The 144,179-nt window shown below is 35.9% G+C and overlaps 2 protein-coding genes and 1 pseudogene across 4 annotated transcripts; 1 reads left to right on the top strand and 2 right to left on the bottom strand.

Moving 5' to 3' along the window:
* Positions 1 to 24,925: 24,925 nt before the first annotated feature.
* Positions 24,926 to 60,604, bottom strand: DLGAP5 (DLG associated protein 5). Of its 3 annotated transcripts, none has more exons than XM_031953096.1 (15): positions 60,447 to 60,604; positions 46,819 to 47,059; positions 45,405 to 45,619; positions 42,220 to 42,282; positions 38,925 to 39,021; positions 38,723 to 38,821; positions 38,329 to 38,405; positions 35,920 to 36,218; positions 34,853 to 34,977; positions 34,178 to 34,304; positions 33,297 to 33,382; positions 31,859 to 32,019; positions 30,780 to 30,872; positions 27,689 to 27,917; positions 24,926 to 25,090 (listed from the first exon to the last, which is right to left on the bottom strand). In XM_031953096.1, exons 2-15 carry the CDS (start codon positions 47,051 to 47,053, stop codon positions 24,990 to 24,992), a joined length of 2,007 nt encoding a protein of 668 aa, XP_031808956.1. In that variant the 5' UTR covers positions 47,054 to 47,059; positions 60,447 to 60,604; the 3' UTR covers positions 24,926 to 24,989. The 3 variants fall into 3 exon arrangements, with proteins under 3 accessions (XP_031808956.1, XP_012405280.1, XP_023359589.1); XM_012549826.3 differs by lacking the exon at positions 60,447 to 60,604 and adding an exon at positions 60,065 to 60,435; XM_023503821.2 differs by lacking the exon at positions 60,447 to 60,604 and adding an exon at positions 60,065 to 60,435 and having other exon boundaries at positions 38,925 to 39,006.
* A 423-nt stretch (positions 60,605 to 61,027) lies between these two features.
* On the bottom strand, positions 61,028 to 96,602 carry LOC111720830 (annotated as a pseudogene).
* Positions 96,603 to 97,137: 535 nt separating this feature from the next.
* On the top strand, positions 97,138 to 98,716 carry LOC100932742 (protein FAM50A). Its single transcript, XM_031953095.1, has one exon. The coding sequence runs from the start codon at positions 97,293 to 97,295 to the stop codon at positions 98,373 to 98,375; it is 1,083 nt and encodes a 360-aa protein (XP_031808955.1). The 5' UTR covers positions 97,138 to 97,292; the 3' UTR covers positions 98,376 to 98,716.
* The last annotated feature ends 45,463 nt before the right edge of the window (positions 98,717 to 144,179 follow it).

Below are 144,179 nucleotides of genomic sequence, written 5' to 3'. Positions count from 1 at the left end.
GCAATCAGACAGATAATCATAATAAAAACAGTTAATATTTTTATAATGCTTTAAGGGTTGCAGAGCAATTTCCATATATAATTTTAGTTAGCCTTCACAGCAGTACAGAGAAGCCTATTTTACAGGAAAATGAAGTTGAGAGAGATTAAATGACTTACCCACAGTGACATAGCTGACATAAGTATGGGAGACAGGATTTGAACTCAGGTCTTTCTTACTCAAAACTCAACAATCTTTTATGCCATTTTTGGTTATTGCTCATAGATTCATTTGCATAATAACTAGGCAGCATTGCGAGAGAAGGGAGCAAAATTTTTTGAGGAGTGGAGTGTAGTTTGACCATTTTTTCTTTTTTTTCTGGTTGTAACTTGACATTCAGACAGTTAATAGAAGTTAAAAAAGGCTTTTCTAATCCTATCAGATACATAGACTGGCTAAGGAGGTCCTTAAGACCTGAGTTTAAATTCTGTCTTCCAATCCAATATATGTTAAACATGTGCAATTCTTCTATACATATTTTATATCATTATCATGTATATTCTATACATATTATTTAAATGTTTATTATAACATTTATCATGCTGCTCAAGAAAAATCAGATCAAAAAGAAAAAAGAAAAGAAAAAAAGCAAAAAAGCCAGGAAACAACAACAAAAAAGGCTTAGGTTGCAATCCACATTCAGTCTCCACAGTCCTCTCTTTGGATGCAGATGACTCTCTCCAACACAAATCTATTGGGATTGGCCTGAATCACCTCATTGTTAAAAAGAGCCATGTTCATCAGAATTGATTATCACATAATCTTGTTTCTGTGTACAATGTTCTCTTGGTTCTATGCACCTCACTTACTACCAATTCATGTAAGTCTCTACAGGCCTTTTTGAAATCATCCTGCTGATCATTTCTTATAGAACAATAATATTCCATAACATTCATAACTTATCCAGCCATTCCCCAATGGATGGGCATCTACTCAGTTTCCACTTGCCACTACAAAAAGGGCTACAAACATTTTTGTATATATAGGTCCTTTTCTTTGGGATACAGACCCAGTATAAATATTGCTGGATCAAAGAGTATTCACAATTTTATAGCTCTTTGGGCATAGTTTCAAATTGCACTCCTGAATGGTTGAATGATGAATACCATTTCTTTATTACAAGAGTGACTAATAGGTAGAACTGATCATTGGAAAGACACAATAATAATATTACTCAGTCAAGACCTTCATTAGAAAATAGATATACATGTCCCATGGATGGCAGCATGATGCAAAGCAAAAAAACAGCAATGACATCACCATCACCATATGTATCAGCAGAGATAATACAGCTCATCTTCAGCATTATGGGTTCCTTGCAGGGTTTTGTGTCTTAGACACATGTTTCCTGGCATGTATGTTTCCCTTCACATATATTCTCTGAACAAATGTGATCTCTATACGAGTGTTTTTACCCCCTGCTTTTATGGAAACTTATGAGTATGACCTATGTGCACAAAAGGATAATTTCTTTATCACCTATTTTGCTATGCTATTAATCTTTTGGGGGTTAATTTAGTGAAAGTAAATACATTGTTGGGGGGAGGGGGGAATCTTCTGGACTTCAGTTTTCAAAGGATGCTGAGCCATACCCACAATGGCTCACCTTGTGTGTGTGTGTGGTGGGGGGGGGGGGGGGGATGAAGTAAGGGCTACAATTATAATACACAATATTAAATAGGTGTTAGAGATTTACATACAAAGTATAAGGTAAGGGTATCAATATGAGGTATAAGATCACTGGATTAAATTAGTCACTTACCTAAGCAGTCATGGAGCATAGAGCTGAGAGTTCATGGTGAGTGTAATGGGGGACTGGCCAGTAATCCCATCCCTTATAAGCACATGCAGAGTGCTTAGCTGATGTAATTCCCACATGGACTTTGGAACATTAGTAGGCATTCTATTACTCATTCCAGTCTTCTAACCATGTGTTGAACAGCAGCTTCTATGATGGCTATGACTGGGTAGCCAAAACTTGGGATGTAGATGACCAGAATCTCATTCTTTTCTTGAGGTCACTTCTTCCTACTTGTCATTGTTCTAATGAGAACTGAGACAATGTTATAAGGGAAGAAGTCTTACATTCTCCCTGTCAGAGGACTAGTGAATATAAACTTTGGTCCTTTGTCTTGAGATTTTTGTTCTTTCATTTTAGGTGAAAAAGTTGGAATATATAGCTTTGTGAGTTTTGAAAGATTGGGAGAAAAAGCAACTAGTAGATCTGAGAGTCGAAGATTAGCTCTAGAATTTGTAGCCAGTCTAGCATTGAGACCCAGAGGAATGAGGAGTGACCTCCAGGACCCAGCCCAGTGTAGCTAAGAAAAGGGTTCATCCAAAAGTGATCCTGCACTTGGACTAAATGCAGAAATATGCTGGTAAATGCTTGACAACCTGTTCTCTGATTGCTTGGAAAAATCCATGCATGAGAGACTCATGTTTAATCTGCATAGTTTAGACAACAAAACGATAAATCAAGCCCTGATTTATAGCATTTATACATTTTCAATATAGAAATGATAACACTGAAAATTTAACATTTGGCTTTTATGAGCACTCCAGCAAATCCTTGACTAGACTTGACCTTAGTTGGGGGTGGAGATGGGGAGAATCAATGAAAGTAGAAACTGTATATATGCCTATTCTCTCCAGGGCCCAAAGTGGCAGAAAAAGGAGTGTGTCCCTCAAGTTGTTGAGAGAAAATGTTTATATTTCTTTTCTTAATGTATCTTCAAAGCAAATAACCCTTTATAAAAGCTAATTGATATCAATTGGTTAAATTTAACTAGGGTGCTAACAGAGGGTATTATAGTGGAAACTTGATGCTAGAGCTGTAGGGAAAGCCATCTTAGCTGTATCCCTAAGAACCTGAGGGGAAAATGTAGCTGGTCTCTATACACCAGGATTCTAAGATTTATAACTAGAAGAGACAAATCATTTTAAGCCCCTTATTTTACAGTTAAAGAAGTTGAGGCTCAGAGAGTGAAAGGCTCTTACCTAAAATCATTTAAGATGACTTAACTGGGATCAAATCCCACTCTGAGAATATTTCACTACATATGCTGTCTCCTGATGCTGTAAGAAAACAGGACACAGCCATGTGGGAGAGAGAAGGGAATCAGGAATTAAAGGATGTGGGTAGGCAGCATAGTGTAGTGGTGAGAAAAGTCAGGAGACTTGAGTTTTTGTTCTCTGTGATGTCATATGACTTTGCTTTCCTAGGACTTAGTTTCCTCATTGGTAAAAAGGGCATAAAGTTCCCTGTTCTGCCTTGCTTCGTAAGGCTGTTATGAACTGGAAAATGCTATAGAAATATGAGCTACTACTATTAGCATAAGTAATATTCATAATATTATTTGAGGGCCCTTCCCTTTTCATCAATCTCTTATATGTGATGTTGTCCCCTATTAGATAGTAAAAGGGGCACTAAATACTTGTATCATCAATGCTTGCCACAAGGCCTAATATATAGTAAGGGCCTAATACATTCTCATTCATTTGTTCATTCAATCATTTATTTGATGTTAGCTTATTTCTAAGGATGAGGGGTAAACAGAGCCAGATTGGGAAAGCCCTGTGTGATGAGGAGTATGGAGAGCTTTACTAAAAGCATTATATATAATACATAATTCATTTTTATTAAGTATTAATTTGTATATGATAATTCACTAACAAGCATGTCTAATTGTATAGAGGACAGACCTGTTCCTTTGAAGATCATGGAAGCTTTGTTCAAATGTTCATTTTACTTGACTTTCCAAGTATAATATTATTTTGCTTGTCTTCTCAAAGAATAGGGGAGGGGTGAGAGAGAATTATGAACTCAAAAGGTTTGTTTTTTTAATTGAACCTGTAATTGGGACATATTTAATGAAGTAAATTTAATTTTTTTAATGTTCATATTATTTCTTCTTTCTGGAAGAATATTCCTTGGCTCTACTGTGCTGCTGAACCCAGGCCTGATTATGCCTATATCCGTATGTTTAATAATTTCCTTATATAAGAGTTCCCTAAAACATCCATGCTCTGTAAATACTGTAAACTCAGAAATCCTACAATGTAAGGTTTTGTTGGGATTTTTTTCTCTGATGATATCATGAAGTTCTAGCTACTTCCATTATGAGTAGTTTCCAGTCTTAGGAATGTGATTTCATTCATCTATTGGGACAAAACAAATCAGTTTTTCACATAGTCATATCCTGGTATTTTGTTTTTCTTTCAGCCTGTTGCTATAGCATGGATTGCAAAATTTTTCCTTTTGGTCATTAATATCTATTATTAGCCTTCCTAAAGCCCAGGGGGAAGGGTGGAGTCTGCTAGTCCAGGTAGAGTTTTAGGGTCTATCCCAAAAGCAAAGTACATATGCAAAAACTTGGATAGTTGTGAATCCTATTAGTTTCTATTAACTTGTAAATAAAGCCAGCTATAATGTCAGTTTTTATGCTTTCAGGGAAGCTATTATTATTTCCAGAGTAGGTGAGTCTCAGGTGTCATATATTAAATAACAAAAAAGCTGTTGCTCTTCTGAGGGTAGTAAATGCCTATATAACTTTGAGCTTCACTTACTTTTTGGGGATCACAATTTCCTCATCTAGAAAATGAGGGATGGGACTAGGTTGCCTCTGAGGTCCCTTCCAACCCTGTCATTTTTGATCATAGAATGACCTTAACTTTCCAGAGAGATTTTCTACCATAAAAATGGAAATTCTAATAAAAATGAAACTGACTTCTGTGTAATTAATTATAGTAATTAAACATGGATCTAGAGAAGAGTTAAGAAAATACAACTCCCTCTCTTTATTACTAAGGTGGGAGGAATACTTGAAGAAGTATTCTTAGAAATAGTTGATTTTTGCTGAATTCCTTCCCTACCTCCTTTCTTTGCAAAATCATTCTGGGAATTTGTGTGCTCTTTTTTATGTCTATATGAGGGTCTGTGTTCTGGGTTTGTCTCTAAGGAGATAATGCTAAGATTTACTATTTTCCTTCTAATGCTTCATATTTAAGACTGGAATCAGAAAAAAAAAAAAAGACTTTATGTATGCATGACTACTGTGTCAGAGGCTTTTTGCCTCAGTTTCTCATTTATAAGATGAGCAGGAGAAGTAAATAGCAAATTACTCCAGTATCTTTGCCAAGAAAATCCAAATTGAGATCATAAAGAGTAAGTTGTTTGTCGACCTTCTCTATCATCTCCAGGCTTTAATATATGACACCCTAGATCTACCCACCCTGGTAATATTCACCACTATCTTTATAGACATACAGACTGATAATATTGTTTTATTTACAAGTTAATAGAAACTGATAGGATTTATATACTTCCAAACTCAAAGTAAATATACCCCCCCTCCAGAGAGTGAGAAACTCTCGTCCAGAGGACATGATTTGCAGCACTGATCTGGGCCAGTATTAGCCTGGGTTGCTAGAGTTAGCCCTATCACAACATTACTCCTCTTTGGTCTCTTTCTGAGGAATGATGCTTGTAAGTGAAATGAGCAGAACCAGGAAATCATTATACACAGCAACAAAAAGACTATAAAGTGATCAATTCTGATGGACGTGGCTCTTTCCAACAACGAGATGTTTGAAGCCAGTTCCAAATCTTGTAGTGAAGAGAACCATCTACACCCAGGAAGAGGTCTGCAAGAGCTGAGTGTGGACCACAACATAGCATTCTCACTCTGTTGTTGTTTGGTTGCATTTTGTTTTCTTTCCTGTTTTTTTTTTCTTCCTTCTTGATCCAATTTTTCTTGTGCAGCAAGATAACTATATAACTATGTATACATATACTGGATTTAACATATACTTTAACATACTTAACATGTATTGGACTAACTGTCATCTAGGGTAGGGGGTCGGGGGAGGAGAGGATAATTTGGAGCAGAAGGCTTTGCAAGGGTGAATGTTGAAAAATTATCCATGCATATATTTTGTAAATAAAAAGCCTTAATAAATAAATAAACGACTGAACAAATATATAAATAAATGAACAGACAAATAAGTAAATAAGTAAATAAACAAAGAAATAAATAAATAAGTAAATAAGAAATAATGCTTGGTTCTTAGTCCCCTCTCTTGCTGTCCTCAGGAGGCATCAGCTGGTCCACTGATTTCCATTTCTAGCTGGTGACACTTGTTGCCTTCCAAACAGTCCAGCTCTATATCAGCTGGTCCATATGAGGAGAGCCTCTAAATATATTGTAGTTCAAAAAAGCCACTTGTGATATTCTTAAGATTTATTCTGCACATGATTCTTACAGTTTCAGTTTTCACTATGAAAGATCCTCAATTTTATAGAAACACCCTCTTTTTGCACTTCCTACCAGGTTTAGAGGGAACAAGGCTAATTCTTACCATGTAAAGTGTGATGGACTTGGAGTCAGAAGACCAAGGTTTGAGATCTGTCTCTATCACATTCTAGCTGTATGATCTCAAGCTTTATCTTTCTAACCCTCGGTTTCCCTAATCTATAAAATGGGAGAAACAGTACCTGAATGCTCTCCAGGATTGTCATGAGGAGAGTACTTTGAGAAAAAATGCTTTGTAAACCTTAAAATATAATGTATACATTAGTTATTAATATTGTGATTACAAATCTTAAACCTAGAGAAACTGGAGTTATTACAACTGAAATGACGGTTATAGAGTTTATAGGTAATCAGTATTAATTAGGCTAGCTGATAATCAACAAATTGATGATCAGTAGTTTCTCTCAGTTGCCAAAAACCCCTAACGGAGATACTGAATGCCTTAACATATTTTTAGAAAAATGGGATGTCCTGACAGGCAAAAATCAACCCTGACTGGTCAATAATTAATGAGGGGGTAGGTGGATTAGTGAAGAGGTGAGATAAAAGTGTTCATGTGCTCCTATTGAGAAAGTGACCAGACTCAGAGACTCAGCTTCCTCCAGCAATCGGGACAAAGGGACTTCTCTGTCTAGACCACTCTGATTTGTTTTAGGCTTCATGAGTTCATCTTACCTAAACTTCTATGGAAAGCTGCATAGATGCAATGTTTACCACCATTATTGCTGCTACTGTTTTTTTTTTTTTATTATTCCTAAATAATTGCTATCTTTGGGGCTGAAATCACTGCCCCAACAACATTCCTTGAGATTATTTCAAAATATTCAATAGGTTTTCCAGAAATGATTTCTCCATTACAAGAATCTATGAGAAAGAAAAAGAGGGGGGAATGAGATGGTATGGTTTAATGGAAAGAACTTTTTAGATTTGGATTCAGAGGAATTTGATTTAAATCTTGGCTCTGCCAACTGTGTGACCTAGAGAAAATAGCTTGGTCAATCAATTCATCAGGGTGAAAGCATGTGAACAAGACCCAGAAATCTATTGAATCAATCATTCAAAATCACATCTTTTATGATATCACAGGAAATGTATTAGGATTGGTGGAAGAGTCCTCCATTCATTATAAGCTTAGAACAACCTACTTCAGAATCAGGCATTCGAGTGGTGGGTCAGTCTAGTGGGGGAGTAGTGTCAAGCCAAACCTCTGAGAAAGAATTCCTTTAGGCTTCAGAGGAAGGAGAAAATCCCTACTTTTTCCTCCTATCATTCATTTTGATCACTCTCCTTCCATATCCCTCCTGAAAAAACCCTTTCCCATGTCTCAGCTATCCCAGATCCATCTCCGGATTTCTGGGTTTTTTTTTTCCAACTCTGAAAGAAAGGAGTTAAATTAAATGAATTGTAAGGTTATTTGAAGCCCAAAAGCTGTGATCCTATCTCTGAAAGAGGAGATAAATGATTGATTGTTTGGATAAGCAAGGAGACCTAACTGTGAACCATCTATATAGCACCAGCTCTGAGTCTCAATCTCCCCTTGGGTCACTAAAGAGCAGCTATCCACTTCCCCTCTCAGGCTTTGAGGGGCAACCTCAAGGGTTTGAGGAATGGTTTTTCTACTGTTATTCATAAGCCCACAATGATATATATGTTCTCCATCTATATCAGTTAGCCACTCAGACTTCATTAGCCTTTAGAAACAGTTATTTAGTAAGGAAAAAGTTCCCCCAAAAGAAACTTTTTTTTTCACAAGTATACTTGAAGTCTGGGAGAAAGTGGGTTCAAACTTAAGAGAGCACATGTGGAAGGGGTGACTTACAGATACTGCCTCTTCAAAGTTTTTTTCTCCCTTTCATGAGATCATCATGAAATTCTATTTAGATAGAGGATAGCTTATTTTCTGAATGAAATGAAGGGTGAGGGAAGACATGGGAGCCTTCTTTTTCTCTACCCTATCCCACCCCACCCCATCTTCAGCCCTTAAGTGATTTCTTCTTATGGGCTTAGTTTGAAACTAATCCTATTGGGTGTCCCAGTACTAGAATGCCTGATTCTGAATGAATCAGGGCTTAATTCATTAAGCCCTAAAGAGCACAAATGATTCTACAACTAATTTTATAAATTTCCTGCATGGTATCATTTGATTTGCATTTTTGATGAATTGATTCAGTAGAGTTCTGAGTCTTGTTTACATTCTGTCCTACCTCTGATGGAATCATTGCTTCACCAAGTCATGTCAACAACCTTTCATTAATTAATTATTTATATTGGTTTTATTTATGATTGTTTTATTATAAAAATTATAAAAATTTTTTGTCTGATTATTTTATTTGAAAGTTTTGCTTTAAAATAAGGTATATAGACGGGCACGGTACCACTGAAGCTGGGGTTAAGTCCAAGATGGTCCAGCAGAGATTAGGACATGGGAACCATGTGGACATGATGGCTATAGTGGGAACCTCATGTGCAGGATACCCAGGCTGAAAAGCCACCTGTCACATGCAGCATCCCCTGGCTGCTCAGGGAACTGGAATTGGGTTATTGGCTCTAAGTAATGATGCTTCCTTTCATTTCCTTCCTTTCTGGAGAAGGTTTGAATGTTGTGGATAAGTTCACTTACCTTGGCAGTATATTTTCCACAGATGTACATGCTGATAATGAAGTTGACACACTCATTGCCAGAGATAGACTCCTAAGTGTGGGAAAGGAGCAGTATTAGACTACCAGACTGAAGTCTCATTGTTGTATGTCTGGAACCTGGGCAGTCTACCAGTGCCATGTCAGGAAACTGAATCACTTCCATATGAATTGTCTTAGAAGATTTTGAAGATCACCTGGAAGGATAAGATACCTGACACTGAGGTTAATTCTCGAACTAAATTGCTAAGTGTTCCAAACTCTACTGCACAGAGTGCAACTTCATTGGCTTGGCCACATTGTTCGAATGTCAAATTTATGTTTGCCAGAAAAGACTATTTTATGGAAAACTCACACAGGGCAAAGGCTTGCAAGGTGTTGAAGGTCTCTCTTAAGAACTTTAGAATTGGTTGTATGACACAAAAGACACTGACACAGGACTGCCCAGCATGGCGTGCCCTCATCAGAGAAGGTTTTTGTGCTCTATGAGCACAGCAGAATTGATTAGCTCAGAAAAAACACAAGATGCACAAAGTTAGAGAATGCACCCCAAATGTTCATAAGTGCTACTTGTGTCCAGCCTGTGACAGAGCATTCTGAGCTTATATTAGATTGATTTGCCACAGTCAGACACACTAACTTGACTCTAACATAGTGATGTCATTTTGACCCTCTTCACGAATAAAGGACAACAACCAGTTTAGAAAGAATTTGTAGTTAGTCGATTAGAAAATTATAGAAGCAGTGAGCAACAAAAGCTGGCCCAGAATAGCTTCTAAAGGCAGAGCTCTCTACCCAACAGGCATGTTCCTGAAAACTGCAGATAAATTAAATTGCAGTTTACATAGTGCAGGGAAACTTGCTATTTTGAGTAATTATGCTTTAAATCTTTTTAAAATGGAGACAAGGAGTCTAAATGTCACAATCATTACATTAGCCAACATTTATATAGTGCTTATTATGTTCCAGTCATGCTTCACAAATATTACATTTGATAATCACAAAAATCCTGGGAGAGAGGTCTTATTATCCACACCTTACAGTTGAGGAAACAGAGGCAAACTGAATTTAAGTTCCTTGTCCAAAGTCCTAGAGTTAAATATTTAAGGTTGGTTTTGAACTGAGGTCTATTCTGACTCTAGAAACCAGTTTTCTATTCACTATACTCTCTTGTGGCCCACAATAGATAAAATATAGGTAGGTATATATGGTCAAAGTCTATACTTGAGATATTCCCTCCTCTTTTTCCCCTTCTGAAAGATCGAACAAGGAAAGGTGGATGAATGAGCCTCTATCTAACCTGACATCAAACTTGAAAGCCCCCTTCTTATTCTTCACCATAGTTTCTATGGCATCAACAAAGATTTGGGTGTGTATTTTGCCTCCGACATATATTATATATTACTATTGACTATGAGCCAAAAGGTGCAAAGATCCTTGATGAATTTCTTTAAATAGCACCTTAGAGCTTATATAATGATAACTGTTTGAGTCAATCCATAAGTGATTCCATTTTTAAATTCACCTATTTTTTTTTGGGGGGGGGGTGTCTATAGCCTACATCTCTCTATTGCCTTTTCGCTCCTCTACATTTGGCTATTATGGGAAATATTTCTGCTAATTTCTTTCATCATGCAAATGATGTTTTGCATTCCATGTTTTGCTAATAAACCTTTATGAAAATCTAATATTACCTTTGACTTCTATAGCTCTCTGGCAAATTAATCAAACATTTGCTGAGTGAGGTGGTTTGGAGCACTTTTTGGTGTTCTTATTGTGACAACTATTATGCATCAGGAAAATGACCAAAAATTGTTTTAATTGGAATTAATGTCTTCACTTTTATCAATTTCTCACTTTTCAGAGCTAACAATTTGTTAAAATAGCTTGGTTTAGTGTTGTAATTGTGTGTTTTGTCTACTTACTGTCTTTTCTTATAATTTGTTTTCATATTTATTTTATTCATTCAGTAATTTGACTTCATCCAGATAGTTGATTATAAAATGACTGCCATAATAGTAATCCTCTTGATTATTAGGATTTAGGGCATGAAACTTGTCAGGAAGACCTGACTACATTTGAATTTGAATCTCACCTGAGACTCTTATTAGCTATGTGACCCTGAGTTAATGTCTTAATTTCTCTGGTTTCAGTTTCCTCACCTATAAAATAAATGAATTGTCTCAGCAATCTAACATCCCTCCCAGATCTAAACTTATGATCCTGTGATAAACTATAGTCAATTCCATTTTTATGATGTTTGGTACTAGGTATGCCTGTTGGCTTTGGATTTTTCTCTTGAAGAAAGCATTCAAGATAGGATTTTCTGAGAAGTCTACAACTTTTCATATTTTTCATTTCTTAATCAAGTCAATTCAAAACACGTTTATTAAGTACCTACTAAGTGGTAGGGTTACCAAAAAAAGACCTTGGACAAGTCATTTAATCTTGTATGCCTCAGTTTCCTCATCTGTCAAATAAGCTGGAGAAGAAAATGGCGAACCACTCTAGTATCTTTGCCAAGAAAACACCAAACAGTTTAATGAAGAGTTGGATATGCCTGAAATCATTGAACAACAACAAATGAAGCCAAGAAGGTCAGTGGCTGGAGCCAAGGAGGGAGAGCATTTTAGGCATGGGAAATTTAGGCATGAGAAATGTAGTATCCTATTCATGAAGCAGCAAGGAAGCCAGTGTCATTGGATCAAAGAGTACACATAGGGGAGAAAGGTATAAAGGAAAGGTCGGAAAGGGCTAGATTAAGAAAGGCTTTGAATACCAAACAGCATTTTATATTTGCTCCTAGAGCTAATAGGAAGTCTACTGGAGTTTATGTTGAATGGGTTTGGGGAGATGGGAAGAGGACCTAATCAGACTTGAATTTTAGGAAAATCACTTTTATGCCTGACTGGAGAATGGATTAGAATAGAGGGAGACTGGAGTCAGACAGACCCACTAATTGGGTATTGTAATATTCAATATGTGAGGTGAGGAAAGCCTGCACTAGAATGGTAGTAGTGTCAGGGGAGAGAATGGGTATATTTGAGAGATATTGCACAGGTGAAACCAACAGGCTTTTTCAACAAGTTGGATATGGGAGTGGGAGTGGGGTAAGAAGAATCTGGGATAATGCTAAGATTGTGAGTCTGAGGGACTCTGAGGACATTTGTTGCCCTCTGCAGTAATAGGAAAGATAGGAGTCCAAAATTGCCTTTTCTTTTCCATTTTAATTTCCTTCACTCTAGTCCAGGCTCCCACCAACCTCAATAACAGATTATTCCAATGTGATTTTGAGTTATGTCCAATTCTTTGTAGATCATTTAGATTTTCTTGGCAGAGATACTGGAGAGGTTCACCATTTCCTTCTCCAGCTCATTTTACAGATGAGCAAAGTGAGGCAAATAGAGTTAAGTTTAAACTAAAAGGCTTATCCAGAGTCAAATAGTAAGTTTCTGAGAATGGATTTGAATTCAGGAAGATGGGTCTTCATAACTCCAAGACTGGCACACTATTCACTGTATCAACTTTTCCAGTAGTTTCTCTGCCTTGAAAAACTTCCATTTCTAATGCATTGTAAACATAGTTCTCAGAGTTCAATCTTCCTAAAAGTCTGTTAGAAAAAAAAGCCCCAAATTAAAATCAACTAGCTTCAATTAGTCTAGTTCTCTAGCCTGTCAGGATGTTTTTGGATGCTGACTTATCTACTATAGAGAGGTTAAAAAATGGGCCTAGTGGGTTACAATGCAGCCTGAAGCAGACAATTCCCCGGGGCACTAATAACTAATAACATATCTAAAATGCTAGGTATTTATTCTTACCCTAAATAGTGTAGGGTGGGAAGAAATATGGCTAATAATGAATAGACTTATAGAGACATAATAAGTACTCTCTGATTTTGATGAGTTAAAGTCCAGTCTCAAATAAAATGTATTGTAGAATATTGAAAGAAGGGTAGATATCAATAGTGAGCCATTGACAGATCTTAAGAAGATCAAATAGGAAAAGTTCTGCAGGTTTGGAGAAGGGCAGATATTATATATATTTTTTTTTAAAACAGGGAAGAGAAGGAAATTATATACCAGTAAGTTTGACTTCAATTTTTGGCAAAATTATAGGGGAAAAAAGTGAAAAAGATAATTAACAAACATCTTAGAAAAGTAATCAAGGGATCATAAAAATGATACTTTAAGATGCCATGCTAATATAACCTGATTTCCTTTTTTTAAAAAAATGGCTATTTTTAACTTCCTTTTTGTACAGGATAACTAGATTGCTAGATTAAGGCAAAATTGCAAATATAGTTTATCTAGATTTTAACTCAGTATTTGGTAAAATCTGTTATGATATTTTTGTGGAAACAGCAGGAAGAGGACACAGATTTAATAAAAACAAAAGGAAGAAAAGTCCCTGCTCCTACTACTTTAGGTAAAAAAGTGTATCTGGAGCCTGCACATTAGGATTCTAAATGCATATTCTCTTCAGAAACATTGTTACACATGATAAGTTTTATTTATTAGTAGAAGATATACATGGGTAACATCATGAATTTTGGTGGGATAGCTTGATAAACTAACCACTATGTAAATAGCATTGTCTCTGAAGGGAGAGTTCCAAATGACTGACCTAAAAACAAACTTTTGGAATATTAGCTGTATGAAATTTGGGCATTGTATATAACCAACCCTAAATTTATCTTATATAAATCTGGATTTTTATGTAATGAGGCAAATGTGACAAATATATTTCAATATAAAAATGTATTTTAATTTAAAATGAACATGACATCAATAAACATTTTTTTTAAAAAAAATTCTTTTCTTTAAAAAGAATTCATCCCAGTTATCACTTAAATAGTATGATTTGGTTTAAATAATTCAACTTACATTAACCTGTCATGTAAAATTTCACAGACTTTCACAACTGATTATCTGGCTGACAAAATCATGAAAGCTTAAGTGATTTGACAAAAAAAAAAAAAAAAACCAGGAAAATATGCTTTGTAAATCCATTTTATCTTCAACCAACTATTAGGTTTATGTGCTTGAATATCAAAAGTAATATTTCTCCAAGTGATTTCTTTGTAACACATTCTATTTCTTAAAGCATACTTAGAAGCTGGAAGTACAATTTGTCACATCAGTGCCATCTATAGGCGTAAATGTCTCATAAATTTTTGAACCAATACTTCTCTCTCTGCTTTTTGGGGAAGCAAATACTACTTTTTTTTCTGAATCCAAAACAAAAAAGCATCTTTCAAACAAGCAGTCACTAGAGGTTTAGAAAGGCAGCAGTTAATCAGTCTAGTCATTTTAGCTAACAAAGTTAGTCACAGAGAACAATATGCCAACTTTCCATCCAAAACTTTTTTGATGGCAATGTCAGACTAAAGAGAAATGAAGAGAGGTTTCTAGCACTATTTAACATACTTGATAACTTTTCAAAATTATCTTGTACTTAATAGCTTTTAAAACCATCATCTTTTAAAACCTTCCAGGTAAAAACCTGGAAATAGATTCTTGGCTCTTAAGCACCATTCCTTAACCTTATGGTTCTAAAACATTTGGCCACTCTAATATCCAAACCTAATGAATGAAAGTGAAAACAATTTTAGAAAAGTGCTACTTTTTAATATGTGATAATAACAACTTACTTCAGATATTGCACAGTGATAATACTGTGGGTTTTCTTAGTGAAAAAAGTTTTATAATCAGGTGGTGAAGACTGGCTGACATTCTGAAATTCATAGCTCATAAGGACAAGTCTTTTTCCCCTTAAGCTCTAAAAGAGATTTGGATTCTTGAAATTTTTGAGCTAGGAGATAAACGGGTCCAGCCTGGCAGAAGAGAAACTAAATGATGCAGTAGATAGAATGTTGGGCCTTCTTGAGTTCAAATATGGCCTCAGACACTTATTAGCTGAGTGATACTGGGCAAATCACTTAACCCTGTTTGTCTCAGTTTCTCATCTGCAAAATGAGCGTGGAGAAGGAAATGGCAAACCACTTCAAAATTTTTATCAAGAAAACTCTAAATGTGACATAACTAAAATGGGAGTGTAGAGGAAGATGCTGGGATTTCAGGAGTAAAACAACAGTCCTTCGTCCCAGCAGGAACTCATAGAACTAACTTGAAGCGAAGTATAGCAAAAGATGACCATAGAGAAGGTTTAAAAGAGAGAAGGGAGAGAGTCATCATGAATTGTCATGTTCCTGCAGCTCTTTGGGAACAAAGAACTTCTCAGATTGCAATTCAACCTCTTTGCAGACTGAGGGAAGTTCCAAAAGGTCTATTCTTTCCCCAACTTAACAAGGACTTTTATAGACATTTCTTATTTGTTTTTAGCTAAGCTGTTTTCCTGTGTTCTGATTTTACTTTATATTAAAAACCCCCGTGATCTCCTATGAAAACTTGTATTGTATGTCTGTAAACTTAGTCCATGCCAAGAAAAAGAGAACAGAAAAAGCTAGGGATTATCTGGAAAGACATAAAATTTAAATTGGGAAAGAGAGCTAAACACTGTCTGAAGGTTAAGAATTTTCCTAACTGGAGGCTCTAAGCAATTTTTATTTTTCTAAATATCTTATATAAACTTCACAAAATAGTCCCTATTCTAACTGAATTTATCATTGTAATAGGGCATGACTGATTCAAATATTAAACTTCTGATATGAGAAATGGGTAGCTAGGTGGCAAAGTGGTTAGGGTCCAGTGCCTGGAGTCAGGAAGACTCATCTTCCTGGGTTCAAATACAGCCTCAGATACTTATTAGTTGTGTGACCCTGGGCAAGTCACTTAACCCTGTTTGCCTCAGTTTCCTTGTATGTAAAATGAGCTAGAGAAGGAACTTGCAAACCACTAAAGTTTAGGTCTTGTTTTTTTATGAAATTAGAGATATTAATGACACATTATAGTACTTGGTGCATTTCTGGCTCCAATGTCTTTGCTGAAGGGGCCTGCCTATTAAAACATGCAGCAAATTAATTTCATACGTTGTGCTATCTCTGTAAGATTAACTCAAAATCCCTTCATTTCAGTCAAAAGAGGAGCTCCATCAATAACTACAAATGAATAGTTTCCCCATATTTTTTTATTAAAGAAGTAATGTACTGTTGAACATATGTTTTCTCTGGTAAATCTTTTCTTTAGTGTCTCACAAAGAAAGGCATTCTTTATACATTTCATTATTGAAAACCAATTAAGCAAATATACAAGCCTAGAAATGTCAGAAATATCTGCATTTTCATCTGTTTAGCAAACCTCCCATAATTGAAAACTTGCTCTGATAAATGTTTCCTCATTTATTGAAAAAGCACAGCAACTTCTTTCTAAACATCTTACGACTACATTTACTGATAAAGGAATGATTTTGAATTTGTTGCCACATTGCTTTCTGTGTATTATTTTTAGCCATTTTTACTGTGGCAAGAAAAAACTTTTCATGATGGTATGTGGTTTTTTTATGTTTTTGCTATTAAGTAAAAAAATCTCAAGAGACTTATAAACTATTGGCATTTAGTGAGATGAAATTTCATAAAATGCTGGATTGAATGTGATGTAACTTTAGTTTTTAAGCATATTTGTAATTTCAAAGTTTAGCTGTAGTCATGATGGTTTCACATTGTCATATAATATCTCAAGGCATAATTTATACCTAGGATGAAGTTTAGTATTAACAAGAGTAGATGTGAATTCCTACTTCAATTAATATTCTTGACAATTTTGATTATTTTAAGTGAATTCTTGTCAAATCTGATTTTTAACTTGATGAGGGAGCTGAAAAACTAGAATTAGAAGCCGAAGGCGAAGCATGGAAGCATATCAAGGGCATTAGTCATATAGTTAGGAAGATTTGAGTTCCACTTCCACATTAGATTCTGTGTGAACTTTGGCAAGTCTCTTAACTACTCTGTACCTCAGTTTATCTATCTGTAAAATGAGATTGTTTGACTTGGTGATCTCCAAGATTCTTTCCATATCTAAATTTATAAATTTCATCTGTGCCATTTGCTTTTGTGCCCATTATTATTATTTTCAGTCTGTGGATTAATTTATTTGTTGGGTTTTTTGGTTGAATTCTTTTGAAGCCTTATCTATTTTATGAGTGTTAGGTTACTTAAAGTTAGATAATTTATAAATCCACACAGGTACACATGAACCACAGTATGTCATAATACTCTGAAAATGGATGATTATCAATCCCTCTATATTGTAGAAACTCCCATTCTTCCCAGGGACACCTCCCAAATGATACATGATCTTGAATCTCTGACGTATGGATTAAAGTCATTAGTGCTAATATATCTATTATTTTAAGCTTAATTTCTCTATTTTAAATATAAATTGAAGTTTTATTATTTTGTTCTCACATTCTATAGTTCATCTTATTTCCTCCCCAAGTGTATCCACTTCACATATCACTGTTGTACTAAATACGTGTATTAAGTTCCATAATTCTGGACTCCTTCCTTTCCCATAATCAATTTTCTTTCATCCCTAGACTGATTTCTAGGACTAGTCAGATACACAGGTCTCAGTCCTCTCAGCCCTCCCCAACCCAGGGATTGGGTGTAATCTTCTGGCAAAAGAGAGAAATCAAAGGAAATGTACAAATATTAATATTGGGGGGGAAGGAGGAAAAGGAACAGGCTTAGGCACAATATATATAGGGAAAAGGTGAGGGGACTCTAAGAAGTCTTAGCAATTGTGCTAAAAGATCTTAGGTTTGGAAATTGCCCAATGAGATTCCAAGCATGTGCAGCATGCTCAACCTATTACATTCCTCCATATGCGTATCAGAACATACACCCTTTGACAATCATCTCTCTACTTATTGAGGTGGAAAAGAATCTTTTTAATTGGCTGCTAAATCAGAACTGAATATACATACAAAAGACTTCTCTGGGAGCAACTCAATTTCTTCTTTCCTTTTTTGTATCACAATAACTACTATAAACTTCATGAGGAAAGAAGTAGTAACTTCTCACTCCCACCTCCCCATCTCCCCACCAGACAATATATATCCATGAACATAGTACCTCTTTATTTTTTCTCCTTCTCTTAGGTTAATGAGTATTTGAGATAATTATCCCTTTTGCTAAAAATTAAATGGCATTAATTAGTTAAATGATGGTGTGACAAACTAATCAATAGTATGAATGATATTGAAGAGACAGTACTTGGCACGATTTAGATGAAGCCCCATACCCCATACTCTTAAGGGATTTTGATGTATTAGCTTTATCAAGTGATGTTTCTTGGCAGGTTGTACCAAGCAAGGCACACTCGTGTAGGCCCTTGGCAACAGGAGTAAATACATTGACAAGTAAGTGGCACAGTAGATAGAGAGCTAATCCTGGAGCTGGGAAGACCTAAATTCAGATCCAGCCTTAGACACTTTATAGTTGTGTTATCCCAGGCAAGTTACTTAACTTCTACTTGCCTTGGTTTCTTCAACTGTAAAAAGGGAATAACAATAGCATCACCCTCCCTGAGTTGTTGTGAAGATAAGAGGAAATTATATTTGAAGAGTCCTTTACAAACTTTAAAAAGTTATATAAATGCTAGCTATTACTATTACAAATCCAAAATGAAAATATACCATGGTCACTTTGGTGAAATTTTAGTCCAAAGTCCAAAAACTAATCAAATCATTATTCATCACAATCTGAACAAACTCAATTAGATAATGAGTTGGTACTACTTGAGTTTAGCTTTAGCAAAATAAAATTCACTAAGCTTGCTCAGATTGAGAAGAGGAACAGAGAGGATTAAGATTTACAAGAAGATATATAAATGTTTTTAACATAATTATAAAAAGGCAATTGATACTTTTTTATTCCTATGACACAAGAATTTATTATTTAACTCATTTATTATTAGAGTGGGAGATGACTATGGTGTCATTATTGTCTGGGGTCAATCTCTATGAGGAAACTCAGCAAAGTAGATATACTGACTCTGTATTGGTCTGGGTATGTTATCATCATGCTTGGAGAGAGATGTTGAAAGGGTCTCTTTCTGCTAGAAGTACATGTAACTTTGGGAAACATTCAGATTGTTATTATAAATCACTTGATACAGAAAGTATATGTAGTTTGCTATTCATTCTCCCCACCCTAAAAAAGACAAAACAAAACAAAAGGATGCTGAACAGCTGGAAAGCATGCAGAGAACATCTTGGATAGTAAAGAATATTGAATCTGTGCCATGTGAGCAGCTGAAAGAAAATGGGCATGTTTAGCCTCGGATTCTAGAGGGATGATGAGAAGAGGAAGTTTAAATACCTGACAGGTTAACATTTTAAAGAGGATTAAATATGTTGTGTTTGGCCTCAGAGGGCAAAACCAATTTGTGTATGTGAATGTATGTGCTGCAAAAAAGCAAATTTAGATTGATGTTCGGAAAAACTTCCTGAAAAGAGCTGCCCCGAAATAGAGTTTACTGTCTTTTTTAAAGTAAGCCTTCCAAGATCATTCTTTCAGAGTTTGGATGATCATTTGTTAGATATTTTTTAGAGATTCCTTTTCAATTTGGATCAAATCTAATCCATTCCAGCTATAAAAGTTCTGATCCTCAAAAAATTGTTCTTTGTTGGTTGGGGGATTAATTAGTTGCAATTTGGCCTTAACACTCAAGAACAGCAGAGGGTCTTTAAGAGATCGTTTAAAGAACACAAGTAGCAGAAAGTATAAAGAACAGATCTAGAAAACATCCAAGCGCAAATCCTGATGGGGAAATCCAATAGAAAGTTCCAGCGAGGGACACTAACCCATTATTGGTGGAGTTGTGAAGTGATCCAACCATATTAGAGAGCAATTTGGAACTATGTTCAAAGGACTATAAAATTCTGCATACCCTTTGAGCCAGTAGCGCCATTATGGTACTAATATAGGATAAAGGTCCTAGGCTGTATACCTACAGAGAGAGAAGTAAGCAACAGTGCTGTCTTGGACCACAGGAACAAAATGAGGCTTCAGTTCCAGTCTGAATCCTGAAAAAAAAATAACCAGGGCAGAAATTTCAAACTGGAATCCAATTCCAGATTTTTTAATCAATGAAATGAGAGGGAAAAAAAATTTGAAAAATAAATGAGAGATATGAAAGAAAAAATTGTAAAGGTAATTAATATCCTGGTACAAAATTAATATCCTGGTTCATTCCTAAGCAACAAATTCCTTGATAATTAAGTGGAACAAATAGAAACCATTAAATAACAAGAATAAAGTCCAAGAACTATTAAAACAGTCTAAGACTTGAGTGTTATCATAAATGTTTCCTCCTAGAATTCAAAGGCTTTTTCCTAGAGATGCCATGTAAGGACATGTAAGGACTAATTTCTGAAATAGCAAGAAAACAGAATTATTAAAGATGTATTTCCTATATCTGAAAAATATTTCTTTCAGGGTTTAATAGGCTGAGCCAGATAAATCTAATTTTAATCAACATTGTCTCTTCTGAGACAAGCCGATAAGCATTACTCACTGTTCTCTAGGGAAATCTAGGGGACTACAAAGCATTGTTTGGATTTTCACTTCAGTCAATTAACATCATGTTTTGAATTTATGATTGTATACATTTTCTATCTGTATATATTTCTTGCATTTGTATCTTTCAGCTTTTCAATTTTTATTAAAGCTTTGTTTAAATAAGGAAGATAAAGAGTTTTGCTTCAGTGAGATATATCGTCTCCACCTTTTTGTTGACATTCACTGGAAGTGGAAGAATTTGTTTAATGACGGCTTTTTGTATGCAGACCATCAAGAAGCCATGTCAATGCAAGGGCTATGAGGCCAGTCATTAAGGATCCAGGTCAATTTCAACATGCTATAGAGAAAAATCTGTCAGTGTGTGAAATTTTGTTACTTGTGGTACACCAAAATGAATAAATTACTTTAATTATTGTATCTATTTTGGTGAAATAAATCTAATCTGACATGTATAATGGCATGTGGGGTAGACTTAATCCTAATTTTAATATTACAAGTTGGTCATTTTTTGGAGCAATATTCAGTCTAAATTCAAGGTAATTGAGGAATTACTCACAACTGTCTTCTTTTAAATTGGAATTATTAATTTTAGGCCTGGAAGAAAAAAATGAGGTTATTATAGTACCACCCAATTTTTAAGTTATACTAAGATTTTAGACATATTACATCTATTATTTATTAAATGTAGCAATTATTTTTATTTTATTTTTTGCTGAGGCAACTGGGGTTAAGTGACTTGCCCAGGGTCACACAGCTAGGAAGTGTTAAGTGTCCGAGGCCAAATTTGAACTCGGGTCCTCCTGACTTCAGGGCTGGTGCTCTATCCACTATGCCACCTAGCTGCCCCATAGCAACTATTTTTAAATAAAAATCTTTTCTTTTTTTTTTCCAAAGTATTTTATTTTGCCAAATACATGCAAAAATAGTTTTCAACATTTACCTTTGCAAAACCTTGTGTTACAAGTTTTTCTCTCTCCCCAACCCAAGATAGCAAGCAGTCTTTATAGGTTAAACATATGCAATTCTTCTAAACATATCTCCATATTCATCATGCTGCGCAAGAAAAATCAGTTCAAAATAGGAAAAACACGAAAAAGAAAAAAACCAAGCAAACAAACAACAAAAGTGAAAATACTATGCTTTGATCCACCTTCAGTCTTCATAGTTCTCTTTCTGGACGCACTTTCCACTACCAGTCTGTTGGAATTGCCTTGAATCACCACATTGTTGAGAAGAGCCAACTCCATCACAATTGATCATCAACTAATCTTGTCTCTTGGATCTGCTCACTTCACTCAGGATTAGTTCATGTAAGTCTCTCCAGGCTTTTCTGAAATCAGCTTGCTCATCATTTCTCACAGAACAATAATATTCCATTACATTCATATACCTTAACTTATTCAGTAATACCCCAATTGATGGGTATCCACTCAATTTCCAGTTCCTTGCCACTACAAAAACGGTTACTACAAACATTAAATGAAAAATTTTAATGGAATAAGCATTCAAAAACATTTCAATAGGTGCATTCAAATATTGTATTACACATTTTCACTATTTCCAAATACTCGATTAGATCTGTGATATGATAGGTTGAAGAGTTCCTGCCAAAGATACATATTATAATCCATTCTTACTTATTCCTCTCCTTGTCCATATTCTCACTAATTTCCACTATGGTTGGAGCTCACTCTATCCTGGAGGCTTTCCTGACTTTTTGTATTTGATGTGAGTAGTATTGGAGCACTCTGGCTATCCATGTTGTCCCTTGCTCTTGTCATGTGATAAGCCCACCTTCTCTTCCTATTAACAACTCCACCATGACATCCTTTACTGTTGTTCTTCAGAGGTCCTTAGTTATATGTTGCACCCTATTTATAACTACTATGTGCCTCTCCTTGCCATTGCCATCCCTTTGGAGGCAGTACTAGCAACACCAGTAAACTAATATTGAAAATCTGGGTCTTGGGTTTCACTAGAAGCTTGCAGGGAAGAGGACTGTCAGTAAATGAATTTTGTGCTTTCCTGAAAGCAGTCAGGCCCTTCTCCTTTTCAACTCTGGGCTCAGTTCATTATTCACGCATATGATCTGTTCCAGAGAGAATATTGGACAAAGTCTATATGGACTATATCCATTCACATGCAAGTTGAAATCTGGGGGAAAAAATGTTTTCTTTTCCCACTTAGTCTTTACTGTGTAGATGAACAGGCTAAGTTATTTTGAGCGGTTACAGCAGTTACAGACCTTTTTCAGGAGCCTCTGCAAAGTTTTGGAGATTGATGTAATTAGCACAATGCTATTTACAGATAGGAGTATCTATCTGGAGGATACCATTATCTAGGGGGAATCCCTTTCTTGATCTGGGTTGAATCATATCACAACGGCAAGTGTAGATTTCCTTGTTTATTTGACTTGATATTAATTACTGGTCACCAAACAGAGATATTTCTGTTTTATATTAATAGCAAATAATTCTGATAAATGGGAGTTTTGTTCTATGGAATCAAAATGGATTTTTTTTTTCATAAACAATTATAATAGCATCTTATATACTCTGAATCTAAATAGCACTTATGAAATCTTGCTTATTTGCTACTCATGCCCTAATTAATCCAGCTCAATTATGGTGTAGATTCAAATCAATTATGGCATAGATGACTTTTTAAAGAGATGAATTTATTTCAGTATTTTGTTTTTCTAAATACATGTAAAGATAGTTTTCAACCTTCATTATTATAAGATTTTGGATTCCAAATTTTCCTCCCTGATATAGGTAAAATATGTGCAATTCTTTTAAACATAGTTCTATATTTGTCCTATTGTGGAAAAAAAAAAAAAATCAGACCAAAAGGGGAAAAAGACTATAAGAAAAAAAAAAAAAAAAACAACAACAACAAGAAAAGGTAAAAAGAAAATACTATGTTTTGATCCATATTCCGTCTCCATATTTCTCTCTCTGGATACGGATGACATTTCCATCCAAAGTGGTATAGAGGATTCCATCACAGAGCATAAGATACTTTTAGATTTACTTAATCATATATACAAAATGAGTTTGCATTAGTATGAAACACAGGATATTAAAGCTTAAGAGTACACTAAGACTTTTGGAATACCCTGTATATGGAATAAATATATCTGTGAATCTTGTATTGGAGGGTATTTACATTTAAGCAGCACTTACTATGCCTACTTTCTAAAAGCCATTATATTCATGATTACTTGAAAATTAATTAGTTTCTCTGGGGGAAAAAAATCAAACTAATTCTATTCACTCTGAGAATATGTAATAAAGTTATGTCTCATAATGTTCAGCTGAGGTTAAAACCACAAACTCACGAAGAGAAGATATTTAATTTGTATCGTGGGTTTCTTGGGAGTTTTTTATTTACTCACTTACAATTGCAAATATTTCATAGTGAATAGAGCAGTGAAAAGTGAGGATGATAAATTTGAAGATTTAATTCTTCATATATCAGATGAAATTACAATGCACTATCATCTCAGAAAGTTGGTTCTGCATATAATCATTTTGAAATATTAAATTTCCAATAAGATGATTTGAAAAAAAAATTTTTTTTAAGAATAAAAATGGTAGAAACATTATTAACTGAAGGAATTTGCTGAGATTAAATTTCTAAACCAATTATTCTAACAATGCTATCTGATTTGGGGAATGAGTTCTTTAAAAAGAAAATGGTCGTTGCCTTTTGTAGTTATATGCTAACATTAAAAAAAGTCTGAACCACTTTCTTGTCATTTATATGAAATGTAATTTTGTGATGCATAAAAGCACTGTAATAAAAAAATTTTTTCCCCCCACAAATTTATATATAAGTATTTATTTAGAAGCAGGTAATCAAATGGAAAGTGTTAGGCAAGGAAGAAGGAACACCTGAATTCAGATGTTGCCTCACATATTTACTAGCTTTGTTACCTGAGGCAAGTCACTGATCTTTGAGAAACTTGATTTCTTTACTAAATGGCGACAATAACAGTACCAATCTCATAGGGTCCAAATGAGAATACTCTGAAGCACTTAGCAAGTCTTACAATGTTATATAAATACAAGCTATTAGTATTGCTGTATTTATTCCAATTACTTATTATTTGTCGAATTATTTAATATTGAATTTAACATATATATACACACACATATGCACAAAGATTCAAAGCATGAGTAGTAGTTTCACCCTTTAATACTCTATTTTGTAACTATCTCACCATATACAATCATTCTAATATAAAAAAGAGTAACACAACAATAATACAAATAATAAAGATAAACAACATCAATGATCAATGAAATCTCTCTGGAAATATACTTAAACAATGTTTCCAGGTTGCTCAGTGTCAACCTAACACAAAGGTCAATTTGTTATCCTCTGATAACAGAGGCTTACAAAATATTCATGAATGGTGTTTACAGTTTTTAATCAGGGTTTATTTGGCTTTTTTTTTTTTTTTTTTTTTTTTTTTAACATTAGTGATATAGTGGAGGGGAAAACATACAATTCTAGTTTTCTTCAAGAAGATTTAATTTCTTATTCCCAGGTGTTTTGTGTTCAATTGGATCATCTGATTTGCTACATACAGTCTCTTTGGATGCATTGATGGCTAAAGTAGGGAAAAAAAAATACTGCTTTAGATTTTATAAAAACTAAAAATCCCCAACAGTATTTTCTGATACAATGATAACAAGAATAGCTAAGATCTAAGTTGGAACAACTTGGGAAATACCCAGGAAAGTAAGATTTATCATATTTTAAATTCTTTTAAAAATTTATAAAACTCAAAACTAAGATGTTAGGATGCACATAAACACTATTGAATGTGCTAGGTATTAAAAGTCAAAGATGAGAGCAGTCTCTACCTTGGAGGAATTTGTTTTACAGGGAGGAAACAGTCTCCCTTCCTCATATGACAAAACAAAATGATAAGTAAATAGGAAATATATACAGAGGTAATTTCAGTGGGGGTAGAATCTCTCATTAACAACTAGGAGAGGGAGGGGTGAAAACCTGGAAAGACTTTTAGAGAGGATGGCACTTGAGCTAAGTATTGAATTACTTTTAGCAACATAAAATCTGGAATTCTCTTGGCATGAAAATTAGGAATCAACCTGTCTTCCAGATATTACCATAAGCTCAGCATGATGAAAAAAGCACTTAACTTGAGAGGCAAAAGACCTGGGATTCAGAACCAGCTTTGCCACTTACTAGCTGTGTGACCTCAGGCAAGCCATTGCATGTCTCTGGACTTCAGTTCTCTCTGGGTCAAATGAGGCAAGATTATTATGTTTTATTATCTGTAAGGTTACTCAAGATCTCTAAGAATCATAAAATAGGCAAAAAAAAAAAAAACCCCAAAGAGTTTGCTGTAGGAAATTATCAGTGATCACATGCTAGGATCCCAAGATAAGCTCAGCTGATATGGCTAGTGGACTTGAAATGAAGTTTGGTTATCAATCCTAGAGAAACTATAATAGGAGTTATCTTCTTTATTAGAGTGGAACATTTCTGAAAAGCTGCCCCAAGTTGCTGATAATATGTCCACAATTCATTTCAGTGTTAGGCTGCATTAATGCCTATTTATTTTGCTGCACTGCTTTCATAAAAGACATGTTCCCACTGAGAGGGAACAGTCACAATACTCACTGGCTTGCTCTTATTCAATGATTTCATCTGCTATTTCTATTAAAACATTTATTTAGTATCCCCCTTTGTTACCTTGTCCCAAGGCCAATCTATGCTTCTTTTCTATGTCAGCATTTCATAAAGCTATGTTCTATGGAATTTTGATGATCAAAAAGATATGAGTAAAGTCATCACTACTCTATATTATCTATTCCTATTAGAAAGTATCTTCTTTGAGGTAGAGACTGGGTTTTATGGACAAGCATACAACTAAGTCCTCAATAAATGTTTAGTTTCATCAATCAGTTCAACATGAACTGAAATAAATGTTAGTTCCATTTTAGAATGTCCATTAAACACAAAGTGACTGGAATAAGAGCTAGCATTTTTTAAAAAATTAAATTTAAATTCAGGGGTTTTTTGTTTTTGTTTTTTGCTGAGGCAATTGGGATTAAATGACTTGCCCAGGGTTACACAGCCAGGAAGTGTTAAGTGTTTGAGACCAGATTTGAACTCAGATCCTCCTGACTTCAGGGCTTGTGCTCTATGCACTGTGCCACCTAGCTGCCCCCAGGTTTTATTTTCAATTTTTTTTTTTTTGGAATATAGATATATGAAGAAAAAGCAGGTAAATATCTTTCTAAAAGTATTCATCTATAAGTATGGGGGGTTTTGTTTTTTATTTTGGATCTGTGATCTCATTATGGTAAGGAATTCCAAGTGTAGAAATACATTCTAACACTGAAGATCAGCACCTTCTCTATAATCTAGAGGAATTCCTGAAGCACTGAGAAGTTCAATGACTTTCCATGGTCACACACATGCTATGGGTCATAAGTAGGTCTTTTTTACGATGTAGTTTGCCCTCTATCCTTTATGCTGTGCTATCTCTACACTAACTAAACAACTCACATCAACATAGATTTCTAAGGTTTGTCTTCACGGGGTCACAGAATTTAGAGTAAAGGATCATTCAAGATTATCTAATATTCTCATTTGAGAAATAAAGGAATTGAGGGACTAAGGACTTAAGTGACATGACCAAAGGAATATCACTAGTACATAGTAGTTCTAGGGTTAGACCTCAAGTCCTGATTGATTCCAAATCCATTACATTTTGACACATCATACTGCCTTTCTAAAGTGCACTTTTTCCAACAACAATGGTAGGCAGAACCACAGATTTAGAGCTGGAAGGGTCCATAATGGTCATCTCTTTCAATCCTCTTGTTTTTACAAATGAGGAAATGGATGCTCAGAGAGAACTTATTTGCTCACAGTCACAGATATTTATTTACTGGGAGCTAGTTCCTTCATTTGTCCATTGAAGATAGTCACTATTGTGAAGATAAAATGAAATGGAAAGGTGCAGTAGAACTTTTAAAAAATATATACTTTTTATACATTTAAGTCAATCTATCCACAAATCCACTTACCTGCCCAAAGAAAAAGATGACTAAGCATTTGCTCTATTCATTGCTTAAAGAAAATTTTCTGTTTCCATTGGCTTAGCTCCCCCTTTTAAATCCTACACACATACAAGGTTCTACTTGATGAATGGTTCAGCAACAGAACTAACCTGAGAATGATTTAACTGGGCTTTCAATTCTGAAAAATCCAGCATCAAAAACTATCTTGTCAATTTCCTTTGCTTTTGACACCATGGGAGCTACTATCTCAAATGTAGGTTCTTCCTGCTTAAGTTTTTCTCTCATTGAAGCTTTTAGAGCAGCCAGACGATTTCGAGCTGCAGTTCTTGCAGCTTCATCCTGTTTTGATTTGCACTTTTCAACTGGGAGAGCTTTCTTCTAAAAAGAGAAAAAGTTGCAATATGTATGGAAGATGTTCACTTTATCATACAGTTAGAAATGCAGCAAATATTTTACTTAAGATATATTGTATGCAGATTACTGTGCTAAATTCCAGCTAGATCAACAAAGGTGAGGGGATAGGAGGGGGTTCTTATTTGTACAGAACTTTTGACAGGGGGAATGTTAAAAAAGAAATAAAACCCACAGATAATTATAATATGATAGAACAATAGTTTATTAAAATGGTACAAGATAAATTTCATCAACAAAGGGGGTGGACAGGGGAGATCACAACTATGTCACTGAGAAAGTGGCGATGGAATTAGTCTTTATTAGAGTTAGTCTTTATTAAAGGATTTTCCTTTGCTCTTCAAATCTGGGCTGGAAGACTACTTGTTGGAGATGTTTTAGAAAAGAAAGCTATCGTAGTTTAGATTCAACTAGATGATCTCTGAAGTTTGTTCTGAGAACCTCTAGAGGGGCAATATTTTGTAGACAAACTGGGGAAGTGGAATTAAGGGAGTCAGAGACAAAAGTCAAGTCTGGCTCTAGAATACAGTATACTGAGGGGAACAGCAAGAGATAAAGGCAGATAGGAATGAAGTCACCAGAGGAAAGAAGGTTTGGAGATTGAGGCAAAGCATTAGTAAATCACATAGTACCTTGAGGAGTTAGGAGTGTTATTACCATAAATATACACAGAAGAAAGATTAGCCTGGAAATAACATAAGGTCAATCTAAACATACTAGCCTACAATGAAATAAATGAATAGTTTTTTTTTGCCCACTGCTTTATGAAAGAATATCGCCTCCTTTCTCCATTGTCCAAGTTCCTTATTTTCTGCCTCTATACATATTAAGATCTTACTTAATGTGTAGTTTTTGGCCACAAAACTGGGAAGTGATTTCAGTAAGCTTTCCATTCTAAAAAGCATCATGGGAAAAGAGAATAGAGTAAAGAATTCTAAAGCCTATATTAGAGGAGAGGGAGGGGAGTAGAAAAAGGACAGTAATAAAAAAATTACAGATACGAAATTAATAGAACTGTTAACTAGCTTCAAAATGATGCAAGAGGAAGAGCCAACATAATAGGAACGCTCTGAACATGGAAATCTAAGGTGATGAATATGATGAAAATAATAAAGCCAAAAAGTGAAATAGGGTTAGAGGAAAAGATAAGCCCAGTTCTGGACATGGTGAATTTGAAAGGACATGTAACTTGAGAGGTATTACTGGCAATTGAAGATATAGAATCAAGGTTAGTAATAGTTTTGGCATCTATTCCTATAGAAAGTGCAGTTGAAGACAAAATGAAAGATCACTCAGAAAGAACTCAGAACAAAAGTTCTTAACCATTTTTTGGGTTTTGGACCCCTTTTGAAACCCATGATTCCATCTCAGAATGTCATTAAGTGTAAAAAATAAAGTACATAGGATTACAAATAAAATCAATTATACTGAAAGATAGTCATAACACACACACACACACACACACACACACACACACACCCAAGACTACTCAAGGAAATAAAGAAGGAACAGTTAGAGAAATAAAAGAAAACCAGATGAGTATAGTGTCTGTGAAGAATAATCAAAAAGTAGGACCTCTCTAACATACTTTACTCACAAGTGATAGTATACCAGCAAATACTTAAGAACTTTTACCCCACCTCCCCTTCAAGACTGCTGCCAATTTCCCACTCATTAGCAACAAAAACAAAAGTCTTCATCCCTCCCATTTTCTTTCCTCAGACACTTCATCTTTCACTTCACACCAGAGTTCTTCTCCTAAATGCTATAAAGAAATTCTGAGGACACTCAAATTCTCTTAAAGACCCCTTTGCATATTCCCTTATAAGTTTGTCTTTCCTTAAAAGGTCCTAAATAAAGGAAAAAAGTTTGGATGGAATATTCATAGACAACTCTTCTAGTCTGTTTTTCCTTTATTATTGTGGTAAAAGCCTTAAGAAATCTCAAATGGCTTTAGATAAACATAATACGAGAAGAAACTCATATTAGAAATGTGAATTAGCATTAATAATGAACTTTTGATACACAGATGTAGAAAACCAAATTCATTTCTCTAGATCTGATTTTTAAGCTCCAAATGCCTTCAAATCCTTTTGTTTTGAAAAAAGAGTGGCAATCAATAGGGTGGTGGTTGTTACCAAAGAAAACAAGACTTAAATGAGAAATTTTATGGATGCAGGAACAAGATTTGGGAACTAATTAGATTTGTGGAGTCTGGGAGGATGAAGAACCGAGGATAACATCAAGATTACAAACCTGAGAAATTGGAAGGATGATGGTGCTCTTGACATTATAGAGAAATTCAGAAGTGGATTGGGTCAGGGAGGAAATATAATGAGTTGTGGGTTTGGGGATGCCTATTAAGACATCTTAAATGTCCAATCTAGGCAGTTGGTGTAAGGAGAAAGAGACTATGGTTAAATATATGGATCTAGGAGTCATCTGGAGAGATAATCATTAGAACTATGTGAAAGGATGATGTTCCTAAGGGCATATAGTTGAGAAGATAGTGTAGGCAATTAGCTGGAGAAGTTGGGAAGGAATGGTATCTAAATAATGTAAAGGATTTGGCCGTGACAAGAAACATGCATGGATGGTATTTGTATATCTTCTTTCTCCTACTAAGTTCCTAAGGGTAGGAATCTTATTTTGTTGGAGACTCTGCATAGTGTCTTATATACATATTAAGTGTGTGATAAAGGTTTGTTGAATAATTCTATTTAGTGATGAAAAATAAAATTGTCTACTATTTTTAAAGCTGAATAATAAAAATATTTAAGTAAAATGCTGTAGAAGAGTTGAGACCAGATTTTGAGGTCACTAGCTTACCCGAATAACTTTTTGATTTATGGTATTTTTTTCCTGCCATTCTGATTCCTGGAGCTTACTCAGTTTTTCGAACTTTTTGTTCACATCTTCTACCTATTGACAGACAAAATTCAATTATTTATAAATCTATGACAAGTGATTGATTAAACAACTCCAATAACATTAGGATCCTTATGAATAGAAATTCACAATCCAATTCACAATCTTTTTTTTTTTCCCCTGAGGCAATTGGGGTTAAGTGATTTACCCAGGATCACACAGCTAGGAAGTATCAAGTGTCTGAGAACAGATTTGAACTCAGGTCCTCCTGACTTCAGGGTTGGTGCTCTATCTACTGTGCTACCTAGCTGCCCCTAACAATCCAATATACTTATAATGGACAATTAAAATCAGTAGTGATGTTCTGGAATGATATGTTGAAGAACTGGAAACTTAGGCCCCAGTTTTAATTATTTCCAATTCTATAGGAACTTGGATTAGTCATCTAACTACCTAGGTATCTCCCCCCGACTGTATCATTCAGGAAATATCTATCACCCATCTACTTTCAAATCACAGTAATGACATAGAAATAAATACACTAAAGGCAGTACAAGATAAACACAGGTAACAAATGTTATTAGGGACTGACTGGTATTCTCAAGTTAAAGAAGAAACGAGGAAATAATATCTACAAATTATTCTTAAGTAACAAATTTATTTATTTTTTTTTAAAATGGGATTTAGGATAGTGATATTGTATCAGTGTGCAGTTATGCTTGCACTTCCAAAACACACATAAAGGATTATGCTTCTAAACAAAGTTCCTTTGATCATTTCTTTATCCTAAAATGGTAGGTAAAACCCTTCAGACTTTGAATTCTTAATAAATATTCTTGGAAAGAAAGTAGTATCTAGAAAAAGTTGAAAGCAGTACCCAATAGTACTCAATTTGAAATTCAATTTTAAACATACTGTGACTATGGATTATTACTGTTCTTGGAAAAATCCAGACTCCCTTTCCACATATTAAACATTATTACTTATGTTAATGGAACAAACTATATTTTTGAGTTAAATTTCCAATAGACACTACTCACTTGAAAATTAACCATATCCCAAAATCCATCCAGATCCATGCAAGTAATCTTCTTTTGACCACAATTATGCTCACAATCATTCACCAATCCTTCAAACTGTTTGAATCTTTCACTTATAAGGAGCCTTGTTTGACCTATTGTTGTGCGAATGAGATCTTTGGCTATTTGAAAAAGAGGTTTAAAAAAAAGTTCATTCATCAAGCATGAAAACATAGCCTGAAAGCTGCCACTTAACTGTGCAGTAAAGATTCCAAACCCCAATTTTCTTCATTGGGGACAGGGGTTATGTATGGAGGAATTAGGTGAGGTGGGAAGAGGAGGTCCAGACCTGCAATGTCACTGGTATAGGAAATTTATTTATTCTACCAATACCAATATAGACAAGCAAATATTCTGTAACTTATAGCGTTAGAAGGGCAGCTAGGTGGGCACAACGAATAGTACACAGACCCTGGGGTTAGAAGGACCTCAGTTCAAATTCAGCCTCAGACACTTACTAGTTGCATCCCTGGGCAAGTCACTTAATTCTGATTGCCTCATCTTCTTTTCCCCCCTCCCCAAAAAATTTATACTCTTAAAAAGCTGCCCTGGGGAGGGAAGGGAAATTATTGAGAGATTAAATGGCTTGGCCAGGGTCACACAACCAAGAGGCTAATTGATTTAAAAAAAAAAAAAAAAAAAAACAATCGGGCATTCATTGAGAACAATCTTATTTCCCGTGGAAGAAAATATATGAGGATCTGCCAATTAGTTTAATCTAACTATTTCTTTTTTTAAGAGGCTAATTTGGCAAGGGGTGGTAGAAAAGTAAAGGAACAAACATTTAAGTGCCTATTCTATGTACCAAACACTATGCTAAAATATTCTGTATTTACTATCTTATTTGATCCTCACAACAGCCTTAGGAAGTAGCTGTCATTAACTGTATCCTTCTTATTGCTGAGGAAAGTAAAATAGATGAGAGATGAAGTGACTTTCTTAACTTGGAAATGTCTAAGGCCAGATATGAACTCAGGTCTCCCTGACTAGACCCAGTGTTCTTGCTGGAAAATAAACTGTCTGATAAACAAGAGGCAATAGGAAGTCACTTGGACTTTACTGTGAGAATGGAGTATGGGTGACATAATCAGATGTGTGCTTTAATAAAAGTATTTTGGCAGTTAAGTTGTGAACAATTTTAGCTGAGTGTAAAGCTTGAAATCAGATTACTGAGGCAACAAATAAAACTGGCAAAAGGTTTAAGCCACAGAATAATTTTGATCAAATGGGACAAATTATTTATGTTCTATTAGTCATATTTCACTCTAGCAGAGAAATACAAGAAAATCAATATTTAAAAATACAATAAAAATATGTTTTTTAATTTAAAAACCATCAACAACAAAAAACCCCATTAAAATAAATTCAAGACCATACTATATAAATGATGTCTTCTTACCATCATCAGGAATATCCAGTGTTAGTTTATTTTCCCATTCATGGCAGAATCCTGTTAATCTCTCAGTTTCTGATTGAAGAATATGTCTAATTATGATAGAAATATGTTAATTTTACAACTGTTTCCCTATTCCCTAGTAGTTGAATATAATTAAACATTCCCATATTCATATACAAAATGGGATGGGTATGTACATTAGGAATATATAGTCATTTCTTTCAATATAATTATTTTATACACAGAACATATTATGGAGCATTTAAATTTAAAATTGAAGTTACAGTAAGCAATTGCAAAATTGGATACACCTTCATCATAACATCAACCTTGAAGAGTACAGTAAAAATAAAAACCTCCATCAGTTTTTGATGTGACTCATCTAGATTTCTCTCTATTGACTTCTCATAGGGATCAACCTAGTCAGAGCAGTCAGAATATTATGCATCTTGATTTTTATTTCCTAGGTAAAATGAACTGTCTTTTCCCAAAATTATCCTGTTCTTTCAGATATTAATACTTTTGCTCATATTTCTAATGCCTAGAACATATTTCTCTCCCTTTTTCCACTTATTCAATTTCTGTCCATCCTTCAAAATCCCAATGAAATATAGTAAGTCCAAAATAAGGCTTTTCACGAGCCCTTCTCATAGATTTTCCATCCTTGACATCTCACATAGCACTTTTACACTGTTTTCAATGTACTTTTAATGTAAATTTACTATTTCATTTATCAATGTACATTATAACCCAAATGACTACAAGCTCCACTGGGGCAAGGATCAGATCTCATTCCTACTTCATCTCTCTCCTGATGCTTGTCCTCTGCATAATAAATAATTCATAAAAGATTTATTAAGCTGCCAAAAATCAAAGTGACAAACCTGAAATATGCTACATCATGTTGTGGTGGTGCTGCTTGATGTTCATTTATTTCAAACAAAGGGATAGGTGAACTCAATGGAAGGTTACGTGAATCTATTTTAGTATCTCCATTTTTATTTGAAAGATCTATAATTAAAAAAAAAAAGAAACAAAACCCCAAAATCATAAATATGAAAATTCAAGTTTGTAAAACAGTTTCCCTCTGTGATAACTAACTTTCACAAATCTTTTGACTTTTCATTGCTATTTTCTTCCCCTACAAGCAGCAGGCATATATATGTGTGTGTGTGTGTGTGTGTGTGTGTGTGTGTGTGTGTGTTATAAAATGTGATATTGGGGTACAAGATATATCCCAAAGCTCTGTCTCTGGATGACTTTATCAGATTCTTTTTTTATTTTAATTTTTGTCTCAATATTTTATTTAATTTTTATTTCAATGTTGATGACCCTAGATTAAAGCTCTAGCTTCTCTCTTATGCTCCAGTCCCCATAAATCAACTGCTTATTGGCCATTTTAAACTGGATGTCTCATAGACATCTCAAATTCAACATGTTCCAAAGCTGAACACGTCTATTTTGTCTCCCGAATCTGTTGTATAATTTCTGGCATATTATTTAGATCAAATACCAAAGAGATCAAACAGATCAAAATTTAACCAGTTTACTTATCATACCTTTATTCATGATTTCTTGCGATCTTGGAGGACTTTGCAAATCAATCAAATCCTGAGGAACTGGGGCATTAGAGTGAGTTGTACTTTCTTTCAGAGTTTCTCTTTTCATTTCCTGTAAATGATCACTAAAACAAACAAAAATTACTTTCAGTAACATGAAAAATAAACATAACTCCACATACTGATTTCAATGTTACATATTGTTTAAAAATTTTATTTCTTAAAAAAAAAGTCTTATTTATAGGCACCTTTCATATTTATTCTGAATAAAGAAATTCTAAGATTCATTAGCATCTTATTGGAGTATTAAAATGAAACTTGTTCAAGTTCAAACTTTGTGACCCTGTGTGGGGGCTTTCTTGACCAAGATACTAGACTGATTTGCTATTTTCTTCTCCAATGAATTAGGCAAACAGAGGTTAATGATTCAGGATAAATGATTCAGAGACCTATTTTGAACTCAGATCTTCCTGACTAGTCCCAGTGCTCTATACAATAAGCCATCTATTTGTCTCTGAAGGTAGAAGAAAATTACTACCCAATAAAAGATCTTTAATAATAGAGATAAAATTGCTGATGGCCACTGCAAAATAATTTTGTAACCATCTTGTTATCTTTGCTTTTCTTTCATTCCTTTACAAAGTATCTTGACACTTGTTTTCTTATTTCTAAAGGCAGAACTCTAGAGCATTTCTAGAGCATATCTAGAAATAAGCATTTCTGAAATATTATTATTACAATTGTGCTTTCCTAGCAATTGTTTCTGGCAATACTAATAGGCAAAAAAAGATTTGCAGTGGAAACAAAGACTGCATTGAAGAGTAAGACTAACTATACCTTCTTTCAGCTCCCCCTCAAAAAATCCAATGGAAAATGTCCCTTACCAGAATCTTTGGAAGGATAAGGACAAAAAACACCCCGTGAATTTAAGAAATTAACAGTTAAGTAGTGTTTATTTAAAAATAACAACAAAAACAACAAAAAGAGTAAACAAAATGTCATTAATTTCTATCACACAATTTAGCAAAAAGTAAACTATAATAAAATAATTAAAGTTAAATTCTTACTCATTAATTTGTAAAGGATTCCATAAAAAACCAGGTGTCTCACAAGTTTGGTTTTTTACTGGGGAAAAAATTTTCATTTTGTAGTTCACTAGATTATCTAGTGGTTGAAATACAAAATTTTCAGGTGCAAAGGAAGATTTCCCTCTCACTTGGGAAGCAACATTTATCTCTGATAAGTAGTCTTTTCCAAGAAATTCAGCAATTTCTTCTGTTGGCGATTTTCCAGATTTATGAGACAGTCCTTCAGTAAGTGGGTCCTTTGATGAATTTTCTTCCCCACCAAATTTGGAAGGAAGATCCTAGATTTAAATAATAGTAATAATAGATTAACAGTTACTCAGTTATGACAAGTTAAATGAATGGATAAGAGTAGAAGGCTATAGAGAGGAAGCAGGAAGTTTGGAAAGAGAGTGAGCCCTGGAGTACCTTGTATAAATCTGGACAAATCACAACCTCTCGGTGCCTCCAGGCATCTCTCTATAATTAAGGTGGTAATCTGTATCTGTAGAAGGAATTTCTTTGCTGGGAGTTATTAATGTCAATGGAATCTCAGATAAATTTATCAGATAATACACTCAGCAAATTAATCTGCTGTCAAACATTCATTTCTGATTTCCTAGCAATTGTGCTCCAATAAAATGATTTCATGTGGTTAGCAATTCCAATGGTGGAAATGTTGTACCTAATGAGAAATCAAGGCATTATAGAAAATCTTGGTAAGTTATATAATTGTCTTTATTACCTCAGAGTTGTCTAATTTTATTTCTCTGACCAATAATGATTTAGAACATTTTTTTCATACAAGTAGAAATGGTTTTAATTTCTTTGTCTGAAAATTGTCTGTTTATATCCTTTGGCTATTTAGCAATTGGAGAATGGCTATAGTCTTATTTGAGTCAATTCTCTCTATAGTTTAGAAATGAAATCTTGGATATAAAATTTTTTCCCCAGTTTTCTGCTTTCCTTCTAATCTTGATTGCATTGTTTGTTTTTTTTACAAGAATTTTTTAATTTAATATAATCAAAATTATCCATTTTGCATTTCATAATGTACTCTAGTTCTTTTTTCATAAATTATATTATATAACCAATTAATAGTATGATCAGTATTCTCTCCCTTTTCCCTTAAAGTGTTCCACTAAACACATGAAGGGAAGAAAACACAAACCTTGGTATTCCAAAATTGTCAAAGCCTGGACTATTGGAATTAAGGGACGGGTTATAGGACATAAAATGGATTCAGTTTCTTATTTATAACAGTATATTATAGCAGCTTTCTTCTATTTTCATATTCCTTTGTGCCCTCTTACCAATCTTCCTCTATTATAAAAACATTGATAATAATAAGAATAGGGACTGGGCTTATAATTTCATTACTATAGGGAATTCACAGATGAGATGCACCATGGTGCTTTAAGATACCTAAAAAATCATTCAATAAACTTAAACATCTACTATGTACGTACTAGACACTAAGCTAAAAAATAGGAATACAAAAAGAGGCAAAATACAGACCCTGCTGCCAAAGAGCATAAAATCTAATCTATATATAGAAAACAAGCTATATATAGGATAAGTAGGAAATAATTAACAAAAGGAAGGTACAAGATTTAAGAGGATTTAAGGAAGGCTTTTTGTAGAAGGTGGGATTTTAATTGGGTCTTAAAAGAGGCTAGGGAGGTTAGTGATTGGAGCAGAGAAGAAAGCATTCCAGGTCTGAAGAACAGTCATAAAGACTACCTGGAGTCAAGAGATGGAATGTCTTTCATAAAACAGCCAAGATGTTTAAGAAAAAGTCTTCAAATCTAACACTTAATCTACTCAAACTGCCACTATATTCTCAATTTTTGCTTTCTTTTTCCACTAACTTTATGTACTTGAGGTTTCCAAAGGCATGCCTCCCCTCTACCATTCAACGTGTATTAATTGCCTACTGTGTGCCAAGTACATGCTAGGGACACAAAAACAAAAATAAAAAAACCCAACTGCTTAAAACAAAAACAACAACAACAACAACAAAAAACAATTCCTTAAAACAAAGTTCCTTGCCTTTAAGAAACTTACATTCTTCTTGAGGTTGGAGGCAGGAAAATAATTCAATGACCTCTGACTGTCATCCCAGTTCCAAAATTCCAGGATTTAGTGAGGAAATAACAATGAGTTTATAAAAAGAGCCTAGCTAAGTAAAAGGTTACAGCATAGATCTCAGACCTACATAATTTTAAGAGTTAAAGAAACCATGTTGGCCAAATGGTCCAATCCATTCCTGAAGAATAAGCTGTATGGCTAGTTTCCAGCCTTTGTTTTTGATGTCCAGGGGTGGGGAAGCCACATACCTAAATGCCACGTATTGTTTTGGGGGATTAATGATGCAATATTATTTGACTCTTTGATAGATTAAATTCATACCTTTATTTTGTTAGCTTTAAGTTCAATCTTTGGAGGAGGTCTTTCTTCAGTTGGTGCTTTTCTTTCTAGTTGGTTTTCTAAAAGATTAAATAAAAATATTCAATTTCATTTGACAAAAGATATTATAACTAAGTAAACATGCTTTTACTTGAGAGAGATTAGAGCAAATTATAAAAATGCATTATCTTAGAAGGATTGTCATTGAAGAACTATAAAATGGGGATGAGCAATAAGCTAATACACTTTAAGCTTTCCTTTAACCTTTTTTCCTTGTTCTACCATTAAAAAATAAAACACACATACACCTTTTAATTTTAAATATTAGCCATACAAACCATTAATGACTAGAATATTTCAGTTTATCTGATAAATCTATGATCAGCATTTTACTCACCATTAACAAGTTTTGGCACTGGCCTTCTCACTGGAAGAGATGAAGCTAATTTAGTAATCTGCTTTGCTGCTGATCTAGTCACTCTCATATCTTGTAGAGCTGTGATGAAAAAGTTCTTTTTAGTGAAATCAAATTCTCCTTGGAATACAGTAAACTATTTTTGTGGCAGTATCAACACATTATAGTTCCAAAATCTTCATACCTTTCCTTTCTTTGCCAGAATGGTGTTCAGAAGTTGGCTTCTGGCTAGATTGGACTGCTTCCATATTGTGCCCATTATTGACCTGGTCAACATAGATCTATTAAAAATTAATAGGTGCTAAACTGAGCTCTTCCACAAAAACTAGCATAGGTTCAGATGACTTGAACACACAAAACACAAATGACAACAAAGGCCAAAGTGACATAAGATAGTAAAAGGTAACAGAATAATAATAATAGAATCTCAGTGGTGGAAAGGATCTCAGAAGCCAACTAGCCCAAGTCATAGCTAAAGAAGTAATCTTTCAACTATTTACCCGATGAGTGCTCATCTAGCTTTTGCTTGAAGATCTAGAACTCTATCCCTCTTAAGGCAATCTACTTTATTCATGGATCTAATTTTTTAAAAGTTCTTCCTTATACAGAACCAAAATCTACAAAGTTCAGAGCCATATAGCAAAGGAAGGGAATCATCAACAGAATTATCAAAATAAAGGGAGAAAAGAGAAAAAGTCTGATAGACATTATATAAGGAAAGATCAATTGTTTGGGGTTATCATCATCAGAGTCCTGTGATGACTAGGATTTTGAGGGTTTGTTCTGTCACTGCTAACAGCTCTTCCTCCCATGACTCTCATGTATATGCACATACATTCTAAGCCTTAGCTAATCTGGATTTTACCACACCCTGAAAATATCTTACATTTTCCTCTTGCAAGTTATTGGACATGCTTTTCAATCTCCTTGTAACACCCTCTCTCTCTCTCTATTCCATCTATAACTGCCAAAAGCCTGCTCATCCTTCAAGGCTCAGGTCACATGCTATATTGTTAGATAGAAGTGACCTCTTTTTCCTTCAATAAATACTGTTTCTACCATTCCTGAAATTGAATACATAATTTATGTTCCCCTTACATGGTAAGTTCCTTAAGGGAAGGAAGTAAAGTATATTTTTGTGTCTCTCTTCAGCACACAGCATGATCCCAATGCATTTAACTTATTAAATGAAAATGAAGGGCCAATTACGTGGTTCTGTTAATTTCTTGGAGGTTAACTATTCCTTTATACCTCAGATTATCCATAACTTCTATCAGGCTAGAAATCAGAAGATCCAGTTCTAGTCTCACCTCTTGTTATGACCTTGGGCAAATCACTTTACTCTTTAAGCACTAGTTTTCTTATCAATAAAATAAAGATACTACCATCTACTCTTCCTAACAGAGCTGCTTTTCAACTTCAAATGACATATAAAAAAATAATCAAGCGGATCTGTGATCTCATTGATCTCCAGTGATACAAGGTTACAACACATCCAGTGTGATTTGTCTATGTTGCTCTAACAATTTACCACAGAGGGAATCCACCTATCCTCTTAGAGGCCTTCCTCACTTTCTTCTAGTATAACGAGGGCAACAGTGGACACTATGGATGTCTATCTTTCATCCCTCTCATCATGTGACCAACCCATCTCTTCCCTTACACAAATTCCTCATGACATTCTTTACTACTATTCTTCTTCAGTTCTTCCTTGATTACATCTTAAAGACTGCTAACACTCACCATTTGTCACCATTGCCCTTGGTTCTTTGGAGGTATCTGTTCTGCCACACTAAAACATCAGTAAAACTTTAGCATAAAAAGAATGGGTCTTTGCTTTCATAGGAAGCTTGGGACGATGAAAGAGTTTTGTAATTTCCCCAAAGCAATCTGCTCCATTTGCCTCCTTTCTAAGTCCAATTCACTGTCGGGCTGCCTGTCCCAGAAATACCTTCTACTGAGCAAAGGATCTATCAAAGTTATCTGTTAAAATCTGTGCAAAAAATTTTCTTAGTCCCCTTGATCTCTCCTATGCAAATAGACAGACCAAACTCCTTTGAATATTTACACACCAAGAGAGGCTTCATAGTACCTTGGAGCTTGATATAATTATCACAATTCCATCAGTGAGCAGAAGAACCTGGAAAATCTTACTATCTACATGGAATGTTTGTTCCTTCCTCCTCTTTAACATTCTAATTTAATATTTATGACATTCTTAAAATTTTGAGTTCCAAATTTTCTCCCTCTCTCCCCAACCTTGAAACAACATGATATCAATTATATGTGTGAAATAACATAAAACATTTTCATATTAGCCAATTTTTTAAAAAAGAAAAAAATTTAAAAATATAAGAAAATTATACTTCAATTTGCACTCAAAATTCATCAGTGTTCATCTCAACATCAGTTATCTCTGGAGGTAGATAGCATTTTTTCTCCATCATGAATCACAAAGGATGTTTTCTTCACCTGAACTCTGTCCTGGATTGCCTCTATCACATCTGATGAGCATCCCATCTCCCTATTTTATGTCTCATCTGAGGTTTGTTAGAGGGTTAATGAATAGTATGATTTCTTTTATGACTTCCAAGGAATTATGAATGATCTTGATGTAGAGAATAAAAAACCTTGCTATAAGAGCTTCTATGGCAGTTTTGTTCTATGAAATTAAATACTTTTTTTTGAAATCAACAATAAGCACAAAGAGATCTCTCTGAGATCTAATGTTGAATACTACTTGCTTTCCTCCTTGTAATTTCATTGTTTAGCACAGAATTTACATGTAGTAAGAGCTTAGTAAGTCCCTTTCCATTCATTCATCTTTTTCTCATTTTTCTTTAAAAACAAACAATTCTTATCTAAGAATTATCAGTTTTGAAAAGTTGATGGCTAGACTGTACAAAGACAGCTAACTCAGGGATAACTCCCATGTCAACATCAAAGCTGTGTTAAAATGTAGTCAATTAAATTCTTACTAGTACTGACTTGCTTACCATGTGTAGCACTTAGGATTTTTAAGAAAATGTTTATGATACAGAAGCAGGAGATTTCAATATAAATTATCAATATTTAGCTTCTTTTGTTTCTTATGAGCCATATTTTCACACATTTCTTTCTATTCTTAGTTTTTCTTCAACTTTGCATCAGTCACCAAATATCAGAATATATATTGATTTAGTAGGTCTTATTAAATTTTATACAGAATTTTACTATGTTGGTATAACTAATGTTTTATATCAACTAATGTTGATATAAAAGCTGGAAGTGTTTTCATGGTGATCTTTTTGCAAATACTTGTCACTAATATGGACATCTGCAATGACCAGATCTTATTACAGCAGTTGAAGGGCTAATCAGCCTAAAATTTTCATAGAATTAACACTTACAGATGCTAAAAATCTACAAGCAAAAATCTGGAAATTTATACTGCTTCTTTGAAAAGACAACAAAGAGACTTCATAAACAGATTAAAATACCTTTGGCTGCTCCACATGGTCCTTGGCCTTTGACCTTGTGATCCGTACAGAGGTCTGAATAACCTAGAGTAAATGAAAAAATATAGAGAAAAAAATCTAATGTTCAAGGGATGTACTTCTGGGCCCTTTCTTTCTTTTTCTTTTTCTTTTTTAATTAAATGTTCCATCTTTTCAATCCTATTCCATGAAACTGAAAGTAAAAGAGAGTCTTCTCATCTATTTAGGTTTTTGTTTTCCTGAATAAGGAATAAATTCCTTAGAAGTAAAGCAGCTTTACAGCTTTAGTAGTATTTTTTTTGGTGGGGTTTTAAAAATTAAGTTTTTACATGCAGGTTCACAAATTACATCTTATTTCTTAAAATATTTGCTGAAGAAAGAATTATTTCAAATAATTCTAAGGTATGATCTAACTGGTCATGTCACTCGGAATCAGAGAAACTTAAGAGTTAGAATGGATCTTAGAAGTCATCTAATTTAATGTCTAACTAACTTTAGCCTACAGATGTCTCTTTCAAGGGTAGAGAGGGGGATCCACAATTTCTTGAGGCAACCCACTGAACTATCTTAATTTACCTAAATCAACCCTAAATTTACCTATTTCTGACTTCCAGTTACTGTTCTGCTTCTGTTCTTTGGGATCAAATACATGTCTATTAATCCTGTTTTCCCCAAGTCAAACTTTCAAATACTCCATTTGGGGAAAGGCACTGGTATAATTGCTTTAACCTTTACATTCTCCTTATCATTCAAAGATAAGAAACTTGCTCACTATGTAAATGTAAGAATGTTAAAGGCAAACAAATTTATCACTGAAGCTTTCTTGGCTCAAACACCCAATTCAGACAAATCAAAACTGCTACCATAGTAGCAAAAACTCTGAATTCTACTCCCCTTATCACCAATCCCACTGAAATCCCCCCCCCCCCCCCCGAAAGTTAAATTTTGTTATTCTAATAATTCAACTTGCCAGTAGTGCCTACAGTCATACTTAATACTACTGGAGTCTGACAGACTAAATGACAAAAAGGAGATTTGAGATTAAAAGAATAGACAAAAAGCAGCTAAGTGGTACAATAGATAGAGCACACAGAGACCTTGAAATCAGGAGGGCCTAAATTCAAATTCGACCATATTAGCTGTATAACCCTAGGCAAGTCACTTAACCTTGTCTCTTCCCCTCCCCTTTAACCTCCCCCCCACCCCAAAAAAAAAAAAAAGGATAGGTAATATTTGGGTTGCCTATTAAAGTTATAGTTCACCCATGAAGATAACACCGCATGTTTTGGTCTGCGCTAACCTAGACAATGTACTGAATAACATTACAACTGATTTTAATTATTTAAAAGCAGAAAGCAATTTGAGTACTCTGATATCATTATTAGATTTAAAAAGGTAAATTAAATTTACAAATGGCATGATTCCAATTTACCTGAATCATGAATTAAATGAATTTTAGAAAAGCATAAAAATAAAACACTGTAGCGCAGTTACAATTGTGTTTAGAGAATTTGGTCATATTGAATATCTATCCTATTGAATGGGCTCAGTGGTTTTAATCTACTGTTCTGTCTCTTATGGTGGCAGAGAAGGATATTTCATAGAAAATATGTGATTATTTATATAAAGTTAATCTCAAAAGATTAGTGATCCACTTGGACATGCCCTGAAATTCTTTATGAAACTAATGTAATTAACCTAGTAAATAATTTAAATGCTTGATTCTATTACTTGTTTTTAAAACTTATTATGTGCTATGTGAAGTGGTAGTTACTCCCTTTAATTTGTTATAATACTGCTTCATTCATATTTTAAGATTTGTTCCCAAATTCTAGAAAATCATTTGGGAAAAATGCTCAGAGTAGTAACACCATCTATTCCCATTATTTTTATAAAACATTAAATATGCCAATATGAAAGGAGGAAGGAGAAGAGGGTATGCCTATTCTCCTGAGATACTTGTCAAAATACAGAATTATTTTAATGGCCCCTCTTTGTATCTCTTCTGTTCTAGTTTCTTTCTTAAGTCCCAGAGAGCCTTAAGATCTAAAACTATCTGCTTTGCTTTAAACACCCTTCCTAACCATGCCCACTGTTTTGATCTTTTTGGCCTCAGAACGCAGGGTTGACGGCTTTACAAACAGTCCAAAAAGACTCCAAGAATATAACTAATAGATCATTAGTTTAGAAGGATTATTCTTTAAAAATGCGTTATCTTTTATATACAAAGACTAACAAGATATTTTCTGCCTTTATCAAATAACTTTATGATGTCTTCTTGCAGTATATACCCAAAAGTTTGGCATTTCAATATCTAGAAGAACTTGGTATTATCTGAAAACATTAATTGCATATTCTCATTTCCAAATCCTTTTTTAGCAAACAAAAGAATAAGCAAAGACAGTTCCACTTAGTTAATTAATCCTCCACTCAGTTAAAAAGGCCTATGTATTTATATTGGGCATTTCCTACTCAAATAACAGCTAATGTTAAAACACTTCTATAGATGCAAACTTACATGCTGATTCATTGAAAATAAATAATAATTCTCTGGCAAAGAAATATGTCAATGCTTTTTGAAAGTCTTGGGAAAAATAAATTAAAATTTAGAGTGGCTAAATGGATTTATTTCTGCCTTCTGGAATGCTATTTAAATTTAACCTACAATTCTACTCAGCCTATTCCACATGATTTTTTTGGTTAATTCTTTATGTCTACCTGCATTTTAGACTTTTTAATTAAAAATCCCATTCTTCTAGTGTCACCCATCTATTTTTTATGTCTCTAAAAATCTCATTTTTAAATTATGTTCCTTGTAGAAATAAAATTATCTTAGAATAGAAACTTCCTATCAACCTCTTAATTCATTAAGTTAGTTTGCACATATCATTTCTGATCATTAAGAGGTAGTGTCAGTGATCAGAGCACTAGAGTTGGAGTTAGCAGACCATTATTAGCTATGTTACCCTTAAATTCTAATTGCTTCAATTTTTTCATCTGTAAAATGGGGATAATAATAGCCTTTACTTCCCAAGGCTGTTGTGAGGATCAAATGAAATCATATCTACACAAGCTTTCTCAACCCTTAAGGCATTATATTAATGTTAGTTATTTTTAGTATGCTATTATTTAAACTTTTACAAAGATACCAGTTAGCTCATTTTTGTTCATTTAAGATGTCAGTTTACCTTCTTTGGTTCAGATTTCACTGTCTTCACTGTCACTGGAAGAGTTTTAAGAAACTGCGGTGGGTCAGGTTTATAAAGCCCGACTTTAAATACTGCTCCTCGGGCTTTCTCTCGCTGTTCTTTCATTTTCAGAAGCAGCTTTTTCTCTTTATACTGCTGAAGCATCTCCTTTCGCTGATCACTCAACATCTGGCGTAGACTATTCATAGTTAACTCTTAAGGATAAAAAAAAAAAAAAAAAAAAAAAAGGTCAAAACAGTGGGCATTATTAGGAACTTATACAACATGGGAGATACTTAAAAAAAAGTGAAATCAGATACCATAACTTGCTATGTGTCCCGAGACACTTTCAGAAAGGCTATTCCTAACTTTTTACATTCTCTGTCCAACCTCAATTCCACTGCCCTCAGTTAAGAAAAAAAAGCCAATGTTTTATTGATGCTCTTAAAAAACCATTACGATCACTATACAACAAAATACAATCTGGCTTCTTTATAATTTTACTGAAAACACATCCTTAATATATCAAATAGTCTCATCCTTTCCAGATTCAGTGATCTTTTCTCAATTCCTTAATGGAAGCTATTGAATAGCCTTCTTGACATTTTTACTTCCTTTACCGATACGAATCTTCCCCAACTCCATTTTGTCTTTGATTCCCTTCTACATTCCCTCTCTTCTTCTGAGTCCCAAACTGTAACATTCTTCAAGTCTTAATCCCTAGGCTTCTGTTCTCTTTAAATGTGTTTCTGTATTACATATACTTTCAATATACTACGTATTATTATATATGCACACAACTTTTTCCTCTGGAAACCTAATTCTGGTTCATTGCATCAAATGTCATTTCAATACTAATGACTCAAATTTATATTTGCAACCCTTCTTTCTTAACCAAACTCTAGGATTGTACATATAATGTTTCATCTTCAATTACTTGGCCATCTCCACAGGAATGTTTTATACATTCAATATATTCCAAATGGAATTCACCATCACTCTCCATTCCATTCCCTTCCAAACAAAACTTGAATTCTTCTTTCATATTGATGGCCACTACTGCCCTTCCAATCATCAAAGCTCAAAGTAGATTATTGACTCTTCCATCTCTTGAACAATCTATCAGGTGTTAAGTCCTTCACATCCACAACTTTTAAAATCTTTTTATCTCTAGCATCTAGAATAGTTCATTGCATTCAGTGGGGGGGAGGGAGGGGGTTAATAAAAATATATTGAATTCCTGCATAGTAGTTAGGGGCTCTTGTTACTTTTTTCTATCATCCATATTTAAAAACTTTTCAACCAAAGTGTGTAAGTGAAATACTTTGAAGCTCCACCTTCTCCACAGAAGGATCAATTAGATCCATTTCTTAAGTTTTCCAATGACTTTCCAGCTACAACAAGCTATACTCACTTGGTTTGACAGTTTCCTTTTCCAAAAAGTTCTCAATGGTCTCATCCAGTGGAGGAAGATTCCTGTCTTCTAAAGCTGTGGTATTGACATCTATTAAACCAAAGTGTCTATTCTGTTCAAATTTCTTATATCTGTTTTCCTTCCACGTAACCGATTTCCGGCGAGCAACTTTGGTTCTTATCATTTCTGTGCTTGCATCCCTTCTGTACCGATCAGGAACTGATGAAGATGCCATCCTATTCTAAAAATAAACAATCCTGTTTATTCTTAGATGAATGTAAACAAAAAGTTACTGAAATCTAGATTTTAAAGTCTATAATCTGATGTTACTCAAGGATTTATCAGCACCCAATATTTTTGACACATCCCAAATTACAGCAATATAGTTTATTTGCATGTTAGTAACACTAACAAACAAGCATTAACAAATCAATACTGGGGACAAGTTTTAATTCCCAAAGCTTTTTAATATTTTTTAAATTTGTTGAAGCTTGAGAAAATGGAAAAAAGAAGAACATGGCTTGATAAGGGAGAAAGGGGTAGTTGACCATTAATGCTTTTGTTATCTATGGCTCAGTAAATGCCAAATGGGCTCCCTTTTGAATTGGTTTCAATATTTTTTCATAGAATCTTGAGGATCTACTATGGTAGTCATGCTATGGATTGCAAATTACTATTATCCACTGACGATTCAATAAATAACTCTTAAAATGTTTATACAAACACACACACACACACACACACACACACACACACACACACACACACACAGCTTGTCCTTCTTTCTCTGGCATTATTAAGACCCTTCCAGTTTAGGTGCCTAAACTTTCCCTTGCCTGGGTAGGACAAAATCTCTGCATCTGAAGCAAAAGGAAAATCAGTTGTATAAAAACAATCATTTAACTATATTTTTTGCGAATTTCATCTTTATATGCTTGCTATTTGTGTTAGGCTCTTTTTTTTCTTCTAACATGGTTGCTGAAAATCATTACAAAATTAACTTCACGAAGGAGTGAATATTAATTGCTTCAAATATAGCTTGTATTGAGGTCTTTTGGGCCACAGAAAATTATGGAGTTAATAAATATGAAAATTTAAAATAGAATTACATTACATGAAAAAGCATCTAAGGAGCCATGCTATGACCTCCTTCTTCACTCTCACCACCAATAAAAAAAAAAAAAAATCCAAATCCCTGTTACAAAACATATACATAGTAGAAACTTTCTTGTTGGAAAGGTAAATGAAAACATGTCTCATTCTGCTTTATCTTTTGCCTTTCCACCAGGACGTGGATAGAATATTTCATCCTGAGTCTTCTAGAATCATGATTATGATTTCACTAATCAAAATGTAAAGCTTTTCAAAGTTGTTTATCTCTACAATATTGCTGTCAATATATAACTATTCTCGTGATTCTGTCCAATTCAGTCAACATCTTTTCAGACAAGTTTTCCCACATTTCTCTGCAAACCATTCCTTTACCATTTCTTTTGATATGATAGTATTCCATCACATTTATATAATTTGCTCAGTCATTCTTAATAAATGCCCCAGGATACCACAGTTCACAATTCCTTGACACCATAAAATATATATATATTTATATAGCCTTAGTTTTTTCCTTAGGATTAGTCTACCCTAACAGTAATTTCCCCTTTCTATTTCTTTTCCCTATATTTCCCTGTTAAGTGAAATATATTTCTAGATTTAACTTTGTGTATATTCTTCCCTCTTTTGATTAGTTTAGCTACTTTTGCCTCTTCTTTCCTATTTGTATCAACTTCTAACTTGCACACCTCAATTATGTGAAATAATTTCTCTTAGCCTTTTTCTCCCTTCAGTGTATTCCTCTTTCTTCTTATTCTTCTTTTTGAGCATCAAGATATAATAGAACCACTTTTGGGCTTTCTATATAATTAGGTTCACTCTATACTCCTTAAAGATGAGTTCAGAGTGGACATATGTAGCATCTTATCATGTAAATTATCCTTATTTAGCTCCTTATACATATTTATTCATATTTACCTTATTATGTTCCTCTTGACTCTACAACTTGAACTTCAGAATTTCTAAGCAGCTCATTTTTTGTTTTTAAATCAGGAATGCTTAGAAGCCCTCTATTTCATTAAAGATCCTTTTTTTTCCCTCCCTGCTGCAGGATTATATCTAGTTTTGCTGTATAAATTATTCTTCGTTGTAGGTCTATACATTCTTTTCCTCCTGGAACATCATATTCAAACCTCTACTTTTAAAGTGGTGTTTGCTTAATCATGTGTGATACTGATTAAATCCTTAGCTAACTTGATTTCTCTTTGGCTATTTGCAACATCCAGACTAGAAAAGTCTAGATTTGGGCCATAACATTTATGGGAATTTTTATTTGGGGGTTTTCATTCAGGGGACGACTGGTGGACATTGTGCTCTCTAGTTCTAAGAAGTCTTGAGAAATTATCTTTAAAGATTTAAGATTTTAATCTTTTAAGATTAAGAGATCAATTCCCCCCCCCCCCTTTTTTTTGGACATAATTTTCAAGTGGTCCAATGATTCTTAGATTTTATTTTCCTCAATCTATTTTGTACATTAGTTGCTTTACTATGAATTGCCTTATATTTTCACCAATTTTTTCAGTCTTCTGATTTTGTCTTAATACAGGGAGTTTGTTGCTTAAACAAAGTTTCATACTTTTTAAATCAAACTGTGAATTCCTTTTACAGTTTTCTTTTATAATGCTCATTTCTTTTCCATTTTTCTCTATTTCTTTCATTTCATTTATAAAAATATTTTAAACTCTTGCTTGATCTCTTCAGGCATTTCTAGATGAATTTATGTCCAACCTGTGTTTTTACTTTGAGGCTTTGCATAATTTAGATGGATATGTGTCTTCAGTGTCACCATTACAGTTTTTTTTATGGTGGGATTCTTTTTTGTTTGCTCATTGTGTTGGCCTGTTTTCCTGACTTTGAACTTTAATTTGAGGACAGACACTGTACAATTCTGGAGGGAATGTCTGAGCTGATGTTGCTGTTACCTTCTTGGAAGTACTGAGTAATTACTCTAGGATTTCAAAGACATTTCAGTTTAGTGGTCTCCAAGCTTTCAATGTTCTCTTTATGGTCTGATCTATAGTAAAGACTGTTTGCTGCCCTCTGGTTTGAATTCTGCAAGATCCTAACATGGGTTTGGATCAACAGGCTTTTAAGCTTTCCTTCTGGGAGTTTCAGTAGATTGCTATCAGACTCTACCGCTGTCAGCCAGCTGGAAAACTCTGCTGGAACAAAGAGACAGAACTGCAGGTGCCCCTTTGATCTGGGCTTCCTGGTGAATGACAAGAGTTGTCAGTTGGCAGCTGTCCCTCACTCAATGCATATTTAAATCTTTCTATGCTGGGTCTGGGACCTGCTCTTGCCTGGTGTGTAGGCTTTTCTATCCTGAAATGTTTCACACTGTGTGCCCCTGGCCAGATTATCCAGAGACTTGTCTGCTTCCCTCTGCCAAATAAAACCAGGAAAATAGCTTGGTGTGATTTTTTTTCTCTTGAATTTATCATATAGGATCTGGTCTAGTAAAGTTTCTGGATTTACATGGAAGAGATTTTTCCAGGGACTTCATATACTTCCTACTACTCCACCATTTTGGCTCTGCCTCCCACTGGGTCGAGGAAGCATTAAAGTAAAGTGATTAGGCCAATATGGAAAAGGACAATTCCATTACATAAATACTAACAACATATAAAAACAACTTTAAAAGAATTTGAATATATATATATATACCTCCATTCAATCCAAAATGCTCAAAAAAAATGTCCAGAAACTAGTGAAAGTAGGTAGAGAAGTCTCAACATGAAAAGTAGCACTATTATGGATAAACTGGAAGCCAGTGGAAGTGGAAAGTTTCTGCCAAGGAAGTGAAAAAAAAAAGTGGGTAAATCACCCAGAAGCCAAGGGTCAGAGGCTCTGCATGTCACTGTAAGCTCTACTAATTAAGAATTTGAAGATCCAGATCCAGACCATGGCCATTGAAAACATAAGCTGAGGATAGAACTATCCCCTATAAATTATTTCCAGAGAAATATGACTCAGGGTACTGGGACCCACTGTAAGAGACAAAGTTACTTTAGCACATAAGCTATGTGAGAGGCCTGAGACTAGCATCCCACCGGGGCCTGCCAAGGAGCACACCAAGTCCCCACTGAAGATCATGCAATAAAAAGACAGTCTCTGGGAGACTGAGATTGAGGCTGGGGCCTAATGACAGTTACTCTATTTGGCAGCTACTACCAAAGTAAACAAATCATTCTAAATCAAAACCTGAGGCTGAAATTGAGTAAAATGAAGAAATTATAAAAAAACAATGAAGAAATACTCAATGGGTTGGAGAAGAAGCTCAAGAAGAATAACAAGCAAAACCACAAAGGAAAAAAGGCTTTTGTTTAGATGTGTTAGATGTGAAGAACAGTAAGGAGTTGAGGGTCAATGGATGATGGTAGCATACATGTTGGGGGAAAAAAGGCTGAGAAGGCTGCAAATGTCAGAAGAAAGACCAACTTGTGAAGGGCTTTAAAAACTAAATAAAGGATCTACTATTTGATGCTGGGGGTAATGGTAAGCCTTTGGAGTTTATTGAATGGGAGGGAGTGACAAGATCAGACTTGAGCTTTACAGAGATCACTTTAGCAACTGAGGATGGACTGGAGTAGGGAGAGCCCTGGGACAAGGAAAACAACCAGCAGGCTACTGTGATAATCATCATCATGGCTTTGCTGTATGAGTTGAAAGATGAGTTGAGAGATGAGAGAAGATAACGTCAACACAGAAATGGCAAGACTTAGCAATAGATCAGATCTTCCGAATGAGTGGCAGGCAGTGATGAAATTAAGGATGAAGCCAAAGGTGTAAGTCAAGGTAACTGGCGCTTGTACCATTGACAGTACATCCAGTACAAAATGTTCAAAAGGCTAATGAGCTCAGAAAAGAAACTAGGACTGGATAAATGAATCAGAGAATAATCTGCATATAGATAATATTGAACTGATAAGATTACTAATCAAGATAATAAAGATGTAGGTCACAAAATGGTGTTTTCACCTTTTGTTGTTGTTGTTTGCTTGTTTTTTTCTCCTGATTTTTCTTGTGCAGCTTAAGTGTAGAAATGTTTGGAAGAACTACACATGGATTACTTACTGACTAGGGGAGGAGGGAAGTATAGAGTAAAATTTGGAACACAAGGTTTTGCAAGAGTGAATGTTAAAAACTACATATATTTTGAAAAGTAAAAAGCTTTTATCATTAAATATATACTTGTCTCATCTTTCTCAGTTACTTTCCCAGATGTTCCAGGTCACACCATAGTTACTCCCTAAGGATCTGTCTAGGACCCTCTGTTATCTCTCTAATATATATTAGAGCCTGGAACATCTGGGAAAGTAACTGAGAAAGATGAGACAAGTAGAAGGAACAAAGAGAAGGAAAACCAAATTGTCATTTGCTCATCAGCAGTGTCCAATTCTTTATGACTCTGTGGACCAAACCTGGGAAATTAAGGACTTTCACAGAATCTTAGAAAAAGCCACATATGTTACATCATAGGTAATTACTGAATGGAACTAAAAAAGAAAACTTTCCTCAGTTGTGCATGGCATCTTTGCAAAACCTGACCAAGGAACAGGGCATTAAAAACCACAATAATAATAAAACTTACAATCAGAAAAATGCAGGATAAATAGTCAAGGTTATTTTAATTTGTATTTATTCATTATTTGGAGCATTTTTTTCATAACTGTTGATTATTTGATGCCTTTCATTAAAAATTGCTTACATCCTTTGACCATTTATTTTTGCAAAAAAATAAATAAATAAATAAATAAGGTGGCTCAAAGAAAACACACACACGAACGATACTTTCATTAAAGAAATCAAAACAAACTCAAATTTTGGTGATGTCCAGAGAAGTAATGAGGGATAATTTAAATCTTTACATACTTTCATCACAAGAGAACAACAAACCAATGAATTGGGCATATAACTACAGTAAACAAAAAATCAAACCCTTCCAATTAAGCACAAAAATAGAAATTCTGAAAATCAAAAAAAAAAGACTAAGGAAGTTGAAAACAACAACAAAACAATTCCCATTGAAAACAAGAAGCTGGTTTGGGGAGAGGGGAAGTAAACAAGATAAAATCTTGGGGAGACAGATTAAAAAAAGAAAACTAAATTGCCAAGAGTAAAAATGAAAAAAGTAATAATCATAATATGTAAAGGAAATAACTTTAAACAATTTTGCCCAATTATATTACAACTTGTCAAAGTCAACACTTAAATGAAATAGGCAGTTATAAACAAAGAAAATATCCTCAATTCACAAAAGAAATACAAAACCTACATAAACCAACCTTAGAAAAAGAAATTGAATATGTCATAAATGAACTATCAAAGTAGAGGAAAAAAACACACTCAGGAGCAGGTTAATTTACAATTAAATATTTTCAAATACTCAAAAATTAATTCTAATACTACCTAAGTTTCTAAAAATAGAAATAGAAGGAAAAACATAGTAATGATATTTAAAATATAAAGGAACAAATCAGAAGAAAACAAGAGACCAATTCTTAAAGATCATTGACACAATTAAATAAAGCATTAGCAAAGAAGTTTTAACACATCAAAAAGACTGTACAGTATGATCAAACAGGAAAGGTTGGTTCAATAAGCAAAATTATAAATAATTAACCATATCAATGACAAAAACAATTAAAAAACAATCAAAACCATGTAATTATAGTAAATTCAGAAAAAGGTTTTTGATAAAACTGCAATTTATCAAATGCATTTATCTTTTTTTTTTTTTTTTTTTCTTTTTAAAGCAAAAGCAAACTGCTAGTCTGGGAACTAAGAACACCTAGCAGATAAACCAGGCCCTGGAACAACAACAACAACAACAAAAAATGCATTTATCATTTAAAAAAAAAAACAACAACAACAACACAAAGTATAGGAATAAATTATCTTTTTCCTTAAGATGCTAAACAGTGTCTATCTAAAGCCAAAAGTCAGCTCTATATATAATGAAGATAAACTATAGGTGGTGTAGTAAAATTAGGGATAATTCAAGGATGTACTAATTATCACTATCATTATTTAATGGTACAGATTAGGTTCATAACATACAGAAGCAAAAGAATACAGTGAAATATAGTTTTGATAAACCCAAGGCTGCAACTACTAAGGAAAAGACTCATTATTAGACAAAAACTAGAAAATAATGTAAGGCAAATTAGATTTAGAGATCACAAGAGCTGAAATTTAGTCCAATAAGTCCAAACAGACCCCAAATCTTGATAAGAAATATAATACAATAAAGAAAATAGGGAAAGAGATAACTTTTACAACCATGGATAGAGTAAGAATTCATTAGGAAGATCTAAAAAATATATCAGTTTTTATTACATGAAATTGAAAATTTTTTGCATAAACAAAATCAAATTAAGAAGGAAACAATTAACTGGGGGGCCCCAGTTAATAATTATTTGGGGAACCTATTTAGCATGTTTCTCTGATAAAACTCCAATATCCAGGTTAAATATATAGGAATGATAGTCATCCACCAAAAATAAATGGTCAAAGGATGTAAGTAATTTTCAATGGAAGGCATCAAATAATCACGTCATGAAAAAATGCTCCAAATCATGAATATTACAAATTAAAATAACCCTGAAGCTTTATTTCACAATGTTATCTTTGATAAAGATATTAAAAATGACAACTGTTGGAGAGATTACAGAAAAACATGCACAATGACAAAGCTATGAATTGGTGTAGCCATTCTGAAGGAAAGCAGTTTGGAAGTAGGTCCCAAAAGTTGCTTAACTATGCAAACATGCTCTTTGTATGAAGGAAAACATCCTATATACAAAATATGTTTTTAAAAAAACTCTGAAAGACTTATGAACTATATAATTAGTGCTACATTCAACTAAGACTCTAGAGGTTTGATACTATCCACATATTCACAAGTTCTGACAAGAAAGATAATAGAATTAGGGTATAGAATGAGTCATATATTTGTCTTGGCCAGTAGATAGAGCTAATATGGTAGAGAAACTAGAAAGTTGCCTGAGCTCTCCCCAATTTCTGGCAGAAATAATATTAAATCAAGCCTCTAAAAGAATTCTGGAGAGACAGAAACCACAAAATGACAGTGAAGCAATTTTTCAGCTCAAGATAACTTAGAAAGAAGCACAGCTAGATGACACAATAAATAGAGCACTGGCCCTGGAGTCAGAAGGACCCGAGTTCAAATCCAATCTCAGGAATTTAACACTTCCTAGCTGTGTGACCCTGGGCAAGTCACTTAATCCAAATATCTTACAGTTAATTAATATAAATAAATGGATAGGTAGATTTAAAAAAAAAAAATAACTTAAAAGGACTTCAGGAAAGGTCTGCCTTATTTGAGTAAAAGGAGAGTGCAGCCCAGCACAGGTGATGTCCAGACAAACCAGGAGAGGTTTTTAGCTATAGCACAGATCAGCAACTGAGGTCTTTCTGTTCTGCCTTAGCAGCCCAGCTATGAAGTTCCCAGCCTCAGTGCAGCAAGCAAACTGCCAGTCTGGGAATCAGGGCACCCTAGCAGAGTGGGTAAACCATCAGCTTGCCCGACCTTGGAGCAATAAGTAAGAGACTATGCCGCCACCTCCCCCACTTTAGCTCCCCCCCCCCCCACCAGTGTAAGAATCTTGGGTAATCACCCCTTGTATCTCAGGAGAAGAGCTCTACTTTTAAAAATGAGCAAAAAACAAAAAAGAGCCCTGATCACAGAAAACTATTATAGCAACAGGGAAAATCAAAGCACAAACTCAGAAGAATACAAACAATGTCAAAATGCCTACATGCAAAGCCTCAAAAGGAAAATATGAATCAGTTCCAAATCCCAAAAATTCCACTTGGAAGAACTCAAAAAAGATTTTAAAAATCAAGCAAGAGGGGTAGAAGAAAAACTGGGAAAAGAAATGAGTTATACCAGAGAATGGGAGGAAGGGGCAGGAGGCAGCAGTTTAGAAAAGGAGGCACAAAAATTAATGGGAGGGGGAGGGGGGGTAGAAACCTCCTTTAAAAGTAGAAATGGCCAAATGGAATTGGTATAAAAACTCATTGAAGAAAATAATTCCATATGTTGTGCCACAGTTCTCTTTTAATTGTCCTGACTCAGTTTCCCTAAATTGATCCTGTTTCTCTAATTGTCCTGACTCAGTTTCCCTAAATTGTTCTGCCTTAATCCCCTTACTTGCCCCACCCCCACCCCCTTCATGAAGACTGATATAACTCAGGGCTATTTGCTCTAAGGTTATAAATTGTCAATGTGTAAACTCAAAAGGAGGACTCCAGACATTCTGTTTGAAGCCAGACATTTTCTTAACTCCCAGTTTGTTAGAATTTATGGTCCTACCCCTCATCCTGTCAAAGCCAAGTTGATGGTTCCTGCCTGGAGATTCATCCTCACCAGAGTTTGGACTCCACCCCCCTGCCTTTGTTTAGCTATTGTGTATAAATGTCAAGGAGAACTTACATGGACTGCTGGATGCTGGATTCTTGGAGACAATAGTCTCATTCAGCCCTGAGACCAAATGATGGATCCATTTGATCCCAGTAAATCTCTCCCTTTCAAATAAAATATTAAAAAAAAACTCTCTAATCTCTATCTTGCCTCAGCTTCTCCAGCATTACACTTAAATTTTAGACATGGGCAAATGGAAACTAATGACTATGAGACATTAAGAATCAAACAAAATCAAAAGAATGAAAAATAGAAAGAAAATTCAAAATACCTCACTGGAAAAACCTAGAATATAGATTCAGGAGACATAATTTAAGAATTATTGTACTATATGAAAGCCACATTCAAAACAAAGAGCCTGCACAGCATTTTTCAAGAAATCATCAAGGAAAATTGCCCTGATATATCAGAACCAGAATTGAAAGAATCCATCAAACACTCCCTGAAAGAAATCACCAAATGAAAACTCCAAGAAATCCTGTGGCCAAATCTAGAACTATTAGGTCAAGAGGAAAATACTGCAAGCAGCCAGAAAGAATATAAATATCAAGGAGCCACAATCAGGATTAGATAGGATTTTGCAGCTTTTAAATGAAAGCATCAGAACTTAGAATACAATATTTTGGAACACAAAAAAGCTTGAATTACAACCAAACGTCAGCTATTAGCAAAGGCAAAATCTTGTAGGCGAAAAAATGAGCATTAAATGAGATGGGGACTTGCAGACATTTCTAATGAAAAAAACAAAGTTGAACAGAAAATTTGATCTTCAAATACAAGACTCAAGAGAAACATAAAAATGTAAACAGAAAAGAAAAAAACAACAGTATTCAATAAAGTTAAACTGTTTACATTTCTACACTGGAAGATGAAACTTGTAACTCTTAAGAGTTGCTTATTAAGGCAATTAGAAGGGATATACTTAGAGGGTATAAAAGTTGACAAAGGGTCAATTTGTACTTGACTTTGATGGGATGATAAAAATTTAAATTAGGAGTGAAAAAAGGGATTATATTAGAAGAGGAAAGGAGTAAATTATATTATAAAAAAGGACATGACAGACCAATCATAGTAAAGGGAAGGGGTGAATATTGCTTGGATCTTATTCTCATCCAATTCAAAGAGTTAACATACACACTCAGTTGGGTAGAGAAATCTATTTTATCTTATAAGAGGGAAAAAAAAAAGAAGGGGGGGGGCTGATGAAGGAAGGGGAGGTAGTGGTGGTCAGAAGCAGAACACTGGTGAGAAAGGAAACAGAAAAGTATAAAATAGGAGAAAAACAGGATGAAGGGAAATACACAGCTGATAATCATAACCATGAATGTGAATGGGATGAACTCTCATAAAACAAAAGTGAATAGCAGAGTACATTAAAAACCAGAATCCTACTCTCTCTCTCTCTATATATATATGTATATATATATTTTTAAACAAGAAACACATTTGAGAAGAGCGACACATACACAGTAAAAGACTGCTTCCTTCAGCTGAAGCAAATGGTTATGATTACTTCCTCAGCTGTAATTACTCCTTCCAAGGATTGTAAAGGTTTTGGGGAGAGGAAAGAGTTTTTAAATCAATGAATAAAATTATTTTTGAAAGGGGAAAAAAATCAGGCTAGATTTATATAAAGAATACAAGTTGGTTCAACACTGCAAAATTATAAACATCACAAACATTAACAAAAACAATAAATATGATTACATATCAATAAATAAAGAAAAAGCTTTTAAATAAAATGGAATTTGTCATGTTAAACATCAAAAAGCATAGGAATGAAGTATTCCTTAATAGAGCATATAGCATTTATCTAAAATCAAGCACTATCTTTATCTTTATTGGAGCTGAAAGAGCTTTGAAAGTACAGGCACACTAATAACACTGCTAGTAGAGTTGTGAAGGAATCCAGTCTTTTGAAACTCCACCCAAAATATCACTCATTTGTGCATACCTATTGCATAATCTATGAACTACTAGGCTTATACCAAAACCAGTATTTATAAAAATATTCGTAACATCATTTTTATTGTGGCAAAGAACTAACAGCAATGTGGGTTCCCATCAACTAGAAAATTACTGAAGAAAAAAAAATTTTTTTATGTTTTACACAGTTAATACATGACAAAAGGGATTCAGAGAAACTGAGGAGTATGCAACTTACTATAATGACATCATTGTAAAGATAAACCAGGAAAGACAAGAACTATGATTAATGAAACAATGACTCTAGAAGACTGATGTAGTCTTCTACATCATATTTGGCACATAGTGGATGGACTAAAGATACAGAGTAAGATAAAAAGTGGCTGTATTTGATATATTTTTTGAATGACTTTACTCATACTTTAAAGGAAATTTTTTTTTTTTTTTGCCCATTGGAGGGAGAGGGGTTTGACAAGAAAGTAACAATGTGATTCCAAAAAAGTAACAAATTAAACAAAATGAAGTTAATGATTTTTGTTTTTGGAAAAAGTGAAATTCATATACACCTTCAGAACCGCTCACGTGCAGTGAGTCTCTTAGACTCTTCATGATGCCATGTACTTGTTTTCTTGGATACTGGAATGATTTGTTATTTCTCCAGTGCGTCCCCATTTTAGAGTTGAGGAACTGAGGCAGAATTAAGTGACTTGCCCAGGCCACACTTCTAGTACGTGTCTGGGGCCACAGTTAAACTTAGGAAGATAAGTCTTCCTGACTTCAAGCCCCAGTGCCATCCTTAGCTGTGTTTGATCTGGGATGAATACCATTAGAATTATAGTTCAGTACTTATTGTGTATCTAATTTATATTTTAATGTATTTAACATCTACTGGTCATCCTGCCATCTGGGGGAGGGGGTGGGGGGTAAGAGGTGAAAAATTGGAACAAGAGGTTTGGCAATTGTTAATGCTGTAAACTTACCCATGCATATAACCTGTAAATAAAAGGCTATTAAATAAAAAAATAAAATAAAATAAAATAAAAATAAATATATGATCCCATGATAAAAAAAAAAATTATAGTTCAGTAAATTTGGTAGAAGGCAGCTAGGTGATGCAGGGGGATGGCACATCTGGCCCAGAATCTGGAAGATCTGAGTTCAAATACTCTTGGACACTAATAGTGTCCACCTCGGGCAAGTCAATTCACTTTGCTTGACTCCCGTTTCTTTATCTATAAAACTCTGCGGAGAGACCCCGGATGGGGTCGCAGAGACAAACATGACTGAAATGACTGACAACTAAAATCTGATAGGACTAAACTTACGATCCCAAAGGAATAAGGAATATCAGGACAAGAAAACTCCCTCCATGGCCTCAGAGAACTGTCTAGAACACCGCGAGGTGTTCCTCCGCCCAGGCCGGCGTGGGGGTTTGTGTCATTGGACTTGAAGCTAGGGCTTGCAAATTTCCCGAGGCAGAGCCCCGTGCAACGATAGGCGCTACACAGACTCTCCACGCGCTATCCAAGGCCCCAAAACAGTAATTTACTCGGTTTCTCGTTTGTCTACAACCGTCATTCCCAAGTGGAGGAGGACTAAGGGCTGGACTCCTGAGGCCACAGAGGCGGAGCTTCTTCTCCCCCGTCCCTCTCCAGAGAGAGCGGCGCAGATGCGATCGTCCCACCCTGGCTATCCCATACCCCGCGCTCCCATCCAGTCCCCTCTTCTTCCTCTCCCACAACCACCTCCTCCGGACGGACCTACCTGCGAAATAGACTTCCCTAACAAAAAAGGATCTAGGAAAATTATCAAAAGAAAATTAAAATTCTAAAAACGCCGCTTTTCCTCCCAAACCGGAAACGCCCAGTTTTCAAAATGAACTCAGACTGTCCACCTCCGGAACGCTTAAATTTCCCGCCTCCAACTAATGATTGGTGGCGTTCTACAGGGAGCTTCCTGATTGGTCGCTTTGGGGAGCCTCCCAGATTGGTGGAAAGCCGGAAACCAGGGAAAGAAGGCGGGTGCGGGGAGGGAGCAAAGAGGAAGTGGTTGGAGTTTGCAGTTGCTCTCGGCGGGGTTGTTTCTGCGCCCAGCAGAAAAAGTTAGGGCTCGGGAGACTTCCGCCATCGTTTGTTGTTCGACTCACAGAGGAAAGACAGAGCTGTCGCTTCCTCCTCTCCTCCAGGCTCTTTCGCTAAACCGTGGCCTAGTGGGCGAGGCGAAAGGGAGGGTGCCACTCTTGCGATTAGTTCCGGGCGAGAGGGGATTTTCCGTTTGCTCAACCTCTCTGGCTTCCGCCTCGCCTCTCTTAGAATAAACCAGTATGTTGCACTGGTCCCCTCCCCTCTGGCCGGATCCTGAAACAGGTCCGGAAAATAAGCGGCGCTGCCAGTCACGTGGTTCGGTCCTCTTCCCCTCCCCCTCCCCCTTCCCCCGTAGGCGGAAAGAAGCGCTCAGCTAGTGAGCTTGCCGCTGACCTGAGGGGACCCTTCAGCGCTGGCCTGTCCACATGCCCGGCTTTTCCCGCTGTAGTGAAGCTCTAGTGACGCTTTGCACATCTGAAAGCGCTATCGGAACTCCCGCCGCTATTCCTGCTGATTGTTTGGTGTCACAGTCGTTTTGCGTGGGAAGTAGCACTCCAACTTTTCCTTTCACCGTGCTTACTAATTAACATGATTTTGATACATCTAAAAGCGCTCCAAAATATGACAGAATAATTATGAAGTATTAGTGCAATCAGTTATCACCAAATATATACAAATATCAAATCTGAAATTAAACAAAACTAGCCCAATACAAACCAAATGTAGCAGAAAAAAATTTTTGTTCGATAAAACCCCACAAAATTGTATTCGTTTTGGGTGTTCGTTTTTATAATGTAAATAAATCAGTAGCTGTGATTTAAAAAATAATGAACCATGTTCAAAAGGAACCCTACCATGTTCACAAGAAACTTCTCCATTTAGTCAATGGCCTTATCCTTATCCAATGGCCTTATTCCTTTGGTTTAAGAGGAGATGGAACAATAAGATAGAATTTTAACTTTATAATCATAAAGCTGCCACTTCCACTGTCTTTTGTAATGCATTGGAGATTGGCTTTTAAAATTTCTTATCCATTAGTCTCTTCAAAAGACTTGTAAGCAAAGGCCTGACAACACCAAACTGTACTCAAAGCATTCAATCCCCTTTCCAATACTTCACCATCTGAATGAGGCAGAGCTACTTTAGAGACAAGAATCAGTCTAGGTAGCAAGGGCATATTTTTTTCAGTGGCACCTTTAACCAAAAGGAATCCTTTAAAACCTTTTGATGCAAATGTTTAGTCTCTCTTTTAGAACCTCTGCTAAAGTAATAAGGATCAAATGGAAGAGATAATCCATTGTAATCTGTGTTTTAATGAATGAACCATGTACCACCCTGCAAGAAGTCCTTTGGAGTAAATAGAGTGGCAAAAGCAGATGAGGTGTGTGGCAGATTGGGTCAGTAGTTGTAGAATTAAATTTATCACTTGGCTGAGAGTGAGGTTTCTTTACAAAATCTGGAGAATTAGTGGAGGGTAATGATTTGTTTTGGTGTACTACAGATTTATGTTTCACTTAAGAACCGGATGCATTCTTTATTTATAGGTTCCTGTAACTCAATTTCTTATGTGAAAGCTTCCAGGACTGATTTCTGCATTCTTCCTTTCTTAGTGGTCCTACCCCATAGTGCCTGGCTGTGAAGCCCTAGGGGCTGTGAGCGGCATGGACACTTACCCAGACTCTCACTTGCTATCTCTTGAGCTGGCTTGAACTGTGGTGGTAAGGCCACACTGATTTGGTTTTTGTTTGTTTTAACAATGTTTATATATAAAACTAACCAACGTTGCCAATCAGTGCATTTGAAAATCTGCCCAAATAAAAGAATAACTTGTGGAGAATAAGTTTAAATCAGAATACAGTCTTAATACTGCAATGAGAGAAAATAAAATATGCTTCTGTAAAATGTTTGTTGTGGTCTTTGATGATTTCAAGATGAAGGATAATGTACATGTTCATGGTTTTTAATGTAATGATCATGATTTTTTAACAGCCTGACATTTGCTCTGTAAAAACATGAATATTTGGAAAATTTTGTTCATCTGATTACATTATTGCTGATGAGGTACGATTAAATGGTAACAGGAATGAGGAAGCTCCTCTGCTTCAGTATACAAATGAGGGTATGTACTTACATCTGATCATCCATTGGGAACTGATTGGTGTTTAAACATCAACTCCTTGTGATAGTTTGGAAACAATTTAATTAAGATACCACAAGAACACATTGCGCTTAGATGTTCTGTGATCACTGAATGAACACCAAAATCATTGTGCTTATGATCACAAGCATTTTAAACAGCTACAGAAACAAATCTAAAATGCTTTACTTGTAACTTAACTACACAATTATTTACAGCTTAATGTGCTATTGAATTTTTAGTGTGAACCACCTGGATTCACAAATCTCTAAGGGGAATTTAGTTCATTCTTCAGTCTTCTGCTGGATATGACTTGAATGGGGAGGAAAAAAAACGTGCCTAGATATATAGCCATTGGGTTATACACGTAGTGTTCCTCTTTCCCCTTACTTCATGCTAATGGATCAGCCAATATATGAGATAATGAAGATATGTTAGGGAACAGAGGTGTTCAAAGAATAGACTGCCTGAGCCAAGTCATCTGTCCAGTCAAAGGGGATTGCCTATTGTTAGAGCAAAAGGTTTGTTTCAAACATCTGGTCCATTATTTTGCAATGGCCTGATGCTTGAGGGTGATATGAGTCATGGGAGATCCAACTGACCTTCAGTTTTTTAGGTCAACAGTTGAGTCCAGGGTACAGTAAATAGAATTCTGTTGAAATTGGAAACCAGGACAACCAATGCAAAGAGAATTGTCCTTTTCAAGGTCTTTACATCATGGTGGGTGACAGGTGTAGCTATCCTATATCCTAAATAAATATACACTAATTTATATTTTAATATATTTAACATCAACTGGTCATCCTGCCATTTGGGGGAGGGGGTGGGGAGTAAGAGGTGAAAAATTGGAATAAGAGGTTTGGCAATTGTTAATGCTGTAAAGTTACCCATGCATATAACCTGTAAATAAAAGGCTATTAAATAAATAAATAAATATACACTGCTTATAAGCTCTTTAGGCTCCTGTGTAATAAAACAGGGCCTACGTGGAACAACTAGATCATGTCAAGTGAATTTACTCCCTTGGGGAGCTTATATCTTCATGGTAACAGAGATGACAGGAAGTGCAAATAATCTTTATTTCCTTTGCTTCTTCCTAAGTGAGATGGAGATCTCACTTATAAGCCAAGTCCTGCATGGTGTATTCATTTCTATAGCAGGTTCTGGCATGAATCCATTAGTTTACTGAAGAGATTTGTTAATCTCATCAACTGTTATTCCATTTGGATTCCTCAAAAAAGGATCCCCTTGAGTGGTCAGGTACATGAGTCACGTATAAAATAACCATGTATGGACATTTCAGTTAGGCTACTATGCGGGCCCATAGGAATGTCACTCGTACTAGATTGGACTTGATCTTCCAATTAGTTTGTGGCCATTGAGTAAAACAGATTACTAAATTATCAACCTAGGTTTAAGAATCTTTACAGTTAATTATCTCCTTTAGAGTACTCAGTTCAAGGATGAGGTGCACTACTCAATTCTGCCCACTGGGCAGGCTGACTGTTGTTGCCCTGAATGATATGAATGTTACCTTAAAATACCTTGATGGCTGCTCCTTTCCACCTGATTTGATGGCTTTTGATGTGACATCAGTAAATGAGGCCTGTGTCCTTTGAGAGGTTAAACAGATGGAGGCCTCAAAAAGCTTGGAGTATGGGGGGCTGATGCAGCTTATTCACATCTCTGAGCCTCACTCTGCTTTGAAATGTACCATTTCCATTTGATAATTGATATCTTTGCCAGACTTGTGGAATTTGATACTAGTTAGACTTGAATATGGGGATTGCAGATCTCAGTGTTGGACATATAGGATATGCTGCTGACAGTAGTTAAACAGCCCAATAAAGATTTAGGCCTTTTTCTTGGTTACTAGGAACTTGTTCTTGACTTTCTCTGGGATATTCTACCTATTGAGCCCTCAGAAACTTCACCTATTGACATAATCTTAGTATTTTTTTCAAGGTTAACTGCCTATCTATTTTGTTCCAGTTAAGTCCACATCTGGCATCTTTTACCTCAGTTCCCATTATAATATCATTAATATAGGAAGACTGATGTTTGAGTCAAGTTGGAGCTTGGTCATCATCAATTCCACCATTGCTGGCAAATGGCAGGGCTATCAAGTATTCTTAGAGTAAGACAGTAAAGAAGTAATATAATTCTTGCCAAATAAAAAAAGATTGGGCTTTGTCCTCTTCCTGTAGGGGAATAGAATAAAAGGCATTTGCCATTTTTTCCACAGTATACTATTATGGGTTGTGGCCATTATATTTTCAGTCATAGTCACATGTCTATAATATCATGTACAACCATGTTTTACAATTTGGTTTTGTCCTCAATAATCTAAAATTTGTCAGCAAATATTACAGAATTTTCTCACGGGTCCTATTGAGCTATTAAACTGAGACGGTCTAGAATATCTAGCAACCAATAAGCATTAAGGGTTTGCTACATATAAAGCACTGTACTAAGCTCCAACTTGACTCAAACATCATTTTCCACCTCAGTACTCATACAGAAAAAGGAATGGTAAAAAGTTAACATATGATATGTCAAACTTGAGTTGTGAACCTCCACAAATATAAATATAAATTTATATTTATATGTAAATATAATATATACTTATATATTTAAATATTTATTCAATATTAAATATTTTAAAATATAAATAAAATCAGGTTTTGCAGCTACTGGTAGGTTTTGAAGATGGGAGGGTCAATTAAACATCCACAGAAAAAATAAGAGCTTTGGGGTAAGGGGATATCTTTTAAAATGCAACAACAAAAGAGCATCTTTTAAAAGGAAAAAATGTCAACATCAATTATACATGCGATTAAAAAGAAAAACAGCTAAATTTTCAGAGGAAGTATAAATATAACATTCCCTTTCAATATTTCTAAGGCTTAATGAGACTTAAGAAGAATGAATAAGCAGGAGGAAGTTTTAAATTCTTCAGGTCTGTGTATTAACAAGCTACCATGTAAAGGACGTATTCTATTTCCACAAATCAAGGCAATGAAATTCTGTCTAACAACCTCAAAAGGAAAGAATCTGTGCATGCAACTATATGTTTGGATCCTGAAGTACAGAAGTTATTTTATCAATAGTATGTTGATATATATTTCAAGAGGGTATATATATATCCACAAAATAGGAGGTATTTAATAGGCAGAAGTAAAATTTTGTCTAATCTCACGTCCTCCAGAAAGTCCAGCTTAAATATTCACTAGGCAACTAGGAGGCAAAGTGGACAGAATGTTGGGTCTAAAGTCAGGAAGATGAATTTTCCTGAGTTCAATTCTGGTTTTAAACACTTATTAACTGTGATCCTGGGCAAGTCACTTAACCCTGTTTGTCTCACTTTCTCATCTATAAAATGAGTTGGAGAAGGAAACAGGAAATCATTCTAGTATCTTTGTCAAGAAAACCCCAAATAGGATTATGAAGAATTGGACATGACTAAAAATAACTGAACCATTATAACAAACATTCAATGAGTTTGCCTTCAAATGCAGGTAAGGTGAGTGTGAAAGTATGGCTGAAAGATATTCAGCAGACATTATTCAGACAATATTTTAGAATCAACAGCAGTATGAATGTTGTATGCCATTTTCCCCAAAACATGAATTTGTATGCCTTGTCATTAATGGTATATGGGGTAGGGATAAGAATCCCAGAAAGCAAAGAACATTAAGAATTTAGCCTGTGATTAGAGCCAAGTACCACCTGGCTGAAATCCAAAGAACAAAATTTGCAATTAAGTTGCTCCATGGGAAGCCAAGGGAATATATCTGTTCGTGGAAATTTTATTAAAAATGTCAAGAAAAACAGTGACTAAGGAGCCAAACTTTCCGTGGTTTTTGTAATATATTGAAGGAGATCCATGACCAGAACCCCTGGAATTACCTTATAAGAGGTATTCTGTCATTACCTATCCAGCTCTCAGTACTTGAACCCAAATAGTGTAACTATTTAGGACTTTTTCTTTTCTGGATACTAAACCATCAAGTCATCTAAGACACAATTAAATGAAGCAAAATGAACAGTAGCCAATAAGGACATAAACAAAGTCCCAATCATTCAGCTTTTTTTTTTTTTTTTTAGGAGTATAATCCATGTTTTTAAGTGTGTTTTGAGTATGCCTAGTTTGCCTGGCCTGGAGTCTATTATATCTCCTACCAGGTAGGTGTAGCCTCCTTTAAAAAATGCCTACATTTTAAAAACTAGTAAGACCAAGTCATTCACCCTCTTTTCCATTATTTTTTTCAATTGTTCTCTTTTCCTCTATTTCTGCTGTACCATAAACTGAACTGTGAGAGGGCAAAGAAAATTCTTGCCCTGCTCCTTGACTTTTTTCTCTTCTCTAAGGAATGGGGTTAGAGGTGTTTCTTTTCTGTGTGGTCAAGCTATGAACTGAATCCTCTCCTTCCCCCAGAATTTAAGGTGATGTCAAAGTTGGGAGTGGAATTATGCCTTTGTATTGAAGAATTTATTGATATATTTGTGATTGTCTTTGGAAATAAACAGAATAAGGGCAGAATCCCTTTTTACTCCTGGTGTTATACCAGTCACTAGAGCCTGAAATCTTGATGACATTCTCAGCTCCTTCCTTCTATACTCCACATATCCATTTCTTTACCAATCCTGCCATTTTTGCCTTTAAAATATACATGTGTGTGTGTGTGTAGATACCTACATAGAGATATCTCTCTCAAAATATCCCCATTTTTGTATTCATGCAATCAAATTCTAGTTCAGGTCTCATTATCTCTCCCCTGACTTGTTACTATAGCTTTCTAACTGGTCTCCTTTCCTCAAGTCTCTTTCTACTTCCATCAGTCTTGATTAGGCATGGTAGAGTCATTCCATGTCAGAGAGAATCGAACAGGATTTCCTCATGATTATTGGTTTGTTGCTACAACTTCTGTTTTTGTTTTGGTATAATAAGGAACCTTATGATGACTTTTTATTGGAGGTTGGGAAGGTTAAGGAATAGTGAACAGAATCAAAGTAAAGGAATAAAATGGAAATTGAGAAGAATATAAGAAAACCATATTCTCATATGAAATCTTCCACAAAGGAAGAAAATAATGTTGGAGCTTAGAAATAACATCTGTCTATCAGTCAACAGTCTAGTGACCTTTTAGCACTCAAACAAAATGGTAAAATTCATTCCTCAAAACATGCTCCAGTTTCCAGAAGAAATCTCAGAAAATAGTCACTGGCATTTTCCAAAGCTTTCTTTAAACACTGTTCAGAGAATGAATATGAAACTAAGGAGTTTAAACAAGATAAGAAACGGTTGCTTTTTGAGAGCAGTGAGCAAGCTCTGCTGGCTACATGTACCAAAAACTGTATAAACTCTTCTGCCACTATGCGATTTGCCAGGTAATCTAAAGAAGTTTCCCCACTTTTTCTGTGACCGAGGGGTCTTCCCTTAAAGGAAGCCCCAAGGGTAGCAAATCCCAGGGTGAAATTCTGCATGTGATTGACATGGTGGCTAGGCTAGAGTTAAAAAACTTGAAAATGGAGATAAAAAAGGGGCGGTGTTTTTCTAGAAAAAATAGCTTCCAAAGAGATGTGGGCCAGTTATTGCTCCTCCTGGAAAGAAAAGAGTTATCTCTTCTATTAGACAATGATAAAGAATGATATAGTGACAGAAGGGATATGAGTAATGTGAGCTGAAAAGAGAAGAGGGATTTCTGTGGAAATGACTTCAGTATTTTCAGTGAAATTCAGTTACCAAATCTTAGGCATGCCTTTAATGGGAAAAACTATATATTGATTTTATTGGAGAGAAATCCAAATTTTGATAAAAGTAAGAAAACACTAGCTATTTGCAAAACTTAAGCCTTAAGACAACTAATGATTCAGGAGTCCCTGCTTCATTTTGAGGAAGCTGGAAATACAGACAGGTGGATGATAGAAAGCTGGAATTTGATTTTTCTCTTAAACCTGGCCTTTCACAATTTCCTTGCTACACTCTTCTCATTTATAAGATGGATTATACTTCAGACATTTAATGATGAAACTCCAAAATACCAGGACTGCATTTCTTGCTCAGGGCTTAAAATTGTCCCCAAACCACATGGTACACTGAAGTTTTCTAACAATACCTCTAAAACAGCAATCCATGAAAGCTATATTACCACAATTACAAGCTTTTAACTAGAATATGAAAGCAAAAGAGAACATCATAAACACTGTCATAATGAAACACTTTTGAACAGAATAGCATCTCCTAAAAAGATTTGTAGATTTTTTTTTTCTTGAGACTCTTGAAGCTGGTTCTGGATTGAAAGATAGCTCTTACAGCTTCCTGAAGAAAATCCGTATATTTTTGTGAAAGTGCATAGAATAATTGGAATAAGACGTCAGTGAGTATGCCGGATAGTGTGTGAAGTTAAGGGAAGGAAAAGATGTAAAATTAGAATTTTCCCCCCAAAAACAAAAATCTTGACTTCTTATTTTAGGAACAAGCTGCATGTAGACTATCTATAGTCATTATAGTTGCTCTCCAGATCATGTTTCTAACCCACAACCAAGAAGTATTAACAGAATGCAAAATTGAAGGGCCACCCAATCTAAGTCAGAATGATCATGACACGTTCTTGGGACGAGTTGCCTTCAAAATCTAAATGACCCTATACATAAGTGTAACATTACCACAAAGTAAATGTGTTATCTATCTTCCTGTTGTATCACCTGGGGCCCTTGTAGAATTTGAAATCACTTTTAAGAAATTTAGGGTGGTCCATGACATTACTTCCAGGTCATATTGTTTAATGTCCTCAAAGTAACTGCTTTTTGGCCTTAACTTGCTCCAATGAGCCAGTATGTAGACATAGAAATGTCGTATTAGGCACCTATAGTTAGCTGATACAAAAATGTGTAATAATAGTGGTCTTGTCATGTTGTAAAGTAGCTTCATCTCCAAGTATTTATAAAGCTTAATGTGTTGTGCTATGTAAATATTTTGTTGATTTAACACTGGTTTAATAATTGTCATTGTCTCAATGACAACACACCTTTAGGGAATCAAATGATAAAAAAATGTACCTGACCAATCTAAAGTGACTTATAACTGCAAGAATAGTGTGTGAGTAGGAAGATAAATAAAACTGAAAAAAAAAATATTGGAGTGCTTTGACATTTCTTTCTCCTTTTTTTATTTAGAATTTTTATTTCATTGAAGTTAAAAAATATATCCAGACAATATGGATATAATTTAACTATACAGTACTCTTTTTTTATTCACTGACATTCACTAATATAACAAAGAATTGTTCTTGTCTCGTTTAAAGTTGTCTAAGCCATCATCTTTTTTTTTTTTATTATTATTTTTTTTTTATTATTTTTTATTTTTTTTTATTTAATAGCCTTTAATTTACAGGATATATACATGGGTAACTTTACAGCATTAACAATTGCCAAACCTCTTGTTCCAATTTTCACCTCTTACCCCCCCCACCCCCTCCCCTAAATGGCAGGATGACCAGTAGATGTTAAATATATTAAAATATAACTTAGATACACAATAAGTATACATGACCACAACATTATTTTGCTGTACAAAAAGAATCAGACTCTGAATTATTGTACAATTAGCTTGTGAAGGAAATCAAAGAGGCAGGTGTGCATAAATATAGGGACTGGGAATTCAATGTAATGGTTTTTAGTCATCTCCCAGAGTTCTTTTTCTGGGTATAGCTAGTTCAGTTCATTACTGCTCCATTAGAAATGATTTCTAAGCCATCATCTTGAGATTTTTTGACAAGCGTGTAGTATTCATTCAGTATTTAGAGTTTCTTCACAGAAATATTCACATATTATATTGGAAACATTTATATTTTATTCAGGAAACATTCAGGTTTTTATAGGATATATAAATCTAAGACAAGATACTTGGGCATACATCTACAGCTGTAATGCTTTCCAAGCTGTATTGTAATGATTAAGTTGTTCACCCAGCTGTTGACTATGTACAACAGTTTTTAATAATGCTATTTACAGAGGAACTAAAAGTATTCATCCAGGAAATAAAGGCCACACCCTGGTTTCATAGCCTGTGAAAATAAAACAATTATGTGTACTGTAAACAATACAAGGCATGACATTCATTTGCCAACCACAAATAACAACCTCAGAGAATCAAGCATATAGCAATGAGTAATTTCTTTAAAAAATATGTACCAGAATTTTATATTTGTATATTTGTATATACCCTCTTCAAAATAGGAAGACAATATACTTATCCCACTAATCTGCATTGGAAATTTTCTCCTGTCATCAGTGTCTGCCATCTGAATTATTTTCAATTCATATAGTTAGCATTTATTTATTCCATCATTCTACTCTTATCCCACTGGCCTCTCTAAAACATGGGTTCACTGAGGTTAAAAAAAATGATTGTACAATTGTTTTCAAGTAAAATCTCTCATTGCTTTAAAGTTAAATCTCACACAGGCTCTAATAATCTTTTTCAGATTCTTGTTTTCTTATGGATACCATAGCACACAAATGAGGAACCCAGTAATTACTTTGAAGACCCAGATTGATCTTCTCTGTCACCATAGTAACTTTCTATAGTCCAGATCTTTTTCTGCCATTTGCTCGATTTTCTAACCTATTTCTTGAATTTTAATACTATTCTAAAGTGGGGTTCTGCTTCCAGAGTGGAGGAGTCACAATCCTAAGATTTGGGAGTATTTTTGTGCAATTGTTTTCAGAGATGCTTCAAAGGATCTGTAAGCTTTCAATTCTTCCAAGGTGGTAAGGATGTGATGTGCCCTTTAGGAAAGATGGAGCAATAATCCTTTTTTTTTTTTTTTTTTTTTTTTTATATTTAATAGCCTTTTATTTACAGGATATATACATGGGTAACTTTACAGCATTAACAATTGCCAAACCTCTTGTTCCAATTTTTCACCTCTTACCCCCCCCCCCCCTCCCCTAAATGGCAGGATGACCAGTAGATGTTAAATATATTAAAATATAACTTAGATACACAATAAGTATACATGACCAAAACATTATTTTGCTGTACAAAAAGAATCAGACTCTGAATTATTGTACAATTAGCTTGTGAAGGAAATCAAAAATGCAGGTGGGCAAAAATATAGGGATTGGGAATTCAATGTAATGGTTTTTAGTCATCTCCCAGAGTTCTTTTCTGGGTATAGCTAGTTCAGTTCATTACTGCTCCATTAGAAATGATTTGGTTGATCTCGTTGCTGAGGATGGCCTGGTCCATCAGAACTGGTCATCATCTAGTATTGTTGTTGAAGTATATAATGATCTCCTGGTCCTGCTCATTTCACTCCGCATCAGTTCGTGTAAGTCTCTCCAGGCCTTTCTGAAATCATCCTGTTGGTCATTTCTTACAGAACAGTAATATTCCATAATTTTCATATACCACAATTTATTCAGCCATTCTCCAACTGATGGACATCCACTCAGTTTCCAGTTTCTAGCCACTACAAAAAGGGCTGCCACAAACATTCGTGCACATACAGGTCCCTTTCCCTTCTTTATAATCTCTTTGGGATATAATCCCAGTAGTAACACTGCTGGATCAAAGGGTATGCACAGTTGGATAACTTTTTGAGCATAGTTCCAAACTACTTGGAGCAATAATCCTAAGGCCATCTGGCCTTAGGAGTAATATATTTGGAAGTGATTTTTTTTTTTTTTTTTTTTTTTTTGCTGAGGCAATTGGTGACTTGCCCAGGGTCACACAGCTAGGAAGTTTAAGAACTCAGTCCTTCTAACTTCAGGGCTAATGCTCTATCCACTGCACCACCTAGCTGCCCCTGTATTTCTTTCCTTACGTTATCCTGCCCCAGTTTACTCTTTATGATCAAGATGCTACTGTTAAAAATATTGCTGGCTGCTACACCCAAAGAAAGAACACTGGGAAATGAATATAAACTGTTTGCATTTTGGTTTTTCTTCCTCGGTTATTTTTATCTTCTGAATCCAATTCTTCTTGTGCAAGAAGAGAACTGTTTGGTTCTGCACACATATATTGTATCTAGGATATACAGTGACATATTTAACATGTATAGGACATCTGGGGGAGGGGGTGGAGGGAGGGAAGGAAAAAATCAGAACAGAAGTGAGTGCAAGGGATAATGTTGTAAAGAAATTTTTTTCAAAAAAAAAAAAAAGACTTTTCCCAGTAGAATGAGTAAATAAAAGCAATTTGTTCCAGTGGCAGAAAGAAAGAAAGAAAGAAAGAAAGAAAGAAAGAAAGAAAGAAAGAAAGAAAGAAAGAAAGAAAGAAAGAAAGAAAGAAAGAAAGAAAGAAAGAAAGAAAGAAAGAAAGAAAGAAAGAAAGAAAGAAAGAAAGAAAGAAAAAGAAAGAAAGAAAATATTGCTGGCTGTTAGATAACAACCTGTTGGTCAGTAATAACAGAGTTTCTAAGACTAATGGGCAACAATAATGAGATGCTTAAAGTTGATGCAGGTGCAGAATAAAATTGGGTGCCCACTACTTGACCTAGTGACATTTCAGGCCTAAAAACACATCTCAGAAAGATTCCCCCTCCCATGAGATCTGTCCAGAGAATTATGGATACTACACCTGCTTACCAAGTCAGAATCAGAACTCTGCTCAACTCCACTTCTAAGCCATAAAATTAGCATGTCTGTGACATGAAGCACCTAGTTTTTCTAACTTTTTCCTATAAATTTATCTTCTTGCCCCTGGTTCTTTGCTAACTTCTTTTGGAACTTAGCCTGCTTTAATTGGCATTACAATTATAATAAACTTTGTCCCTTGATTTGGAGATGGAGCTGAGGCTGCAAATGCTTTTGAGACACCTTGCAACTCTGATCTGGAACCGCAATCTTTCCCTTCGAGCCCTAACAGTGTGCCCTAAGGAGAGGGGTGTTTACTAGTTTCTTGGCCTGTGTTCTGGACTGTGAGCAACCACAAGCACTCTTTTATACCCTGGAACTATGACCAAGGTTCCTATTCTCGTGCTGTTACAACTTCTGGTGGACTAGTGCTCCTTCTTGCTCTGGGACTGCCACCCATATCCAGGTACAGGCAATGCAAGAGTCCCGTCTCTGGTGCCAGCAAAGGGACCCCTGTAAATCTCCTTCTGATCAATTATCTGATCCCTTTGCTGTCTATGGGCTGAGAGGTCTAGAAACTGCCATTGATGCAGTCATCCCTGAAGCTAGTTCTTAAGTTGTTGGGGCTAGGTCTGTGCTGGATTGTGCTCCATTCTCACCCTGGTGCAACAGACCTTCCTGTCAACTTTGTAAATTGTCCTGGCTGGAAAATTATTTAACTCTGTCTTTCTGTGATTCTGCTGCTCTAGGATTTGTTTAGAGTTACTATTTAAAAGGTATTTGGAGGGCCTAGAGGAGAGTTCCATTGAGTCCCAATTTGTACTCTACCATCTTGGCTCCACCCTCTCTGATTAATTTTTTTTATTAAAGCTTTTTATTTTCAAAACATATGCATGGATAATTTTTCAACACTGACCCTTGCAAAACCTTGTGTTCCAAATTTCTCCCCTTTTCCCACCCCCTTTCCTAGATGGCAGGTAATCCAATATATGTTAAACATGTTAAAATATATGTTATATTTAACATGTATTGGTCAACCTGCCATCTGGGAGAAGGGGTGGGGGGAAGGAGGGGAAAAGTTGGAACAAAAGGTTTTGTAATTGTCAGTGCTGAAAAATTATCCATGCATATATCTTGTAAATAAAAAGCTATAATTAAAAAAATGAAGAATATTTCCAGTTCAAAAAAAAGAATAAAATATATGTCAAATCCAATATGTATATATAGTTATACAATTATCTTGCTGCCCAAGAAAAATCAGATCAAAATGGAAAAAAGTGAGAAAAAGCAAAATGCAAGCAAATAACAACAAAAAGAGTAAAAATACTATGTTGTGATTCACATTCAGTTCCCACAGTTCTCACTCTAGGTGTAGATGGTTCTCTTCATCACAAGATCATTGAACTGGCCTCAATCTGATTAATTAAAAAAAAACTTGTTAATTAAAAAAAACTTTTCACTGATCTTATATTAATCTGCCAACTTTGTGAGTATGTTCTTCTGCATCTAATGGCCTCATATATACTATCCAACAGTAGTCTAGCCAGTGGCTTGAGTAAAGCTGGTAAAGACTGATAAAGATGAACCTATGTCTTAATGTCCTACTTGACTAGGATGTAAGAACCATCAGACAGGAGTTGCTGACAGCAAGTAGGAAAGATTCAGCATCTGCATATTCCAGTCACACATATATTTATTATCTCCTTATAGATGTATTATCAGCACATGCATACCAAAGCATGCTGATCTGATTAGTACTATTAATAGGGTACAGCTTCTAGGGGAGATGTAGCAATACCCTTAAGGCTACCTGACCTTGGGAGTAATGTAGTTATATATTTCTCTCTTACCTTTTAGGGAAAATGTAGTGATATCCCTGAGATACCCTGGCCTTGGGAGTGCTGTAGTTCCACAAACATTGCTGGCTGTCAGATAACAATCTGTGACTCAGTGATGACAAAGTTTTTGAGACAATAATTAGGTATATACCAGATCACTCCTCAAGTCTACCTGTAAGCCATAATATTAGCATAGCAGAAACATAAAGCACTTGGTCTCTCTAACTTTTTCCTATAAATTTATCTTCTTGCATCTGGTTCTTTGCTAAATACTTTTGGAACTTAGCCCACTGTTAGCAGTATAATAAACCTTTGCCCCTTAACTTGCAGACAAACTGAGTTTGCAAATTATTTTGCCATACCTGCAACACTGACCTAGGACTCTAACATTTTTGAGGTGTCTTCCACCTCAACACTATGTGGAACTCACTGAAAAGCCTGGTTTTCTTGTTGCTTCTTAGAGAGCTCTACTCTAAGTATAGATCTCTCGAGGACCAGTATTCAACAGTTTAATGTCATTAAAAGGCAAGAAGAATCCCAAGCATCCGGAAAGTCCTTTTGGTCATGAAGCATAACTGAATCCTGGAACTAGCAGGTCAAGCTCACCAGTCAGCCTTGGAGGCACACTAGCCATTATCTGGACATCTCAAACAAGGATCTTGCCTACCAAGAATTCTTTCAAGCTCAAGACTGTCTTAGAGGAGTTACCAGCTCTTCTCTCAACTACTTGGCTTTTTCTCTAAGCTAACTTTACATGGGAATGTCGCATTAAGTTAGCACCAGGTTTGCTGGTGCTCTATTTTTATCTTGCTAGTCAAAAAACTGGCTGCATAAATGATCAGCATTCTTGAAGAGCAATAAAAACATTCCTAATAATAGTGGTTATTGGGAAGGGAATCAATTGAATTCGACAAAATGTGATCAATTATGAGAGATAATACTTTTCATTAAACTTTTTAGAGGAAGAGATAGAACAAGAGAGAAAATGAAAAACTAATCAAAAGAAGAAAGTGAATTCTTTCAGTAGAAAGAAAATTGCTTAGTGGGGAAGTTTTATGATGTAACACAGAAAAACACTTCATTTTTAACCCAAGTATTTGCTTAAGGTGGGCAAATATATACATGGGCTATTCAGAAATGTAGTTTGCAGATCAATAAAACAAATTAATTAAACTACATTAATTTTGAGACCCCTTTCAGCTTTAAATCCATGATGCTGTCTTAGCTAATGAAGCACTGACGAAAGGAAGAAGACTGGATTAATGAAGATTAAAGCAATAGCAAGGCTGGAGACAAAGGATTTTTTTTTTCCGTCAAAACTCTTCCCAAAAGACCAGATCTTTGTTATTCACTTCTTGAATTATGATTTGCTAATGCTCTTCCCCTATCATCCTTCCAAATCATCCTTATAAACCTTTTCTGGTATCAGAAATGTTGTCTTCAAGGATGGATTTGAGTAATCTTTTTGAAAAGATTACTTAGAGCCTGTTCTCATAAGCCAGGAAGCAAGATACATCAAACAATCTCTGGAAGTGGAAAGAAAAGAATCAGTGTCTGAATAGTCTGGTGACACATGGATTTGCTAGAAATCTACTGATAGTCAAACAGTTGCTTACTCCTTAGGAATATAAAAAAAATTGGCAAAAAATAAAATAAAAAATAAATGAATTGGTACAATGTAAAACCAACTGAAATTTCCCATAATTGTTTTTTTCTAGGTTTGAATCTACTAAATGGTTATAGCCAACTTGTTAGTATCATTAAGAGGCAAGAAGTATCCCACATTCTTGGGAAGCATTCTTGGCACAATAAACTCTTAGCAGATCAAGATCAGTCAGGACATTAGCTATAACAAAGATCAGCAGGAAATTTCTTTTTTATTATTATTTATTATAGCTTTTTATTTACAAGATATATGCATGGGTAATTTTTCAGTACTGACAATTGCAAAACCTTCTGTTCCAACTTTTCCCCTCCTTCCTTCTACCCTCTCTCCCAGATGGCAGATAGACCAATATATGTTAAATATGTTAAAGTATATGTTAAATACAGTATATGTATACATGTCCATACAGTTATTTTGCTGTACAAGAAGAATTGGACTTTAAAATAAAGGTAAAATTAATCTGAGAAGGAAATAAAAAATGCAAGTGGACAAAAACAGAGGGATTGGAAATACTATGTAGTGGTTCGCACTCATTTCCCAGAGTTCTTTTGCTGGATGTAGCTGGTTCTATTCATTATTGAACAAATGGAACTGATTTAGTTCATCTCATTGTTGAAGAGGGCCATGTCCATCAGAATCGATCATCATATAATGTTGTTGTTGAAGTAAATAATGATCTCCTGGCCCTGCTCGTTTCACTCAGCATCAGTTCATGTAAGTCTCTCCAGGCCTTTCTGAAATCATCCTGTTGGTCATTTCTTACAGAACAATAATATTCCATAACATTCATATACCATAATTTATTCAGCCATTCTCCAGTTGATGAGCATCCATTCGATTTTCAGTTTCTAGCCACTACAAAAAGGTCTGCCACAAACATTCTTGCACATACAGGTCCCTTTTCCTTCTTTAAGATCTTCTTTGGGATATAAGCCCAACAACACTGCTGGATCAAAGGATATGCACAACTTGGGAACTTTTTGAGCATGGTTCCAAATTGTTCTCCAGAATGGCTGGATGTGTTTACAATTCCACCAACAATGTATCAGTGTCCCTGTTTTCCCACATCCCCTCCAACATTCAGCATTATCTTTTCCTGTCATCCTAGCCAATCTGACAGGTGTGTAGTGGTATCTCAGAGTTGTCTTAATTTGCATTTCTCTGATTAATAATGACTTGGAGCATCTTTCCATATGTGTAGAAATAGTTTCAATTTCTTCCTCTGAAAATTATCTGTTCATACATATCATTTGACCATTTATCAATTGGAGAACAGCTTGATTTCTTCTTATATATTAGAGTCAATTCTCTATATATTTTGGAAATGAGGCCTTTATCAAAACCTTTGAATGTAAAAATGTTTTCCCAGTTTATTATTTCCCTTCTAATCTTGTCTCCATTAGTTTTGTTTGTACAAAGGCTTTTTAATTTGATGTAATCAAAATTTCCTATTTTGTGATCAATAATGATATCTAGTTCTTCTTTGGTCACAAATTCCTTCCTCTTCCACAGGTCTGAGAGGTAAACTAAATTCTTCTAATTTATTTATAATCTCCTTTTTTATGTCTAGATCATGAACCCATTTTGACCTTATCTTGGTGTACGGTGTTAAGTGTGGGTCAATGCCTAGTTTCTGCCATACTAATTTCCAATTTTTCAAGCAGTTTTTGTCAAACAGTGAATTCTTATCCAAAAGCTGGAGTTTTGGGGTTTGTCAAAAACTAGATGACTATAGTTATTGACTATTTTGTCTTATGAACCTAACCTATTCCACTGATCAACTAGTCTATTTCTTAGCCAATACCAAATGGTTTTGGTGACCATTGCTTTATAATATAGTTTTAGATCTGGTACAGGTAGGCCACCTTCATTTGATTTTTCTTTCATTAGTTCCCTTGAAAATCTTGACCTTTTGTTCTTCCAGATGAATTTTGTTGTTATTTTTTATATGTCATTAAAATAGTTTTTTGGGAGTCTGATTGGTATAGCACTAAATAAATAGATTAGTTTAAGTAGTATTGTCTTCTTTATTATATTCACTCGACCTCTCCAAGAGCACTTAATATTTTTCCAATTGGTTAGATCTGACTTTATTTGTATGGAAAGTGTTGTAGTTTTGCTCATATAATTCCTGACTTTCCCTTGGCAGATAGATTCCCAAATATTTTATACAATTGGCAATTACTTTAAATGGAATTTCTCTTTGTATCTCTAATTGTTGGATTTGTTTGGATCTGCAGCTCCTTATCATCAACATGCTTGTGGAGATCAATCAACAGCCTCTTCTCATCTCTAATGGCAGCTACCCAAAAAACCAAATAATGTTTAAAAAGAAACAAACAAACAAACAAACAAAAATACCCAATGTCACGTGGAACCTGAATGAAGTGATCTCCACTAACCTTGTGAAGGACTTACATGGAAACCCAAGCTGAGCCCATCATTTCTTTTCCTGAGCAGAACTGATTAAGACCCTTGGAAGTAAGGAAGAGCTCTTTAGATGCTAGCAAAACTGCTGTTACTACTGGGCTTATATCCCAAAGAGATCTTAAAGAAGGGAAAAGGTCCCATATGTGCAAAAATGTGTGTGGCAGCCCTTTTTGTAGTGGCTAGAAACTGGAAATTGAATGGATGCCCATCAATTGAAGAATGGTTGAATCAATTGTGGTATATGAAATATATGGAATATTATTGTTCTGAAAGAAATGACCAGCAGGATGAATAGAGAGAGGTTTGGAGAGACTTACATAAACTGATGCTGAGTGAAAAGAGCAGAATAAGGAGATCATTATACACGGCAACAACAATACTATACAATGATCAATTCTGATGGACATAGCTCTCTTCAACAATGAGATGATTCAAACCAGTTCCAATTGTTCAGTAAAGAAGAGAATCTGCTACACACAGAAAGAGAACTATGGGAAATGAGGATGGACCACAACATAGCATTTCCACTCTTTCTGTTATTGTTTGCTTGCATTTTTGTTTTCTTTCTCAGGTTTTTTTTCTTTCTTTCTAGATCCAATTTTCCTTATGCAGCAAGATAACTATATAAATATGTATACCTATATTGGATTTAACATATACTTTAACATATTTAACATGTATTGGATTATCTGCCATCTAGGGGAGGGGATGGAGGGAAGAAGGGGAAAAGTTGGAACAGAAAGTTTTGCAAGGGTCAATGTTGAAAAATTACCCATGCATATATTTTGTAAATAAAAAGCTATAGTAATAAAAAAAAAATTTTAATTAAAAAAAAAGATGCTAGCAAAACTGCTCCAATCTGTATACACGTATGACCTAGCAGAACAGAAATGAAAAGGAAGGAGAAAAGAGTTGTATACCTCTTTGAGGAGGGATAAAACTTGACTAGCATAGGAAGTGAGATGGGCTGAGTCTGGAACACACACTGACTTGTCAAAATGTCTAAGGTAAAATTTGAAGAATGAGGACCAGATAAAAATTGTGCTGGCCAAATTGCTAAACAACTACAAAAGCAAGAATCTAAATTCCAAGAATCATAAGAGAAAGGGAACTAATAACAAAAGCAAAAGAAAAAATAGATATGGGACCTTATGTGATTGATTCCTTTTCTTTATTTGTATTTTATTATGTTTCATTTTTATGTCTACTCTAAGTTTGTAGTATTTAATTTTTAAGCTATGTTATGACCTTACATTTCTTAACATGTGATGTTATATGTAGATGAATGCTCTTAAGACACTCTCCTAATCTCCACTAACATTAGTTGGTCAGGTTCCTAGAAAGTGATTGCTTCTTATCATCACAGAATCTGGGAATGGCCATGAAGTGTTTAGGAGCTGGTTATCTAATGTTTGAGCTCATAAGCCCCAACCACTGTGGTTCCCCAATGATTATCAGTTGATATCAGTCAAATTTAATTAGCTTTTATTTAAGAGTACTTACTAACATAGTAATAATAATAATAAAAAGCACTTAGTACAAAATAATCTCCAGAATGTGTGCTATACTTAGTAGTATATACATAATCCAGGTTAAAGTGGATAAAACCTTAAGCAAGCATAAGTGACAAAACTTCCTAGAAGTTTTTTTGCTGTATACTTTAAGATATTTCCTTAATATGGCATAGTTTTATTTTGTTTTATTTTATAAACTGAACTCCTTGGAGAGCAAGGACTAGGAAACTATAGTTCATGGGTCAAACCTAGGCTACTGCTGATTTCTTGCATAGCCTGTGAGTTAAGAATGGTTGAAGAAAAATTGTCAAAAGAATATTTTGTGACATGTGAAAGTTACGTAAAATTTATATCAGGGTTCATAAACAAAGTCTTATTGGAACACAACCATGGTCACCTTTGTATGACCATGGCAGAATTGAGTAGTTAGAATGAAAATCTTATATGATATTATCATTGCTTTGTACTGTGACTCAGCACATTGCAAATTGCCCTAATTCAGTTAATAACTTTTGACAGTGTTTTGAGTATCATGTGTATACTCTACTAGTACATTTAATTTATTTTTATTCCTAATGCATACTATTATGTCAAAACAAAAGAAAAAAACTTATGTTTGCTTGATTTTTTTCTTTCTTATTTTCTTCCCCTTTTGATTTGATTTCTCCTGCACAGCATGATAAATGTGGAAATATGTTTAGAAGAACTGAACGTGTTTGACCTATTTTAGATTGCTTGTTGTCTAGGGGATGGGGGAAGAAAAGAGGGAGAAAAATTTGAAACACAAGATTTTGTAAGTGTAAATATTGAAAACTATCTTTGCATACATTTGAATAAAAAGCTATTATAAATTTTTAAAAGTTACAATTTTTTGAGCTGAAGGTTGAGATTGAAGTATTCCTGCAGACTTAATAATGTTTCTTAATGGATTCATCCTAGAATTATAAGACAAAACTGAATTTAAATGCAAAACTTACCATACTAAAATCAGTTCAGGGACAAATTATTTGAAAAGTAATATTCTTTGTATCCTTCTCTGTCAAAAGTTTAAAATCATAGTCGTCCCCATTCCCACACAAATTTGAAAATAGATGTATAAGTTTAGATTATATTTCCAGCAGAATTTTTCAAACCTCATATGAGTACAAAAGAAATTTCTACATTTCAAAATCCATTCAACTGTGCAATTGACGAACTTCAACTCAACCTTTAATTGAAAGTAATTTATGTCCAATGTAATTATGTGTTTAAAGGCAAATATTAAAGCCCAGCCTTTATTACACCCTGATTTATTTTTTACTTTCACCATTGTAGGTTACTTACTTAAAGCCTCCACAAAGGATTCTATATTTTTCACTAGAAGAATATATTCTTCTGAGGGCAAAAATAAAAAACAAAAAGAAATCCTCATAGAAGGAACAATGGGAGCCTTTTAAGTGGAATTTATATTTCCAGACAGGAGCCTGGGCAATCAGTAAGACCAAAAAAAATTAGTGTGCAAGTCTTAAGTGAGTCTTATAAGTGAACACAGAAGACTTCATTTCCATTGGAAACATTATTCAGTGATCTCAAATTGCGTTCCAAATGCATACACAAAATCTTAAACATCAATACTTGTGGAAAAAAATAATTACAAAGGCATTAAATAATAAATGTCCTAAAGGAAATGAACATTAAATCATATATATAGTCAGTGAAAAATTAACTTGGCAATAGTGATTTACATGGAAGTGATGAACTTGCCATATAACAAGAACAGAATATAATAACTGAAAAGCCTGAGAGACATGGAGACCAAGAAAATGATTAAAGACTGAGAACAAAGCCTGTAAGCTTAGTCATTAATCCTCTAAGCACATACGTCCTGCTAGCCTCAGCCCAGGAGCTTAAGGCTACCACAAACACTACTGTTGCTGTGGCCACTGCTGACATGTTTTAGGGCTGGAGAATGAGGTTGGCAAGCTAAGATCCAGGGTAATGAATTCTTTTAGAGAAGACTCAAGCAATCTCTTTGGAACTCCAGAATAAGTTTTTAAAAGATGGCATCTAATACCTTTGGAGCATCTGAGGAACCTCAGAATACATTCAAAAGGTCATATCCTCCAGAAAGCAAAGAAAGGTTTGTTATCATTTGAATTCCCCTGATGGGAATGTAATACCAGAGAAACTGAGGCAAGCAGATATTGGTTTTTAATCTTTAATGTGGAGCTTAAGCTAGCTAACTGCATGGGACTCTTGTCCAAAGCATTCGGCCTAGATGAACGGAGGCAGGGAACTTATATGGGGTTTTAGCTAACTAGGGTATGCAAGCAGGGACAAGCTATAATTCCAGGAAAGGATCATAACTTAGTCCTGATAAGATAGGGGTCAAGATAAAAAGGTGGCAGATAGGAGACAGTGAAGCAAGGGTCAATACTCAAAAAGAAGGGGAAATTATCCTAGCAAGGATTGAGATAATGCATCTGGAGTTTAACTCAATGATATGTAAAGGTAGTAGAATCTTCAAGGTTTTTTCGGGCTCTTTTTCTAAACTCAATTTTCCAGTCCTAATGGCAAAGAAGGGGGGGTGGCTATGTCTTTTTTTTTCTTTTTTATTCAGAGCTCAACAGGAAGACTAGTGACATCTTTGGTATTGTGACCAGCACAACACAAATGGTTGAAAATAAGGAAACCAGATTGCTGAGAATTCAACAGAGCCATTTATTAAGAGAAAAACTATGCTGCTTATATATCTTAAAACCATATGTTATTGTGAAAAGCATTATTCTGTGACCAACCCTGGTTTCTATGATCTAATTCTCTGAAGCATGTTGTTATTTTCTGGAGATTCGATCTTGTGTAAAGTTCCCAATGCCCCAGTAAATGTGCCAGGACCATATGCTTTCTCATGATCTGAAGCTTAAATACACTCTTGATTAATTTTAGCAGGAGGAGAACATCCCAGTTATTGGAGTCTCTAGCTTCCTGGGAGTTTTCTATATTTAGGTCTCCAGTCACCATTACCATATCATTAGTATATCCAAATAAGCCCAAAGATCATATTGTCTTATGTGAAGGTGAGGACACAAAATTGCAACTCAGAGCTAAAGAGAATATATAATCATCTTAAGAACATGATGAGAAATGTGACCAAAAAAAAGGAGGATCGAGTCAAGGAAACTGAGGCTAAACCCAAGCCTAACAAGCACAGCCCAAATTGGGCACACTCATACAACAAAGTCCTCAATCCACCAGGTGACAAATTCAGCATCTCTTTCTACTAAATGAAGCTAGTAACAGCATCTTCAGATTAGAAACTCTTCTGTTAAGGTGTCAAGATTTATAGTTTCTATATACTACAAGTTGGGGTGAGGGAGGAAGAAAGAGATTGATCATATATGTGAAAATTTTCATGGAGCTCACTGCTTAGACTTGTCTTCTAGAAACAGCTAGGGTTACAGAAGACCAGGGAACAAAGGGAACAAAGAAAATAAATGTTCTGAGAGCAATAAGAAATTCCCCAGGTTTGCATCCAAAAATTAGTATGATGGAGTGAAAGGAAATGGAGAAAGAGCTCTTGCTCTATTTTCATAGATACTAGGAATATCTGTGTTTTCGTGGACAAATGTGCATCTAGGGAAAGTCCTGCAGCAGTAGCCATTGACAGTGTTACTAGGCAACTAAAAATCCATGTAAATCATGTATTGGACAAATGCTCAAAGAATGTTCCCCCTCCTTTATCAAGTAAAGGGATACAACTTGTGTTTCAGAAAGGTAATAGATCATTTAACTCACAGAATCTTTAAATTATAGAGTCATGATATAGGACTTTTACTTTTTATGAGGGCACTAATAATATTAAATCTATTTGTGTCCCTTTAAGTTTGCCTTCACAATGCATTGTTTTTCAGAAATCCTATGAGGCTTTTTAGCCTCTTTCCCACAAAAGCCAGGGAAAGATTCACTAAGCTGCAACTTGAAAGGGGTATTGGATTTGATTTGAGCTCTGCAAGAACTTCAGTCACAATTTTCCTTTTCCCTGGTTTGTAGATCTATTCATTTTTATTTTAATTAAAGCTTATTTATTTTACATACATGGATAATTTTTAAATTCACCCTTCTAATTTTTTCCCTCCCTTCCCCTTACTCCCCCCCCAGATGGCAAGCAATCCAATATATATCAAATGTGCAATTCTTCTATACATATTTCCACAAATATCATGCTGCACAAGAAAAATCATATCAAAAAGAAAAAAAAATAAGAAAACAAAATGCAAGCAAACAACAACAAAAAGAGTGAAAATACTATGTTGTGGTCCACATTCAGTTCCCACTGTCTTCTCTCTGGGTGCAGATGGATTTCTTCAATATAAGACCATTGGAACTGTCCTGAATCCTCTCATTTTTAAAGAGAGCCATATCTATCAGAACTGATCGTTGTATAATCTTGCTGTCATTGTGTATTATGATCTCCTGGTTCTGCTCATTTTATTTACTGCCAGTTCATATAAGTCTCTCCAGGTGTCTCTGAAATCATCCTGCTGATCATTTCTTATAGGACAATAATATTTCATAACATTCATATACTATAATTTATTCAGCCATTCTCCAGCTGATGGGTATCCATTCAGTTTCCAGTTTTTAGTCCTACAAAAAGGGCTGCTACAAACATTTTTGCACATATGGGTCCTTTTTCTTCCTTTAAGATCTCTTTGAGATATAAGCCCAGTAGAACACAGGTGAATCAAAGGGTACGCCCTTTGGGCGTAGTTAAATTGTATGGGTAAATTGTATCTAACTGACTTAAATTCATTAATTTCTCCCTGCCATTCTCATAAACCTTAAATGCCTTCAACTGTGTGTGCCCTTCACCAATGACTATTGTCTACTAAATTTCTTTTTTAAAGCAGGGGAGTGGGGCCTTCCAATCTTTTTCAAAGGCCTTATTAACCTATCCAATTTTTCATGATATTTTGGTTATTCATATTTGTCTAATATTTTTTTCTACTGTAATCACCTGATAGGGAGAAACACAAATCACTCACAACTTTAGTTCTTCAAAATAAGCATTTTGGATAATATTTAAAGAGCCATTTTTAATGCTGTTCAAATACCAGTTGATGACTAAGCATTAAAGAGTAAGAAGAGTCTGAAATTTTCCTTGTACAAGTTATCATTTTGGGGAATTTCTGCAATCTTCTGTCCAGTGAAATTGGAAACATTAGATTTGGAAATTAACTAAATTGGTAACGTACTATCAGTAGATAAAAAAGAGTTTTTCAAATGGAGATAATAGACTACAATTTTCTTGAAACTATTCTAATCACATTTCATTACAAAATCCATTTGATCCATTTAGGGAAATGTTCCTCAGTCAGACTAAATAGCACTGTATTTTTATATTTCATAAACCCTTGTATTCTGGAACAAGTTTTTTTTACCATGCAAATAGAGAATATAAGGCTTCATGCTGGATATCTACAAGGTGAACACCAAATTCTGGAGTATTGTTCTACAAAATTTAGCAAACTGACACCTTATATTAATATGCACCCATTGTCCTCAATATTTAAGTGCTTGTAGAAAGCTATTCTTAAACACTGCTTACTTGCCTAATTATGGGAAACTGGCATATGAAATTTGTTAGCTATAGGTTTTACTTTTTGAGGATTTTGGAGATTCCTTTATAGCCAAGATTTACTTGCTATTTTCTGAGTCTACAAAGTACAGATTTAACTAATTTTAACTAATTTAACTAATTTAACCAATTTAACTAATAGGTTCTGTTTGAATATTTTGGAAGTCAGTTGTCCGATTATTTACATGGAGAGACAATATTGTTAATGGTGACTACATTCTTAGACTGGATCACATAGGTCTATTTAACCCAGAATATAACTGAACTATGAAACCTAATCACCATTTATAACAATGTACCTATGGGAAAACACATTTTAGATACTAGCTTCTAGTGGCAGTAACATACTTGTTAGCCACATCCCTGTCAATGATAATTCCCCCTTTCCATGTGAATTCTGAAGCTCTAAGCCACTAGTGGTGATTCCTGGACAAGAATTCCAGCAGAATGGGGTGGTGAATGACAGAAATGGAGTATCCATTGGGGAAGATGAGCAGATGTGTTGTTTTAAATAGAGGCAGAAGGATATTGCTTTCCCTCCTCTTTTCTCTTTTCCTTGTTTCCTACTGTATCTCGCTGCTGTAGGCTCTGAAACTGGGACTCTGGAATCATAGGAAAGAAATGTTAATGCATCTTTGTTCTTTTGCATGTTTGTTGGAATTGCCTGTATTTGGAGATCCAAAGACTCCTAACATCCTATTCTCAGTCTCTTCTAAAATTCATTAAGAAATTAATTGTCCTTGTATTTTTAATTATGCCTTAAAACTTTTTTAAATGCAGTTGGAACTGTGCCAACATTTTCTCTATGACCGTGTCAAGAAACTGCTTATATTTCTCACACTGTAATTTTGATAGGGCATTTTCTTACTTTTGCCAGGCAGAAATAGGAATAACAGTTTCATTTAACCTAGAAATCATGTGATTAAAAAAAAAAAAAGAAGATAAGCAGGTAAACATATGTACACAAAATTTCTCAAGGTAGGAAGATTTATATGGATTGCCAATGATGATAACATATAAATATAAGTTCCTATCCTGAGATGATTATGAATAACCTTAATGAATGCCAATATACTGCTGATCAGAGGACACTATTCTTCTGGGAGAATGAAAACAAGTTTCCATGACAACCATTATGAAGAAAGATACTTAGGATGAAGAAGAGAAATCATCTGCATCCAGAGAGAGAATTATGGAGACTGAATATGGATAGAAGCATAGTATTTTCTCCTTTGTTTTTTTTTTTCCTCATGGACTTTTCCCTTTCGGTCTGATTTTTCTTGCAAAACGTGACAAATATGGAAATATGTTTAAAAGGATTGCACATATTTAATCTGTAACAGATTGCTTGCTCTCTTGGGTAGGGGGGAGGTAAGGGAGGGAGAAAAATCTGAAACACAAAGTCTTACAAAAATGAATGTTAAAAATTATCTTTACATTTATTTGGAAAAATAAAATACTATTGAAAATAAAATGAAAAAACATAATATCATTTAAAAAATAATCTAAAATTGTGATAAGCAGTGGCTGTATTTTCCAAATAGTATTTCTCACACATCTTTACTACATTTCTCCATGTTTATTTAGCAATTTACTATCAACATCACATGTTCATCACTTTATTTGGACAAAAGCGTAGGTAATCTGATTATCACAGTTATAGACAAATAATTTAAAAGACTGAACCTTAGATGGCAGAGTCATCCTTTTTCCTTTTTGAGCATCCTTTTTCAATATAAATGAAGGTATATCATAATGTCACAAAGAATTCCCTTATCTGGCATATCCTAACTTCAATATTCCAACTGCCTCCCTTCTCTGTTCTTTCCTTACTCTTCAAATAAAAGAGATGCCAAAATTTCTCATTTTGTACCTTCTACCCCTTTCACAGTCAACTGATATAGCATCTCTAAAGGATAATAACTAAGAAATTGAAAATCTTAATTGCAGTAATTAATGTAAAATTGCCATAATTAACACATGAAAGGGCTTAATAACTAGGGAATAACAATAGCTACATGGATTTTCTATTGATCAGAATGAATGCTGAACAAATTTATAATGAATTGAAAGAAATTTATTATTTCTCCCTCACATTAATAATCAATTATTAAATGAGGGCCAGGATTTTTTTCAGGACCCTGTAAGTTGTGTAGGATATTGAAGGCTATTGCTGATGATAATGAGATTGAATTAACTTTTTCCTCAATCTTGCTCAGACCCTACCCCACCTTAAAAGGAATTAAATCTAAGGTGGGGAAGCCCACTGTGCTCTATGGGGTACAGATGGAGATCAATCTTTGATTAGATTGTTCAAGGCTTGGCATTTTAGAAAGAAGTAACATAATAAATGTTCAGCTCTCAAACCCTCATTAGAATAGGTCCATCTCTTATTGTAATAGTCATTTTCTCTCATTGTTAACCAGAAACTCAATCTTCCTAAGGGAATTAAACTGTCAGTACACCATGTGTTTTGGCATTTGAGCATGTCACTAATTTTATTGGGGACGTGTTAAGATTATTAATTAAATAATTAATTACCCAGAAATTGTTTCTCAAACTTTTAAAGCACAGAACAAAGTATTTATTAAGCCATTGCTTTGTACAATGCATTATGCTAAGTGCTGAGTATATACATAGAAAAGTAAGGCTGCTCTCAAGGAGCATTCTAAATGGAGGAGACAACACAAATGTGCTTCATGGTTCTTAAGGTACAGCAACAGATGATAAATTAATCTTTTTCACCAAAAAAAAACCAAACTTGTCATTTTCTGATATTAAACCATTCAACAGACTTTGGGGGAGTCTTCAGTTAGCTATGGCGACAGCACCTATATATGTAGTTTCCAGGCTGCCTCTCTCTAGAGTTATTAAAGTTAAACCAGGGGGTTTAATGGCTGAGGGTACTGGGCTTGAAGCACTGTTATTTCCAAAGTTCTCAGGGGCAGGGTCCTGGACTGCCTTCATCAGGAACTGATGGTGAAGGTGATAGTGAGTTTGACTTACCTGTCACAAGCTTCCTCCTGTTTCTGTCTCTCAAGGTACTGCTTCAGTTAGGTTAGCTTGCCTGCTATGCTTGTGAAAAGTCATGGGAGTGGCTGGTTCTCTTTTCCACAGGAGTTGCTTCCCCAGGTGAAGGTTGTGCTGGGGTCTGCCACTCTCAGAGCTGTTGTGGCCAAGATTATGAGAATCCATCCGTAAACGAATAGGATTATTTAATACAAATTCTGCATCAAAAACCTCATGAGTAATGGCTATTGCTTTTTATCTATTTTGTAACTAAATTCCATAAAATAGCCTAAAACTGCGCTAAGACTTTTGGAGTGCCCTGTATATATACACATTGTCTCTTACAACTAGAATTTAAACAAGGATGGTTTTTTTTTGGGGGGGGGTTTCGTTTTGTTTTGTTTTGTCAGAGTTAGGCATAGTACCAGACAAATTGTACATAATCAGCTCTTAATGATTGATTTAATAAGGTTCAATGAGTTGAGATTTCAAAGAATCCAATTTAGACTTAATACAAGAAAAAAATTTTTCTGGACAATTTAATCTATTCAAGCAAATAGGGTTTTTTTTTGGGAAAAAAAAAAGCTGAGTTCCCATGCAAGTTTTCATGGAAAATTTAGTTAACCAAATGTTAAATATTAAGCAAAAGAGATTATTAGTCTGCCACTGTTTGAATTAGGTGACTTTGAAAGCCCTTCCTAGACAGAATTTAAGTGGTGTGTAACAAGATGTAGATACAAGGTTAAATTTAAGTTAAGGTTAAAATTAAGAACTAAAAATGATGGAAAGAAGGACTGGTAATACAGTATGAATATAGCACATGCTAAGTAACTATTTTTTTTTTTTTTTTGCATTTAAACCAATTACCAAAATGGACCTCTAGCCAGAGTGACCATTTAGTCTGCTGGATCTCTGAAAAGAGTTGCTAGTAGATGAATGCACTTGATTTTTGTGTAACAAATAGGTAAAGACTGCTCCAAGGAAGATTTGCCCTCTGGAAAGAATATATCAATCAATTGGTAAAGAAATGCAGATATTCCAAAAGTTATTAGTTATCAGTGTGAGAGGTTGGTTTATAACCAACCAAAATCAGGAATTCTAAAGTTGTCCTCCAATGGCCAGAAATAAAAAAAAAAACAAAGAAATAAAAACAACCAACTCATGAATGGAGACAACTGTTTGGTTCACATTTATAATGACCTAGGCTCATCACCTGAGGAGACTTCTAAAAATGCTCCTTGATCCATCCCTCAAATAGAACATGATACATAGGAGAGTCTGTAAATATCAATTTGTGTCACTATGGTTTCTAAAATTGTATTGTGTATAGACAGATCAGAAAGCTGTTTGAAGGCATCAAAACATTAACTTTTCAGGAAGCAAAGTAACATAGTATGAATACCAAAGTGTGATAGGTAGGGCACTATAAAGAACAGTGTACTAAACTCAGAAGTACTAAAACTCAAAAAGATCAGAGACTGGCAAGAAACACTGAAAAAAAAAAATCTTTTAATTGTTGCAAGAAAAAAAAATTATCATTTGGTTAGAGTGATAACAGAAAGCAGTTTCTCCACTTGTATTGGTTTTTGCCAAGAAAGAACATCTTCGAGCTAGAGAGAACAGGACAAAGGAAGTTAGAGTCAAGACAATAGGAAAAAAAAAAAAAGATAATGAGCTGTTTTTACTGAGTTTAAAATATTAGATTTAAACAAACTGTGAAGGGGCAGCTAGGTTGCACAGTGGGATAGAGCACTAGCCCTAGAGTCAGGAAGAACTAAGTTCAAATGGGGCATCAGACACTTAACTTCCTAGGTGTATGACCCTGGGTAAGTTACCTAACCCCAATTGCCTCACAAAAGAAAAAGAAAAAAAAAAAAAAAAGGAATTGGCTAACAGCAACACTAAGTTCCTTCAAAGATTATAGAGAATAAAAAAGTATTAGACAAAAGCAAAATCTTGTCCTGGTTTTTGAAAAACCAAAAGAGAATGGAGTCTGCAGACTATAAACTAATGAACTTCACGTTAACAAATTTATTACAGATATGGTTAATGAATAGGTAGGAAAGGAAGAACATACGCTGCTAGCATGTTTTATTTTGTTTTATTTTAAATCAAGACCAGGTCGTGCAAAACTAAACTCTTCCTTTTGAAAAAAGATTATTCCATTAAATAAAGTACATAGTTTAAGAAGTCTCTCCTGTGCTATTCTTGTGGAAAAAAGAAGATATAGGTTGCATGTGTGTTGAGGACTATCATGGGAGTATCATCGTGGGGCTTGAATGGAGGCAAAAAACACTCATCTTTAGTCCCTTCTTGACCTGTGTTTTACCACTAGTCTTAGAATGATTGTGGAGGAGAGAAAGAAGCTGAAGGCTTTGACCTCACTTGCAGGTCAAGATATCACCCTCCAAACGCCCCTGGTCCTCTTTGAGAAGGACAATTAACAACAACAATGAAAGGAAACACAATAGGAGTCTTTAGCTACTTCTTTCCCCACCCTACTCCTAGGGAGAGTTTAATTTCTGCCCACAGGGCAGAAGCTTAGCTACTTTGGAGGCAGAGGTTACAGGCTAGCATTATAGCTATCTGTCCCTTTCTTATTTTTAGTCCGAGTTGATGAATGATTTTCAGATTCAAACTAACTTCGGATTGCTGTTTCTTTAATGGGGAAAACAGAATGACTCTAAGATTTGTATCCAAGGTTTGGCTTCCCTTTCCACACAAGGAACACATATAGGGAAGAAGCAAAGAAACCCATTTGTTCAAGTCAAATTGCAAAAACAGACATCAGGGGTAAGTATATATAGGAGAATATATACCAGACAATACAGAGCAAAGGAGCTCTCCTATCATACCCTAGGGAACTCAGCTCACCCTAGAGAGTCCTAGATCTTACTTATGGGAAGCTCCCCAAAGTCTCTCATATAACAAGCTGAAGAACATGGAGACTGCTGGCTCCTCTAATGTGATCTTGGTTCTAAAGTCTCTTCCTTCAGCACCCTCAAGTAAGATTGACATCTCTCATCTTCCCTTTCCAAGGTGGAAGCCCAAAGTGCCTGAAGTCCAAAGAGACTCAAAGACACAAAGAAGAATGAAGAACACGGGCCCACTGAATCTCTTACCAATAAAGAGAATTCCAGGCCAATGAGCTTTGGGGCTGAGGTTACACATATGTGGTGGAATTAAAACCAGATGAATGATTATCCCCAGAATTTTCATTAATGTCTTGATGTCAGCCATGAATGGAGATGACCAGTGAGTGCCCTAAGGACAAATTGATGCAGCTTTTTCAAATGGGAATTACAGGATTCAGACATCTTTAATCATGTGGCAAGTACAAGTTTCTTATCTACTTATTAAAGGTTTCCGGGGAAACAGCAAATTAGAAGCATGAGGTTTATATAGATTCTAGATTAGCAGAAAATTGTCTCCTCAACTGCCTGCTTCCATTCCATTCAGCTTCCTTTTAAACTTTGCTAAAAACTATACTGATATTTCTTTCACATCTTGATCAGACACTTTCTTCACCAATCACATCACAAGATTATATCTTATTTCTCTGGTTTCTAATATTTCTCATATCTGTCTTTCTCTTGCCTGCCTCTCCAACTCTAGTTGGAGTCAAAAAAGAGAGAGGGTTTGTTTGTTTGATTGTTTTTTTTTTTTTTTTTAATTAAAGCATTGAAAGTTCTATTCCGGATTACTCACACTCCCAAATTGTCTTCCCTCCCCATTCGTTGTGAATATTTACCCCCAATATCCACAACCAATCTGAATTTAGGTCAAGATAAGGGTGGTATGGGCAGTACCTCCTCCTCCCCTCTGCAGAAGCAGTGGATTTTTTTCTAAATCTCCCTTTCCATTCTTTTTCTGATAAACAGGACTGGAAACAATGAGAAATAGAGACAATACAATTTTAATTTTTCTTTTTTTTATTATTATAGTTTTTTATTTACAAAACATATATGCATGGGTAATTTTTCAACATTGATCCTTGCAAAACCTTCTGTTCCAACTTTTTCCTTCTTTCCCCCGCCCCCTCTCCTAGATGTCAGGTAGTCCAATACATGTTAAATATGTTAAAGTATGTGTTAAATCCAATATATGTATACATATTTATATAGTTATCTCGCTACATAAGGAAAATTGGAAAGAAAGAAAAAACCCGAGAAGGAAAACAAAAATGCAAGCAAGCAATAACAGAAAGAGTGGAAATGCTAGGTTGTGGTCCATCCTCATTTCCCATAGTTCTCTCTCTGGGTGTAGCTGATTCTCTTCTTTACTGAACAATTGGAACTGGTTTGAATCATCTCATTGTTGAAGAGGGCCACGTCCATCAGAATTGATCATCAGATAATCTTCTTGTTGCCTTGTATAATGATCTGCTGGTTCTGCTTATTTCACTTAGCATCAATTCATGTAAGGCTCTCTAGGCCTCCCTGAACTCATCCTGCTGGTCATTTCTTACAGAACAGTAATATTCCATAACATTCATATTCCACAATTTATTCAACCATTTTCCAATTGATGGGCATCCACTCAGTTTCCAGTTTCTGGCCGCTACAAAAAGGGCTGCCATAATCATTTTTTTGTCTATGTGGGACCCTTTCCCTAATTTAAGATCTCTTTGGGATATAAGCCCAGTAGTAACACTTCTGGATCAAAGGGTATGCATAGTTTGATAATTTTTTGAGCATAGTTCCAAATTGCTCTCTAGAATGATTTGATTCATTCACAAATCCACCAACAATGTTCCAGTTTTCCCACATCCCCTCCAATATTCCACATTACCTTTTCCTGTCATCTTAGCCAATCTGAGAGGTCTGTAGTGCTATCTCAGAGTTGTCTTAATTTATATTTCTCTGATCAATAATGACTTGGAGCATCTTTTCATATGATTAGAAATAGTTTCAATTTCTTCATCTGAAAATTGTCTGTTCATATCTTTGACCATTTATCAATTGGAGAATGGCTTGATTTCTTATAGAGTCAATTCTCTATATATTTTGAAAATGGGGCCTTTATCAGAACCTTTGACTGTAAAAATGTTTTCCCAGTTTATTTCTTCCCTTCTAATCTTGTCTGCATTAGTTTTGTTTGTACAAAACCTTTTTAACTTGATGTAATCAAAATTTTCTATTTTGTGATCAACAATGATCTCTAGTTCTTCTTTGGTCACAAATTCCTTTTTCTTTCACAGGTCTGAGAGGTGACAATACAATTTTTCTTTATCTTTTTTTTTTTTTTTTTAATTTAATAGCCTTTTATTTACAAGTTATATGCATGGGTAACTTTACAGCATTAACAATTGCCAAACCTCTTGTTCCAATTTTTCACCTCTTACCCCCCACCCCCTCCCCCAGATGGCAGGATGACCGGTAGATGTTAAATATATTAAAATGTAAATTAGATACACAATAAGTATACATGACCAAAACGTTATTTTGCTGTACAAAAAGAATCAGACTCTGAAATGACAATACAATTTTTCAACAAAAGTATACCACTAGTCTCCATGTCTTAAGCACTTTCTCCAGCAGGTGGTTTTTTTGGTGATGACTGGAGGGTAAACAGAGTTTTTCTTGCATGGTAGGGCTCTAGCTCCCGCTTAATTTTGGAGAAAGTCAGTCCAGTTATAACTCACTGGCCAAAGACAGTGAGCCTAATTGCCTTGCTAATGCCAGAGTTATCAAACATAAATGATACCATCTGCTTCTTTGGGAGCTCATCCTCTTTCTTAAGCACCAAATTCTTACCGCATGTACCCAGCAGCTGTGGACCCATTGGTTACCAGCTGTCCTGAAAGAATGCCTCAGAAGAAGCGTCTGTTCTCCTGACCTCTTCCTTCTCAACAAACTTTCAAGCAGGTTAGAAATTGCAGGGATACCAAACAGAGCAGAGCTTGTCCCAAGGGGCCCTCAATGACCAGATACATAAAACAAAAATCTTTCCTTTTGGGATCAATAGGCCTTTCTGTGCATTTGTCACTTGTGAGGATTTGTATCTGATGAGAGAATGATCTAGTATCTTAAGTCAAGATTACCTAAATCTAGAGATTTCAGCTAGACTTTCATCAGACATGTCACTCGGCAATTCCTTAATGGAAATCAAGTCAAGAATGATAGAACTATGGGAGTTGGCATTGCCACTGAAGAAATCATCTCTGTTAATCATAAGTTTTAGGTCAAATGAGAAAAATAGTACAAGTTGAAATGATGAAAAAAAAAAAAAAATAAGCTGAGGAAATTTGGCCATGCCTCACATATTATCTGCAAATTACCAACTTGGTTAGACCTCGATTCATTTGAATTGTTGGAGCAAGTATGACTATTTAAGGTCATGTCCCGAGAAAGAATTACTGAAGAATTCCAGCCAAAGTCTCTTAAGGTCCAAGGAGGAATAACTTGAACAATTCGAAGCATTTGGAAAATTCCAAACTTTCTAGTGCTTTAGCAGTCTGTATTATAATTTCTACAGATTAGACAGATATACGGGTTCATAAGGAGCCCATCAAAGAGTATCTATCATATCTAAGAAAGACACACTGTGAATTTGACCCAATCTAAATCTGGTCTTTAAGCTTAAGTACACATTTCCCTAAGAACTCTTAAGAACTTCCTCTCAATACTTTACCCTTGGAACTTAGAAATAATGGGGACAGCAGTCAAATCGAGAAGAAAATATAGGAGAGCCACGGCCTCAAATGGAATGTATTATCAAATCCGAACTCCGCCTATGAGAACATATTTATATAGTTATCTTGCTGCATAAGGAAAATTAGATCTAGAAAGAAAGAAAAAAACCCGAGAAGGAAAACAAAAACGCAAGCAAACAATAACAGAAAGAGTGGAAATGCCATGTTGTGGCCCATCTTACAGGTCAATCACAAAACAAAGCCAAAAAAACCCCTCCAAAACAATGAGCTGGCCCCAGGGAAAAGAAGTTGTGCTGGTAAGTGGAGAAAGGCAAAACGCTTCTAAAAATCACTGTCATGTCACCCAGGTTAAAAACAGAAAGGAGTTTGCTTATTTATAAATAAAACAGCTTTTCAAGACTTAAACAAATGATGATGGGATCTGGTGGTTCATTCACAATATATGTTTTACACTCAAATGGACTTTTTTGACTCCAGTTCTTTAGGAAGATCCAGTGATGGGAAAGAAAGTGTTTGAAGTTCTTTTAAGAGCAGATTGCATAAATAGTTATCTGAAAGAGGAAAGGAGAATGTGAGATCTTAGAAAAAACTCGATATCTCTAAACAGCGCTACCCTTGCCAACGCTACTGCCCCTGACCAGGTGGCTTGCCCCGCCCCTGCCCTGGCCCCGCCCCCGGCCCCGCCCCTGCCCTGTTGTCGTCAGCGCCCCCACTCCCACCCCTGTTGCTACCCACGTGACGCAGACGCAAGCAGTGCGACTGCGTCATTGTGTGCTCTTCAGCCGCAGCCAGGAGACGCCAAATCTTTTCCTCTGCTTCCGGGTCCAGGGTGCTGCGGTTCTAGGGTGCTGCCGAATCCAGGGTGCTGCCGGTTCCAGACTTCTGCCGCGTCCAGGTCGCTGCCGCGTCGACGGTGCTGCCGGGTCCAGGTCGCTGCCGGGTCGAGGTCGCTGCCGTATCCAGGTCGCTGCCGGGTCCAGGTCGCTGCCGGGTCGAGGTCGCTGCCGGGTCCAGGTCGCTGCCGGGTCGAGGTCGCTGCCGTATCCAGGTCGCTGCCGGGTCCAGGTCGCTGCCGCGTCGAGGGTGCTGCCGGGTCCAGGTCGCTGCCGGGTCCAGGTCGCTGCCGCGTCGACGGTGCTGCCGTATCCAGGTCGCTGCCGGGTCGAGGTCGCTGCCGCGTCGAGGGTGCTGCCGGGTCCAGGTCGCTGCCGCGTCGAGGGTGCTGCCGCGTCCAGATCGCTGCCGCGTCTACGTCACTGCCGCGTCCAGGTTGCTGCCCCATCCACATCGCTGCCGCGTCCAGGCTGCCGCATCCAGGGTATCGCCGGGTCCAGGGTATCGCCGGGTCCAGGGTATCGCCGGGTCCAGGGTATCGCTAGGCCCAAGGTGTCGCTAGGCCCAAGGTGTCGCTAGGCCCAGGGTATCGCTAGGCCCAGGGTGCTGCTACTCGCTACCGCCATGGCCCAGTACAAGGGCGCCGCCAGTGAGGCGGGCCGCGCCATGCATCTGATGAAAAAACGGGAGAAGCAGCGGGAGCAAATGGAACAGATGAAGCAGCGGATCACGGAGGAGAACATAATGAAATCCAACATTGACAAGAAGTTCTCTGCTCATTATGACGCAGTAGAGGCTGAACTCAAGTCCAGTACTGTGGGTCTTGTAACCCTGAATGATATGAAAGCTAAGCAGGAAGCTCTGGTGAAGGAGCGAGAAAAGCAGCTGGCTAAAAAAGAGCAATCTAAAGAACTTCAGCTAAAGCTTGAGAAACTTCGAGAAAAGGAGCGCAAAAAGGAAGAGAAGCGTAAAATCTCTAATCTGTCCTTCACTTTGGATGATGATGAGGAGGCTGAGGAAGAAGAGGAAGATGCAGATGAGGAAGATGTAGAATGGGAAAGCAATATGGACGCTAACAAAAATAGACAAGGTTCCTTTCTTCAAAGAGCTAACAGTCTACGTGGAGAAGCAGTTCCTGCAAAGAAGAGAAAATTGGGGAAAAACCCCGATGTGGACACTAGTTTTCTTCCTGATCGTGACCGAGAGGAAGAAGAAAATAGGCTCCGAGAGGAACTTCGGCAGGAATGGGAGGCCAAGCAGGAGAAGATTAAGAGTGAAGAAATTGAAATCACTTTTAGTTACTGGGATGGTTCTGGACACCGAAGGACTGTAAAGATGAAGAAAAGGAACACCATACAACAATTCCTTCAGAAGGCTTTGGAGATCCTGCGAAAAGACTTTAGTGAGCTGAGGTCAGCAGGAGTGGAACAACTGATGTACATCAAAGAGGATCTGATTATACCTCATCACCACAGCTTCTATGATTTCATCGTCACCAAAGCCAGAGGGAAGAGTGGCCCACTCTTTAATTTTGATGTCCATGATGATGTGCGCCTGCTCAGTGATGCCACAGTGGAGAAGGATGAGTCACATGCAGGAAAGGTGGTGCTGAGAAGCTGGTATGAGAAGAACAAGCATATCTTCCCAGCCAGCCGTTGGGAGCCCTATGACCCAGAGAAAAAGTGGGATAAGTACACTATTAGATAAGCACTTATAAAAGATAGCATGTGAATCTGTCACCTCTCCTGCATCCCCACAAACCCACTCCCTTTTTCTTAGATGTGACAGAGAAAGTTAATAGTTCCTTCTAACCCTCGTTTCCTCCTCCATTGTGGGACTTCACCTTTCCCACTGGTTTTCTAAGTATTTCTGGGTTCTCTAAGTGTTTCTGGGTTCCCTAAGTCCACTTGTTCAACTGGGAAGCTGACTTTGGGACTTGTACAGACTGGGTGGGGTTGTGGCAGAATTGGTCCCTGCATTTCTATTCCTTGATTCTATCGTTATTTACGTGTTTTCTTGTTTAAAATAAAGTTTTGTGGCAGAAAAAATGTAGTCTTGCTTTAAAGGATACACACGCACGCTCACGCACACACACATATATATTGTACATGTATGATATGTGTGGGTATGCATATATGTATTAGAATTATAATATAGTCCAAGGTTGGATTTAAAAAACAAAACTTAACAATGTTAGGTGGAAAGTACTGCACAAAAACAGCCTTGTATGGTAGCTTGAAAATCCAGAGGCAATGGAAGGCCTCAAGCAGAATTCTGCTTAGGGGCAATCTCCATACAAAAACAAAGGAAAACCCTCAGAAGCTGGGTTAACTTCTGAGAGCCAGCCACAATAAAAAGCCTTAGGTCAATAGTTAAGGTGGAGGAGAGTTAAGTCACAGCAGCTTTCTGCAAAAATGGAACCTAATCCTATTTTTATTTAACTTTTTGCTATTTTTGCAAAACACAGCATTGGTCTTTATTGTTATTTACTTAACAGACTCTTAACCATTAATTGCCATAGATTTGCAGTCAGTTATATCACTTATATTGCTTTTCTTTTTTCTTTTTTTTTTTAATGGAACCTCATTCTAGTTATTACTTTAAGAACCAAGCAAGCTCTGCCCACACTTTCCAAGAATCTGGAAGTAGTGTTGAACTCCAAACATAAATCCCCAAATTAGACATTGTAGTTGGTAGCATGAGCCAACTAAAGAAATGATCAAATACTAATAAATATCTTTGGACTGAGAAATGTTAAAAAAAAAAAAAAAAAGGTAAACCCAGAAAACTAACCCCACAACAGGACAGGAAAATATACAGGCCTTAAGAATTGTAATAGAATCAGGGGAGGAAAAGATAGGAAATAGAATTATTATGGAGAATAAAATAGCAAGAGCCAAAGGTTTTTTTTTTCTTAAGTAGGAAACTTAAGAAAGGAGGTTCTTAAAAATTAGAATCAGACCATCCATGAGCAACGTAAAACATTAAAATACTGAAAAAGATAGTGGGGGAAAAAAAAGGAAATTGTAAGGAATATAATAGCCAGAATTTACCATGAAAACCAGTCAGGGAGAGATAATCTAAGCATTGTCAGACTATCTGAAAATCATGACAAAACCAGAACAATTTCAAGAATAAATAACTGACTAGATCTTAGAGGGCAAAAAGATCAGAAGAAATTAATCCATAAATCATTTCCTAAAGGAAACCCAAAAATAGCCATCAGGAGCATCATAGTCAAAAATTCAGAGCTTTTATGTAAATTAAAAAAAAAAAAAAAACCTATCAGCAGCCAAAAAGAAAAAGTTCATGTGCTATGTAAAAAAACACACACAAAAAAATTAGTGACTATAAAAAACACATGAGGAACTTTAAATAGCACATTTCAAAAGGAAAGATAAGTGACTAATAACCAAGAATGAGCTGCCTGAAAAAAAAAAAAAGTATAATTCTATAGGGGGGAAAATGAACCTTCAATAAAACAGGATTTCCAAGCAATTTAAACAATAGAATAGAGATGATAATTTGAAATGGGAACACAGGCACTAAGAGAAATATTGAAAATATATTTGTTCATTTGGAAGGGTCTATGAGAAATAAGTCTTTTCAAAACCCCAAATTCTGAGAGTATCAGAGAAAATAAGGCCTGGAGGAGGTGGGTGTGGGATTCTCTTCTTTTTTGACGGTTTTAAGGGTAAAGAGAAATGGAAGAAAAAACTCTTATATTATTAAGGGTACATAAGAAATGCTTTTCAGACTGAGAGAAAAAGATAGTGGTGGGAGGGAAGTTGAATATAATTTCTACATATCCACAAGTGACATTTTTTATCACTGCTTAGAGCACAGCATTCAATTATATGAATAATATATGTTCAGCCATTTTAGTTTCCAGTTCTTTGCCGTGGCTACAAAAGATTTGTGAATGTTTTTGGATACAGAGATCATACTTCTTCCTTTGATGTGTGGGGTATAGACCTAATAGTAGAATCACTGGGTCAAAGGATATGTACAATTTAGTGACTATTTTTGGGGCATGGTTCCAAATTATTTTTCTGAACACAGCTAGATCAATTCACAGTTCTATAGACAGTGCATTAATGTGCCTATTTTCCATCAGCCCCTGTATAAGTTTTGGTCAGCTAGCAAGCTTAAAAGCCTTTTCTTCATGATGCAGTAGAGAGACAGGAAACTATGAAAGATAAGAAAACTGAATTGGGGCCAAAGTTTTTTATTTAACCCTATCAGGTCCATGAGCAGGTTCACAAACTCTCCAACCAAGTGTTATAGAGGGCAGCAGGCAGTGCTTTTTATTAATGCTCTGAAAAATGGCCCTTAGTGGCCAGTCCCCCCTTGAAAGGAAGGATCTGTTTTCTTACTTTTTTTATTCTTTATAGTAAGAAAACTTAGGAAACACAGTGAAAATGATTTTTTAAAATAGCTTCAGATTAAAAAAAAAAAAATTTCCTTTGTAATCTTGATTATTTTGCTTTATGTATTTAAAAACATTCTATGAATGACCTATAAGTTTCATTAGACTGTTGAATGTGGCCATAACAAAAAGAGTAAATACCCCTGAAATACTGTTGACTTATTGTAGTTACATTCTAGTCCTCCAAAAAACTAATTTTATCCGATTATCTTATTAAATTTTATTAATTTTAATTATTATTAATCTTATTAATTATATAATAATCTTATTAAAATTCAAATAAAAATAGCTCAAATTTTCACTCAGATTCATAAACTTTTATTTTTTAAAGCACCTCTGGAAATAATCATTTCAGGTTCTGAAATATTTACCACTGTTGATCTATAGTTCTATTTGGAGAATGTCTGTTTCTCAATTAGGAAAACCTATAGGCTGTAGAGCTTATGTTTCAACAATAATTACCTAAGCTTTTTAAAGGTAGGGACTGTTTGTTTACACTTTTTCTTCCATATATAGATAGCTGGGGCAGTAGCAGGATACTTGACAATTAGAAGGTGCCTAACAAGTGTGTGTTAACAGGTCAAGGATTTGTACTCAACGAGAGTATAATGAAGGGTATAAGTAGAATTCTTTCTACTATTTCAATAATTCATTTGCTTTTAAATAAAACTGAGCTCATTATTTTACAATAGTTATCATAGCCCCATTTACCTATGAAAATGCTTGTTAAAAATTGAATAACTTTTTAATAAAACAAAGTATTTTGAAAAGCCCCCCCCCCAAAAAAAAAAAAAAAGAAAGAAAGAAAAGAAAAAGAAAATGTTAAGTCTTAAGATCCATTCTTTCATTTTACTAGGTGATAACCTCAGGTCTTCTGATGAGGCTTCCCTCCCAATGTAGAAACCATTTTAAAATGGCCATGATGAAGTTAGTGCCTGACCTTTGAATGGCTACTTCCTCTGTCAGAGAGCTTACTAATTCAAGAGATAGCCCTTTTATTGTTATATCTGCTTCTCTTTTTATGTACCAGAAATCTATCTTCATTCTTTCAACTTAACTTTTAACAATATTCATTCTAATTTCATCCTCTGGGGACAGGCAGAATGAGTCTGATTTTCCATAGGGCCTCACACAGACATCCCTTTTCCCTTGGGCTCCCCACTCCCTGAGGTTATTGCTCCTTTAGCCTCCCTTTATATAACAAAATTGAAACACTCTTAAGTTTGCTTATTTTAAAAAGTTTCTAACCAAACTTGCAAGGAAGGGCGAAACTTTTGCTTCCCTTCTCCTTCCCTCCTTCCCTTGTTTTGGGCCTTTGAGTTCAGTACTGATTACTGGGGAGAGAGAGGGAGGGGGGTTGAGGGGAGAAGCTTGGTTGACTCTTAAAGGAACAAGAAAACTGTCATTGAAGTTTTGATGAAAATGAGGTCGGAAAACTATTGAGCATTGTAATCATATGCTGGGTGCATGCACATTTAACAAGCAAGACTCTGTCTTCAGTGAACTTATATACCACTTGGGAGAACAAATGAATGAAAGCTTCATGTTGAGAAGACTCTAGAAAGCAGCATTCCTCCCACCAAGGAGATTTTGTGGAACTTAGTGAATTGAGAACTGACTTGAGGGTGCAGGTCTAGATGTATGTCCATTTGTGACAAACTATTTTTATGATGCTGAGTGAATCACTTGACACCTCATTCCCCCTATTAAAACAATCACAAAAACCCTCTTTCACCATAAATATAACCTGGTACAAGAAAGGGTGGAAGGGGAGGGAAAAGTATGTGAGTCTAGGCCCTGGTGCAGCAAAACTCCAGTGTGCAGCTGCACCAGATTAAAATATAATTGGGAAATGTTTAACTAAATAAATACAACACACAACTAAATGCAATTCGGGGAAGAGAGAGTTAATTTGCATTTTTCTAAGTCAATATGCTGTCCACTAGAAGTCATTTGTTTGTGTTTGCCGAACCTGGTGGGAATAACAAGAAATCAATTTCCTGGGTAGGTAGGAGGCCAACCTGGTTCTGTAGGATTCACTAGGGTGATCTTTGCATCACGCCATCCAACTCCAGAGTGCTGAGTTTTTGTTTTTATTTTGTCATATGATTATTTTGTTAGGTATCTCTTTCTCTCTCTCCGCTCCCCCCACCCCTGCAATTCTATAGGGGACTCCTAAGGCATGATAAAAAATGACTGGCAAATCTCTTATTATTAGCAACCTTTGACAGGGCATTTGGAGTTTCCCAACTGAAATCAGCTTAGAGAAGAGTTCTATGGCAGGTTGGGTCCCTGTAGCTGCAGAGGTATTAAATCCAAGGGTTGCCAGTTCTAAATACCTCTCTGGAAGGGTGGTTGCTGAAGATTCCATTCAATTGGATTTTTCCCATAAATGTTTAAGATACTAGAGTGGCTTATAATTTCCTTCTCCAGTTCATTTTACAAATGAGAAACTGAGGCAAAACAGGATTAAGTGACTTGCCCAGGATCATGCAGCTATTGTGTCTGAATTCAGATTTTAACTCAGAAAAATAAATCTTCATGACTCCAGACACCAGCACTCTATCCACTATATCACTTAGCCATCCACCTTCATTCTTTTTTTCCTTAAAGATTGGAGGCTAGATCTATAGCTGAAGCAGAGTAGTTGTTTGGAGTTGGAAGTGAGAACACTTGCACAGGATTCTCTTGAAGGGCAAAGCTTATTTTGCCAAAGTGGGCAGGCCAATTGGCAATTAGGGTCAAGGGGAACAAAAGTTTTATACAAAAATTTTAGCTCTAAGCCATGTTAGGAATCCTAAGACTGCTAAAACAATCTTTTTTCAGGCAATATTTTAGCCACTGAATCTATTAAAAGCAGACTCAAAACATCAATTTGGTTCCTGAGTTCAAGGAACAGTGTAAAGGATATACATGTTCTATCTGTGGGTCCAAGTAAGTCTAAACATACCAATGTTTGTGATTTTAGAAAATATTTGTTTGTAATTTTCATAAACTAGCCTAGGGCCCAGAGTAAAGGTTCAGCATGTCCTCTACACTATTAAGACAAAGCCAACAGTGGCCCTGGACAGAAAATATCAAAGTATTAAAACAGAACCTAGGCTTTGAGCCAAGAGCCTTGATTACATGGCATATTAGGAAACAAGATATAGCCCTAAAGATTGGAAGGGGGATTTTAGAGATCACCTTGTGCAATGCCTCCTTATAGGTAAAGAAACATAGGTCTAGAAGGGAATTTAAGTAACTTCTCTACTGTCACATAGGCATTAGAAATCAGAGATATGGTTGTAAACCTAAGATTATGAAATGTGTCATTGAAAGGGAACCTAGAATTGGAATTAACTAATACCTTAACTTTTTTGGGAAGAGGAAACTTGAGGTCTTGTGGTCTGCCTGTTTTAGATTCTAATATCTTTATTCCCCCCCCCTCCTTTTTTTTTTAGGGGAATCTTTTAGAAAATACAAGCCTGAGTTCAAGTAGGCAAATCTGACTTGTTTCAATTTCTGTGCCTTAGGGCTAACATCAAAATAAAAGTTTCTAGTTTAAAGGAAAAGCAGTGGGAGGAGTTTTTCAACAGTATGATTTTTGGAGGGGAGAATGTGAGGAAGGAGGGTTTTTTTCATGAGTCCAGGCAGATTAAGGGAAAGCAGTGAGAGGGCAAAGAGCTATGAACCTAGTAAGAAGATGTAGCCTCCAGTTTTAGCTGTGTTGCTCTGCCAGCCACTTTCCCTCTCAAAATTGCCCTTTTTCCCCACTATTTTTTCACTTAATAAGTTTCTATTTTATCTACTCCTAATTCACCTAAACAATAAAAAAGAATAAGTCTCCTAACAAATATGTGTATTTGGCAAAACACACTCCTACACTGGCCATGCCTAAAAATGAATGTTTCATTCAGCATTATCATTATTTTGAGAGGAGATGGATATTGTGTGCTTCATCTTCTGTCCTCCAGATTTTTGGTTTGTTGTTGCATTGGTCACAGTTTTCAAGGCTTTCAAAGCTATTTCCTCCCCAATAACATTGTCATTGTATAAATAGTTCTCTTCATTCTGTTTACTCCATTCATTATCAGTTCATGGATATCTTACCAGTTCTCTTTGTAACTAACCATTTTGTTATATTTTATGCCATAATTTATTTAGCCATTCCCTAATAGGTAGACATCCCCTTAGTTTCTACTTGGGATTTACTATGAAAAGATCCCCTTGCAGCCTCTCCATTTGTCACTTTCCTCCACTTTGTCAAATTTGTCTAATCTAATGGTTGTGAAGTAGAGCCTGAATTTGCTTTAATATGCATTTCCCTATTTCTGACATTTTCTCCATTGATCATTATTTTTCATCACTTGTTGGATAATTGACAGCAAAAATTCCTTCTGGGTAAGAAGTAAATATTATGGCAAGTGAAGTAAATCCCTTTTAAATCCCAATGAGATGATGGATTGGAAAGCATCTCATGAATTATAATCTGTAATAGACATGTGTCATCAGTGGAAATTCTAGGCCAGCTGTTCTCAAACATATTGAGGACCCCAAAGAACTTTTTTTGATAATATCTGTCAAAACATATTAGAAATTAAAATTGATCACATTTAAACTATTTATCAATTCATTAAAAAAAAAACCATTACATATAACATAAATAACATTTTAAATGAAAAATAGCTATTTTCCAAAACAAAAGATTTAGTGAGAAGAATGGCAGCATTTTACATATTTTTGCAAATCTCTTTAATGCCTGGTTTTATAGTAGACAGCTGGATTTTCATCTGCTTCCACATTCTATCAAGTGTGCTATGTTGTTCTAGCTGAAATTTGTGAAGAAAATCCGGTCACAGATGAGATATGAAGTTGGAAATGGGAAGAGTATTTTAATAGGCAAATAACAGCTTAGTAGTATTATGAATTTTTTTTCAACTTCATTAACATTTATTTGAGGCACTGCACAAGTTATGTGGAAGCTGTGGTATGAATTGAGACCTAACCCTTTACCCTGAGAGGGGATAAAAACCCAGGAAGAAGCTAGAGAATTATGGGTGTAGCAAGGGGTGTACTTGAAGGGGCAGGCATGACCATTGGTCACTATTTGGGCTTGAGCAGAGAATAATGATTTTTTTTTAACCATACAGAGTCCCAGAAAGGACCTGGGGGCCCCTTGGGGGGGGGGGAGGTCTTTGAACACAACTCTTTGAACTTCTCTGTCATTCCCTAGGAATCTCTTGATATTCTGCAATATCTCATCAACTCAATGCACATCATATCCTATTCCTTTCCTCTGACTGGAAGCAGGAAAACTTCTCTCAAAACTTCCACTTAGGGTTAGCCATAACTCTTGGTGTGGATGTCACAGACCAAATTCTTCCTATGGGACCCTAATCCCTAACAGATAAGGGAGAGAAGATCATGTTTCTCTCACTCTCTGGCTTATTATCTCCATTCCGAGTGCCTCTGGGAAAAGTTTTTTTTAAAAGTGAGATATGGTTTATATATAAAGTCTCTCCCTAAAGTAGATAAAACATGTATTTTGTACTTTCTAGTGTAAATCCTATAAAACATAAGACAGTAGATCATGATAAAACTTAAAGCACAAAACTTGTGTGCATTAACAAGACAAGAAATATAAAACAATAAGCAATCACATGTACCATCTTTTCCTAGGAGTTAAAAAACAAAAAACAAAACAAAACTTGATGAGTCTGCTAAACAGATATTCAGAATATTTACTTTCAGTCTTTATAGACCAAGTCACTAATCTGCATTCCCTATCCAGCTTACATGGGGTTCAAACTTTCATTAGTTTTTTCATCCTTACAGCAGGGGTGTTCCTCCAGAAGATGAATGATATAAAATTCCTGGGGACAAGGTTTCGGCCTGGGCAGTTAATAGGGATTCTTGACATCAATATTATAAGATTCTAGTTTGTGTATACAGTAGCTGATGATCTACTGAGAGTACTGGTTGCATTTTTCTTAAAAAAAAAAAATCAGTGCATTTTTTTCATGGAAAAAGTATTCTATTAGTGGGTGGAAAAAGCACTTCTCAATGTTCACTTCTCTGTAAGTATCAATTCATTTTTGTTTTTGTGTGTGTAATTCAAGGTCTGCTGTAAATTGACATGCTGTTCTGATAACACAGAAGCTTTACAATTGCATAACTGCACATATATATGCATGGACAAAAGTATATAACTCTGTTTGAACCTAACACAGGCCTTTGAATGTTTGGTTCAAGGGACTTGTTGAATCTATGAAAATTCTGTTAAAGAAGGCAGTTCTAAATGCCATGGTTGAATGTCTTCCTCTCAACATTTTGACCTTTGTTAGTGACTGATGCTGCTGTTGCCACCCTAATTTGGGGATAGGGAATAGAAAGGGAAACACAACTTTATTAATTATATAGTTAATAAAAATTAGTACTCCACTTGTTAACTAATACCAATTCGTCTCTGTCTACTGGGAATCACAATTAAATTTATCATCCCATAATCCTAGCAATATGCTGGGAATTTTTCTTGAGCTCTCTTTGTGATAATCAATTTTCTGATAGCCAGAAATATCCAGGAGCTTTGTGTTTTTTCTTCCTTTTCCAATTCTTTTTTTTTTTTTTCTGTTATTTCTTGCTTGGTAATTTTGGTTCAGGCAATAGTGATCTTAAATGTGGCTAAACTGTAATCATTAATGTTATCATTAGTAAAAAGATGTTGGCTCAAGAATCCCTCAGGGCAATGAACAGATTTGGAAGTTTGAAAGGGTAAGGACAAAGGACTAAAGAGCAATTTTTGGAACCTCTTTATTGATAGAAGATTTTTTCACCTTGAATTGAGTGCTTTTGGTACCTTGATTGATATTTTTCTAAAAAAGTTTGAGTTTGGTTTATCTGGGAACTGTTCATAATCATTGAACACAAAAAGATGATGCTATTAAAATAAAAAATAGTGTTAGGAGGGGAAGGATCTAAGCTTTATGGAAACCAAACCAAAACATATGTTCTTAGAGAAATGCCCGCAACAAGAGGTATTTGACTTTTTCTCTTCTATTGAATATTCTTTCCCTCCTCTATTCACATTCACTTCTCTCTTTCAAGATCTCCTTCAATTTTCTTAAGGTGACATCTTTGAGAATGAAGGTGAATCCTGTCCTACATGTGTGTCAGTATTTCATCAGATATCTCCTCAGCTGGTGATTGTTCTTTTCCTGTAAATACTGGGCTTTACTGATCTTTCCACAGGTCTCAATTTCTAATCTCCTATAATTTTCCTTCCAACAGTTGCGATACTCTAGTATCTTGCATTATAGGGGATTCTTTTTTCTTCTCTCCAAAGTCCATAGATATCATGAAGAAGTCAGTCTTTGTGGTGGACCATTTGCCTCCTTCTCTAGAAGAACCAATGCTGCTTTAGGAAATCTGGCAAAAAGATCAGTTCAAATTCCTGGTCTCTGTGTCCTCACTTAACTGATAAATCTACTGTGCTAATTTGTCCATAATTCTTCTTGAATTCTTCCATGAATCTTCTTGAAAAAAGTCAATATTGACTTTGCCAGGTGTCTTCCTATCACTATAGGGAGCCAATACTTAGTAGGATAGGCTGTGCCCATTGAATCAGAGCCACAGGTACAGGAATGGGTTAGATTCCACTGGCAAGTTTCATCAAATATCAAAGGAAAAATCAATTGTTGTTGACCAATTGATTGTTGAATCAATGTCAACTAACATTGTTGACAATGTTAACTTGTCATTCTCCTGCTACAAAATTCCCATTACCTATATGTTCGATAATGTGATCAGTAATCAGGTTTCACATGAAGAAAAAAGACACAATCTCATGATCTTTAGACTGATTATGGAATAATTATTAAGTATGCCCAACCATATACTATATTCCATGTTACCTACCTATCTTTCTATTTTTTAAAATTAAAAAGAAATTTATTATAGCTTTTTATTTACAAGTTATATGCGTGGGTAATTTTACAGCATTGACAATTGCCAAATCTTTTGTTCCAATTTTTTCCCTCCTTCCTCATACCCCCACCCCCAGATGGCAGGTTGACCAATACATGTTAAATATGTTAAAGTAGAAATTAAATACAATATAAGTCTACATGTCCAAACAGTTATTTGGCTGTACAAAAAGAATTGGACTTTGAAATAATGTACAATTAGCCTGTGAAGGAAATAAAAAATGCAGGCAGACAAAAATATAGGGATTGGGAATTCTATGTAATGATTCATAGTCATCTCCCAGAGTTCTTTCGCTGGGTGTAGCTGGTTCAATTCATTACTGCTCCATTGGAACTGATTTGGTTCATCTCATTGCTGAGTCCATCAGAATTGATCATCATATAGTATTGTTGTTGTATATAATGATTTCCTGGTCCTGCTCATTTCACTCAGCATCAGTTCCTGTAAGTCTCTCCAGCCTACCTAGCTTTCTAATCTCTCAAAGATTGCTTCAAAGTTGAGAGGATTCCTTCAAACATGAAAATCCCTGGAAGCCTGGACTTTAGGCTTCTGCTTTATAATGGCATAGTTTTATCTATCTTCTTCAGGTCAAGGTGAATCATTTGCATGTCATTTTTGTATCAACCAGGTATTTGGCTTTCTCTAAAATATCAAGGAATCCAAATTAATGTCTCTGGGTAGACTACAGTGAATTACAGTTAGTTAATAAATTAAACTATTGGCCTCAAGACAGAGACACCTCAAGACAATAATGAGAGAGCAAGAGTGGGATGGCAAAGAATTGTAAAGCCAGGCCTCTGCTACTTAACTACAGATCAATGAGTAAGGCCATAAGGGAAAATCAGCTCTAGTGAATGTGAACCATCAAGGAAAAAAAGCCACATGACTGACTCCCACTATCTTTGTTCTCTTAGCTTCCAACTGGAAGCTGCAAGTGAGCTATTGTAGTGTTAAATCTCAGCCCATAGGGAGAGACTAGTGGGAACGACTGGGGCCCAAATTCTACAAGTCTTGCCTCCTACTTCAGATCAAACTAAGTTGAGTACTCATATGTCCCCCCTTAGCTCTAGCTCCTGAATATGACACTTCCTTCTCATACTAGAAACTTAGGCTCATGCCTATTTACACTGTTAGAATAAGCCAGTTTGGAATAGAATTGATTCCCCTCTAAATGAACAAAAATCTTCTTTCTTCTTGGAGCCCAAAGTATTGTCAAAGATCTATTTCACAAGAAACTACCCTTTTAGTCTCTGACCCATTCATATGTGAGAAATAATTTATTCAGACCCCCCCACCTTACTCCAATATTAATCAGTTTGATGTGATTCCATAGGAGTAGTGATTTTAAGTTCTGTATATTAAGTCCCAGAGCTGTAAATTGCAAATTGTAAGTTCACTTGTTTAATCATAGGAAGTTAACTAGAGGCCCTCACTCTTGTTGTTTCTTGTAATAGTAACCAAACCCAATGTGGCAGAGGTGACTCAATGACATGGAAAGTCCTCCAACTTATTTTTGTACCTCAGGATCATTTTCTCTTATCCAACATGAGCAAGCAACCATCTTATGACCACTTAGAGATGCCCCTGCTTTACCCAACTTGAGGAAATCTACCCTTCCTACACTGACATAACATTTCTAGTTGATACATCAAAGAGAGATGTTGAAGCAACAGCTGAAACTTGATAATATAGTCTCTATACCTGGATTTGTATTTTTTTTGTATATTAAGTTTTATGTATTAGCAGTGATTGACATAAGTACAATAAGAGGTATTAATTAGGATACAAACTTCACCCTTATGGAATGCCAGATACTGAGTCTTTGGGGCTTTCTGCAACAGTCAAAACTAGGATGTTGACTTCTGTCTGAATTTCTTCTAAGACTTATACGATGTTGTTCTTGGTCATTATTATAGCAGAGAGATTCCTATATGTTCCTATATGTTTGCACTTCCCCAGACATGATTTTAACTATTAAGTGCCAACATATATCTGTTGAAATGTAAGATACCCCAATAATGTTAGGATGCCATGCAGTCAGAAATTCCAGTCATGTCCCTGAGATTAAATTTTCCCTTTAAAACCTACTTGTAGGCCATCCCATGATTGCTACCCTTCTTTGGGTCAGCCCATGTGATGTCTTTCTCCTTAGCACCCTCCTCCAAATGCCACAGGGTATCTCACCCAACTCCACTATGCTTCCCAATCCCACTTCTCCTTACAGTTTTAACTCTTTCAGGGTACTCAGTCCCTTTCAGGATTTTACCTGCCAGCTAAGGGCATGCCCCAACCTCATGGGGAGCTCTCTTTCTCCTGGGTAATTGTGAGTTCTGTTGAGGAACTTGTCTTTCATATGCTCCTACACTCTATTTCACATTTATCATTCCCTGTGTCTATTACATCCCTTCATTTTATCTATAACTTCTTCCCTAAATAAATCTACCTTTTGCCAAAGAGAATGCCATTGAGAATTCTTCACATTACCGAACCCCAACTTTTGGTGCCAAACCCCACATCAATAGGCTCAAAAAGGAATACTTCCTGGTAATATGCTTAATAGCAATGTTTTCATCAAGGTTAGTAATGACATGTTTGCTACATGAGAATCATTCCTAAAAAGACATTAATCCATAAAAATGGCCGTGAAGTGATTTCCATATAAGTATTTATTTATGCAAGGACAATCACAAAAGTGACATGGAAGACTTTTCAGAGAGGTAGAGACACCTGGAGGCAGAATCTATAAACACTGAATAATGAAATAAGTGTTATATGGAGAGTACTTTAAAACAAAAATTTCCTCTTCCAAGGAATAACTTTCTTCAAAGTATAACTTCTTTAGTTTGAGGAAGAGTTGTAACAGCATTTATATATAGGACCAAACACCATTTGTATACTGTGAATTGGGACAATCTGTCATGATTGTATATTTACAAGTTTCTACTAGTTGACTCATTTTTTCTCATCACAATGGGAAAATTTAAGGAATTCCATTATAGTTATCAGGTGGACTCATACCACATTATAGAATCTGAAATCCTTTGAGTTTACAAAATTCCTCTTCCAGAACCACAGTTCTAATAACCAGTTTAGCTCAGACTTGATTTGTGGCCTAGAGAATAAAGTAGAATAAAAATTATCAAGATCTGGGGGAAATCACTCAAGAAGCATAATAAAAATGCTAGAACATTCAACAATTAGTAGATGTTAGCCCAAGATTTGGTGAATCCATAAACATAAGTAATCATTCCATTCAGAGAACCAATAAGGGAAGATATGGACTGCAAATCTTAAATTCTAAAATGTTGTCGTAAAGCCCAATTTGTAATAAGTAATTATACTTTGAAAATTGAGAGCAGGAATAAATGTTTAAAAAAGCCCTCTTGGTATAAAAGGAGGCAATCTATTTGCACAACTCCTACAACTATTGTTTTGAAAAGGAAATATCCGTACTTGTGGAAAAGAGTGGTGGTGGTGGAATCTAGATCTGAGAAGCAGCAACATTATATAAGGTGTTTCCAGTTATAGATTGAGTTATTATTATCAACAGCAGTCCAAGAACCTGGAACAAAGAGGACAATGGTTTGAACCTCCAGGGTATTAAGGAATAATGGGCATTTTGGTCTTTCAAGCACTTCCAGAGTATAATTAGAACATATAAAGAGAAGGAAGAAATCAAGAACAAGGAAAACAACGATCAATACAATAAGAACTTGGACAAAAAACAGATCACAAAAAGTATTGCCCATTCAGATAGCAAGTATCTTATTCTATCATCTTAAGTTTGACTTGTCTATGGATGAAATCATTTGCTTCTTCCAGTTGACAATTTTCCCAGTTAGTCTAAGGGGTCCATCCTAGACTGTTGTTCATTAATGATTAGCTTGATTCATTTAAACTGAAAGGCATGTGTCTATAAATGAAGCCCGTGAAGTTTAACTGCCAGGTCAGTTACTAACAGATCCTGGATTAGACCTTTTCACTGAGGTTTTAGGGTGGATTTGTGAAAGTGATGAGATCATCAAATGATGAGTTGGGAGAATTGAGGGTAAGAGATCCCCTAACAACAATGGGGTCCCCTTGGCTGGTGGCAGGCTTTGAGAAAGAATTCCCAAACCCCAATCAATATGGCATGAGGTTTGTGGCAAAGAATGGGATTTATTTACACTGAGAAGACAGCCTTCTTGATGGGCAAGGTCCTGTTATGACTTCTGCAAAGATTCAGGGTTCAGAATTGTCTTATTAGCCATCTAGGGCTTCAATTCAATTCAAAATTGAGAGGCTGAGATTTTCAACTGAATGAGATTACTTATCATGAATGGGTGTGGCCCCTTCCAAAAGGCTGGGAGAATTTGAGACTCAGGAAATTTCCCCCCAAAAGGGGAGGAAATTTCAGGGCCCCCCAAAGGTTAAAGGGGGACACAATAGACATCAAAAGTATTTCTTCCAGTAATTCCAATGGCCAGGTTCAAATTCTTGTAATAATCCATCCTGGAGTAGAAAATCAATCATTTAAATCATTTAAAAATTAAGAATAACTATGTTATAGAGATTCCCAATATATAAGGAAACCCTCACAGTTAGTAAACTGATGGATGTAAGGATTAAAGGACTGGATCAAAATGAAGGAACTCTTGTAATGCCCAAGAAACTGAGCAAAGATAAGATTAGATTAGAGATCAATTCAATAATTTATTAAATGGAGAGAAATACTGGGACCAATGCATCCATGTTGATCCCAGGGCTAGACGAGACTATCATCTCAAGTAGTCTAGCCCCTAATATCGGGACAGAAAGCTTTTTATGGAATAACAAGAACAATGACATTACTGATATTCTAATGACATCTGAAATGGATAAACCTTTATCTTGTCAAACATTAAGGAATGTCTATAAAACCTTTATCTCAACCATTAAGAAGGGACAGTCATAACCTAAGGCAGAATTACAAAATAGGACAATTGGAAGAACTGGTCACCCCATTAAAAGGGAACTTTGGCATAACATTCCACCCTTTTTCTCTTGGAACTATTCAAATCTTTGAATTACCTTCCTCTAGAAGGGCTTAGCACTATAGTTTGAACAACCCTATGTGAAGTAAATAAAAATCAAAATAAAGCTAGATCAATGCAAGGACTTATGGCAAGGTCAAGTCTCTCCCTGATAACCCCAGAATTAATCAGCAATACACAAAGTTCCTTATTTCAATTATTTCTGACAATCAATTGTCAGATCCTCTGCAATTGGGGAGCATATGGACAGCTGTGGTCATTTGTGCATGACTCGGCCTCTGCTTATGGAGAGCAGCAGGGCTCAAGGCAGTTGTGTTGCCCATTCAGAGGGCCAGCTCCAGGGTTTGAGGGTGAGGCTTGGAGCGGCTCCACCTGTCCTGCCCAGAGGAACAAACAGGGCTGCCACTAGAATACAGATTTCTGAGCAGATTATGCACAGTTAGACCAAGGCAGGCAACCCCAAACTTTTAGAGGCCTCGATATCAACAAGGTCCTTTTAAGTTTGCTGAAATACTAATTAAGGACCTGGGGTAACAGGAGTGGAGAAACAGCTCAGAGAGACTGCCAGTTCCAAGACAGGTATCCAATTTCTGGATGTTTCTAAAAAATAATCCCCCAAAACTGAGTCGGCCAGGGCAATTCCAACAGAATAAAGGATTTCCAAGTTAAAGCACAACCAGTAAATCATAGTCTAGTAAATTTAAGCAAGGAGTAAAGGAATTCCAATTAAATCTGAACTAGCAAGATACCAGTTGTCCCAATTTCCTATTTCTTCTCCTCCCTTTTTTTTTTTTTCTTTTGGAAAGGAATTATCAAATGACCATCCCACATATAAATCATACACATATGCATATACATAACAGACTAAAATCCCTCAAACATAACAGCAATAGTTACACAAGTTTAACAATTTCCATTCCAAGTCTTAAACACAGCACAGTAATACAGTGAAAATTCTAACAAGTCAACCACTTTCCCACTCCCCCCTCCCCCCATCAGTCCAAATTACATCAGGAAAAGTGGGTGATGGCTGTTAATTGCTTCTTCAAGCTTAACAGGGACCATGCTCAGTCCGCCAGGGGGATGGGTCTGTGGTGTGGCGTGATAACAATCAAAGCTTGATCTAGGCTCCAGAAGCAAGTCAATATATCTAGAAATAAAAACAAATCTAACAAAGAAAAGTTAGGACAGTCTGAAACAGAAATACTGGTCCACAAGGACTGCTACAAGATGTGGCTTCTCACTAGTTAAAACCCTTAAAAAAAAACTTGAATATCCAGACACACTATCTAGTAATCAATAGATGACCAGAGCAAATACTTATTTGCTCAAGTATTTAGGATATAGTGATTACACATAACTAGATTGGAAACAACAAGATATGACATAATTGAATTAACAATTTCTTATTGTTTGTAATTAATATTTGTAGTTAATATGCACTGCATTTTTTCCCTCCTGTAACTGATTTCTATAATGGTCAAAAAATAGAAATCAGTTACAGGAGGGAAAAAATGCAGTGCATATTAACTACAAACCCAAGATATTTTACCTCTAGTAAGAAATCCTAAATAGATATTTACCATAACCTTATCAGTTTGCTGCTTTTTAACCAAGAACCAGGTAGCTACAACTTGATTTTAAAAAAAAATGTCCAGAACAGTTTAGAGGGAGTGGGGAGAATAGAATTCCATGTGACTACCCTTCCCCCAACTCCACAAGGGTGGGGAGCGAAGTCACTCCAGGCTAACTAGATGCTTCTATAGCTGAAGTAGCAGCAGTGGAGGGCGAGTTTAAATCTTTACAAAAGATCCCTACCCCACCCAACATTTAAAGTAGCAGAAATCAGTGGGTGGGTGGGGGAATCCCATAAAACTCACATGTCCAGCAGAGCTGGATTTAAAACATATAATCTATTTCTATCTCATTTCAAATAATAAAACAACATAGTTTCTTTCTGTCCTTCTGGCCCCATGTGGCCATTATTCCCAATGGACTTCTCCTAAGGTCCAACTTGGCCATAGTTGAAACTTTCAGAAAAGTCCTTGTTACATACTTTAGGTAAAATTAGAGGCACATGACCTCTCTCAGGCAAGTTAACAGAACTTCTTTAACAAGCTATTGTTCCTTTAAGATCTTATACTTAAGGATAACCAATTCATTTCCCAAATTTAGAATCATCTTTAAATTCCTAATCAAATGTTTTCACCAGCTGGAGTTCAGTATTGAAATAACCAATTCCCAAATTTGATCATTGTTCTTAAATTTAACAGAGCTCTTAAGTTACCAAGACAGATAAAAAAATTACAAACAATTTCACAAAAATCACATAGAATACAGAGCACAACTAGACTGTCTAATAACATACAAGACATACAGAACACTGATCACACTTAGACTGCACAATTACAACATTCAGTAGGACATTAACCAAATGGCATTTTTAAAACCCCCAGTCTTTGTAGATAGCCCCCTGAGCATGCAAAAGCAGGAGGAGCCAGCATTACTCTTAACTAACACAGGATGACCCAAACAGGGAAACTGAATCCCATTTTCAAATGTATATACTTCCCACTGGATGGAAGAAGTGGGAGGACCTCTCATAGAAATGCATTGAGATGCAAAGAACAGGCCTTTGTCTCTGGAAAAGGGTTGGACAGAAAGAGATTCCTCAAGCAAAGCATCTGCTCCAGGAAAAGAGTTTTGAAACGGGAGTGTCTAGATTGCAGTCAAGTAAAAACTTAGTTTTCCAAATCTTTGCAGCCTCCCCTGTATCTCTTTTTAGAGATAGAGCTGCAGCAATTCCTAAAGAATTGTGCCAGAGCTCCCAAGAGCTCCAACCAACACTGCAGTCTTGATGCCTGCAGTGTCCACCACAAAATAAGGAAAGAAAAAGTCTTTTACCTTGTCCAGGATTCCATATTTCACACTCCAGTAGCGACCCCCGTGTCCAGTAGGCCACTCATCAACCAAGCAAATGGCACCCCCCAAAAGGGCACCCCAAGTGACAACCGTGTCTGGTTATTCACTAATCAACCAAACCAAACGGTACCCCAAGGGCACCCCAAAAGTGACAACCGTACAACCGTGCAACCGTGTCCGGTTAGTCCGGTTAGTCACTAATCAACCAAACCAAACAAACAAAACAAGTCTTAAGACATACCCAGATGGTACCCCAAAAGGTACCCAGACAAACTTACTCTCCTGTGGCCGAAATGGGGTTGTCTACCATCAGGCTATTGTGGCTGGAAACTGCTCTCTTTCCCGGAGGCTCTGGAACGAAATCCAGGAGGGCCCAACCTCTCTAGGCCAAGAATTCAGATTCACAGCCACCTTGCCCAAAGCAGAGACCCAAAAGTCTCATCTCTAATCCTGCTCATTTTTTAATTATCTCGCTGGGGCCTCCAAATGTAATGCCAAAGAAATTGAGCAAGACAGAGATTAGAGATCAATTCAATAATTTATTAAATGGAGAGAAATACTGTTGATCCCAGGGCTAGAGAGACTGTCATCTCAAAGAGTCTAGCCCTGAGTATCAGGGCAGCAAAGTTTTTATGGAATAACAAGAACAATGACATTACTGATATTCTAATGACATCTGAAATGGATAAACCTTTATCTTCTCAAACATTAAGGAATGTCTATAAAACCTTTATCTCAACCATTAAGAGGGGCCGGTTATAACCTAAGGCAGAATTACAAAATAGGACAATTGGAGGAACTGGTCACCCCATTAAAAGGGAACTTTGGCATAACATTCTCAGGAAGGCCAAATGCAAGGCTCTTTTAGGTTCAGCATAGATAGTAAGTAAGGTGTGATGGCTCAAGCTGCAGAGGTCCAGAACCTGATGTTTGGTCAAGAAATTAGAAGTTTCCTAAATGGTGGGTGTGGTTGACTGAGAGGAACTGAAATACTGATAAAATTATTCCCTAGGGCAGGCAGGAAGAAGGGTCTGATAATTGAGATCTGTTTAGCTCCATTATTCCAATCACAATTGGGTCCAGTCAGAAATCCAAGTTAAGTTCCTGAGGCTACAAATCTGCTTATGGCCCTTGGCTTTTATACTGTATTTCTTTATCAGTCCATCCCTGGAACTCTGCCTTCTGATGCCTTTTCCTTTTCCCCATGTTGTGTATTATCTCTTTTAATTCCACCATGCTTTGTAATGTTTCCTCTCAGACCCCACTTCTCTTTTAAGGTGCTAAATTCCATTTAACATTTAGTCTGAAAAAAAAAAAAATAACATTTAGTCTGCCAGCTAAGGACGTGCCCCAACCTCATAGAGGTGTTCCCTTCCTCCTGGATAATTGTGAGTTCCACTAAGGAACCTATCTTTTCCATCATTAATTATTAAAACTCCTTTCTATACTTTCCCAACTCTTATTTCATATTTATCTTTCCTGGTGTCTATTGTATTTCTTTATTTTTCTGTAAACTCTTCTCCTTAATAAACAAGTAAAAAAATAGTTTTTTTTTTTTTTTTACCTTTTAATGTGGTTTCAATATTTTATTTGAAGTCCAATATTAGATTTCCAGTTCATACTTTTAAATTGAATTTGACTATAAGTTCAAAAGCCAATTCTATGCCTTAAACATATTAATTTAAATATAATAAACATTTACATATTTATTTCATATGTAGATAACTGTAATTTCACTAGTAGAAGGAATTCCTAAGAAACACCCTCTCCCAATGTAGATAACACTGTTCTAAAACTTAGTCTTTTTTTTTTAATAGCTTTTTATTGACAGAACATATATATGGGTAATTTTTCAACATTGACCTTTGCAAACACTTCTGTTCCAACTTTTCCTTTCCTTCCCTCCACCCCCTCCCCTAGATGGCAGGCAGTTTTATACATGTTAAAGTATATCTTAAATAAAATATATGTGTACATATTTATACAGTTCTCTTGTTGCACAAGAAAAATGGGATTTAGAAAGGTAAAAATAACCTGGGAAGAAAAACAAAAATGCAAGCAGTTCACACTCATTTCCCAGTGTTCTTTCGCTGGGTATAGAAATTCAGGGGTCCTCAAACTTTTTAAATAAGGGACCAGTTCACTGTCCCTCAGACTATTGAAGGGCTGGACCATAGTAAAAACAAAAACTTTGTTTTGCGGGCCTTTATATAAAGAAACATCATAGCCCTGGGTCAGGGGGATAATCATCCTCAGCTGCTGCATCTGGCCCACAGGCTGTGGTTTGAGGACCCCTGGACTGTAACTGGTTCTGTTCATCACTGATCAATTGGAACTGAATTGGATCCTCTTATTGCTGAAGATATCCATTTCCATCAGAACTGATCATTATAAAGTCTTGTTGTTGCCAGCTATAATGATCTGGTTCTGCTCATTTCACTTAGCATCAGTACACATAAGTCTCTCCTAGCCTCTCTGTATTCATCCTGCTGGTCATTTCTTACAGAACAATATCAAGCTTTTTATATTCAAAACATATGCAAGATAATTTTCAATATTTACCCTTGCAAAACCTTGTGTTGGATCCAAATTTTTTCTCCCTCTTTTCCCCCAACTCCCTCCCCTAGATGGCAAGTAATCCAATGTGTTAAATATATGAAATTCTTCTATACATATTCCCACACTTAACAAGCTGCACAAGAAAAATTAGATCAAAAAGGAAACAAATGAGAGAGAAAACAAAATGCAAACTACATCTCATTTGTTTCCTTTTTTATTTAATTTCTGGGTGCAGATGGCTCTCTTCATCATAAGACCACTGGAACTGGCCTAAATCACTTCAATGTCAGTTGAAAAGAGCCACATCCATCAGAAATGGTCATCATATCATCTTTTTTTTTTTTAATTTTTATTTTCAGAACATATGCATGGGTAATTTTTCACCATTGACCCTTGCAAAACCTTGTGTGTCCCCTTCCACCTCTTCACCCCTAGATGGCAAGTAATCCATTATATGTTAATGTGATGACCCCGGTTTGCACCCAGAGTATTTTAAAATCAGCCAGAGTCAGGATAAGCGAAAATTCTTGATCTTTATTCTTTGTGGAAGTGAAGGGGAATGGTAATAGGCCAGCAGTGCCTCTGGGTCACACACTCCACCCACCAAATCCTCCACCCAATCTCCTATACAACACATCAAACTTGAACAGAGAGTGGGCGGGGCCATTCTTTCTCCAAGCATATATTAATAGAGTATTGTCCAATTGCTAATTAGCAATAAGTGCTCTGACAGGACCTCTGTGCATCTGCTCAGCTTCAGCCTATTACATGTTAAAAATGTAAAAAATAGGGCAGCTAGGTGGCCCAGTGGACCAGCCCTAAAGTTAGGAATACTTGAGTTCAAATATGGTCTCATACACTTAACACTTCCTGGCTGTGTGAGCCTAGGCAAGTCACTTAACCCCAATTGCCTCAGAAAAAAAAAAAAAAGTTAAAAATATGTTAAATCTTATATATATACACACATACATGTATATACGTGTAATTACACACATTATACATATATGTATAATATATATTACATATTATATATAATATATATTATACATATATATATACACATTTATACAATTATGCTGCACAAGAAAATCATTGTGTAATCTTGCTGTTACCATGTACAATCTTCTGGTTCTACTCACTTCACTTAGCATCAGTTCATATAAGTCTCTCCAAATCTCTCTGAAATCATTCTGATTATTACTTATAGAATAATAATATTCCATAATATTAATATACCACAATTTATTCAGCCATTCCCAACAGATGGGTATCCGTTCAGTTTCCAGTTCTGTTGAGATTGGGAAAGAACTCCAAAAGGTTGGGGTCACAAGACCAATATCACAAGGTGTTTAAAAAAAAAATTGCAGGCTTGAACCCATATCCAAGTCAAGGGGCAAAGTTTATTATAATTGTAGCCTGCTGAAGGGGCTAAGTTCTAAAAGAATTTAATAAAGGACCAAGAGAAAGGAGACACATTTATCCAGTTCTTCCTGTCATTGATATGCTCATTTTATGGCCTAGAGATAGAATTGAGCAGTGGTCTCAGGAATTTGGTAATCTCTGACCAGCAAATCTAGAGTTATCCTAAGGCCAGAAGATTTTAGAATCATTGACAGATAATCATAACTATAGCATTCTAAGGTTAGAGAGTCTCAGAATCACTAATATTAATGAGGGTAGGATCATGAAAGAGAGGTGTGGCAGGGATGGGTGTGAGATCCTCTTTCTTCAAGGCTCCAGGTGGGCTTGTAGTGAAGGAAATTCACTTACTAAAAGGCTGTGATAAAAAGACTTTTATTGTTAGAAAGAAACCCACCACCTCTTGGGGGGCAATATCATTCTCAAGAGAGAAGTGATTTTTGCAAAGAGACATTTTCTGAAGGCCTACTTTATACAGAAATAGAACAACAGAACAGAATAGGCAAGACCACTTAAGTTTATATATGAAAGGGCATACATATTCTCTGGATATTCTTCCAGCTGGCTCCAGAGGGTGCAGGACCATTTAGGTTTGTATATGAAAAGAGTCATTCTCTGGAAGTTCTTCCTGGTTCCAGAGAATGTAAGTCCATTTAAGTTCGTATAACTTTTTGTTGATGATTTTACATAACTTTACAGGGCTGTCTGGTTTCTCTCTCATCAATATATCTAACCTAAAGTCTAAGGGAAGAAATATTACTAGACCAGAAGACTTTTGCAATCACTGAGGGACAGATTGTTAGAACAGAAGCACTCTAATGTTGGGGCTACCTCCCTACTGCTGTCTCCCCTAGAAGTTAGATTCCATCAGTTCCTTGCCACTACAAAAACAGCTGCTGCAACAAACATTTTTGCACACATGGATCCTTTTCCCTTTTTTATGATCTCTTTGGGATAAAGGCTTTTAGAATCATTGACAGATTGTTAGAACAGAAGCACTCCAAGGTCTGGGGGGCCTCCCTAGTGCTGTCTCCCCTAGAAGTTCAGAGACACTGCTGGATCAATGGGTATGCACAGAATAAACCTACCTTTTACTAAAGAGAATAGCCACTGTGAATTCTTCACATGACCGAATCCCATTATTTGGTGCCTACTATCATCTGGTATCTATATCAGCAATATCATCACCACAGTGATTGTTGCCTCCAAATCTCCAGAAAATCGTAAGATACTGTAAACTTAAGAGACTTTGCCATTGAATTAAGACGCGACTTGAATACAGATAAATAAATGTAGATGAGATTTATTTTGAATATAAATACACTTATACATTTTCCCCTTACTAGGTAGATGTGGAGCTAGTTCTGAAATGCAGGTTGGCAAGATTCTAGTCCCAGTACTGTCTCTCAGATTTAAGCATTATAAAACCATAAACCATATCATCAGCAAATCTGATAAGAACTTATAACTGTGCCCAAATACCAAGCCTCAAAAAAAGTTATCAGATAGATTTTTCTTGTGCAGCAAATTTGTGGAAATATGTATAGAGAATTGCACACATTTAATAAATACTGGATCACTTGCTGACTGGGGGTGGGAAGAGGGAATGGAGGGAAAAAATTAGAACACAGGGTTTTGTAGGGGTGAATGTGGAAAATTATCCATGTATATATTTTGAAAATAAAAGCTATAATTAAAAAAAGTTATCAGATAAAACAACTCAAAAACAACAAAATATTCAAGATCAATTCTCAACTGAAAATTTTAGAAAAATATAGCTACTTAAAGGCAAGCTATTTAAGGAGAGTAAGATGGGAATAATTAGACAAAGCAAGTAAAAATTAATCCAGAATTGTTAAGTTCCTGTTAAATATGCTAAGGTGGCTCATAGGGGGAGAGAGAGGAGAGAGGAGAGAGAACTCTTCCTGAGCTTTTTGCCTCAGTTTCCTCATCTATAAAATGAACTAAAAAAGGAACTGGCAAAACTCCAATTGGGGTCGCAAAGAGTCAGTCAGTTAGTGAAAAGACTGAACAATAAAGTATTTTATCAACAAAAGGGGTTCCTAGAGACTCACAGTCCCCAGAGTTTTGTTTTCTTTTCTTAATAAATTGGGGGAAGAGAAGCACAAAAAAGAAGCACTTGTCTCAAATCTGTTCATCTCTTATTTCTCATCATTTTTCCTTTTTCCTAAAATAAATTCTAAGCAGCAGTAGTCACTAAAATCTTTTAGCATCTATAGAGGCATTCAAACTACAATTTGAAAATTCACAAGTTTTAGAAAACTAAACAGTTTTCCATTCTTTCCCCAAGGGGTGTGTGTGGGGGGAGAGTTAGTTTACAGAAAAGCATTTGCTAACGAGGTTTTCCTTTTCATTTCTATGCACACAATTTTTATACACATTCAGAGAAACACAGAAAAACAAAAACAGGACTGATTGGACTTCGGTGGATCATTCTTCCTCACCTTTCCCCCCTTTCCCCCACTTGCCTTCCCAAACCCGGCCCTCCATCCCTCCCCACCCGTTTTTACACCAATCAGGTTGCTAATCTCACTTTGGCCACTAGATGTCTCCAGAGACCACGTGATAGACACGGAAAAGCAAAGTTATATAGTCCGCCTAAGGGGGGAAAAAAATGAGACTATATTTCAGTCGCTTTTTTTGTTCTCAGCTAGGAAGATGAACTTCCCTATCTATTAATAAGAAGCACCTCCTCTCGATTTATGATCGAAAAGAAGTAATTTTTAAGATGTAAGCACTCTCCTGGCCTAAAGCCCACTAAAGCCCAAAGGTTTAATAACCTACTTCTAGTCTAAAGCCAAGCCCCCTCCCCACCTCAAAAAAGAAACTCTCTGAGGTTTAAGATTTTCCAGAAAGGGTATCTAAGAAACATCTGGCAGAGCATGACTGACAATGAGACTGTTAAAAGAACTCTAAAATCTTCAGGAATCATTGGATTCCCTGACACAAGATGAGACTGGGATCATTGGATTTCTTGAGATGAAAAATTGTTGATGAGACTATTACAGTACTTCAGAGCTTACAGGAATTATTGGATTCTTGGCATATAAATTAATGGGCAATGGGTTCCTTTTGGACTATTTCTAAGACTTATGGATATGTGTAAATTCTTCATGTTGATTCATGTTATTTGTTAACATTACTACTAGCCTGTGTTATATTGCTATGTGCTTATGTAACTATGTTTAATGCCTCCCATATTGATGGATTTATGTAAACCTTGTTTCAAGTTCCGGCCCAAAACATCTCCTTCTAAGATCAAATCAATCATATTGAACCATGCTAAATTAGATAATTATTGTCTCTATCAATTCTAATGGCTTAACACTTGGTAAAGATTCCGACAAGTATCACTCTTTCTAAGCGGGAATCTCCTTGAAGAAAGAAAGATTTCTTCCAGGATTAAAGTCTCCTCTTGGCATAAATGAAGAGGCTCCTTTGAAGGAATTCTTAAGGCATTAAATTTCTTCGGGGTATGTGTGTGTGGATGCCTAAGCTTTATATTGCCAATTATTATCAAATTATTACATTGCATACAAATAATACCCCAAGGCAGATATCATATTCCCATTCCCTTAACGCTTCCTACTCTCTAACCAATCCCATTGTTTTCCTAACTTAACCAATTCAGTTCTTTGTTCTCTTCTATTTCTCAAAACTATATGAAGGTTAGTAAGGCTTACCTCACTGGTAATTGACAGAGTTCATGGAATCGTTTTATTGAATTCAAAAATTGCCACCTCGGGATTTTTCATGAAGTTCTAGAACCAGGGACCTGATTCTCCTTCCTAGTCTTTAAAGGGTTTTTATCTCCCTAAGAAACCCTTGGAGGAATCAGGGAGACTGGTATCCCACTTTCCTTAATGTGGGCTAGCACTCATGTGGGGTTAATAACCACCCCTCTCTGTCATTAAGGAATCACTGATTAATTTATAGAATCCATCTGCATCTAGAGAAAATTGTTAGTGAATCAGGGATAGTAGTCTCCGTGATTCCTAGAAGGGTTTCTTAGGGAGATAAAACCCTCCTTTAACTGTACAAGAATAGGCAAATATAGGTTATGAACAAAATATTTTGTGGAAATATTGCAGGCCTTTAAAGATAACATGGTCTGGAATTTCCCCAGGAGCTGAAAGCATGACAAATAACAATTTTTGCCATTAATTATAACTTTAAATTTACACAGAGAGAAAGCTAATTCCTGAGCTCAGCTCAGAGACATTAAAATACAGAATTACAGTATGAAATCAATACAATATAGAATCAATTACAAAGTAGAATTAATTTGAATTTTCAAGAGAATAAAGAGGTTATGTTGGACCTATAGTGATGATGATAGATCCAGCACAAAAGATGTACAGTGTCTGTAGGCCCTGAATCAAACAAATTGTTAGGCACACAGGACATCAAGGAACCTGTTTCCAGTGAAGATATTTAGGGAAACAGAAATGTCCATACACTGATGCTGGTGATTTGAGAGTAAACTAATAAAACAGAATATAATACTGAAAACAATATGGAAGCACCATTCAGTTTTACAGTAAGATGAACAGTGGGCCATATAGTGGAACTTTTGTTTTTAAAAGGGAAAAATCCAAACTGTCAATAGCCAAATAAGGAAAAAAATAATATTCTAAATCACCAATAGAGAAATGCAAATAAGCAAATATCAAGTTCCATCTCATACCTATCAAATTAGCAATTTTGACAAAAAAGGGAAAATGACAAACATTGAAGGGTCTGGTTATGGGAAAACAGACACATTAATGCATTGTTGGTAGAACTGTGAATTTGCTCAACCATTATGGAAAGAAATCGGAAAATGACCTAAAAGTTATTAAACTATACATATAGGGATATATATATGACTGAACTATCACTAGGAGGTGCATATGCCAAAGAGATCAAAGACCTGCATAAACCTGACTGTAAAGGGAAATAAGCAGAATCAAGAAAACAGTTTATAAAATGAGCCAGTTGATTTTCTTAAGTATTATAACAATTCAAGAACTATGACAAACACAATAACCAAGCAGGACTTCTGGAATATATGTCCCATCTCATGGCACATAAGTACCATGGACCAAAGATGCAGAATGAAAAACAAATCCACAAACTAGCCATGTTTAAAAAAAGTGTTTAAAATTACTCTTCCTATATTAAAAAGGGAAGGTTTCTTCTCTCTTTGGTAGACAGAAAGGGAAGTAGTGAAGATGACAAAACATATACAGAAAAGGAATAACAGGAAATATCAATATATCACTTTTTAAAAGAGAGAAAATGAAATATAGAAACAGGCCAGTGTTGAAACCAGCATATTACATATGAGAGACTAGACCTTTGATTCCAGTGGCACAAGGAATTCCCAGATAAAGAAGTTCCTTCTATCAATGAAGTTTAGCATCTTTTCTGTAGTTTATGACTTTAGAGAATTGCCCACAATGCCTTAGATGACAAAAATTCCATTGTCAGCATATGTTTGTAACAGATGATGTGAACCTAAGTTTATTGACTCTTGAGGCAAACTCTCTGCACCATGACACAACATACACTGTTCTCTACCCACTATCCAGGCAGTAAATATTACTTTATTCAAATTTCCTTTCCTCTACAGCTATTATCACATGGTGAAGGCATCACCAAGACAGTAGCAACTCTGAGGAACTCAAGCTGCCCTTCTCCAGAGGAAGAGGTACAGAAGAATTATTTACTATTACCAATCCTCCTGAAACAGATTTTCTTAAGAAAAAGGACTTCACAAAACTATCAAAACTTTAAAAAACATCTCTTCTGCCAGGAAAATAAGTTAGCTTTCAAAAGGGGAATTATGATTTCCTTTCTAACATCCTCCCTTTTTTTAGTTTTAGTTTTACTGATGACTTTTTCTTTCTATATTAGGAACGCTCACAGATTACTCCCACTCCCTGAGGCCTCTCCTGCCACAAAAATAGGTTAATTAAAACTAGTAATAGTGACCTCATCTGAAAGATCATATAATAATGTACATCTGCAATAGGCCATTCCCACTTTAACTTATTAAAAAAAAAATTAACAGAAATTTATTTTCCTTGCTTCTTGCTGCATCGAAGAAAAAAAGGGGAAATTCCTTGTAACATGTGCATAATTAATTAATGGTTGTATCCCCAAATATGCCTTTAATTCATCATTGCTTTCCGGATACTCCCCCAGAAAGGGAGGGGAAAGCTTCCCTCGTAAATAATTATTTACAACTTTTTTTTTCAAACAGCCAATTTGCGAAATCTCTCTCTATGTCTAGTCCATCGCCCATATGCCAAGAAAGAGGAGGTATAGTTCAATCTTCTTGGCACCTGTAATGAATAACATGTTTCCTCATTAGCCGTATGTAACATGAATAGTCATGATTTTGATCATGCCAAGTTCTTAGCGCTTCCAACTTTTTTCTTCTTTTAGTGTTGTCATATAAATTGTGCCCCTTTGTTAATTAAAAAAAGCTCCCCAAACCGTTCACTTTTATATTGACATTATAGCAGAAATCGTTCTTTCTATTTTAGCCTGCATCAGTCCGGGTTTTTCGTATAAAAATCCTTCCTTTCCCTGGGCGCTCACGTTTCCCGCCTTCAGCCCTAACTGGGGGATTTCTACAGGGATTGGTCAGAAACTGGAAATATCAGGGAAAAGCCGGCGCCGGCAGAGCCCAGTGGGGAAGCCTTTGTTTGTAGCCGCTTTACCGCAGGGCGGCCCTAAGCGACTGCCGAGTCAGCTGGGGCGCCGGAGGCTTCCCCCATTGTTTCCTTTGCTTACGTAACTGTTTTTGTTCTTTGTTTTTTGTTTTTTTTTTTGTCCGGCCCACGTGGAAACGACCACGGAATTGGGGGACAGCCGGGCGCTTCACGTACCCGCGCCCCTGCACCCCACAACGCGGTGGGCGGGGAGGAAGGGCAGCTTCCGCTCTTCCTTCCGGTTGGGCCGCGGAGGCGGGGCTTGCGGGCCACACGTCAGCTCGGCCCCTCCGCGGCGGAATTCCGCTCATCTCGCTCTCGATGAATAAACTGGCACGGCCGGAACTCCAGGCAGGGCGGCCGCCCTCCTGCTCCTGCTCCCTAGGCTCGAGCCGGCGCGAGCGTGTGGGGTGGGCGGGAGTGCCCGAGGAGGCCCGAGTGGGCCCGAGGGCCCTCCCTGCGGGAGAAAGGAAGCGCGCGTTAGCCCGCTCTTGCTGGTCGGGAACCCGGAGGTCCCGAGTCTTTGTCCCCGAAGTACCGGCCTGCCGCCTGCTCACCGCGCTGAGTGCTGAGGTTCAAATGACGGATCTTAAAAGTCCATAGAGTGACATTTTGGGGCAGGGCCAGAGAGTGAATCTGGGGGTAGAAGTATGAAGTTCATTTTCCGTTTGAGCCCGTGATCCCTCCTGTCCTTCTCTCCTCAGAAACGTTTCCCTCAATATGAACAGTCTGCAAAAACCTACATGCGGAGTAGAGCGAGCGATATGAAAAGTCACTAAGCAACTTAGTACTTTCACAACAGGTCCATCAGATGAGCAACTAAGATGAAGTTAGACGAATGATTTGCTAGGGGGACATACAGTGTGTCAGGGAACTTGAACTCGGGTCTTTCGGGGTGGGGGACAGTTCTCTGTCCGTTAGAGTTAGGGTCTGGGCTTTTATTGGTACAGTGAGAGAACTACTGTTGCAGATTAACATTGTGCCACTGAGGAGTTAAACGTCTTGCCCAAGGCTCGCAAAGCTAGCATGTGTGAGAGCAGGACTTGAATATAGTTCTCAGTCTTTGTCTTGTAAAATAGCCACTGTTGGAAGGTTTGAGGGAAATTAGGCATGATTATACACTGTCATCTGTGCATTCATGGACATCTTGAAAAGTTTAAAATTATGCAAGAATTACCAAGTTTTTTACGCTTTTTTACCAAAGATTTTTACGCAAATTACCAAGATTTTTACGCTTAACCCAGCTACCCTCCTACCCACATATACCGGAAGTTGGGAGTTAGAAAAGCTGTCCCATAAGTACCAAACTATTTGAACCAGGACTTTTTGTATCTGCAAAACCCACCTCCAAAGTAAATGTCCCCAAATTGGAAAATGGCTGGAAAAATTGTGATGTGTGAATCGATATTAATAAGCTCCTAGATTTTGGGGGGTGCTTTTGGTATTCCACTCCACCGTCCCCTTGAATATTTTTGTGAACTAATTCCTCAATATAGTCATTGCTGTGTCCCTCAGCAGTTTTGTATGCTTGTTCTAAGTCAGCTGCTTTTCAGATCTTTGTTTTCTTTAATGATATTTCTAACTCCTATGTTATGTTAACACATTTGGGATTATGACCTCTTTGTCTTAAAACTCCATGCAGACTAGCAGACTTTTCACATAGTATACTCTGCTGACTTTTAGTGGATGTTCCCTACAACAATGCAGATTCCAATTATGCCTGCCCATTCATTTCTTAGTCTTTGTCGTCCTGTGAGTTTATCACATGGTCTATCCAAAAAACTGAGACTTCATCCATTTTTTTCCCTTGATATTGATTTCTAGAATAGCTGGACAAATACAGAAACTGTACTGGTGTCTCTGAAATGTGGAATCTGAAGCAAAAGACACTACACTGTGAATCCTCTGACCCAATGATACCACTTTTAGAGCTCAAAGTCATCAGAGAAAGAAGGAAATGATCCAGAATGTACAAAAATTTATAGCGGCTTTTTCAATGTTAGCATTAGTACCCATCCATTGAAGAATGGATGAACAAATGAATTGGAAGTTTAGGGCTGTAAGAAATGAATAGAGGAATGAGTCTCTTCCTAGAGAAACTTAAGAGTTATATGAAATGCAGAACAAAATGGGCACAACCAGGAGAACATTAAAAATTTTTTATTTTCAAAATGTGCATAATTTTCAACATTCGTCCTTGCAAAACCTTGTGTTCCACATCTTTTCCCTCCCTTCCTCCTACCTCCTCTTCTAGATGGCAAGTAATCCAATATATTTTAAACATGTGCAATTTTTCTATACATATTTCCACAATTATTATGCTGCACAAAGAAAAGTCAGATCAAAAAGGGAAAGGAGAAAGAAAATAATATGCAAGCAAATAAAAAAATATATAAAAATACCATCTTGTGATCTATACTCAGTTCCCACAGCCTCCTCTCAGTGCAGATGGCTCTCTTCATCACAAAACTATTGGAACTGGTCTAAATCACCCTACTGTTAAAAAGAGTCTCATCCATCAGAACTGATCATCATATAATCTTGCTGTTACTGTGTATATACCAGGAGAACATTTAATACAAAAGAAATGCAAAAAAAAAAACAATTTGGAAAGACTTAAGAATTCATATTAATGAACTGACCAATCACCATTCAGAAGATAATATGCTATCAATTTCATGAAATAGAGACATTGGATTAAAAATCCATTCTTTGGCCATATTCAAACGTCATTCTGTCCTCGGATTCTGCTTTTCTTTTTCAATTTAAGGCAGGAAAAGAGAGAAAATAAATGCAATAGAAAAAAAAGATACAACAAAGCATGACCTGTTTCATGTCAATGGCCTATACCAGAAGTATTATGACATGTCCCAAGTAACCTGCAAAACTCCTAATTGCTGCCAGAAACAGATTAAATGAGAAATGTTTAACAAAATAAAAATGAAATATAACATAGATAATGTTAGTTTCTGGTTTTGTAAGTCAACATGAGGAAGGAAGAAATGATTCATTTATTTGCGTTTAACATCTCTGATCCAGAGCAGAGTTGTCAACAGGTGGCCCATACCTTAATCCTACAGTGATGATTCTATTTTCCACAGCCACCTGTACACAACCATAAACTAGATTCTTACATTTTTGTTCGTAAGAGACCCCTGGACAAGTAGGTGGCACAGTAGATAGTCCATGGAGCCTTGGAGTCAGGAAGAACTGAGTTCAAATATGGTCAAAAAAAAAAGACAGAAAGGGAGAGGGGGGAGGGGGAAGGAGGGAGAGAGAGAAGAGACAGAGAGGAGGGAGAGAGAGAAAAGAGAGAGAGAGAGAGAGAGAGAGAGAGAGAGACCAGAGAGAGAGAGAGAGAGAGAGAGAATATGAGTATATAAGACCATATACTTACTGTGTGACCCTGAGGAATTCACTTAACCCTCTTTGCCTAGGTTTTTCATCTGTAAAATGAGCTCGAGAACGAAATGGCAAACTATTTTGGTATCTTTGCCAAGAAAACCTCAAGTGAAGTCTCAAAGAGTTGAACATAACTAAATAACAAGAGACCCTAATTACTTTTTTTTAAGAATAGCTTTTTATTTTCAAAATATATAGTTTTCAACATTCACCCTTGCAAAACCTTGTGTTCCAATTTTTTCTCCCTCCCTTCCCCACTCTCTCCCTAGACAATGAGTAATCCAATCTATGTTAAACATGTGCAATTCTTCTATACAAGTTTCCACAATTAGGAGATCCTAATTACTAAGCAGGTTCCAATTATTATTCTTACCCTCAAGTCCTTGATTCCAGAATCAGATCTAGAAACATTGTCTTATTCATACTAATTCAGCTTTCTTTTGCCCTTTTTGCCCAAAGGGATTCTAAGCCTACATTCCTGTCTTAAAAAATACAACATGGCACCTTAGATGAAAATTTATATACCATCTATTCAATTACTATCCAATTACAACAGTTTCTACTTTTGTCTATAACCCTGTGGTTCTGAGAGCTACTACATAGTTTAGAATGGGACTTCATAATCTTTTTTCACTCTGACCTCTTTGGTATATAAAATAGGTACACAATTCAAAAATTTATTGATAATAAATCATGATTTTGTTACCTCCATATTCAAATACATGACCCCACATGGGATTGCAAGCCATGGTTCAAGACACTTTGGTTTAGAAGGTGTGTATATAGTAATTTACTGAAAAGAAGGGATTTTAAACTTAAGATGACTTGCAACAAATTCACCTGAGATAGATTTTGGTTTGATGTCTGGGGTTTATTTCATCCTGTGTATTGCCAGATTATTTCCTGCTGTTGCCTCGTTGGCTCATTCCAACTCTTGACCCCCCAGCAGAATTCAGTTTAGCTCTAGCACCACTGTTCACCTTCATTCTGTAATATTCCTTATGTGTACTCTCTCTCTATAATAGTAGGTAAGTTCCCTAAGAGAAAAGTCTCCAGTGTCAACTTTGAATCATTCTGAGACTGTAGGGCTAAAGAAGTACTTTTCAAATAAGGCAAATAATAAAGGTTAGAAAGAGGAAAATATGGTCAGTTTACAATCAGACACTCTTGTAACTGAGTCCAAGAAAAATAAAGAAGGAAATTTCTTTTGGAGATCTGGATTCCAGGATTAGGGAATTCATGTTTCAGTTTTCTACTGGACCTACAGGTTAGCATCAGTAGGGATAAAATTTGGTCCATCTCAAATTATAAGCGGAATTCTGATTTTAAAATTTAAAATTTAAAATTTTAGCATTTAAAAAAAAATCTCCACTCAATAGTATTTTTTTTCCAGTTACATGTAAAGATAGCTTTCAACAGGTTTTTCAGAATTGTCTTGTATCACTCTTGCTTAGAAGAGCTAAGTCTATCATAATTGATCTTCATGCAATGTTGCTGTTACTGTGTATAAGATTCTCCCGGTTCTGCTCACTTTACTCAGCATTAATTCATGTAAGTTTTTCTAGGTTTTTCTGAAATTTGCCCATTAGTCATTATTTAGAACTGCCTAAGGAGAACAAGAAGGGAAGCTTTCAGACTGCCAGTCCCTAAAGGCCTTGGAAAGGCCAAGTATGGCCTTAGTAACAATTGTTAGAGATAGGGAAGACTTGTCCAAAGAATCATCTTCTCCAATACATTGGGTAAAAGGAGAAGGCCTTTTCCTCTGCTCATACACTTTTCAAAAATTTATTTATTTATTTATTTTTGCTGAGGAGGCAATTGGAGTTAAGTGACTTGCCCAAGGGGTCACATAGCTAGGAAGTGTTCAGTGTCTGAGATCAACTTTGAACTCGGGTCCTCCTGACTTCAGGGCTGGTGCTCTAACCACTCCACCACCTAGCTGCCCCTACTCATACACCTTTAAACAATCTTATCTTAATGTGGTTTTTTTTGTGATTTTTCTTTTCTTGGTCCCCATAGAGCTTTCTAAAATTTTACTGACCTCAGTCTCTGCAGTCTTCCAGTTGCAGAGCTTCTTGGGTTGGATTAGTATCCTGAACAAGGCAGCCTAACATTTGGAGAAGCAATCAGAACATGAAATCTGGCAGCTCACTGGCACATTTTTTAAGCCCCAAGGAGTTTTATTAGGCCAGAAACTCCTCATGTGGATATATTTTAGTTTTCTCTGTAGGGCATAAGCAGCTTTAATAAAAAAACAGCTTTTCATGTGCTTTCTCAGCTCCCCAGAGACTTCTTAGATCATAGGATCACCCACTGAGACACTAGAAGGGACCTTAGAAATTATCTAATAGATGTCTTTTGTTTTTATCACATTTCCAAATCTATCTCTTTATCCCTTCTCTACTCAATAAGCCAACCCTTGTAATCAAGGTTGAAAAAAGAAAGAAAAAAAGGCATTTATCAAAATCAGCCAGCATTAACAGTATCTGACCATATATTCATTATTCTATATCCATTGTTCTTCAGCTCTGCAAAGAAGGGAAGGAAGTACATTTTTTTTATCTTTGTGTTTTAATTTGGCCACTATGATTACCTAGCATTCAGTTTTGTCTTAATCTTTTATTTTATACTATTGTAATTGTATATATTGTTTTCCTCACTTTGTTTACTTCATGCTACATCAGGTTCATATTCTCATCCCAAACTTTTTATCTTACAAAGGAAACTGAAGCCCAGAGAAGTCAAAGAATTCACCCATAGTCTCATAGGTAGAAAGGGAGAAAAGCTGGCTTTCTTACCCTAGATCTGAAGATCTAGGAAGTCCATCACATGAAGCAAACTACCTAAAACATAGCCTTTAGAAAGGCCTTAATTTTCTCTATTTATTCTTTGTTCTTTATAATGCTTACCATGATAAAAATGCTCATTTTAAATATGTGAAGTTACGGTATGTTATAATGGATGAACACCGGACTTGTTAGGAACACCTGAGTTTGAATCCTATCTCAAACCCTCGCTATATGATCCTAGGCCAGTAACTTAACTTCTCTGGACCTCTGTGCCCTCATATATAGAATGTGGTGATTGGATTCCTCTATGATCCTTTCCAACCCAAAATCTATGACTATGAAAATGCATTTGTTGAAGTGTGTATATACTGGAGTGCTTGTGATATTCCTCCCCTGCCCCTCATCACTCAGATCACCTCCCTTAGTACCAACATTAATAGGATCTCCCTGAAGACTAACTTTTCTAATAGACTCTATTCTTGACTCACATATTCCAGGTTAAATTTTATGTTTTAATTTTTTTTAAGTGGGGGGTAGTATAGGACTGGTTGCCATCTGGGGGAGGGGATGCAGGGAGGGAAGGGAAAAGTCAGAACAGAAGTTAGTGCAAGGGATAATGTAAAAAATTACCGAGGCATGGGTTCTGTCAATAAAAAGTTATAATTATTTAAAAAAATATATCAATAAAAAAAATAAAGTGGGGGGTAGCAGTCAAGGGAACATTTTTATCTGATTCAGTATCTAGCGTTTCAAAAACATTTGTAGACACACAAAAGCATTCAGACTTATACCAACAGAGAAATAGCAGATAATTCTGTTAATTATGTTATAATTAACATATTTCCAGCTCACCAAGCTTTCTTGTGATTTACTGGATGTGGTATTCCATATCTCTTCTTGTCTCTGTGACTTTTGCACTACCAAATTCCTAGAACGTACTACTTCTTCCTTTTTTCTGTTTCCTGACATCCTCCAAAAAGTTACCTACATCTCCTACAGGAAACCTTTTGTGAACTCCCAAATCATAGGTCACTTTTTCAGTCATTTTTCAGTAATATCTGACTGTTCATGACCTTATTTGAAACATTTTTTGGGCAAAGACACTGGAGTCATTTGCCATTTCCATCTTAGCTCATTTTACAGATGAGAAACTGAGTCAAATAGGGTTAAATAACTAGTCCAGGGTCACAAGCTAGTAAGTATCTGAGGCCAGGTTTAAACTCAGAATCTTCCTCACTCCTGGCCTGGCCCTGCATCCACTGTGCCACCTAGATACCATATCTGAGAATCATAAATCTATCGCTGGATTTTACCTCCCTCACATATCTTGCAACCATTCTCTTGTCTCTGCTTGTGTCATTATCACCCTATTTCAGGTTCTCTCAATAGACTTGTCTTGAAAGTCTTATTCCTTCTGCAATCTATCCTCCACATTTTTGCCAAAATGAAATTCTCAAAGCATGGTCTGACCATGTGATTCTCTGGCTCAATAAATTCAAGTGGCTCCCTATGACTTCTAGGATTAAATATAAATTCCATTATGTGGTACATGTGTCTCTACAACCTATCACTAATATTCTTATTGTGTATTATTCCTCTTCACATATTCTATAGCAGTCCAATCAAATTGTCCTTAATGCTTGTTCCTCATTTCTGTGCCTTTGCTTGCCTGGAACACACTTCCTCTTCATATTTGCTCCCGGAGGATCCTTAATTTCCTTTAAGATGTGTCAGTTCAAGTTCTGCTAAATCTTTTTTTCTAGTTTTTCCTCCTCTCTATTTTGTATCTATCACATGTTAACTTCACTGATAGAATGTAAACTTGAGGACAAAGGCTCCAGCACTTTTATCTTTTTATCTCAGGGACCTGGTGTAGTGTCAGACACACAGTAGGTGCTTGAAAATGCTTATTGGTTCTCTCCTTGCCCTCAATAGCTGGTCATGGTTTTGTTCTCTGGGGTCAAGTGGAACTCATCAGACATGACAGCTCTTTAAAGACTTGAACTGAAAACTGAGTGGATGCACATCAGTTGGGGAATGGCTGAATAAATTCATATGAATAAAATATGAATGTAATCGAATATGATTGTTTTACAAGAAATAACCAGCAGGATGATTTCAGAAAGGCCTAGAGAAACTTACATAAACTGATGCTAAGTGAAGTAAGTAGAACCAGGAGAACATTATACACAGCAACAAGATTATGTGATAATCAACAGTGATAGACTTGGCTTTTTTCAACAGTGAGGTGATATAGCTCAGTTCCAATAGACAAGATGGAGAGAGCCATTTGTATCCAGAGAGAGGACTACGGGGATTGAAGGTGGATCACAACATAGTATTTTCACCATTTTGTTGTTGTATGTTTGGTTGTTTTTTCTCTCTCATTTTTCCCTTTTTGATATGATTTTTGTTGTGCAGCATGAATATGCTTAGAATATGTTTAGAAGAATTGCACATGTTTAGCCTATATTAGGTTATTTGCTGTCTAAGAGGGAGGAAGTGGGGAGAAAAACATGGAAAACAATGTTTTGCAAGGGTGAATGTTAAAAACTATCTTTGCGTGTATTTTGAATAAAAAAAACTATTATAAAAAAAAAAAGGTTTGAACTTGGAGCATATCAATTGTGTTGAATATCTCTGGTTCCTGCAATTACTCCTTGTGTGATATTGTCTTCTTTCCCTCTTCTTTTTATTATTTAAATTTATTTATTTGTTATTAAAAACTTGAAATACTATATGCAAAGAGCGTTTCTACATACAAAATAGAACAGAACAAGAGGATTGTCCAACAAACTCTTTTGTATAGCTTGCCATTCTAGCTTTTTGTGACCATAATTTTCTTTTCTAGATTTTTATTCATTATCCCTTGAATAATATATTGCAGAGTTTTGTGAAGAATTCATGTCAAAATTATTGTCATATAGTTTGTAGAATCTATCTTTTACTTTTTCTTGGATATCATGACATTCATTCTCTAGCCATGAGTCACATCTCTTGTTCTATACAAAGACAGTTTAACACAATCACTAATTCCTTCACTATCCACCAAGTGTAACTATCTGGAACTAATATCAAACTAAGTCATCAAGGTCAGTGAAGTATCTATCTGTTTATAATATCCCTATGAGTTTGGATTTCAGCATCCTGCTTGCTATTCCCCTCAATCCCTGTCTTTCTTTTTCTGGCCAAAGGATAGTCTTCTTGAAAGAAAACAGAAACAAAAACCATTGAATAGTTTTATCTTCTTCCCATAATTCATTACTATTGTCCTAACCTTCCAGATTTTCATCTTGTCTCTGAAACAAAAGTTCCATTATTTTCTTGCCCTCAGCATTCTATCCTAATTCATCCTAACTTTTGGTATTCCTGTCATTCTTGCAGAACTATCATACTTTTGTATTCAGTTTCTCCTTTTTGTCTTTCCTTTCATCTTCTGTCTTTTTAAAATCTGAATTGAGTTCCCTTATATATCCCACTTTTCCCTCATCAATAGAATTGTTTCTCTTTGTCTTCAGAATTTCAAGAAGAGTTTTTCTTGGTCTACTTTCCCCTGCAGAATTTTAGCACATAGCATACTTAGTAATTCTTTCCCTGAAATCTTTTGAAATTGCTCTCCTCATTGCACAATATGTCACAATATATTTGAAGTTGATACTTGACCTCGGTAATAAAGATCATACCATAATACAACTAGAAGAAAAGTAAATATATGGTCAGGGAATTAATTCTTAACCAAATAAAGGATAAAAGCAACCACAAAAGACAATTCAGTGGGAAATAAAGGCGATATAAAAGCAAAAGATGCTAATGTCACCTTTAAAGACTGAAGTTCCTATCTCAACTTTTATTCCTACTGACAAATAAAAGCAAGGCTGGTAAATTATATCTAGGGAATATGTTAGAGTCAGCTTAAGGTAATTCATTAAGTAAGGAGGGAGCAGATTACTGAATTTTCAGTCTGAGCATTCACACCTGAGAAATTGATTACAAATTAGAACTTGATTTAATATTTAGTTGATTATCTAGATTTAATAAAGTAATGGAGAAGATGTTAATAATGCAGATTAAACTTGTGTATTATGGATACATTTCTCCCCGAATTATTGTTTGTTAAATATTTACCAGCTTGAACCTAAGAGTGTTGTGGACTGGGTCTGACCCAAACCAGTCACCTGGAAGTTCAGGTTAGATACTGAAAAAAAAATGAGACACTCATAGGTCATTCAACAATTAACAAAAGGATATTTACTTATTGGTAACTAAGCAGAAATATGTTCAAGGATAAGCAGCAACAAAGATAAGACATCTTGAATTAATTCAGTTGAGGGAAGCTTCCTTCAGAATCCTTCAGCCACGCAAACCTGGTGCTCATCCTTGGACTGGTATGAGAGATGTCAACCCTCTTTCAGGGCTGCTTTCCACCTTTGGTGTCCACTGAATCACCCAACTCGTACCTGTGACTCCCAGAAGCTGTAAAATGAGCAGTGGCTATAGCCAGGCAAACCTTGCGGACAGATACAGGCTAAACCAGGATGAAGGTAACTGAGGAGGCTGAAACCCTTTGGTAAGTTGGAGAAGTATCTACCCAAATGTGTGCAGACTTCCTCTGGTGGATGAGTAAATGAGAGCAATTTCTTCCAACGGCCATGAAGGCAGTTGAAAAAAGTGATGTAGTATACTTAACACTTGGTTAGACATTGAAGAGCCAAAGTCATCCGCTGTATCCCGAGCTATCATCAATCATCTTGACTTTTATCTTCACACTGGATTCCGATGACTCTAGAAGTTAAAATAACTTCATACAACTCTGCTATCCAATTTATGCATGAATCAAATGTTATTACCGATACCATTTTGCCATTTTGACCTACCTTAAAATCCTGTAGCAACAGGCAAGGGATGAAGTTTTGGTGAGAATACACTGGGAGCTGTAGTTAAAACTTTGCACACAGGCATCTTTAAACTGAAGCTTCAATGGTCAGCCCTCGATGTCTGAACAGCCTCTTTTTGAAGGACAATACTGCTCACCTTCTGGTGTGAGAAAGAGGTTTGAAAAGGTTCCCTAAGAATTTTCTGTTTCACCCAACTTTGGCCTGCTTGCTGTGACAGGCAGAGATCCTACCTAGTGTTTGAAAAATTTTTTAAATGTACAAAAATTTTTATGAGGATTAGTACGTGGAATGTGCATCCACTTATGTACAACACAAAATCCAGTAGACCTGAAAGAAGAATAGATCTTGCTGTCAGAAAACTCATCAGGTATCACATCCAAATAGAAGACCTAAGTGAAATAAGGCACATGTTTTTCTGGAGTGGCCACAGTGATGGGGAGAACCACAAAGCTGACATAGGTTTTGCAATCAAAAGTAATCTAGTTAACACGTTTGTGGGTTTTCTAAAAGAAGTAAATGATAGACTCATGACAATGAGATTGTCACTTGCAGGAAAATGCACCGCCACCATTATTATATTACTATATTATATATTATATATATTATTATATATTCCCACCATAATGAACAGTGATAAGGTCAAAGAAAAATTTTATGAAGACATAGAGACACTCATGATCAATGTGCTGACAGAGAACAAGCTTATAATACTGGGTGATTTTACAGCTATAGTAGGCACAGTTTATCTGAATGTCAGGGAATCTTTGGGAGCAATGGAGTTGGTAACAGCAATGGCAATGATCATTTACTACTGAAGACTTGTGTATCTCATGACTTTATCACCAATAATACTATCTTCCATTTACCTAAACGTAATAAAACTTTGTGGATGCATGTACCCTTACAGCAAACATCAATATTTAATGAATTATGTCGTCACAAGGAGAAGAGATAGAATGTGGGAGTGATGAAGGCAATGTGTAGCACAAAATGCTGGACTGGTCATGGACTTATCCTCTCTAAGCCAAACATTCATATTCAACAAAAGCAGGGGTCCCAAGGCATGATGACTACCAACAAACCTAATGTCAACAGATGAGAGTGTTTTTTTGAGTTTGAACAGTTTATTGCTAAGTTGGAAGGAAAGCTGAGCCAAAACATGCTTAGGAAGAGTGGAGCAGAAAAGGAATGAGCAGCTTTCAGAAATTTGGTATACACACACGCAACTGTATTTATTAACCTGTGTCAAAAGTCTCACAAACATCAAGAGTGATTTGATGAAAATGATGGGGAAATCCATGTAAAATGAGAACTCCACAGGGTTTACTATCAGGATAGTTCATCTGGATTTAAAAAGGTAGCATTTAATCCATCAAAAGTAAAGAGCAAGGGGGCAGCTAGTTGGTGCAGTGGATAGAGGACCAGCCCTGAAATCAGGAGGATCTGAGTTCAAATCTGGATTCAGACACAACACTTACCTAGCTTTTTGATCCTGGGCAAGTCACTTAACCCCAATTGCCTCAGTAAAAGCAAACAAACAAAAAACAACAAAACAAAAAAAAATCCTAAAACAAACAAAAAACAAGAGCAAGTGAAATGAAGAGAGATGCAAGATTCTTGACTCAGTAAGAAGGCAGATGAAATTCAGTTTTATGTTTTTATAGCAATCCAAAGTGCTCCTATGATGACTTGAAGGCTATTTATGGGCTATCGATATATAGTGCATTTCAACTACTCGACTGCTCAGTGCTGATGGAAACACATTGATTAATGATAAAGACATGATTCTGGAGAGAGGAAATGAAAACTTCCAGAATGTTTTTAACAGACCATCATTAATGCTGAAGGTTGAAATAAATCCTTTCCTAGCCCAACTTTCAAATGAAGAAGAGGTTTTGAATGTCATTAGGCTCCTCTTATGTGCAAAGTATCTGGTTCTATTCCAGCTAAGATTTCCAAGGCAGTGGGTTTACTGCTTATACAAATACTGAAAGAAGTTTTCTGGGTTATATGACTAAAGGGGGTTATCTCCCAGGAGTTCAAAGATACTTCCACTGTTGATCTCTGTAAAGAAAGGGAAATAAGTTCTGTGACAATCGTGGGAGGGTAGCCCTCTCTCTTAGACATTGCTGGCAAGATTCTTGCCAGTCCTTTTTAATAGGAGGATCCTTCACCTGGAAGATGGTTACCTGCCAGAGATGCAGTGTGGCTTCAGAAAGGACTAAGGAATGGTTGACATGTTCTCTGCTACCTGACAACTCCAGGAGAAATGTCAGGAGCAGAACAAGTCTGTGCACAATGTTCATTAATCTGACCAAGGCCTTTCATACTGTTAGTTATGAGGGCTTGTGGAAAATCATGGCAAAATTAGGTTACCTGGAGAAATTCATCAATATTGTATAACAGTTTCATGACAACATGTTTGTGTTCTGGATAATGAATATAACTTCTTATTTGCAGATGATTGTGCATTCAATGAAGCTTCTGACACTTCAACATAGTATGTATGTAACAAAGTATGGATCTATTCTCTGCTGCTTGTGCTAATTTTGGCCTACAATTAACACCAAGAAAACAGAGGTTCTTCACCACCATCATTACATCATCCATACTTAGAGCATCAGTTACAGCAAATGGAGAAATTCTGAATTCTGTGGATAAGTTTACTTATCTTGGTAATATACTTTTCAGATGATGAGGCTGGTGCATGCTTGCCAAAGCTAGTTTAGTGTTTGGGAAGCTCTGAAGGAAAGTGTGGGAGAAAAGAGGTATTAGATTGCCTGTTAAAGTGAAGATCCACAGAGCTTTTGCACTGACCTCACTGTTGTAAGCTAGTGAAACCTAGCTTACCAGCGCTGTACCAGGAAACTGAATCACTTCTACTTGAATTGTCTTAGGAAGATTCTGAAGATCAGTTGGCAAGATATGTAGGCTATTGCACATTGAGATAATTTCTCAAGATAAACTGCCAAACATTCAAACTCTCTTGCAGAAAGTACAACTCTGATAGTCTTGGCACATTGTTTGAATGCCCAATGTACATTTATTTAAAAGATTACTTTACAGAAAACTCACACAAGGCAAGTGCTCACATAGAAGACAAAAGTGATACAAGAATGTTGGAATCAATTGTGAGACATAGAAGACACTATCACAGATACATATATATATGTGTGTATATATATACACACACACACACATAGGCCTATATATGTATGTATAAATGTACAATGTATATATTCTTCAATAATCATGTTTAGGAGATACCAAATGCCTTGTAGCATTATTTTTTTCCCAGAAATTTATTAAAATTTGAAATTTCCCTTTAGTTTATCTTTCTGTACAGAAAGAGGGATATTTAAGTCTTCTGTCACTGTTGTTTTTTTCCTATTTTTTCATAATTCAATTAATTTTTCTTTTATGAATTTGAACTCTAAGGCATTTGGAGCATATATATTTAATAGTGACATTGGTTTGTTAACTGCAATTCCTCTTAGCATAAGATAGCTTCTTTATCTCTTTTTATTTTGTGTATTTTTGTTTTTGCTTGATTTGATAGCATGAATGTAACTTCTACTTTGGGGGATTCACCTGGTTCCTAGTAAATTTTTTTCCAGTCCTTCATTTTTATGATTAACTTCTCCAGGTAACCAAATTTTATCATTTAAATATCTCTCAACCGTTTCTGAAGCCACATTCCTTCTCAGGCAAGTGACCATCTTCCAGGTGAAGGACCAGTTATTTTATGTGTCGCTGGATGGTAGGGACTTTTCTTATCTTTCGCCTCCTGTACTGTTTGTGGTGTAAGGAGGGAAGACTGAGTGAACCTCGGCTAATTAGGAATGCTAAGCCCAGCTGTGCTACTGATATGAGGCCCTGGGAGAGAACCTGGTGAGTGCAGAAGCTGTGGGGCAGGGCACTGCTGACTGTGGGCACTTGCAGGAAAGTGGAGTTCTTCCTTTGGGGTTTCTGGTCAAAGTGGAGAACTGAAGGGAAGCTTGAGACACCATCATCCCCCTCATGATTAGAAGTGCTTATATTAATACCTCCTATTTATTTTATTTATTTATTTAAATATATTTTTTAAAAATTTTATTTAAAAAAATGAACTGGCAAAGAAGAAAGAACCTCACCATTGAAACATATTATGGGAACAGAGAAGACCAGGATTCATCTTCAGAGGAAGAGAAAAAAGCTCTACTCCCAAAGAGTAACATGAAATGTCTTCCGGCCCAGAGAGACCTCATAGAAGAACTCAAAAAAGAATTCAAAAATCAAATAAGAGAAATTGAGAAAAAACTAAAGAAAAAAATTAAAACCATCCAAGAAAAACAAGAAGATTATGAAAAAAAGTTAACCAATTAGAAAAGGAGGTACAGAGACTCAAAGATGAAAATAACTCTTTGAAAACTGTAATCAGGCAAGAGGAAGCCAATGAAGCTATGAGAGACCAAAAAATAACAAAACAGATTATAAGAAATGAGAAAACAGAGCAGAATGTGAAACATCTCAATTAGAAAAAACAACAGATTTGGAAAACAGATCAAGAAGAGAAAATAAATATAATTGGGCTGCCAGAAAGTTGTGACCAGAAAGAAAATCTTGACACAATAATGCAGGAAATAATCCTAGAAAATTGTCCTGGAATGATAGAACATGAAGGGAAAGTAGAAATAGAAAAGAATCCACTGATAGCACCTCAAAGGGATCCTTTGTAGAAAACACATAGGAATATTATTGCCAAATTTTGAAACCCCCAGATCAAAAAGAAAATTTTGAAAAAAAAAAACAAAACAATTCAAATATACTGGAGCTAGAATTAGAATTGTAAACAACTTAGCAGCAGCTATAATAAAAGACTGTAGATCTTGGAATCATAGCTACAGACAAACAAAAGAACTAGGCCTATGGCCAAAAATATCACATCCAGAAAAATTATCTATAATTTTGAATGACAAAAAAAGACATTCTATGAAGTTGAATATTTTTAGGACTTTCTATCAACCAAACCTGAACTTAACAGAAAATTTAACTTATAAGAGCTAATATCAAAAAGTAATTTTAAGGAATTCAACATGAACAAACTGTTTAAACATGGACAAATTGTTTTTTAACATGGAAAATGTATACTTTATGTTTAAGATTTATATCAACAATAGGGTAAACTCAAAAGAAACATTGGCAGAATATAAAGATTGTAATCATATTATACAAACGAGGGCAGAATAGAACAGACACAGAGGCATTAAAGGGGGGAGAAGGGTTTATAGTCCTGAAAACCTATTCACATTGGAAATGGATTCAATAAGTAACACCACACACACACACACACACACACACACACACACACACCAAGAAGAGTATAGCAAAATAACCTCCAGAATCTATAAAGAAATA

Source organism: Sarcophilus harrisii, chromosome 2 (genome assembly GCF_902635505.1).
Source record: "Sarcophilus harrisii chromosome 2, mSarHar1.11, whole genome shotgun sequence".
Taxonomy (NCBI): domain Eukaryota; kingdom Metazoa; phylum Chordata; class Mammalia; order Dasyuromorphia; family Dasyuridae; genus Sarcophilus; species Sarcophilus harrisii.
The sequence above is the reverse complement of the archived record's forward strand: the minus strand, read 5'-3'. Positions and strand labels throughout refer to the sequence as shown.

What these genes read in the sequence shown, in the direction of transcription:
- DLGAP5 (XM_031953096.1), bottom strand. Translation starts at nt 47,053, where the DNA reads ATGGCATCTTCATCAGTTCCTGATCGGTACAGAAGGGATGCAAGCACA. An exon ending in TTCTGGCAAAGAAAGGAAAG is followed by an intron (nt 38,822 to 38,924) that starts GTATGAAGATTT and finishes TTTTCATCACAG; the next exon opens with CTCTACAAGATATGAGAGTG. An exon ending in AATCCTTTACAAATTAATGA is followed by an intron (nt 34,978 to 35,919) that starts GTAAGAATTTAA and finishes TGTTTGTTTTAG; the next exon opens with TGATCATTTACAGGAAATGA.
- LOC100932742 (XM_031953095.1), top strand. Translation starts at nt 97,293, where the DNA reads ATGGCCCAGTACAAGGGCGCCGCCAGTGAGGCGGGCCGCGCCATGCAT.